Source organism: Oncorhynchus nerka, linkage group LG7, assembly GCF_034236695.1.
Source record: "Oncorhynchus nerka isolate Pitt River linkage group LG7, Oner_Uvic_2.0, whole genome shotgun sequence".
NCBI lineage: Eukaryota > Metazoa > Chordata > Actinopteri > Salmoniformes > Salmonidae > Oncorhynchus > Oncorhynchus nerka.
In genome coordinates, this window is record NC_088402.1 from 89,117,042 (window position 1) to 89,232,388 (window position 115,347).

Consider the following 115,347-nt stretch of genomic DNA (forward strand, 5'->3'; position numbering starts at 1 on the left):
AGGGGTGAAGAGGAGGAGAAGGGGGGTGAAGAGGAGGAGAAGGGGGTGAAGAGGAGGGGAGGGGTGGAGAGGAGGAGGGGTGAAGAGGAGGAGGAGGAGGGGTGAAGTGGAGGAGGGGAGGGGTGGAGAGGAGGAGGGGTGAAGAGGAGGAGGAGGAGGAGGAGGAGGAGGAGGAGGAGGAGGGGGTGAAGAGGAGGAGAAGGGGGTGAAGATGAGGGGGAGGGGTGGAGAGGAGGAGGGGTGAAGAGGAGGAGGAGGAGGAGGGGTGAAGTGGAGGAGGGGGGGGGTGGAGAGGAGGAGGGGTGAAGAGGAGGAGGAGGGGTGAAGTGGAGGAGGAGGAGGAGGAGGAGGGGTGAAGAGGAGGAGGAGGAGGAGGGGTGAAGAAGAGGAGGAGGAGGAGGGGTGAAGATGAGGAGGAGGGGTGAAGAGGAGGAGGAGGGGTGAAGAGGAGGAGGAGGGGTGAAGAAGAGGAGGAGGAGGAGGAGGGGTGAAGTGGAGGAGGAGGGGTGAAGAGGAGGAGGAGGAGGGGTGAAGAGGAGGAGAAGGGGGGGTGAAGAGGAGGAGGAGGGGTGAAGAGGAGGAGAAGGGGGTGAAGAGGAGGAGGAGGGGTGAAGAGTAGGAGGGGTAGGTGTGAAGATGAGGAGGAGGAGGAGGAGGGGTGAAGAAGAGGAGGAGGAGGAGGGGTGAAGAGGAGGAGGAGGGGTGAAGAGGAGGAGGAGGAGTGAAGAGGAGGAGGAGGAGTGAAGAGGAGGAGGAGGGGTGAAGAGGAGGAGGAGGGGTGAAGAGGAGGAGGAGGGGTGAAGAAGAGGAGGAGGAGGAGGGGTGAAGAGGAGGAGGAGGGGTGAAGAGGAGGAGGAGGGGTGAAGAGGAGGAGGGGGGGTGAAGAGGAGGAGGAGGGGGTGAAGAGGAGGAGGAGGGGTGAAGAGGAGGAGGAGGGGTGAAGAGGAGGAGGAGGGGGGTGAAGAGGAGGAGGAGGGGTGAAGAGGAGGAGGAGGGGGTGAAGAGGAGGAGGAGGGGTGAAGAGGAGGAGGAGGAGGTGTGAAGTGGAGGAGGAGGGGTGAAGAGGAGGAGGAGGGGTGAAGAAGAGGAGGAGGAGGAGGGGTGAAGAGGAGGAGGAGGGGTGAAGAGGAGGAGGAGGAGTGAAGAGGAGGAGGAGGGGTGAAGAGGAGGAGAAGGGGGGTGAAGAGGAGGAGGAGGGTGAAGAGGAGGAGGAGGGGGTGAAGAGGAGGAGGAGGGGTGAAGAGGAGGAGGAGGGGTGAAGAGGAGGAGAAGGGGTGAAGAGGAGGAGGAGGGGTGAAGAGGAGGAGGAGGGGTGAAGAGGAGGAGAAGGGGGTGAAGAGGAGGAGGAGGAGTGAAGAGGAGGAGGAGGGGTGAAGAGGAGGAGAAGGGGGGTGAAGAGGTGGAGGAGGGGTGAAGAGGAGGAGGAGGAGGGGTGAAGAGGTGGAGAAGGGGGGTGAAGAGGTGGAGGAGGGGTGAAGAGGAGGAGGAGGGGTGAAGAGGAGGAGGAGGAGGGGTGAAGAGGAGGAGGAGGAGGAGGAGGAGGAGGGGTGAAGAGTAGGAGGGGTAGGTGTGAAGAGGAGGAGGAGGAGGAGGGGTGAAGAGGAGGAGGAGGAGGAGGGGTGAAGAAGAGGAGGAGGAGGAGGGGTGAAGAGGAGGAGGAGGAGGGGGTGAAGAGGAGGGGTGAAGAGGAGGAGGAGGGGTGAAGGGGAGGAGGAGGAGGGGTGAAGGGGAGGAGGAGGGACCCTCTTGCGAGGAGTTTTTTGAAGGGGAGGAGGAGGGGTGAAGAGGAGGAGGAGGGACCCAACAAACTCCTCGCAAGAGGGAGGAGGAGGGACCCAACAAACTCCTCGCAAGAGGGTCCCTCCTCCTCCTCTTCACCCCTCCTCCTCCCTTCACCCCTCCTCCTCCCCTTCACCCCTCCTCCTCCTCCTCTTCCCCCCTCCTCTTCACCCCCTCCTCCTCCTCCTCTTCACCCCTCCTCCTCCTCCTCTTCTTCACCCCTCCTCCTCCACCTGCTCTTCACCCCTCCTCCTCCTCCTCCTCCTCCTCCTCTTCACACCTACCCCTGCTAGGGGGATGGAGGGGGTGAGGTGAGGGGGAGGGTGGTCTAAGGCTATGCAAACATAACTGTGACCCAAATGGCACCCTATGCCATTAGTTTATAGTGCACTACTCTTGACCAGGGAATTTTATTTGTACCTTTTTACCTTTTACCACAAGAATAGGGGGGCATTAGGGACAACACACTGACCCTGTAGGTTACTGCTGCCTTGTTCACACACACTGACCCTGTCGGTTACTGCTGCCTTGTTCCCCTTTAAAAGTGCTGTCCCACTCAGATACGCAGAGCAGCCCTCCTCTCTCTCTCCCCTCATGATGCAGGATCCGCTGTGCTGCAGTAGAGAGAGAGAGAGAGAGAGAGAGGTAGAGAGAGAGAGAGAGAGAGAGAGAGGTAGAGAGAGAGAGAGAGAGGTAGAGAGAGAGAGAGAGAGGTAGAGAGAGAGAGAGAGAGAGAGAGGTAGAGAGAGAGAGGTAGAGAGAGAGGTAGAGAGAGAGAGAGAAAGAGAGGTAGAGAGAGAGAGAGAGAGGTAGAGAGAGAGAGAGAGAGAGAGAGAGGTAGAGAGAGAGAGAGAAAGAGAGGTAGAGAGAGAGAGAGAGAGAGAGCGAGAGGGCGAGAGAGAAAGAGAGGGGAAACACTGCTGAGCGGTGCAGTTTGTGCTGCCAGTAGAGCATGCGAAACAGGAGAAGGAGGAGGAGGAAGAGGAGGAAGAGGAGGAGGAGGAGGGGAAGCAATAGAGAGCACAGAGCAGGAGAAGGAGGAGGAGTGAGGGATAGAGAGAGAGAGAGAGCGAGAGAGAGAGAGCAAACAATGTCATTCTGTTCAGGAGGCAATGCAGCAGTCAACTTTGCGGCGACGTGAAGGAAGCTACAATAATCTCCTCTTCCAGCAGCAGCAGCAGCAGCTCCACTGAACAGACGAAAGACAGAGTCCGTGAGTAACGGAAGTTTTCGGTGTTTGTGTGACGCTGCAGCTCGTTCTTCAGGCTTCGTCTTCAGGACTATATGCTGGTAATTTAAAACTCTTCTTCTGTGGGCTGGATAGCCTTTTGGTGGAGTCTGCTTGCAGTAACACAGGGTTCATTTTCTCTCACGGTCATTTATTTATCCTTAACATGGCTCTCTCTCTTTCTGTGATGCTGACCCAGTGATTCTTAAAGGAGCCTTACAGCTGTCTATGCCAGTCTGACCATAGTAATATAATGACTGTCTGACCATAGTAATATAATGACTGTCTGACCATAGTAATATAATGACAGTCTGACCATAGTAATATAATGACTGTCTGACCATAGTAATATAATGACTGTCTGACCATAGTAATATAATGACTGTCTGACCATAGTAATATAATGACTGTCTGACCATAGTAATATAATGACAGTCTGACCATAGTAATATAATGACTGTCTGACCATAGTAATTGTCTGACCATAGTAATATACTGACTGTCTGACCATAGTAATATGATGACTGTCTGACCATAGTAATATAATGACTGTCTGACCATAGTAATATAATGACTGTCTGACCATAGTAATATAATGACTGTCTGACTCGCAGTCTGCTGTCACAGTTATAGTAGCTCTGAGCGGATAGATAGCTAGATAGCTAGATAGATAGTGATCGGCCGTGACAGTCACAGAGCACCAGCTAGCCAGTTAGTGGTCGGCCGTGACAGTCACAGAGCACCAGCTAGCCAGTTAATGGTCAGCCGTGACAGTCACAGAGCCCCAGCTAGCCAGTTAGTGATTGGCCGTGACAGTCACAGAGCCCCAGCTAGCCAGTTAGTGGTCGGCCGTGACAGTCACAGAGCCCCAGCTAGCCAGTTAGTGATCGGCCGTGACAGTCACAGAGCCCCAGCTAGCCAGTTAGTGGTCGGCCGTGACAGTCACAGAGCCCCAGCTAGCCAGTTAGTGATCGGCCGTGACAGTCACAGAGCACCAGCTAGCCAGTTAGTGGTCGGCCGTGACAGTCACAGAGCCCCAGCTAGCCAGTTAGTGGTCGGCCGTGACAGTCACAGAGCCCCAGCTAGCCAGTTAGTGGTCGGCCGTGACAGTCACAGAGCCCCAGCTAGCCAGTTAGTGGTCGGCCGTGACAGTCACAGAGCACCAGCTGGCCAGTTAGTGATCGGCCGTGACAGTCACAGATCCCCAGCTAGCCAGTTAGTGATCGGCCGTGACAGTCACAGAGCCCCAGCTAGCCAGTTAGTGATCGGCCGTGACAGTCACAGAGCCCCAGCTAGCCAGTTAGTGATCGGCCGTGACAGTCACAGAGCCCCAGCTAGCCAGTTAGTGATCGGCCGTGACAGTCACAGAGCACTGCGGCTCTGCTGCTCTCCCATCCATGTTTAACACATGGTAGAAGGTTGCTCTGAGAGGCTTTAAATAGCAGGAGTGTGTCAGATAGCAGGCAGTCGGTGGATTGCTGCACTGCACTGCACTCCACTGAGAAATGACTCAGGAGAAACACCGATCTGTTCTTGAATGTGACAGAGTCTTTACGTACAAAGGTTATCCCTTATTTACTTTGTTAGATTTTGGTAAGCAAGGAAGGTAGACGTTAATATAAGTCCGTGAATCACAGCTTCCTGCGTAGTTTGCTCTGTGAGTTGTCTTGGTATGCTACGTAGTTTTCCCGGTTCTTTGGCTTAGGACAGCTGCTTCAGTTGGTTCATCGTCTCATTGGCCAGGTGATATGATAGGTAAGTTGTGCCAGGTGAATATTGATTACGTTGATATTGATTACTGCGTTTTGTGTGTGTGTGTGTGTTTGGCGCTTGTAAGAAAGACATTTCACTATGCATGTTAACATCAAGACACAAACTGATGAACCGATAAGGAGCTGTAGGAACTGATGTCCCAAAATAGAACCCTCCTACTCCGTACGTAGTGCACTACACCCTGTGGGCCCTGGTCAAAAGTAGTGCACTACGCAGGGAATAGGGTGCCGTTTGGCTAGAGGAACGGCCTGCACGGGACGGGACAGACAGAGGGACTTTCTGCTGCAGTGAAGTCATCATGAAGTTGTGTCTTAGTGCAGAAGATTGAGCACAAAACAGAGGAGTCAGTGAGTGAACATCATTTTGATGTTTATTATGTTTATTATTGAAAGAAAGCTGCAGGTAAATGAAACATGAATGGAGGTGACCTTAAAGAGTTGTCTGTCTAAGAGTATACATCATATAATATATACTGTTTATGATCATTATACAGCTTGTGTGTGCATGTGAGCCTACATATTATATACTACCAGCTACCAGTATATACTATAGAGAGAGAGAGAGAGAGAGGTTGTTTTATATTTATTTCAATAAACAATATTTCACTTTATTTATTTCAATAAACAATATTTCACTTTTGTATATTATCTACCTCACTTGCTTTGGCAATGTTAACACATGTTTCCCATGCCAATAAAGCCCCTTGAATTGAATTGAATGGAATTGAGAGAGAGAGAGAGAGAGAGAGAGAACAAGAGAGCGAGAACAAGGACAAAGAGAGAGAGAGAGAGAGAGAGAGAGTGAGAACAAGGACATAGAGAGAGAGAGAGAGAGAGTGAGAACAAGGACAAAGAGAGAGAGAGAGAGAGAGAGCGAGAGAGCGAGAGAGCGACAGAGAGAGAGCAAGGAGAGAGTGAGAGTGAGAGAGCAAAGATAGAGAGGGAGAGGGACAAAAGGAGAGAGAGAGGCTCATCATTCTCTCAGTACTGCAGAGCAGAACTCTCTCTCCTAGACTTGTCTCTTTTGCACTTCACTTGCAAAAGGCTCTCTCTCTCTCTGTCCTTGCTCTCTCTCTCTTTGCTCTTCTCTCTCTCTCTCTCTCTCTCTCTCTCTCTTTCCTTTCTGTCCCTCTCCCTCTCTCTCTTTGCTCTCTCTCTCTCTCTGTCTCTCTCTCTCTTTGTCCTTGTTCTCGCTCTCTCTCTCTCTCTCTCTCTCTCTCTCTCTCTCTCTCTCTCTCTCTCTCTCTCTCTCTTTCTCTCTCTCTTTGTCCTTGTTCTCTCTCTCTCTCTCTCTCTCTCTCTCTCTCTCTCTCTCTCTCTCTCTCTCTCTCTCTCTCTCTCTCTCTCTCTCTCTCATCACCCTCTAGGACTCTAGGTTAGTGTTTGCTCTTTGGGGTTTTTAGGCCGGGTAATCTGTAAAGCACTTTGTGACAACTACTGATGTTATTAAAAGGCTTTTCATAAAATACATTTGATTGAATGATTGATCATGCTAGTGTATCGATATGTGTATTGCCCCCAAAGACCATTAGAATAGATGATCCTGTTATTTTGTTTGTTTAGTTTATGTCTGAGTGAAGGTGAAGTTAAGGGTACCTGAACTAGTGCTCACCTGCAACCTAGAGGTTCATTGTGAATCCAGGTGGTGGTCTTTCTGATTGGTGTGCAGGGTTAGGGGTTCATCTTTAGGTCACTGTGTTAAGACCTTGAAAGAAAACGGCCTTTCTTTTGTCAGGTTGTTGGGGTTTAGGGCAGGTTGTTGGGGTTTAGGCCAGGTTGTTTGGGTTTAGGCCAGGTTGTTGTGGTTTAGGCCAGGCCAGGTTGTTGGGGTTTAGGCCAGGCCAGGTTGTTGGGGTTTAGGCCAGGCCAGGTTGTTGGGGGTTAGGCCAGGATGTTGGGGTTTAGGCCAGGTTGTTGGGGTTTAGGCCAAGTCGTTGGGGTTTAGGCCAGGTTGTTGGGGTTTAGTCCAGGTTGTTGGGGTTTAGGCCAGGTCGTTGGGGTTTAGGCCAGGCCAGGTTGTTGGGGTTTAGGCCAGGCCAGGTTGTTGGGGTTTAGGCCAGGTTGTTGGGGTTTAGGCCAGGCCAGGTTGTTGGGGTTTAGGCCAGGCCAGGTTGTTGGGGTTTAGGCCAGGTTGTTGGGGTTTAGGCCAGGTTGTTGGGGTTTAGGCCAGGTTGTTGGGGTTTAGGCCAGGCCAGGTTGTTGGGGGTTAGGCCAGGATGTTGGGGTTTAGGTCAGGTTGTTGGGGTTTAGTCCAAGACGTTGGGGTTTAGGCCAGATTTTTGGGGTTTAGTCCAGGTTGTTGGGGTTTAGGCCAGGACGTTGGGGTTTAGGCCAGGCCAGGTTGTTGGGGTTTAGGCCAGGTTGTTGGGGTTTAGGCCAGGCCAGGTTGTTGGGGTTTAGGCCAGGTTGTTGGGGTTTAGGCCAGGTTGTTGGGGTTTAGGCCAGGTTTAGGCCAGGTTGTTGGGGTTTAGGCCAGGTAACTGTGAAGCATGTTGTGACAACTGCTGACATTTAAAAAAAAAGTTTTATAAATAACGATTGATTGAGTCTTCCATGAGAACAAAAGAGCAAAGAACATATCTTCAGTAGCGTGAGGATGAGGATAAATATCTGTAGTTATTCTCTAGCAGGACAGAGGACAGGACAGAGGACAGGGCAGAGGATAGGACAGAGGACAGGGCAGAGGACAGGACAGAGGACAGGACAGGGCAGAGGATAGGACAGAGGACAGGGGACAGGGCAGAGGATAGGACAGAGGACAGGAGACAGGACAGGGCAGAGGATAGGACAGAGGACAGGACAGGGCAGAGGATAGGACAGAGGACAGGGGACAGGACAGGGCAGAGGATAGACAGGACAGGGGACAGGACAGGACAGAGGACAGGCCAGGACAGAGGACAGGACAGAGGACAGGACAGAGGACAGGGCAGAGGACAGGACAGGCCAGGACAGAGGACAGAGGACTGGACAGGCTAGGACAGGGTAGAGGACAGGACAGAGGACAGGACAGAGGACAGGCGGCTGATACTATAACGTACTTTCACATCCGTGCCAGAACTGGGGCCTGCCATCATTCTTAACATCTGCAGTTTTACTAAGGGGGGTCTTTCTCTCTCTGTCTCTTATTTTTACTGAGGGGGCGGGGTTCTCTGTCACTCCTGATTGGGGGTGCTCTGCTGCAGCTGCACTGACAGAAATCAAATTGCCGCACTCACCTGATGTTCTTTCCTTGCACCTCAACCCTCCCCCTTCCCCTCCTCTCTAGTTTCCTTTTACTGTAGTCTCTCTCTCTCCCTCTCCCTCTCCCTCCCTCCCTCCCTCCTCTCTAGTTTCCTTTTACTGTAGTCTCTCTCTCTCTCTCTCTCTCTCTCTCTCTCCATCTCTCCCTCCCTCCCCCTTCTCCTCTTCTCTAGTTTCCTTTTACTGTAGTCTCTCTCTCCCTCCCTCCCTCCCGCTCCATCTCTCCCTCCCCCAATCTCTCAAGAGTCCCATTGCCCCTGCACAGTGCATCACAATCATACTGCTCTGCACCTATGTAATTCAGGACCCCTCCCCTTTCCTCCTCCCCTCTTCCACCCTTTCCTCCTCCCCTTCCTCCTTCCCCCTTCCACCCTTCCTCCTTCCCCTACCCCTCCTCCTTCCCCCTACCCCTCCTCCTTCCCCCTACCCCTCCTCCTACCCCCTACCCCTCCTCCTTCCCCCTCTCCCACTCCCTTCCTCTTACCCCTCCTAAAACTGTAGGCAGCAGCAGAGCACTGGTTCTGTTCTGTCCCACCATTACCACTCTCCATCATCCTTGAGCAATTTGCCTGAGTGAGGGAAAAGAGTGTGTGTGTGTGTGTGTGTGTGTGTGTGTGTGTGTGTGTGTGTGTGTGTGTGTGTGTGTGTCTGTGTGTGTGTGTCTGTGTGTGTGTGTCTGTGTGTGTGTGTGAGCATCAGCCAGCCAGCAGAACAGAAAACAGCAGCAGCCCTGCAGTGTCCTGCAGCAGTGTGAACAGTTAGCTCAGTTGCTGAATTCTGCAGTGCTGGTTGGACTATCGTGGCAGTAGGCAGGCGCACTCTAGTCAGCAGTCACATGGTGCAGAGAGAGAGAGGTAGCTACTGGCCGGCTTTGAGCGGTCTGTCTACAGGCTGGGGGTGAGTGAGTTGGGGAGAGGACAAGGAGCAGGGGGAGATGGGGGAGATGCCTGCGTGAGCAGGAGGAGGCCCAGAAGGAGGAAAGGGGGGGGGGGTGTACGACCCTGTACGACCGTTCATTTGCCAGATCAGCTGCCTGCCTGGCTGTCCTCCTCGCCTCTCATCCCTCTCTCCTCTCCTCCTCCTTTAGCCTCTCCTCTCCTCTCATCCTCCTCTCTTCTCCTCCCCCTTTCTCCTCTCCTCCCCCTTTCTTCTCTCCTCCCCCTCTCCTCTCCTCCTCCTCCTCCCTTTTTTCTCCTCTCCTCTCCCCCTAATGGTGCATTGTCCCATTCAGGCGCTAGCTCCACTTCCTGATGATGTAATAAATGCAGCAAGCTTTGAACTTGCTGGGGTAAGAGTTCTCTCTTTTTTTCCTCTCGTTTCCCCCACTGGCACGTTACCCTCCAAGAGGGAGGGATAGATGTGTGCAACTGTGGGGCAGTTGGGGCCTCCTTCAATATATGTGCCAGAAATGAACGCGTTAAAAGCGGGGAATGTGATGATATGATGAGGTTGTAACAACAGTTCGATTTTCTTTTATTACAAAAAAAAATAAAAAATAAAAAAATTGTAATGCTTATTTATTTATTTTTATTTTTTAAAGCAGATAAATACGCTTTATGAATGATTTGGTTATCATGATCTCACCAAAACAAAAGGGTATATAGTAATGAAAATATAAACTATATCTGATTTCATATAGTAATGCCACGGTATTAAAATGATCTTGTTCAGTTACAGCCCTATATTATCATCAACATCATCACAGTTCCTCCTGTCAGCAGGAATATACAGCTGATTAATACTAAAGTAGCTTTTACAGAAGGATCGTTGAGCTGCACTGGAGGGTACCATGGCATAATATAGCATATATTAAAACATGATACATTTACATTATAAACCCAGCTCTGATTTTATATATTTAAAAAATATAAAATAAAAACTTAATCAACGATATCATGCACAATCAACATCCAGCGGACTATTCTATAGCTTCTACTGGAACGAGATGTAGTGTGTATCCCAAACTGCACCCTATTCCCTGTATAGTGCACTACACGGGGAATAGAGCAGTTCCACTCTGAGTTCCACTGGAGGGTACTGTGAGGTCATCACTGCTCTAGCGGAAGTTGTGGCAGAATTGTGGAGCTATACCTTCTCTGGTTCCATCTCTCTCTCTCTCTCTCTCTCTCTCTCTCTCTCTCTCTCTCTCTCTCTCTGTCTCTCTCTCTCTCTCTCTCTCTCTCTCTACTGCAGAGGGGCGGCTGGGACACACATCCACACACATCCAGAGAGGAGAGAGAGGTGAGAGAGGAGAGAGTGAGGAGAGAGGAGAGGAGAGAGAGGTGAGTGAGGAGAGAGTGAGAGGAGAGAGAGAGGAGAGAGTGAGGAGAGAGAGCAGAGTGAGGAGAGAGTGAGGAGAGAGTGAGGAGAGAGAGAGGAGAGAGTGAGGAGAGAGAGCAGAGTGAGGAGAGAGTGAGGAGAGAGTGAGGAGAGAGAAGAGAGAGGTGAGTGAGGAGAGAGGAGATAGAGAGAGAGAGGAGAGAGAGGAGAGAGAGAGACAGCGAGAGGAGAGAGGAGAGTGAGGAGAGAGACAGAGAGAGAGAGAGAGTGAGAGACAGCGAGAGGAGAGAGGAGAGTGAGGAGAGAGGAGAGAGACAGAGAGAGAGAGAGAGTGAGAGACCTTATAATTTTACAGTGATCTGGAAATTAGCATTTTACACAAAAAGTGACATGATACAGTTTGAAAGTCAGAGATCTACCTGCAACACGTTGGGCGGTGCTCCAGATCTGGTTGCGCATATCCAAGATTAATCAGGAAACGTTTTGCCAAAAAACAATATCCTTGTCTTTTTTGCACGGCTGCAATATTCATAATTATAGAAAAGGAGAAATATTATGCGACCTTGCCAGTTTAACATCTGGAGCCCCTTCCATTGCCATCATCTACCACTGAAGGTAGTTCTTGATACATTTCATTAGAAATATAATGAGATTATTATTTTGTAAAAAAAAATCCTAAAACATAAAACATACACTTTTTTATGTGAATTGAGCATCTTCATCCACGATGTCATGTCTTATTGTCATATTAATATGCATGGTTGCCATTGGTAGTTCATGTAGGCCTGTTGGTAATTAATATGCATGGTTGCCATTGGTAATTCATATTCATGGTTGCCATTGGTAGTTCATGTAGGCCTGTTGGTAATTAATATGCATGGTTGCCATTGGTAATTCATATTCATGGTTGCCATTGGTAGTTCATGTAGGCCTGTTGGTAATTAATATTCATGGTTGCCATTGGTACTTCATATTCATGGTTGCCATTGGTAGTTCATGTAGGCCTGTTGGTAATTAAAATTCATGGTTGCCATTGGTAATTCATGTAGGCCTGTTGGTAATTCATGTAGGCCTGTTGGTAATTAATATTCATGGTTGCCATTGGTAATTCATGTAGGCCTGTTGGTAATTAATATTAATGGTTGCCATTGGTAATTCATGTAGGCCTGTTGGTAATTAAAATTCATGGTTGCCATTGGTAATTCATGTAGGCCTGTTGGTAATTAAAATTCATGGTTGCCATTGGTAATTACAATTCATGGTTGCCATTGGTAATTCATGTAGGCCTGTTGGTAATTACAATTCATGGTTGCCATTGGTAATTCATGTAGGCCTGTTGGTAATTAATATTCATGGTTGCCATTGGTAATTCATGTAGGCCTGTTGGTAATTAAAATGCATGGTTGCCATTGGTAATTCATGTAGGCCTGTTGGTAATTAATATTCATGGTTGCCATTGGTAATTCATGTAGGCCTGTTGGTAATTAATATTCATGGTTGCCTTTGGTAATTCATGTAGGCCTGTTGGTAATTAATATTAATGGTTGCCATTGGTAATTCATATTCATGGTTGCCATTGGTAATTAATATTCATGGTTGCCATTGGTAATTCATGTAGGCCTGTTGGTAATTAATATTCATGGTTGCCTTTGGTAATTCATGTAGGCCTGTTGGTAATTAATATTAATGGTTGCCATTGGTAATTCATATTCATGGTTGCCATTGGTAATTAATATTCATGGTTGCCATTGGTAATTCATGTAGGCCTGTTGGTAATTAATATTCATGGTTGCCATTGGTAATTAATATTCATGGTTGCCATTGGTAATTCATGTAGGCCTGTTGGTAATTAATATTCATGGTTGCCTTTGGTAATTCATGTAGGCCTGTTGGTAATTAATATTCATGGTTGCCTTTGGTAATTCATGTAGGCCCGTTGGTAATTGTAGGTAGTCTGCAGTGTGTGTTTTCTGGATGTAAACGAGCAGCATCAGCAGAGTAAAAGGGCTCTATTCAATCCGCATTGCGGAAGTTCGGCTTCACAGCGTAATTGAAATTTAAAGGCAGTGTTCGTGCTTTCAGAGGAGACTGCATTTACGTTAAACACTACACATGTCTGCTCAATCTCAAATGACCTTCACATTTCTATCATGGAAGCTGTTATGCTTCTGCTTGAATAAAGCCCTAGGACTATCCTATGCAGAGACTTTGGGAGAATCTCAATTGCATATTCCTTGCGTCCCTCCCCCCCTCCCCCCCTCCCTCGCTTCATTCTCAAATCCCATTGGAGGGGAAGATCAGAGGGGGAGGGGCTTTTTATGGCTTTCTCATCCAATGGGTTTTGAGAAGGGGGTTGAGGAGCGAGAAGAGAGGATGCAATTGAGATTCTCCCCTAGAGAAGGCTACCAGAGTCATGCAGATTCTACCACTATTACATATTTGCCAAACTATTTATAATTCCTGTAGCTGCTGGTCATTGAAGATGTTTTCTGGAAAAGTAAAACATTTATGCAGTTTCGCTCCAGAAAATCCAGTAGGTCTATTCTACGTGTAGTGAGTGACCTCCACTGCAGTGAGGGTGCGGAAAGATGAGGACAACAGACATTTCAAAAAGTGAAAACTATCTGAAGGGGAAATAGTACATATGTTGTATTATAATATAATAATAATAATAATAATAATATAATATCATACATTTTCTGACACAATATACATGTCAGTTTAAAGTTCCTCCAACAGTCGTTCTTTCTGGATCTTTCCACTTCTGTTGGTTTGTTTCTGATATGCTCCTACAAGGTTTAATAACCATACTATATGACCCCCCTCTCACTCTGCTCCTCCCCTCTCATCCCACCTACAGTGTGTGAGTAGATTCACTCTGGTGTCCTCTGCCTGGGCTGGCTGAGCTGTGCATGTTGAAACATGCCTGGACTTGTACTGGCTCGCCTGGCCGAGGAAGGAGAGAGGGCAAGGCTCTCAACGGTTTCACCATACCCTGCTTGAAGTGACCCTCGGGCAGACAAACAACAACCAGCAGAGCAGCTCAACTCTGGCAGTTCACTGTCCTGGACACTCAGAGTGGACGGACACACTGAACAGAACCAGAACAGGACCCTGGATCTGCAGCTGTAGCCAGTCTATAATCTGTCCTCGATCCAAACACTACTTTACTGGTAAGTCTAATGTTTAATATGTTCCCTCCTGAATGGACCTCTTCTAGCCCAATCATACTGTAGGTGCCCTCTACTAGCTCTCTCAAATAACTGCTGGTCTCTTACTTCTACACTACTGAAAAGAGAAAATGGCATTTCACTGTTCCACTGGCATGTAGCTACAGTATTTAATGGTAGTCTACTGTTCCACTGGCATGTAGCTACAGTATTTAATGGTAGTCTACTGTTCCACTGGCATGTAGCTACAGTATTTAATGGTAGTCTACTGTTCCACTGGCATGTAGCTACAGTATTTAATGGTAGTCTACTGTTCCACTAGCATGTAGCTACAGTATTTAATGGTAGTCTACTGTTCCACTGGCATGTAGCTACAGTATTTAATGGTAGTCTACTGTTCCACTGGCATGTAGCTACAGTATTTAATGGTAGTCTACTGTTCCACTAGCATGTTGCTATAGTATGTAATGGTAGTCTACTGTTCCACTAGCATGTTGCTATAGTATTTAATGGTAGTCTACTGTTCCACTGGCATGTAGCTACAGTATTTAATGGTAGTCTACTGTTCCACTAGCATGTTGCTATAGTATGTAATGGTAGTCTACTGTTCCACTGGCATGTAGCTACAGTATTTAATGGTAGTCTACTGTTCCACTGGCATGTAGCTACAGTATTTAATGGTAGTCTACTGTTCCACTAGCATGTAGCTACAGTATTTAATGGTAGTCTACTGTTCCACTGGCATGTAGCTACAGTATTTAATGGTAGTCTACTGTTCCACTGGCATGTAGCTACAGTATTTAATGGTAGTCTACTGTTCCACTAGCATGTTGCTATAGTATGTAATGGTAGTCTACTGTTCCACTGGCATGTAGCTACAGTATTTAATGGTAGTCTACTGTTCCACTAGCATGTTGCTATAGTATGTAATGGTAGTCTACTGTTCCACTAGCATGTAGCTATAGTATGTAATGGTAGCCTTGTTTTTAAATGTTTTATTTACATTTTTATTTCACCTTTATTTAACCAGGTAGGCCAGTTGTGAACACCTTTATTTAACCAGGTAGGCCAGTTGAGAACACCTTTATTTAACCAGGTAGGCCAGTTGTGAACACCTTTATTTAACCAGGTAGGCCAGTTGAGAACACCTTTATTTAACCAGGTAGGCCAGTTGTGAACACCTTTATTTAACCAGGTAGGCCAGTTGAGAACACCTTTATTTAACCAGGTAGGCCAGTTGAGAACACCTTTATTTAACCAGGTAGGCCAGTTGAGAACACCTTTATTTAACCAGGTAGGCCAGTTGTGAACACCTTTATTTAACCAGGTAGGCAGTTGAGAACACCTTTATTTAACCAGGTAGGCAGTTGAGAACACCTTTATTTAACCAGGTAGGCCAGTTGAGAACACCTTTATTTAACCAGGTAGGCCAGTTGTGAACACCTTTATTTAACCAGGTAGGCCAGTTGAGAACACCTTTATTTAACCAGGTAGGCCAGTTGAGAACACCTTTATTTAACCAGGTAGGCCAGTTGAGAACACCTTTATTTAACCAGGTAGGCCAGTTGAGAACACCTTTATTTAATTTAACCAGGTAGAACACCTTTATTTAACCAGGTAGGCCAGTTGAGAACATCTTTATTTAACCAGGTAGGCCAGTTGAGAACACCTTTATTTAACCAGGTAGGCCAGTTGTGAACACCTTTATTTAACCAGGTAGGCAGTTGAGAACACCTTTATTTAACCAGTTGAGAACACCTTTATTTAACCAGGTAGGCCAGTTGTGAACACCTTTATTTAACCAGGTAGGCCAGTTGAGAACACCTTTATTTAACCAGGTAGGCAGTTGGAACACCTTTATTTAACCCAGTTGAGAACACCTTTATTTAACCAGGTAGGCCAGTTGTGAACACCTTTATTTAACCAGGTAGGCCAGTTGAGAAGAACACCTTTATTTAACCAGGTAGGCCAGTTGTGAACACCTTTATTTAACCAGGTAGGCCAGTTGAGAACACCTTTATTTAACCAGGTAGGCCAGAACACCTTTATTTTGAGAACACCTTTATTTAACCAGGTAGGCCAGTTGAGAACACCTTTATTTAACCAGGTAGGCCAGAACACCTTTATTTTGTTGAGAACACCTTTATTTAACCAGGTAGGCCAGTTGAGAACACCTTTATTTAACCAGGTAGGCCAGTTGAGAACACCTTTATTTAACCAGGTAGGCCAGTTGTGAACACCTTTATTTAACCAGGTAGGCCAGTTGAGAACACCTTTATTTAACCAGGTAGGCCAGTTGTGAACACCTTTATTTAACCAGGTAGGCAGTTGAGAACACCTTTATTTAACCAGGTAGGCAGTTGAGAACACCTTTATTTAACCAGGTAGGCCAGTTGTGAACATCTTTATTTAACCAGGTAGGCAGTTGAGAACACCTTTATTTAACCCGGTAGACCAGTTGAGAACAAGTTCTCATTTACAACTGTGACCTGGCCAAGATGAAGCAAAGCAGTGCGACAAAAACAACGACACAGAGTTACACATAAACAAACATACAGTCAATAACACAATAGGGGGGGGGGGGAATAAAGACTATATACAGTGTGTGCAAATGGCGTGAGGAGGTAAGGCAAATAAATAGGCCAATAGTAGCAACGTAATTACAATTTAGCAAATTAACACTGAAGTGATGATGATGTGAAAGTAGAGATACTGGGGTGAAAAAGAGGTGGTGCTTGTTTCCCCCCCAAAAAATCCCACAGAAAGAAACAGAACTCATAAGTTATTACTGTGTCGTTACCGGTTGACCATGTAATCTCTGGGTAAAGGGTAATTTTTATCGTACAATAAGTGCATCTGTAACAGCGAGTTACCAATTATACACTTCCACCCTCTGGACTGTCCTCTATGAATGACAAAAAACACACACATTATTGTCATATTTCCTATTGGCTGGAGAAAGTTTATAAATGACCTTTCCTCCTGAAAAGGAGCGAAAGTAAGTCAATGGACAATATTACGAAATATATATATTTTTTAAAAAGGTACTTATTTTCTCTGCTCCTCTAGCCTAGCTCTTGGGGATTCCCCTTCACAGTGAAACCTCCTCTTCATCAGCCGAGACAGCAGGCTTCCTCCACTTACCTACCAGCTGCCACAGAGGAACCACAACGTTTATCAAGGTGGGAAGCAGGCAGACTTGGGTAGGAGACGCTATTCATTTTCTATTTGTGTTGCATATAATGAACAGTGATCTGCCCTTTGATGTAGGCATGTAGAAGGGAAGAAAAGAGCCCATCAACAGATGTAATATTCAGTAAGTCCTGTAGTAAATCATTATATATATATATTATATTATATATATATATTAGATATGTGTAATTAGGATCCCTGGATGTTCTTCCCATCTCTCCAAACTACACAAGCAGGTAGGTAGTTACCGAGTCAACAGTGTTAGTGTTTTGTGGTAACTAAGAGTGTTAAAGCTCCCGATGTGGCACAGCGATCTAAGGCACTGCATCTCAGTGCTAGAGGCGTCACTACAGACCCTGGTTTGATTCCAGGCTGTATCACAACCGGCTGTGACTGGGAGTCCCATAGGGAGCGGCGCACAATTGGCCCAGCATCGTCCAGGTAGGTTGCCATGGTAAAATAAGAATTTGTTCTTAATTTCTTAACTGACTTGCCTAGTTAAATAAAGGTCAAATACATGTTTTAAAATTATTATAATAATTATTATAATAATAAAGCTTGATGCATGTGTCTGTGAGGTACAGCTGTTGAATTACAAACACAAGCCAAGGTGAGACAGTGAAACAGACATATTGTAGAGAGAATGCGGCCCTGTTCAATCCGTATTGCCTATGTTCAGCTTTATAGCGCGATTGACAATTAAAGGCGATGTTCCCTGCGGTCACGGTAAACACTTAAGTATGCTTCATCTGGTCACGGTAAACACTAAGTATGTTTCATCTGGTCATGGTAAACACTAAGTATGTTTCCCTGCGGTCACGGTAAACACTAAGTATGTTTCATCTGGTCACGGTAAACACTAAGTATGTTTCATCTGGTCACGGTAAACACTAAGTATGCTTCATCTGGTCACAGTAAACACTAAGTATGTTTCATCTGGTCACGGTAAACACTAAGTATGTTTCATCTGGTCACGGTAAACACTAAGTATGTTTCATCTGGTCACGGTAAACACTAAGTATGTTTCGTGTTTCCCTGCGGTCACAGTAAACACTAAGTATGCTTCATCTGGTCACGGTAAACACTAAGTATGTTTCATCTGGTCACGGTAAACACTAAGTATGTTTCATCTGGTCACGGTAAACACTAAGTATGTTTCGTGTTTCCCTGCGGTCACAGTAAACACTAAGTATGCTTCATCTGGTCACGATAAACACTAAGTATGTTTCATCTCGTCACGGTAACACTAAGTATGTTTCATGTTTCCCTGCGGTCACAGTAAACACTAAGTATGCTTCATCTGGTCACGGTAAACACTAAGTATGTTTCATCTGGTCACGGTAAACACTAAGTATGTTTCATCTGGTCACGGTAAACACTAAGTATGTTTCGTGTTTCCCTGCGGTCACAGTAAACACTAAGTATGCTTCATCTGGTCACGATAAACACTAAGTATGTTTCATCTCGTCACGGTAACACTAAGTATGTTTCATGTTTCCCTGCGGTCACAGTAAACACTAAGTATGTTTCATCTGGTCACGGTAAACACTAAGTATGTTTCATGTTTCCCTGCGGTCACGGTAAACACTAAGTATGCTTCATCTGGTCACGGTAAACACTAAGTATGTTTCATGTGGTCACTGTAAACACTAAGTATGTTTCATGTGGTCACGGTAAACACTAAGCATGTTTCATCTGGTCACGGTAAACACTAAGTATGTTTCATGTGGTCACGGTAAACACTAAGTATGTTTCATCTGGTCACGGTAAACACTAAGTATGTTTCATCTGGTCACGGTAAACACTAAGTATGTTTCATCTGGTCACGGTAAACACTAAGTATGTTTCATCTGGTCACGGTAAACACTAAGTATGTTTCATCTGGTCACGGTAAACACTAAGTATGTTTCGTGTTTCCCTGCGGTCACAGTAAATACTAAGTATGCTTCATCTGGTCACGGTAAACACTAAGTATGTTTCATGTTTCCCTGCGGTCACAGTAAACACTAAGTATGTTTCATGTTTCCCTGCAGTCACGGTAAACACTAAGTATGCTTCATGTTTCCCTGCGGTCACGGTAAACACTAAGTATGTTTCATGTTTCCCTGCGGTCACGGTAAACACTAAGTATGTTTCATGTTTCCCTGCGGTCACGGTAAACACTAAGTATGTTTCATGTTTCCCTGCGGTCACGGTAAACACTAAGTATGTTTCCCTGCACTAGTGCCCTTTTGAACCGATGACCTCATGTCTGTTCTCTTCATCTGTCTATTCTTCTCCCTCATTTTTTAAATTTTAACTAGGTAAGTCAGTTAAGAACAAATTCTTATTTACAATGACATCCTTAGCTCTGGCATTTATCCCAATATTTGGAACTAAGGACTGATCACCCCAATCCACAAAAGTGGAGACAAATTTGACCCCAATAACTACCGTGGAATATGTGTCAACAGCAACTTTGGGAAAATCATCTGCATTATCATTAACAGCAGACTTGTGTATTTCCTCAGTGAAAACAATGTACTGAGCAAATGACAAATTGGCTTTTTACCAAAGTACCGCACAACAGAGCACGTATTCACCCAAAACACCCTAATTGACAAACAAACAAAACAAAACAAAGGCAAAGTCTTCTCATATTTTGTTGATTTAAAAAAAGCCTTTGACTCAATCTGGCATGAGGGTCTGCTATACAAATTGATGGAAAGTGGTGTTGGGGGAAAAACATACGACATTATAAAATCCATGTACACAAACAACAAGTGTGTGGTTAGAATAGGCAAAAAACACACATTTCCTCCCACAGGGCCGTGGGGTGAGACAGGGATGCAGCTTAAGCCCCAGCTCCTCAACAATTGGCGAGGGCACTAGAACAGTCTGCAGCACCCGGCCTCACCCTACTAGAATCTGAAGTCAAATGTCTACTGTTTGTTGATGATCTGGTGCTTCTGTCACCAACCAAGGAGGGCCTACAGCAGCACCTAGATCTTCTGCACAGATTCTGTCAAACCTGGGCCCTGACAGTAAATCTCAGTAAGACCAAAATAATGCTGTTCCAAAAAAAGTCCAGTCACCAGGACCACAAATACAATTTCCATCTAGACACCGTTGCCTTAGAGCACACAAAAAACGATGCATACTAAACATCAGCGCCACAGGTAACTTCCACAAAGCTGTGAACGATCTGAGAGACAAGGCAAGAAGGGCATTCTATGCCATCAAAAGGAACATAACATTTTATATACCAATTAGGATCTGGCAAAAAATACTTGAATCAGTTATAGAACTCATTGCCCTTTATGGCTGTGAGGTCTGGGGTCCGCTCACCAACCAAGAATTCACAAAATGGAACAAACACCAAATTGAGACTCTGCACGCAGAATTCTGCAATAATATCCTCCATGTACAACATAGAACACCAAATAATGCATGCAGAGCAGAATCAGGCCGATGCCCGCTAATGATCAAAATCCAGAAAAGAGATGTTCAATTCTACAACCACCTAAAAGGAAGCGATTCCCAAACCTTCCATAACAAAGCCATCACCTACAGAGAGATGACACTGGAAAAGAGTCCCCTAAGCAAGCTGGTCCTGGGGCTCTGTTCACAAACACAAACACACCCCACAGAGCCCCAGGACAGCAGCACAATTAGACCCAACCAAATCGTGAGAAAACCAAAAGATATTTACTTGACACATTGGAAAGAATTAACAAAAAAAAAACAGAGCAAACTAGAATGCTATTTGGCCCTACACAGAGAGTACACAGTGGCAGAATACCTGAGCACTGTGACTGACCCAAACTTAAGGAAAGCTTTGACTATGTACAGACTCAGTGAGCATGGCCTTGCTATTGAGAAAGGCCGCCGTAGGCAAACCTGGCTCTCAAGAGAAGACAGGCTATGTGCACACTGCCCACAAAATGAGATGGAAACTGAGCTCCACTTCCAAACCTCCTGCCCAATGTATGACCATATTAGAGACGCATATTTCCCTTTGCACTTTAACCATTTGCACATGGTTACAACACCGTAACTGTGAGTGTAATGTTTACTGTTCATTCTTTTGTTTATTTCACTTTTTATCTACTTCACTTGCTTTGACAATGTTAACATATGTTTCCCATGCCAATAAAGCCCCTTGAATTGAATTGAGAGAGAGAGAGAGAGAGAGAGAGAGGCAGTGAGAGAGAGAGAAAGAGAGAGACAGATAGGAGCAGTGAGAGAGAGAGAGAGAGGCAGTGAGAGAGAGAGAGAGGCAGTGAGAGAGAGAGAGAGAGACAGAGAGAGAGAGAGACAGAGAGAGAGAGAGAGAGAGGCAGTGAGAGAGAGACAGAGAGAGAGAGAGAGAGAGACAGAGAGAGAGAGACAGAGAGAGAGAGAGAGAGAGAGAGAGAGACAGAGAGAGAGAGAGAGAGAGAGAGAGGCAGTGAGAGAGAGACAGAGAGAGAGAGAAAGAGAGAGACAGATAGGAGCAGTGAGAGAGAGAGAGAGAGGCAGTGAGAGAGAGAGAGACAGAGAGAGAGAGAGAGGTAGTGAGAGAGAGAGAGAGAGGTAGTGAGAGAGAGAGAGAGGCAGTGAGAGAGAGAGAGAGAGAGACAGAGAGAGAGAGAAAGAGAGAGAGGCAGTGAGAGAGAGAGAGAGAGAGAGACAGAGAGAGAGAGAAAGAGAGAGAGGCAGTGAGAGAGAGAGAGACAGAGAGAGAGAGAAAGAGAGAGAGGCAGTGAGAGAGAGGCAGTGAGAGAGAGAGAAAGAGAGAGAGGCAGTGAGAGAGAGAGCACTGTACTGACAAGCAAAACTATTTTTATTACAATGCACAGTTATGTCAATAAATATCACTCCTAGTGAGGTGATAAAAGAACAAGATAGAAATTGCCATGGGTTTGTTGTCAAAACTAATACTTCCCTGGTAACAGAACAATACCTCAAACCCAGCTCCTATAGAACATGTTCAAATGTGACTCAAGAAACCCACTAGTATTAGTTAACCCAGTTGTGGGTAACCCAGGGCGATAAGCCATGCCACAAAAAGACAACACGCCTAACTACCCTACACAGATAAGATAACAGTCCTAACTACCCTATACAGATAACATCCCTAACTACCCTATACAGATAAGATAACAGTCCTAACTACCCTATACAGATAACAGTCCTAACTAACCTATACAGATAAGATAACAGTCCTAACTACCCTATACAGATAACAGCCCTAACTACCCTATACAGATAAGATAACAGTCCTAACTACCCTATACAGATAACAGTCCTAACTACCCTATACAGATAAGATAACAGTCCTAACTACCCTATACAGATAACAGTCCTAACTACCCTATACAGATAAGATAACAGTCCTAACTACCCTATACAGATAACAGTCCTAACTACCCTATACAGATAACAGTCCTAACTACCCTATACAGATAAGATAACAGTCCTAACTACCCTATACAGATAACAGTCCTAACTACCCTATACAGATAAGATAACTAAGTACCAGATAACAGGCCTAACTACCCTATACAGATAACAGTCCTAACTAACATACCTATACAGATAAGATAACAGTCCTAACTACCCTATACAGATAACAGGCCTAACTACCCTATACAGATAACAGTCCTAACTACCCTATACAGATAAGATAACAGTCCTAACTACCCTATACAGATAACAGGCCTAACTACCCTATACAGATAACAGCCCTAACTACCCTATACAGATAAGATAACAGTCCTAACTACCCTATACAGATAACAGTCCTAACTACCCTATACAGATAACAGACCTAACTACCCTATACAGATAACAGTCCTAACTACCCTATACAGATAACAGCCCTAACTACCCTATACAGATAACATACCTAACTACCCTATACAGATAACAGTCCTAACTACCCTATACAGATAACATCCCTAACTACCCTATACAGATAACAGTCCTAACTACCCTATACAGATAAGATAACAGTCCTAACTACCCTATACAGATAACAGTCCTAACTACCCTATACAGATAAGATAACAGTCCTAACTACCCTATACAGATAACAGTCCTAACTACCCTATACAGATAACAACCTAACTACCCTATACAGATAACAGTCCTAACTACCCTATACAGATAACAGTCCTAACTACCCTATACAGATAACAGTCCTAACTACCCTATACAGATAACAGCCCTAACTACCCTATACAGATAACAGCCCTAACTACCCTATACAGATAACAGCCCTAACTACCCTATACAGATAACAGTCCTAACTACCCTATACAGATAACAGCAACCTAACTACCCTCATCTGATAACTAACCTAAGTCTATAAACAGATAACAGGCTCGTGGTGTGTGTTAGTTACTGTCAGCCAACCAACCAGATCAGCCTAACCACCTTAGATCAGCCAACTAGCCTCAGCCAACCAGTCAGCCAGTTGGGAATAACCAGAGTTCTAACTACTATCCTATAGTAAGATAACAGTCAGCCTAACCAGCCAGTCAGCCAACCAGTCAGATAACAGCCAGTCAGCCCCAGTCAGCCAGTCAGCCAACCAGTCAGCTGGGAGGTGGTTAATAACCAGAGTTCTAACCTATCATCTATATAACCTCATCTGCCAACCAATCTAACCAGTAAGTCCATATCAAACTGCCAGTCAGCCAACCAGTCAGCCAGTTGGGAGGTGGTTGGAACCAGAGTTCTATTCTGCTATCATGTATTAGTAAAGGGTTACTGTCAGCCAACCAACCAGCCAGTCAGCCAACCACCCAGTCAGCCAACCAGCCAGTCAGCCAACCAGTCAGCCAGTTGGGAAGTGGTTGTTTCCCCGAACCAGAGTTCTATTCTGCTATCATGTATTAGTAAAGGGTTACATCAAGACTAAAGCAGGAAGGAATTATTGTTGTCATGTGGTTACCGTCGCCACGGCAGCAAGCGTCTGGCTCACACACATATACACACACACACAACCAACTGCATTCATTTAGCAACTGCAGCAAAAATCAGGTCATGAGGTGTGTGTGTGTGTGTCTGTGTGTGTGTGGTTGTGTGTGTGTGTGTGTGTGTGTGTTAGTTATTCTATCCTTGTGGGGACCTAAAATCCCCAAAAGTCCCCACCAGGACAGTAAAACAAGGACAATTCTGTCTCATGGGGACATTTCCCACATTTCCATGAGGACAAAGGCAATTTTAATCTTAGGGGTTATGTTTAGGGTTAAAGTTAGGGTAAGAATTAGGATTAGGGTTAGGTAAAATAGGATTTTGAATGGAAATTAATTTTAGGTCCCCACGAGGATAGATTAACATGATGTGTGTATGTGTGTGTGTGTGTGTGTGTTCGTGTGTGTGTGTGTGCGTGTGTGCGCGTGTTCCTTAGTCAAAATATTGGGTCTTTCCCTTGCTACTCCCCCCAAAAAAAAAAAATGACAGCATCCCCTGCCTAAGGTTAACACTCAGCACATGCTATAAAACACAAGTAAACAACAACTAAACAACAACTCCAACAACTTCATAACGGGCGCCTTTGTTTCATTCCAGAGGCACATGACCTCATGGCTAAACTGCAATGCTAACTCTGTGTTGCACTCATAGCTGTGGATTTCAACAGTGTTGCACTCATAGCTGTGGATTTCAACAGTGTTGCACTCATAGCTGTGGATTTCAACAGTGATGCAGTCATAGCTGTGGATTTCAACAGTGGTGCAGTCAGAGCTGTGGATTTCAACAGTGATGCAGTCAGAGCTGTGGATTTCAACAGTGATGCAGTCATAGCTGTGGATTTCAACAGTGGTGCAGTCAGAGCTGTGGATTTCAACAGTGATGCAGTCAGAGCCCTCCTCCCTTCAACTATGCTTGAATGCTTCTTCATAGGACAATGTGGTCACATACTCTAGGAGCTAGTGCTTAACACTAATTAATACTAACCCCCCCCAACCTTTCATCGTTCTAGTTTCATGTTCCAAGGACGGAGCACCCCTTCAGCGATCCAATATATTAAAAGAAATCTTAGTTAAGAGAGCCAGCCCCTAGTGAGCAGCAAGAATACTACAGCTATTAACTGTGTTTGAGTGGAGTGTTGATCTCCCTTCCTTCATGCTCCTTGGCAGTACCCTGCCACCCTACCACCCTTTACAGGTCCTCTATGTCTCTCTCTCTCCTCTCACTCACAAGCTACTAGAAGGCTCCCTCATAGCACTATTGTCCTGTCAGCAGAACCTTTGCCAGTGAGGGGCTGAGGAAAGTGTATTGTACTGTAAGGAATGGACACTCTGTCCGCCTGCTCAAAATAACTCTGCAGTGAGGGAGGCAGACTGATAGCACACGCACACACGCACACGCACACACACACGCACACACAGACACACACAGACATCACACACACACACACACACACGCACGCACACACACACACGCACAGACATCACACGCACAAAAAAATTGGTTCTGAATCAAAACAAATCTTTTTGTTGCAAGAGTATAAATCACGGTAAGGTTATTTTTAGTTGAGGAGGTTTTTGGTTCATGTTGTGTAAACTCACCGTGTACGGTGATTCTGTGCTTTTCCTCTCCTCTACGTGTGGCCAGAATACGTGTCGCAAGAGTACCAGTCAGAAATGGTTCTCCCAATGCACAACTTATTGTCCTGGCACAGCCCCTTGTTTTCAGTTCGTATCAGTGTTACATTCAAATTAATCTTCCCACAAAAGGCTAATTTCTGTGTTTGAATATAGCATGACAGAAACTGATGGAGAGGCAAAAGGTTAACCTCTTAATTGACCGTTACCTCTTAATTGACTGTCATCCAGATTGTGACCTCACATGACCTTTCCTGTATACATCTGATCTCTTTCAGAATGAAAATCACAGGAGGACTACATCACTATTCCCCCTTCGAGGCGGAAACCTATTGAACTGACCATTCTCTGACAATGTCACCAGGTCGGACCTGACAGTGACCACTGTGTGTGTGTGTGGGGGGGGTACCAACCAGTGATGATGAAGAGGCCAGTAACGCAGGATCTGCTGGATGGATGTGGCTGCTGGGAGTGTTTCTCTGGCAGTGTCTTAGCTGGTTGTTGTGAGGGGAGAGAACGAAGCAATCAGCAAGTATACTGCCGCAGAAACTCTTCGCACTACAAGCCCAGGCCCCTGGAATCAGCAAGAAGGCCATTGGCCCCCTGGAATCAGCAAGTAGGCCATTGTGGCCCCCTGGAATCAGCAAGTAGGCCATTGGCCCCCTGGAATCAGCAAGAAGACCATTGTGGCCCCCTGGAATCAGCAAGTAGGCCATTGGCCCCTTGGAATCAGCAAGAAGACCATTGTGGCCCCCTGGAATCAGCAAGTAGGCCATTGGCCCCTTGGAATCAGCAAGAAGACCATTGTGGCCCCCTGGAATCAGCAAGTAGGCCATTGGCCCCCTGGAATCAGCAAGAAGGCCATTGGCCCCCTGGAATCAGCAAGTAGGCCATTGGCCCCCTGGCTCTCAGATGTCATTCCCCCAGAGCGACAGAAGGAATGAGGAAGAGAAGAGCACTATTTTTAGTATGATTAGTACCACTGGACTCATGACGGATGATAGACTGATGATGCTTTTGATATATGGTGACATTGTGTGTATAACATGAGTGCGTGCTATTCTGTTTGAAACCAATGCAATCCTCTAGCGCCATCTTGTGGCTCAAATGTTAAATTGAACCAAATTGGACAGCGATCATGTGTTGATGTGTTATTAAGTTATTATAGTTATTACCGGTTTGTATCTCTTAAAATATATATTTGCAATGCTTTTTGCAATCACTTGCTCTGGGTTATTGAAAATAACCAGAAAATATTGAAAAATAACTGTCAATATAGTCACGTCTATACCTTGTCTTTGTCATTCGTCATTTCCTGTTTGATCTGCATTTTCATTTTAAAATACCTGTCCAATCTTAGCACAGACCCAGGCTTAAAGATGATCTTGAGTCAAGAGAAACATTGTATGTGTGGTAGGTAGTCTAGTGGTTTAGCGCGTTGGGCCAGTAAACGAAAGGTTGCTGGATTGAATCCCCGAGCTGACAAGGTAAAAATCTGTTGTTCTGCCCCGGAACAAGGCAGTTTAACCCACTGTTCCCCGGTATGCCATCATTGTAAATAAGAATTGGTTCTTAACGGACTTGCAAAGTTAAATAAAGTTTTTTTTTTTCTAAATGTATATTGGCTACAGTTACTTGAGTTTGTTTGACTGTCAGATCCATTTGCATTGTCCTGTTATCATGTAGCAAATTGCAAATCCACATTATACAAACATGGGAATATAAACATGGAAGTTGACATTAGATATGTAATCTGCTAACATTCACTACCAGTCAAAAGTTTTAGAACACCAGTCATTCATGTGTTTTTCTTTATTTCTACATTGTAGAATAATAGTGAAAACATCAAAACTATGAAATAACACATATGGAATCATGTAGTAACCAAAAAAGTGTTAAGGAAATCAAAATATATTTTATAATTGAGATTCTTCAAATAGCCAAACCTTTGCCTTGATGACAGCTTTGCACACTCTTGGCATTCTCTCAACCAGCTTCCCCTGGAATGCTTTTCAACAGTCTTGAAGGAGTTCCAACATATGCTGAGCACTTGTTGGCTGTTTTTCCTTCACTCTTCGGTCCAACTCATCCCAAGCCACCTCAACTGGGTTGAGGTCAGGTGACTGTGGAGGACAGGTCATCTGATGCATCACTCCCCTTCTTGGTCAAATAGCCCTTACACAGCCTGGAGGTGTGTTTTGGGTTATTGTCCTGCTGAAAAACAAATGATAGTCCCACTAAGCCCAAACCAGATGGGATGGTGTATTGCTGCAGAATGCTGTGGTAGCCATGCTGGTTAAGTGTGCCTTGAATTCTAAATAAATCACAGACATTGTCACCAGAAAAGCACCCCCACACCATAACACCTCCTCCTCCATGCTTCACGGTGGGAAGCACGCATGCGGAGATCATCCATTCACCCACACCGCATCTCACAAAGACACAGAGGTTGGAAACAAAAATCTCCAATTTGGACTCCAGACCAAAGGACAAATTTCTAATGTCTAATGTCCATTGCTCGTGTTTCATGGATCAAGCAAGTCTTATTATTGGTGTCCATTAGTAGCAATTCAACCATGAAGGCCTGATTCACAAAGTCTCCTCTGAACAGTTGATGTTGAGATGAGTCTGTTACTTGAACTCTGTGAAGCATTTATTTGGGCTGCAATTTCTGAGGTGCAGTTAACTCTAATGAACTTATCCTCGGCAGCAGAGGTAGCTCTGGGTCTTCCTTTCCTGTGGCGGTCCTCATGAGAGCCAGTTTCATCATTGTGCCTGATGGTTTTTGTGACTGCACTTGAAGAAACTTTCAAAGTTCATAACATTTTCCGAATTGACTGACCTTCATGTCTGAAAATAATGATGGACTGTCGTTTCTCTTTGCTTATTTGAGCTGTTCTTGCCATAATATGGACGTATTTTATCAAATAGGGCTATCTTCTGTATACCCCCCTCCCCCAACACAATTGATTGTCTCAAACGCATTAAGAAGGAAAGAAATTCCACAAATTAACTTTTACCAAGGTACACCTGTTAATTGAAATGGATTCCAGGTGACTACCCCATGAAGTTGGTTGAGAGAATGCCAAGAGTGTCCAAAGCTGTCATCAAGGCAAAGGGTGGCTACTTTGAAGAATCTCCAATACTTTTTTGGTTACTACATGATTCCATATGTGTTTTTTCATAGTTTTTGATGTCTTCACTGTTATTCTACAATGTATAATTTATTTATTTTAAATAAAGAAAAACCCTTGAATGAGTAGGTGTTGTAAAAACTATGGACCAGTAGTGTAATTCAAATCAATATATTGAAAAGTATAGAACAATGAAGATAATACTGTAGCTATAGATATAGAAGTAAAACATTTAAAACACAGGAAGAACATCTATTTTGTAAAATAATAGGTACAATTTTCTTGTTTATTTAATTTACGGATAGCCAGAGGCACACTCCAACACGCCGACATTTTACAAACTAAGCAGATATGTTTAGTGAGTCCTCCAGATCAGAGGCAGTAGGGATGACCAGGGATGTTCTCTGTTTAGTGAGTCCTCCAGATCAGAGGCAGTAGGGATGACCAGGGATGTTCTCTGTTTAGTGAGTCTGCCAGATCAGAGGCAGTAGGGATGACCAGGGATGTTCTCTGTTTAGTGAGTCCTCCAGATCAGAGGCAGTAGGGATGACCAGGGATGTTCTCTGTTTAGTGAGTCCTCCAGATCAGAGGCAGTAGGGATGACCAGGGATGTTCTCTGTTTAGTGAGTCCTCCAGATCAGAGGCAGTAGGGATGACCAGGGATGTTCTCTGTTTAGTTAGTCATCCAGATCAGAGGCAGTAGGGATGACCAGGGATATTCTCTGTTTAGTGAGTCCTCCAGATCAGAGGCAGTAGGGATGACCAGGGATGTTCTCTGTTTAGTGAGTCCTCCAGATCAGAGGCAGTAGGGATGATCAGGGATCTTCTCTGTTTAGTGAGTCCTCCAGATCAGAGGCAGTAGGGATGACCAGGGATGTTCTCTGTTTAGTGAGTCCTCCAGATCAGAGGCAGTAGGGATGACCAGGGATGTTCTCTGTTTAGATGAGGGATGACCTCCAGATCAGAGGCAGTAGGGATGACCAGGGATGTTCTCTGTTTAGTAGTCATCCAGTCCTGACCAGATCAGAGTCCTCCAGATCAGAGTAGGGATGACCAGGGATGTTCTCTGTTTAGTGAGTCCTCCAGATCAGAGGCAGTAGGGATGACCAGGGATATTCTCTGTTTAGTGAGTCCTCCAGATCAGAGGCAGTAGGGATGACCAGGGATGTTCTCTGTTTAGTGAGTCCTCCAGATCAGAGGCAGTAGGGATGATCAGAGTCCTCCAGATCTTCTCTGGAGTCTTCTCTGTTTAGTGAGTCCTCCAGATCAGAGGCAGGGATGACCAGGGATGTTCTCTGGGATGACCAGGGATGTTCTCTGTTTAGTGAGTCCTCCAGATCAGAGGCAGTAGGGATGACCAGGGATGTTCTCTGTTTAGTGAGTCCTCCAGATCAGAGACAGTAGGGATGACCAGGGATGTTCTCTTGAGAAGTATGTGAATTGAACCATTTTCCAGTCTTGCTAAGCATTCAAAATGTACTTTTGGGTGTCAGGGAAAATGTATGGAGTAAAAAGTACATGATTTTCTTTCGGAATGTAGTGAAGTAAAAGTAAAAATTGTAAAAAAAAAAATAAAATACAAATAGTAAAGTACTTATACCCCCAAAAACTATTTAAGAAGTACTATACAGTATTTTTACTTAAGTATTTTACACCAATGCACACTCAAACTAAAGGGCAACAGTAGGGCCAAATATAGTCCTTACTGCTTCTTTTTAAAAGTCTTTAGTGCAGTTTACCCAACCGAATGGTGTCTGGGTGAATGTTTTAAGGAGAGTCAATGAGGGGTTAATATGTCCAGCAGAGAAACTTTTGTGTGGGTTTCCTACCAGTGTGTAACCAACATTAGCATGAGCAACAATAGTGCAATCCGAGGTTCGCTTTCAAAATAAAAGTGCCCCGATTGAAACATGCGAAAATATTCAATTTTTTTTTTGAATTTCAATGGTTCCCAAACTTTTTATAGTCCAGTACCCTTCAAACATTCAACCTCCACCTGCGTATCTCCTCTAGCACCAGTGTCAGCGCACTCTCAAATGTTGTTTTTGACATCATTGTAAGCCTGCCAAATATAAGAATGAGTGTGAGTTTTTGTCACAACCAGGCTCTTGGGAAGTGACAAAGAGCTCTTATAGGATCAGGACACAAATAATAATTTATAATGTTTCTCTTTATTTAGGACAGAACAGCAGCCTCTGATGAGACACGGGGCGGGGGCCTACGCATATATGTGAACAAGAGCTGGTGCATGATATCTAAAGAAGTCTCAACGTTTTGCTCGCCTGAGGTGGAGTATCTCATGATAAGCTGTAGACTACACTATCTACCTAGAAAGTTTTCATCTGTATTTTTCGTAGCTGTCTACATACCACCACAGACCGATGCTGGCACTAAAACCGCACTCAATGAGCTGTATACCGCCATAAGCAAACAGGAAAATGCTCATCCAGAGGTGGCGCTCCTAGTGGCCGGGGACTTTAATGCAGGGAAACTTAAATCAGTTTTGCCTCATTTCTATCAGCATGTTAAATGTGCAACCAGAGGGGGGGAAAACTCTAGACCACCTTTTACTCCACACACAGAGACACGTACAAAGCTCTCCCTCGCCCTCCATTTGGCAAATCTGACCATAATTCTATCCTCCTGATTCCTGCTTACAAGCAAAAATTAAAGCAGGAAGCACCAGTGACACGGTCTATAAAAAAAAGTGGTCAGATGAAGCAGATGCTAAACTACAGGACTGTTTTGCAGCACAGACTGGAACATGTTCCGGGATTCTTCCGATGGCATTGAGGAGTACACCACACCAGTCACTGGCTTTATCAATAAGTGCATTGATGACGTCGTCCCCACAGTGACTGTACGTACATACCCCAACCAGAAGCCATGGATTACAGGCAACATTTGAAAAGCTGGTCATGGCTCACATCAACACCATTATCCCAGAAACCCTAAACCCACTCAAATTTGCATAACGCACCAACAAATCCACAGATGATGCAATCTCTATTGCACTCCACACTGCCCTTTAACACCTGGACAAAAGGAGCACCAATGTGAGAATGCTATTCATTGACTACAGCTCAGCGTTCAACAACATAGTGTCCTCAAAGCTCATCACTAAGCTCAGGACCCTGGGAATGAGCACCTCCCTCTGCAACTGGAACCTGGACTTCTTGACAACACATCCGCCACGCTGATCCTCAACACGGGGGCCCCTCAGGGGTGCGTGCTCAGCCCCCTCCTGTACTCCCTGTTCACTCATGACTGCACGGCCAGGCACAACTCCAACACTATCATTAAGTTTGCTGATGACACAACAGTGGTAGGCCTGATCACCGACAACGATGAGACAGCCTATAGGGAGGAGGTCAGAGACCTGACCGTGTGGTGCAAGGACAACAAAGTCTCCCTCAACGTGATCAAGACAAAGGAGATGATTGGGGACTACAGGAAAAAGAGGGTTTCAAGTTCCTTGGCATCCACATCACCAACATGACCCAAGCACACCAAGACAGTCATGAAGAGGGCACGACAACACCTATTCCCCCTCAGGAGACTGTAAAGATTTGGCATGGGTCAACAGATCCTCAAAAGGTTTTACAGCTGCACCATCGAGAGCATCCTGGCGGGTTGCAGCACCGCCTGGTACGGCAACTGCTCTTCTTCCGACAGCAAGGCACTACAGAGTGTAGTGCGTACGGCCCAGTACATCACCGGGGCCAGGCTACGTGCCATCCAGGACCTCTATACCAGTCGGTGTCAGAGAAAGGCCCCAAAAATGGTCAAAGACTCCAGACACCCTAGTCATAGACTGTTTCCTCTGCTACCCCAAGGCAAGCGGTACCGGAGCGCCAAGTCTAGGTACAATAAGCCTCCTAAATAGCTTCTACCCCCAAGCCATAAGACTCATGAGCAGCTAATCAGCTGCTGCTATTCTCTGTTATTATCTATGCATATCTATGCATAGTCATTAACACCTTATTTGTTCATCATTGTGAATAACTCACCACAGGTTAATGAGAATGAGAAGGGATTGCTTGAAAGGATGCACATCACTCTGCAATGTCGGGTTATATGGGAGAGAGTCTCAGTCTTAAATCATTTTCCACACACAGTCTGTGCCTGTATTTAGTTTTCATGCTAGTGAGGGCCGAGAATCCACTCTCACATAGGTACGTGGTTGGAAACGGCATCAGTGTCTTAACAGCACGATTTTCCAAGGAGGGGTACTCTGAGCACAGCCCTATCCAGAAATCTGCCTGTGGCTTCTCATTAAATTACATTTTCACAGAACCGCTTGTTGCAATTTCGATGAGGCTCTCTTGTTCAGATATGGGTAAGTGGACTGGAGGCAGGGCATGAAAGGGATAACGAATCCAGTTGTTTGTGTTCTGTTTTGGGAAAGTACCTGTGTAATTGCTCACCCAACTCACTCAGGTGCTTCACAATATCACATTTGACATTGTCTGTAAGCTTGAGTTCATTTGCACACAAAATAAATCATACAATGATGGAAAGACCTGTGTGTTGTCCTTGTTAATGCAGACAGAGAAGAGCTCCAACTCCTTAATCATAGCCTCATTTTTGTCCTGCACATTGGATATAGTTGCGGAGAGAAAAAACATCACCCAGATAGGCCAGTCGTGTGGGGGACTCATCATCATGCAAGTGAAAATGATGGTCAGTAATGAAAACGTTAAGCTCGTCTCTCAATTTAAAAAAAAAAACGTGTCCATACTTTGCCCCTTTATAACCAGCGTACTTCTGTATGTTGTAAAAGCGTCACATGGTTGCTGCCCATATAATTGCGTAATGCCGAAAATACAAGAGAGTTCAGGGGCCTTGCTTTAACAAAGTTAATCATTTTCACTGTAGTGTCCAAAACATCTTTCAATCTGTAAGGCACATCCTTGGCAGTAAGAGCTTCTTGGTGGATGCTGCAGTGTAGCTTAGGGGCGTCGGGAGCAACTGCTTGCACGTTACCACTCCACTATGTCTCCTTGTCAATGTTTTTGATCCATCAGTACAGATACCAACACACCTTGACAACCAAAGTCCATTTGATGTCACAAAGCTGTCCAGTACTTTAAAACTATCCTCTCCTGTTCTCCTGGTTTCCAGTGGTTTGCAGAAGAGGATGTCTTCCTTAATTGACCCCCCATAAACGTAACGGACATATATCGGGAGCTGTGCCAGGCCCGCCAAGTCTGTTGACTCATCCAACTGTAACGCATATAATTCACTGGCTTGTATGCAAAGCAGTAACTGTTTCAAAACATCTCCAGCCATGTCACTGACGCTTCGAGAAACAGTGTTGTTTGATGAAGTCGTTGTCCGTATAGTTTTTGTTGGCCTTTTCATCACCCACATGTATAGCCCCGTTGGAAAATCTAAATGAACTGTTTGAAAATGTGAATCACATTTTTATTTGGCTTACCCCCGACGGCATTGCGCGTACACTTATCCCAGTTTGGGAATAGCCGATCTAGTTAAATTGTGTCACGAGTCCACATTTGGATCCGTTTGCATGTTTCGATGGGAGACTTTTATTTTGAAGGCAACCCGCCGATTCTATGAGTGTGCTCACACTAATGTTGTTCATGACACACACATTAACTTTACAACTACAGTTTTCAGGATCCTTTGACGCGGTGACTTGTTCACCCAAGCAACTAGGCCTATTCGTTGATGGAATAAGTGTATATTGGAATGCTGGAAAACTATTCGTGCCTTGTTAGTGAGTGTAGATTGACCTAGCGCGCAGTAGTTTTGGATATCATGGCCGTTGATAATCAGACTGTTGTGTACATTTCAGAACAGATAGTTATTTTGATTTCGTGTGCCTTGTCTTTTTTGGGCTCTTTACTTATTATCTTTACGTACATCATTTGGCCAGATTTGAGGACAACGCCGAGAACACTTCTGGTCTACTTGTCCGTGGCTGACTTGTTGTCTGCGGGCTCGTACGCATACGGAGTTTGGAGTGTCTTTGAATCAAACTCTGTGGATTGCGTCGTTCAAGGAGCGATCTCTACTTTCGCCAACACCAGTTCGTTTTTCTGGACTGTCGCTATCGCTATATATCTGTACATTTTAATCGTCAAGTCGAATCAAAGACAAGCTGACAGCTTCGTGTTATGTTTTCACGTTATCAGGTGGGTACTTGCGCTTGATTCATTTTCATATAATCAAAATAATAACAGTTGTATAAACTGTGAAATGTTTTTGATTGATTAGATTTGAGTTTGGGATATGGTCTGTGAAATATCAAGGCCAAGAGTCACCTGATCCAGCTATGTTGTTTCTCTACTCTAGTATGACGCGTTTATGAATATTCATGAGGAATAAATTACCTTTTCAATACCTGGGAATTTCAGCACTTCTGACGTTAGGCTGTTTCACCATGTAACTTGGTATTAATTCCGCGTTCACATGCGAGTCGCAACTATGAAACGGACATTTCCAACCTTCTAACTGGTTGTAGTTATGCACGTGCTGCGTTCAAGGAGTCAGCAAGTCAGACATTTCCGAGTTTAGTTCGGACTAGCATGTGTACGCGGCATATAAATTCTGTGACCTGGTATTGTACATATGGTAGACGTATTATACATTGTACTGTAGTGTAAACTATTGATACTGTTTCAAACCGTATGAAAATTAGACTCTGAGCGTCTTCAGGGCTACACCTGAAGCACATGCACACCTATTGTCTCCTGTTTACTCAATTTGGCTAAATTAACACCCAATTAATACTCAATTAATGGTCAATTAATACCGAATGACACATTAGAGCATGTTTTGCAGTACACCTTACATCCAGTCCACTGAAATAGAGTTGAATGGACACCACAGAAAAATTGTAGGTTTCTTATTGATAAACAATACAGAAAGAATAGTCTGCCTTTTGGACAATTCTTCACTGAGTTGCTATTTAAGCAATAAGGCCTGAGGAGGTGTGGTATATGGACAATATACCACGGCTAAGGGCTGTTCTTCGGCACGACGCAATGCGGAATACCTGGACACAGCCCTTAGCCGTGGTATATTGGCCATATAACACAAACCCCCAAGGTGCCTTATTGCTATTATAAACTGGTTACCAATATATAATTAGAGCAGTAAAAATATATATATTTTGTCATACCTGTTATATACGGTCTGATATACCACGGCTGTCAGGACTTGACCCACCCAGTTTATATATATTTTTGTATATAACATCAAAACCCTTTCTTCACCTCAGAGCCCAGGCAGTGGACATGCCTTGTTACAATGTGTGTTGTGTTCTATAATGAATTCTCCAGTGATCCCTTTTCTATTGAACCTTACACAACAGAACCATTTCACACAACAAGGCCATTCATAGTACATGAATAATAACAAACATACAGTTGAAGTCGGAAGTTTACATACACCATAGCCAAATACATTTAAACTCAGTTTTTCACAATTCCTGACATTTAATCAGAGTAAAAATGCATTGTCTCAGGTCAGTTAGGATCACCACTGTTAAGAATTGTTTGATGATTGTCTCATGTCAGAGGCACTGAGTTTGAAGGTAGACCTTGAAATACATCCACAGGTACACCTCCAATTGACTCAAATGATGTCAATTAGCCTGTCAGAAGCTTCTAAAGCCATGACATCATTTTCTGGAATTTTCCAAGCTGTTGAAAGGCATAGTCAACTTAGAGTATGTACACTTCTGACCCACTGGAATTGTGATAAAGTGAAATAATCTGTCTGTAAACAATTGTTGGAAGAATTAATAGTGTCGTGCACAAAGTAGATGTCCTAACCGACTTGCCAAAACTATAGTTTGATATCAAGAAATTTGTGGAGGGGTTGAAAAACAAGTTTTAATGACTCCAACCTAAGTGGATGTAAACTTCCGACTTCAACTGTTTATGTAATTATAGGTGCCAAATCAGACTTTAGTTCCAGTATTTGAAATAATTTGTAATACTTTATCTGGCCTTGATTGAGCTTGCCTGCTCCAATGGAAGCAATAGAAATAGTTGCAAAAGTGCAACCCCATCCTGCACTCCAGACAGACCAGAGCAAACGCTGAAATTATTTATAAGATGTTGAATAGTATTTGAACCAAGTTTTGATCCCAGTACACTTTTTCTATAAACTAAGATAAGATACTAAAATAAGCTCAAAAGGGAGCAGTTGATTGAGGTTTCTGTACCTTGTGTCCCAAATGGCACTCCATGCCCTACAGTGCTTTCGGAGAGATATCGGACCCCTGCCCTTTTTCACATTTTGTTACGTTACAGCCTTATTCTAAAATGGATTCGCTTGTTGTTTTTCCCTCATCCATCTACACACAATACCCCATAATGACATCACAATACCCAATACCCCATAATGATACCCCATAATGACATCACAATACCCCATAATGACATCACAATACCCCATAATGACATCACAATACCCCATAATGATGAAGCAAAAACAGTTTTTCTTTTTTTTTTTAATCCTTATTTACATACGTTTTCAGACCCTTTGCTATGAGACTCGAAATAGATCTCAGGTGCATCCTGTTTCCATTGATCATCCTTGAGATGTTTCTACAACTTGATTGGTGTTGTCTCTACCTTCTTGCCCTTTGTGCTGTTGTCTGTGCCCAATAATGTTTGTACCATGTTTTGTGTCGCTACCATGCTGTGTTGTCATATGTTACTGCCTTGCTATGTTGTTGTCTTTAGGTCTCTATGTTGTGGTTTCTCTCGTCGTGATGTGTGTTTTGTCATTATTATATATTTTTATTTTTTATCCCAGCCCCCGTCCCTGCAGGAGGCCTTTTGGTAGGCCGTCATTGTAAATAATAATTTGTTCTTAACTGACTTGCGTAGTTAAAGGTTTAAATAACAAACAATTGGAGTCCACATGTGGTAAATTATATTGATTGGATATGATTTGGAAAGGCACACACCTGTCTATATAAGGTCCCAAAGTTGACAGTGAATGTCAGAGCACCAAGCCATGAGGTCGATGGAATTGTCCGTAGAGCTCCGAGGCACGATTGTGTTGAGGCACAGGTCTGGGGAAGGGTACCAAAAAATGTCTGCAGCATTGAAGGTCCCCAAGAACACAGTGGCCTCCATCATTCTTAAATTGAAGTTTGGAACCACAGACTCTTCCTAGAGCTGGGCGCCCAGCCAAACTGAGCAATTGGGGGTGAAGGGTCTTGGTCACAGAGGTGACCAAGAACCCAATGTTCCTCTGGAGATAAAACCTTCCAGAAGGACAACCATCTCTGCAGCACTCTACCAATCAGGCCTTTATGGTAGTGGCCAGGCGGAAGCCACTCCTCAGCAAAAGGCACATGACTGCCCGCTTGGAGTTTGCCAAATGGCACCTAAAGGACTCTCGGACTGTGAGAAACAATATTCTCTGGTCTGATGAAACCAAGATTGAATACTTTGGCCTGAATGCCAAGTGTCACATCTGGAGGAAACCTGGCACCATCCCTACGGTGAAGCAGGGTGGTGGTGGCAGCATCATGCTGTGGGGATGTTTTTCAGTGGCAGGGACTGGGAGACTAGTCAGGATCGAGGGAAAGATGAACGGAGCAAAATACACAGAGATCCTTGATGAAAACCTGCTCAGGACCTCTGACTGGGGGGCGAAGGTTCACCTTCCAACAGGACAACGACCCAAAGCACACAGCCAAGATAACACAGGAGTGGCTTCGGGACAAGTCTCTGAATGTCCATGAGGGGCCCAGACTTGAACCCGATCGAACATCTCTGGAGACCTCAAAATAGCTGTGCAGGTCCCCTCTAACCTGACAGAGCTTGAGAGGATCTGCAGAGAAGAATGGGAGAAACTCTCTAAATACTGGTGTGCCAAGCTTGTAGCCTCATACCCAAGAAGTCTTGAAGACTTACTTGCCGAGTGCACTGTATTTATGAAATGGCCTTAGCCATGCCTCCTGTAAGACTCTGTTTCATCTGTATTTATGAAATGGCCTTAGCCATGCCTCCTGTAAGACTGTTTCATCTGTATTTATGAAATGGCCTTACCCATGCCTCCTGTAAGACTGTTTCATCTGTATTTATGAAATGGCCTTACCCATGCCTCCTGTAAGACTGTTTCATCTGTATTTATGAATGGCCTTAGCCATGCCTCCTGTAAGACTCTGTTTCATCTGTATTTATGAATGGCCTTACCCATGCCTCCTGTAAGACTCTGTTCCATCTGTATTTATGAAATGGCCTTAGCCATGCCTCCTGTAAGACTCTGTTCCATCTGTATTTATGAATGGCCTTACCCATGCCTCCTGTAAGACTCTGTTCCATCTGTATTTATGAAATGGCCTTAGCCATGCCTCCTGTAAGACTCTGTTCCATCTGTATTTATGAATGGCCTTACCCATGCCTCCTGTAAGACTCTGTTCCATCTGTATTTATGAATGGCCTTAGCCATGCCTCCTGTAAGACTGTTTCATCTGTATTTATGAATGGCCTTAGCCATGCCTCCTGTAAGACTCTGTTTCATCTGTATTTATGAATGGCCTTAGCCATGCCTCCTGTAAGACTGTTTCATCTGTATTTATGAATGGCCTTACCCATGCCTCCTGTAAGACTGTTTCATCTGTATTTATGAATGGCCTTACCCATGCCTCCTGTAAGACTGTTTCATCTGTATTTATGAATGGCCTTAGCCATGCCTCCTGTAAGACTGTTTCATCTGTATTTATGAATGGCCTTACCCATGCCTCCTGTAAGACTGTTTCATCTGTATTTATGAATGGCCTTACCCATGCCTCCTGTAAGACTGTTTCATCTGTATTTATGAATGGCCTTAGCCATGCCTCCTGTAAGACTGTTTCATCTGTATTTATGAATGGCCTTACCCATGCCTCCTGTAAGACTCTGTTTCATCTGTATTTATGAATGGCCTTACCCATGCCTCCTGTAAGACTGTTTCATCTGTATTTATGAATGGCCTTAGCCATGCCTCCTGTAAGACTCTGTTTCATCTGTATTTATGAATGGCCTTACCCATGCCTCCTGTAAGACTCTGTTCCATCTGTATTTATGAATGGCCTTACCCATGCCTCCTGTAAGACTGTTTCATCTGTATTTATGAATGGCCTTACCCATGCCTCCTGTAAGACTGTTTCATCTGTATTTATGAATGGCCTTATGCCTCCATGCCTCCTGTAAGACTCTGTTTCATCTGTATTTATGAATGGCCTTACCCATGCCTCCTGTAAGACTGTTTCATCTGTATTTATGAATGGCCTTACCCATGCCTCCTGTAAGACTCTGTTTCATCTGTATTTATGAATGGCCTTACCCATGCCTCCTGTAAGACTGTTTCATCTGTATTTATGAATGGCCTTACCCATGCCTCCTGTAAGACTCTGTTTCATCTGTATTTGTGCTACGAAGCAAAAATGTGTCATAATGAAGGTTTACTGCTTCCTCTCTAATATATGAGTAGTATTTTGAATTTGAAAACATTGTTTTTCTACATTTTAATTTATAAATATTGAAAAATTAGACATGAATATTGAACTATTTTTGATTTTGTAAATTTTTCAATATATTGTTTAACATAATATATTTCAGAGTGGGATCACTGGGTGAAAAAAAATATATTTCAGTTATTTTTGTATTTATTAATTTGCTAAAATTTCTAAACTTGTTTTTGCTTTGTCATTTATGGGGTATTGTGTATAGATTGATGCGTGGGGTGGGGTGGGGGGTGATTGTAATCTGTTTTAGGATAAGGCTCTTACGTAACAATGTGGAAAAAGTCAAGGGGTCTGACTACTTTCCGAGTGCAATGTATATAATGCCCTGGTCAACCGTAGTGTCCTATATATGGAATAGGGTACCTGAATGGAATGAGTCCAGAAATATCCTTCAATTATATTACGAGTCGTGAATTGAAGATGTTGGCCCTCAGTGAGTGGAAGATTACCTGAACACACAGGGCGTCACGCTCTCCCTCAGTCAGTGGAAGATTACCTGAACACACAGGGCGTCACACTTACCTGAACGCGCAGGGCGTCACGCTCTCCCTCAGTGAGTGGAAGATTACCTGAACGCGCAGGACGTCACGCTCTCCCTCAGTGAGTGGAAGATTACCTGAACACACAGGGCGTCACGCTCTCCCTCAGTGAGTGGAAGATTACCTGAACGCGCAGGACATCACTCTCTCCCTCAGTGAGTGGAAGATTACCTGAACACACAGGGCGTCACGCTCTCCCTCAGTGAGTGGAAGATTACCTGAACACACAGGGCGTCACGCTCTCCCTCAGTGAGTGGAAGATTACCTGAACACACAGGGCGTCACGCTCTCCCTCAGTGAGTGGAAGATTACCTGAACACACAGGGCGTCACGCTCTCCCTCAGTGAGTGGAAGATTACCTGAACGCGCAGGGCGTCACTCTCTCCCTCAGTGAGTGGAAGATTACCTGAACGCGCAGGACGTCACTCTCTCCCTCAGTGAGTGGAAGATTACCTGAACGCGCAGGGCGTCACGCTCTCCCTCAGTGAGTGGAAGATTACCTGAACGCGCAGGGCGTCACGCTCTCCCTCAGTGAGTGGAAGATTACCTGAACGCGCAGTGCGTCACGCTCTCCCTCAGTGAGTGGAAGATTACCTGAACGCGCAGGGCGTCACGCTCTCCCTCAGTGAGTGGAAGATTACCTGAACGCGCAGGGCGTCACGCTCTCCCCAGAACTGCTGATGTGATGTTCATTGTCACAAGTGGCGCAATGGGCTTGTTGAGCATTGCAGGCGGCTACCGACTGACTGATCTACAAATCACCTTGCATCATATATAACCGCTCGCTTATTATTTTTTTAGATCAGTCAGTTACCATTTACCCCCCAATGCATCATGGGTTTGATGCTCTCGAACACGGCCAACATCTCATCTTGGGTTTTAAGGCTCAAAATTAAAGGGGGAGCATGTTGAAATGTTAGCCTTGATCCACACTGAGTGGTTCTGTTTCGTATAGTTAAACGATAGTGAAATAAAGTCGATTCAGTTTACATACAGGCTACTGAAATGTTACACTATATATGACTATGTGTGACTTTGCAGGAAGTGAGTTGCAGATTTTGGGGTTGCACTTTCAACATGTAGGCTATATAGCGAGGCCTATTAACAGTATTTCTTAGTAGCATGACATAGTTGCACATAATGATCACCAGACTGTAGAGGAAGTGTGTGGCTGCCAAGCTAGTCAGGAGGTTCACAATTAAATGTAAATTAATTCATTATTCCTGCTCATCCACCACCACCTCCTCTTCCACTGTCTCCTCCTCCACCTCTTCCCCTGTCTCCTCCTCCATCTCTTCCTCCTCTTCCCCTGTCTCCTCCTCCACCTCTTCCTCCTCTTCCCCTGTCTCCTCCTCCACCTCTTCCTCCTCTTCCCCTGTCTCCTCCTCCACCTCTTCCTCCTCTTCCCCTGTCTCCTCCTCCACCTCTTCCTCCTCTTCCCCTGTCTCCTCTTCCTCCTCTTCCCCTGTCTCCTCCTCCATCTCTTCCCCTGTCTCCTCCTCCATCTCTTCCCCTGTCTCCTCCTCCATCTCTTCCCCTGTCTCCTCCTCCATCTCTTCCCCTGTCTCCTCCTCCATCTCTTCCCCTGTCTCCTCCTCCATCTCTTCCCCCGTCTCCTCTCCTCCTCTTCCCCCCGTCTCCTCTTCCTCCTCTTCCCCGTCTCCTCTTCCTCCTCTTCCCCCGTCTCCTCTTCCTCCTCTTCCCCGTCTCCTCTTCCTCCTCTTCCCCGTCTCCTCTTCCTCCTCTTCCCCGTCTCCTCTTCCTCCTCTTCCCCGTCTCCTCTTCTTCCTCCTCTTCCCCCGTCTCCTCTTCCTCCTCTTCCCCGTCTCCACCTCTTCCCCGTCTCCTCCTCCACCTCTTCCCCGTCTCCTCCTCTTCCCCGTCTCCTCCTCTTCCCCCCCCCAGCTGGGGCATCCCTCTAGGTATCACAGTAGCAGCTCTGGCTCTGGGCCGTATTGGCTACGATGCATCGGAGGTGTCTGTGGGTTGGTGCTGGGTGAAGATCCAGGCTCCAGACCATGTCCTGTGGATGCTGCTCACTGGGAAGATATGGGAGTTCCTGGCCTATCTCACCCTCCCCGTCCTCTATGTCCTCATCAAGAAGCACATCCACAGAGCGGTGAGGATCTGTTACAATCTATACCCCAGTACTATTGACCAAAAAAATAAAATGTTTAGCTAAATTCATGATGATACATTGATTTTGCAGAGTTCTCGAGGTGCCTTTACTAATTCCAGTGTAGACTATCACAGACATTTTCCATGGCAGGTCTCAAGCACATTTATCCACTTGATAAATATTCCTGTTTTCTCTCTATGTCGTCCAGCATGCGGCTCTGTCTGAGTACCGGCCCATCCTGGCCTGCAGTCCTCTGTCCCAGTCCCTTTCCAATATGGCCGACAGGAAGATGACCCTTATCCCCATCATCTTCATCGCCCTGCGTATCTGGAGTACCGTGCGTTTCCTGCTGATGCTGGCTGACTCGCCCGCCAGGCAGAACCCTGTTCTCGTCACACTACATGTGAGTTTGTGTTGGCACATCTCCAGGACTCCATGTTCTATCCTCACCAATGATTCTCATAACCTGCCGCAGCATGTGTGCAGTAGGGTTTCCGTTAGCCGGTAATAGCCAACTTTTGTTCCGATTTTTAGAAAAGCCAATAAATAAAATTGGCACCGGCCTGGTTGTCCAGGTGAAGAAGAAACAATCCCACTGTGAAATAATGTTTTATAGCCTCTTCATTGAAGGAAATGCATTAGATTGGTCATGTTTATCGGTCTGTAGGTTCATTAGCAAAATATAGTGGAATTAACTTGACGTTTTGTGTAGTATATTTGTTATGGATCTTATTTATCACATGGTCTTTGCGCTGTCTAATATATTTTCCACTCAAGAGGTGCTGCTACAGCGTCGTATGGTGCTTTCAAGACAACTGCGAACTCAGAAAAAAACGAGGTCCAATCATGACATCGGTGATCTTCAGGTCGGAAAGTTGGAGCTCCTAGAAAGAGGCTTGACTTCCCGAGTTGGAATTCTGAATTGCATGACCATTGAAAACGACTTTTCCCAGTCGGAGCTCCCCCCCTCCAGTTCAAAGTTGTCTTGAACGCACTGAAGTCTGAGATATCCGAGGACCCAGATGTTTTAAACGCGGCATCAAACGACAACGGAAGGCAGGCTTCATCAGCGCGACACACACCACTTTGGTTGGAGGCCGTATGAATTTTGTCATAAACATATATTTAATCGTTTGAAACCTCAACTATTTTAATACATATTAAGCGGCACGTCTTACCTTGCTTTAAAGTAGCTTAGTAGATCTCATCTACATTTTTAACGGATATTTTCATCTTTGTCACATGAAACCGCTCGCATTTGCAGTGTGCCCTTTTGACAACGGTGCTTTTCCCGCGAATTGCGTTATGGAACGAACATTCGCGCATTGCCTACCGCCTTCTGCGTATTGCTTCTCTTTAAAATGTGAATAAATAATAGTTTATCAACATTTTAAGCTAAAGGTTATCTGTTCCATCACTCTCTTTTTAACGTTTTTTAATTTTTAATCCACCAACCCCTCTTTCCTTCATTCCATCTTTAACATTCATCCTTTAGTCATATATCCATCCACCAACCCCTCTTTCCTTCATTCCATCTTTAACATTCATCCTTTAGTCATATATCCATCCACCAACCCCTCTTTCCTTCATTCCATCTTTAACATTCATCCTTTAGTCATATATCCATCCACCAACCCCTCTTTCCTTCATTCCATCTTTAACATTCATCCTTTAGTCATATATCCATCCACCAACCCCTCTTTTTCCTTCATTCCATCTTTAACATTCATCCTTTAGTCATATATCCATCCACCAACCCCTCTTTCCTTCATTCCATCTTTAACATTCATCCTTTAGTCATATATCCATCCACCAACCCCTCTTTCCTTCATTCCATCTTTAACATTCATCCTTTAGTCATATATCCATCCACCAACCCCTCTTTCCTTCATTCCATCTTTAACATTCATCCTTTAGTCATATATCCATCCGTTAATGGTTTCATCTGTTTCTCTAGGGCATTGGGAACACCTTCCAGGGAGCTGCAAACTGTATCATGTTTGTCCTGTTCACCCAGCCAATCCGCTCCCGTCTCTCCACCATGCTCTGCTGCTGCTCCTGCAGGGGCAGGTCTGGGGCCTCCCTCATACCCTCCAACACACCCAACCACAGTGGTTTGGGCCTGGATGTGGAGACCCCCTCACAACCAGAGGACACCCCGAATACCAGCTCTCGTGGCTGGCCGGACGGCTGCTGACCCTGGATCTGAATGGCTAGACGGAGCACGCTCGCACCCTGACTGGCTTTCTGAGACACTTTTCACACTACTGAGCCGAGCTGTACTTCGCTGGCCACATCCTCTGCTATAGATGCCTGGTGCTGTGTGAAAGCAGAGCATCAGAGCTAGGACCGACGTTGAGTTGGGGGGGGTTGGAAACAAACTTCCGTACTGCAATCCACTCATTAATGCAAGTGTGTGTGTGGGGGGGGGGTTGCAAATTCTGCAGACGTGTGCACGTTGTACGGCCTCTCCTGACAGGCCACACATTCAACATGCACTTTAGGTGATGAGGATAATCAAAGCATTAAGCATGTCGTTTTTGTTGGAAGAGATTACTTGCTGTGCTCAGTCACTAGCATTGGACCATCCATAAGGGTGAACGCCAAGGTCATTCTAGCGGTGAAGTTGTACATAGGGGCTCTGTTCAAAAGTTGTGCACTATATAGGGAATAGGGTGCCATTTGGGAAGCACATGTGGATTTATTTTTAAGTTTTTTTTTTTTTTTTTTTTCCCCAAGGCAAATTTTATGTTGTTCTAACATATCGGTGTCTTCCTATTCTTGTATTAGAGAAACAGACAGTGCAATTTAATATTGTTATTTTTTATACCGGGTTATCGTTGAGTTTTTAGCATTGTTTAACAATGTACTTTTGTATATCAAATTAATTTTGCATCTATACTGTTTTTGTAAATGGCACCGTATCATTACTACCAATGACGTTTACAAAATCCCACAACCTACTGAAATATGGCGGCCAATTTGGCTGTACGAAGAGTCTATGTTCTGAAAAGGGCTCTCGCTCAACATAGTATATTGGTAAAGGTAAAGGTGTGACGGTAAAGGTGTGCCTTATCAATAGCTGTCTACTTTGCCTTCTCTTTCTACTTCTTTTGTTTTTTTTTAACTGACGTTTTTGAAATGTGAATCATAATAAAGACTAATAAATCCACTAAAGACTGATCTCTGAGCTACAACTGTCATTTTCCTCTGTCAACTCCATATCCTGAACAATGTATTTGAATTAGGCGATTCATTGCTTTTTGCGGAAAAATAACATTTAAAGCTATTTTTATTTTTTTGGGATAATGTGTCAGGCCTGGCCAAAAGTAGTGCACTATATAGGAAATAGGGTGCCATTTTGGATGCAGTGAAAGTGCTGCTGTGTTTAGGGGGAGAACTGCTCTCGACCAGGAGGGATTATTGTTTTATTGACCTTTCCAGAGGTCAAGTGGCTGTTGCAGGAGTCACTGATTGAAGAGGGAGGATGGTTGGTAAAGTTGATTTATTGATCATTCTGTGGTCTCTCTAATTGTGATTGATTAGACATGTTGTGCGAAGATAAAAGAGGAAGAAGATTGCTTTATTGTTTTGTCACAAGACGCACAGAATAGTTTTTGTGTCTCTGGCTCGGTAGATGTGGTCCTCTGTGGGCAGTCTAACACTGTATGTGGTGTCATTTGCCATGGGCGATCAGTCAGCCCTTCTCCTTTATGTCCTAACCAAAACATACAGTCCCTACATTGTGCTCTCGATGTTGCAGTTCAGTTTCCCTTATTTATTATGGGGTCAACAAACAATGGATTATTTGTTTTATAAAAAGAACAACAAAGGCCTGAGGATAGACCCTATTCTAGCCTGGTGCCAGATGTGTTTGTGCTGTCTTGCCAACTCCTATGGTCAGTGGAGGCTGTTGAGGGGAAGACGGCTCATAATGGCTGGGGACCATGTGTTTGATACCATTCTGCTGCATCCATTACCACGAGCCTGTCCTCAACAATTTACGGTGCCACTAACCTCCTGTGGGTTGTCACGTCATACGAGTTCTCTGTAGATCTGGGACCAGGCTAGAAAGACCCACGCCTGTCCGTGTGGAAGGAAAGGCTATGGTCATATGCATCAGTTCTGTTTTAGATGTTCTAGCAGTTAGAGTCTCGAGACAGAAACCTAGAGGTTTGGAAAGCATCTGACACAAAAAAATCAGTTGAGAATTGAGCTGTCAACCATAGGGTTGCTAGTATTAGATCCGAGATGCCATTTCCTGACTGCTGTTGTGCCCTGGAGCCAATGCACTTAACCTACCACAACAGCTGCTCTGATGACATCCCACTGTGACAGTCCCCTCTAACGTGTGTGTGTGTGTTTCAGAGTGGTTGGGATAGAGTGGAAGTCACATTTCTGTTGCACCTTGACAAATAAAGGGATCACATTGAAATATAATTTTCCTATATAGTATAGTTGACCTTTTGACCTATAGCCAACAGTCACAATGACAAAGCATCAAAACAAGTTGTATTTGTCACATTCACATGGTTAGCAGATGTTAATGCGAGTGTAGCGAAAATGCTTGTGCTTCTAGTTCCGACAATGCAGTAATAACCAACGAGTAATCTAACCTACCAATTCCACAACTACTACCTTATACACACAAGTGTAAAGGGATGAAGAATATGTACATAAAGATATATGAATGAGTGATGGTACAGAGTAGCATAGGCAAGATGCATCATGACTAAGCATGATGATGGCTTGGAGGCTGTTGAGGAAGTGGAAGGACCTCGTCCCAAATGGGACACTATTTTCTATATAGTGTACTACTTTTGACCAGGGCACATTTGGGACACTGGCCAAGGTCTGTTTATGCTGATGAAAACGGACAGGAAACAGTTTAGTACCCTTGAGAACAACCAGAGACTGTGTGTGGGGGTGGGGGGTTGTAAAGACGCTACTGCATTTTTGTCCACGCATATGTCCCAAATGGGACCCTATTCCCGATTGTAGTGGGCCTCTGGTCAAAAGTAGGGCACTATGTAGGGAATAGTGACCCATTTGGAATGCTGGGTCCTACTATGACTTAATCCATTGTGTTGGTCTTGGGAGTGATTGGGCACATTTGGCTGACATTGAAACAGGCTTTATCCTCATAGATAGAGGATGGTATGTGTTTTTCTCTCTGTCTGGTTGATGGCTATCTGCCCACTTCATTCATTAACTTATGACTGGGACCTATTGGAGCAGAGGGGGTTGGGGCTGGGGTTGGGGGTGTATACACCATGTTAATGCAAGGCCTTCTACCCATCACAGTGTCCATTACAGTGTGTTGATGGCTCTTTGAACCAATGCCAGGTAGGATGTATTAGGCCAAAGGTTGAAAAAAAAATGGAGAGAAAAAAGTGTTTGGTTCAAAACGTGAAATATCTCACTTGTTAATTAGGGATAAGATCAATACGATGACTGAGTGATCTTTTCACCACAAACTAATGAGAGATCAATAGCGCTTCCTGCTGGAGGGGGGAGGTAATAACCTGTAATCAAGTCTAATTTACATTTACATTTAAGTCATTTAGCAGACGCTCTTATCCAGAGCGACTTACAGATTGGACTAATCATGCAGTCTTGCCAACTTTGGCAATTAAATGCAGACCAATGACAAAGTATTCAATCTAGCTAACAGCATTGTGATTTTTATGCACAATGACATGTACAATACATGTGATTGAAGCATACTTGAGTCAAGCATACTTGAAGGGGTGGCAGGTATCCTAGTGGTAAGAGCGTTTTAGGCCAGTAACCGAAAGGTTGCTGGATCGAATCCCCGAGCTGACAAGGTAAAAATCTGTCGTTCTGCCCCTGAACAAGGCAGTTAACTGTTCCCAGGCTGTCATTGAAAATAACAATTTGTTCTTTAACTGATTATCATTTTAAAATTAAATAAAAACTACTGGTTAACTAACTTATGTGTATTGCCTAGTAGATCGACAGCGCTATCTTTGGGGCACAACCGGTCTGTAACTACACACAGTCTCTGCTCTGGAACGCCTCTACACCGTGTCGATACTAACTAGTCCATAGAGCTGGACTATAATATATGGCCAGTGGGGGGTGCCAACATTCTGTGCAAATGTATATATCAAGGGTAAGTACCAAAGACAGTACAGAATGAAGATAGGCTAAAACTGCTTCTCCAATAGAAATCCCCGATTACACTTGTAGGCGATGTCATGGCGACGTTAGCCAGCGAAACTCAGGTTCACTTTCTAAACGTCATCGTGTCTGCGCATGTGCAGGCAGTAAAATCAAAGTCAGTCCTTGCGATATAAAGTTGATTTTGACGAAAAAGACATTGGCTCGAAACTAGGTTGTGCCTTTAGATTTCGAGAAAATTAACAAATGGTCTGTTTCGCAAGTGTTCCCGGAAGTCTTGTGATGTTGCACCTCTGGGTTTAGAAACTCTGTGGAAGTACTGTGGTTTTCCGGTACGTTCCGCTTGAACACCAGATCAAATTGTATTTGTCACATACACTTGGTTAGCGGGTGTTAACGCGAGTGTAGCGAAATGTTTGTGCTTCTAGTTCCGACTGTGCAGTAATATCTAACAATTCCCCAACATCTACCTAATACACACATCTAAAGGGGTGAATGAGAATATGTACATGTAAGTACACTTGAAGTCAGAAGTTTACATACACCTTAGTCAAATCCATTTAAACTTTTATTTTTATTTTTTACAATTCCTAACATTTAATCCTAAAAATAATTATCTGTTTTAGGTCAGTTAGTATTACCACTTTATTTTAAGAATGTGAAATGTCAGAATAATAGTAGAGAGAAGGATTTAATTTAACTTGGGTCAAACGTTTCTGGTCGCCTTCCACAACCTTCCCACAATAAGCTGGGTGTATTTTGTCCCATTCCTCCTGACAGAGCTGGTGTTACTGAGTCAGGTTTGTAGGCCTCCTTGCTCGCACACATTTTTAAGTTCTGCCCACACATTTTCTAAAGTATTGAGGTCAGGGCTTTGTGATGGCCACTCCAATACCTTGACTTTGTTGTCCTTAAGCCATTTTGCCAAAATGTTGGAAGTATGCTTGGGGTCATTGTCCATTTGGAAAACCCATTTGCGACCAAGCTTTAACTTTAACTCAAGACTGATGTCTTGAGATTTTGCTTCAATATATCCACATCATTCTCCCTCCTCATGATGTCATCTATTTTGTGAAGTACACCAGTCCCTCCTGCAGCAAAGCACCCCCACAACATGATGCTGCCACCCCCGTGCTTCACGGTTGGGATGGTGTTCTTCGGCATTCAAGCCTCCCCCTTTTTCCTCCAAACATAACGATGGAATTTCTCCCAAAAGTACGATCTTTGTTCCCATGTGCAGTTGCAAACCATAGTCTGGCTTTTTTATGGCGGTTTTGGAGCAGTGGCCTCTTCCTTACTGAGTGGCCTTTCAGGTTATGTCTATATAGGACTCGTTTTACTGTGCATATAGATACTTTTGTACCTGTTTCCTCCAGGATCTTCACAAGGTCCTTTGCTGTTGTTCTGAGATTGATTTGCACTTTTTACACCAAAGTACGTTCATCTCTAGGAGACAGAACGCGTCTCCTTCCTGAGCGGTATAATGGCTGCGTGGTCCCATGGTGTTTATACTTGCGTACTATTGTTTGTACAGATGAACGTGGTACCTTCAGGCGTTTGGAAATTGCTCCCAAGGATGAACAAGGATGGAGGTCTATAAAAAAAAATCTGAGGTCTTGGCTGATTTCTTTTGATTTTCCCATGATGTCAAGCAAAGAGGCACTGAGTTTGAAGGTAGGCCTTGAAATGCATCCACAGGTACACCTCCAATTGACTCAAATTATGTCAATTAGCCTATCAGAAGCTTCTCAAGCCATGACATAATTTTCTGGAATTTTCCAAGCTGTTTAAAGGCACAGTTAACTTTGTGTATGTAAATTCCTCACGCACTGGAATTGTGATACAGTGAATTATAAGTGAAATAATCTGTCTGTCAACAATTGTTGGAAAAATTGCTTGTGTCGTGCACAAAGTAGATGTCCTAACCGACTTGCCAAAACTATAGTTTGTTAATTAACAAGAAATTTGTGGAGTGGTTGAAAAACGAGTTTTAATGACTCCAACCTAAGGTGTATGTAAACGTCCGACTTCAAGTGTATATGGATGAGCGATGGCCAAGCAGCATAGGCAAGGTGCAATAGACGGTATAAAATACAGTATATACATGTGATATGAGTAATGTTCGATATGTAAACATTATTAAAGTGACATTATTTAGAGTGGCATTGTTTAAAGTGACTAGTGATCCATTTATTAAAGTGGTCTCCATCTAGGCAAGCAGCTTCTCTGAGTTAGTGATGGCTGTTTAGCAGTCTGATGGCCTTGAGATTGGAGCTGTTTTTTCAGTCTCTCGGTCCCAGCTTTGATGCACCTGTAATGACCATCTGGATGGTAGCAGTGTGAACAGGCAGTGGCTCGGGTGGTTGATGTCCTTGATGGTCTTTTTCTGGGGCCTTCCTGTGACATCGGGTGGTGTATTATGATCCTAATCCATAATAGTAATAAATGTTTTGCCTTGTTGGTTAAAGAACTTGACCAGGACTGAATTCAATGTGACTACAATATTATTCTGTACATAGGTTCCGTCACAATTTCACACCATTTAACCAACGATTGGTGAATTCAACAGCAAACTAAGAATAATCTACAGATGTAGGATCTTAATTTGAGCCAGTTTGCCACAGCATGAAAATAATCAGCAGGGTCGCCTAGTGTAGCCAAGTGGTTAGAGCGTTGGACTAGTAACCGGAAGGTTGCAAGTTCAAACCCCCGAGCTGACAAGGTACAAATCTGTCGTTCTGCCCCTGAACAGGCAGTTAACCCACTGTTCCTAGGCCGTCATTGAAAATAAAAATGTGTTCTTAACTGACTTGCCTGGTTAAATAAAGGTTAAAAAAAAATCAAAAAATCCTGCAGCAACAGGAAATGTAAATTGTTATTATAACATTTTTGTAGGGGTTGATACATTTTTCTTAAGGGAAAATGAAGTCTGAAATGTCAAAGTAGAAATGACAAACTTTAGAAGTGTGTGGACACGCCTTCAAATGAGTGGATTCAGCTATTTCAGCCAAATGGTGAAGTCATGATTCATCACTACAGAGAACAAGTTTCCACTGCTCCAGAGTCCAATGGTGGAGAGCTTCACACCACTGCTGGCAACGCTTGGCCTTGCGCATGGTGATCTTAGGCATTGTGTGCGGGCTGCTCGGTCACGGAAACCCATTTCATGACGCTCCTGACGAACAGTTCTTCCAGGGGCAGTTTGGAAATCTGTTGTGAGTGTTACAACCGAAGACAGATGATTTTTATGCGCTTCAGCACTCGGTGGTCCCGTTCTGTGAGTTTGTGTGGTGTACCACTTCCCGGGCAGCTCTAGAAGGGCAGGAACCTGATGAACTCACTTGTTGGAAAGGTGGCATCCTATGACGGTGCCACATTGAAAGTCACTGAGCTCTTCAGTAAGGTCATTCTACTGCCAATATTTGTCAATGGAGATTGCATGGCTCTGTTCTCGATTTTATACACCTGTCAGCAATGGGTGTGGCTGAAATAGCCAAATCCACTCACTTGAATGGGTGTCCACATACTTTTGTATATAAAGTGCACTCGGAAAGTATTCAGACCCCTTCCCCTTTTCTACATTTTGTTACGTTACAGCCTTATTCTAAAATGGATTCAATAATTCCTTTCCGTCATCAATCTACACACAATTTCCCATAATGACAAAGTGAAAACAGATTCCTAGAAATGTTTGCAAGTTTATTAAGTGTTCAGACCCTTTGCGATGAAACTCGAAATTGAGCTCAGGTGCATCCTGTTTCCATTGATCATCCTTGAGATGTTTCTACAACTTGATTGGAGTCCACCTGTGGTAAATTCAATTGATTGGACATGATTTGGAAAGGCATACACCTGTCTATATAAGGTCCCACATGTCAGAGAAGAAACCAAGCAATGAGGTCAAAGTAATTGTCCATAGAGCTCCGAGACAGAGTTGTGTCGAGGCACAGATCTGGGGAAGGGTACCAAAAAATATCTGCAGCATTGAAGGTCCCCAAGAACATAGTGACCTCCATCATTCTTAAATGGAAGAGGTTTGGAACGACCAAGACTCTTCCTAGAGCTGACCGTCTGGCCAAACTGAGCAATTGGGGGAGAAGGGCCTTGGAGTTTACCAAAAGGCACCTAAAGACTCTCAGACCATTAGAAACAAGATTCTCTGGTCTGATGAAACTAAGTTTGAACTCTGTGGCCTGAATGTCAAGCGTCACGTCTGGAGGAAACCTGGCACCATCCCTACGGTGAAGCATGGTTGTGGCAGCATCATGCTGTTGGGATGTTTTTCAGCGGCAGAGACTGGGAGACTAGTCAGGATCAAGGGAAAGATGAACGGAGCAAAGTACAGAGAGATCCTTGATGAAAACCTGCTCCAGAGCGCTCAGGACCACAGACTGGGGCGAAGGTTCACCTTCCAACAGGACAACGTCCCTAAAAACACAGCCAAGACAACACGGGAGTGGCTTTGGGACACGTCTCAGTATGTCCTTGAGTGACCCAGCTAGAGCCCGGGCTTGAACCCGATCAAACAACTCTGGAGAGACCTGAAAATAGCTGTGCAGCGACACTCCCCATCCAACTTGACCGAGCTTGAGAGGCTCTGCAGAGAAGAATGGGAGAAACTCCCCAAATACAGGTGTGCCAAGCTTGTAGCGTCATACCCAAGAAGACTCACTGCTGTAATCACTGACAAAGCTCGTTCTACAAAGTACTGAGTAAAGGGTCAATGTAAATGTGATATTTCAGTATTTGATTTTTTAAAATTATTTTCAAACATTTCTAAAAAACTGTTTTTTGCTTTGTCATTATGTGGTATTGTGATGTCATTATGGGGTATTGTGATGTCATTATGGGGTATTGTGATGTCATTATGGGGTATTGTGTGTAGATTGATGAGGGGGGACGGACGATTTAATACATTTTAGAATATGGCTGTAGTTTAACAAAATTAGTCAAAAGTCAAGGGGTCTGAATACTTTCTGAATGCACTGTATAATGTATAAAGAGTCTGAACGTAAATACCATGAGGGATGACAAGAGAAAGTAAAGAAAAAAGCACACACGCACACACACACGCACACACACACACACACACACACACACACACACACACACACACACACACACACACACACACACACACACACACACACACACACACACACACACACACACACACAGACACACACACACACACACACACACGAGGCTTGTGGTTAATTTGATTTTCTTTCAGGCAGTAGGGCCTGGTCAGGAGCATGTTGTAACAGGTGGTGCTCCCAGCAAATGATACCTGTTAGGCCTGTATTCAGACCCGTCTGAAGGTTGTTCTAATGTGCTGATGGGTGTAATGCATGAAACATCTGTTAGAGGAGACTCATTGCTCTGTCTCAAATGCCAACCTATTCCCTATATAGTGCACTACATTGCTATGGGTTCTGGTCGAAAGTAGTGCACTAAGTAGGGAATAGGGTGCCATTTATGGACTCAGCCACTCTCTGACAGGGTAACATCCCCTCCGGCACACATTATAGTGACAGATGACAACATGACTGTACTTGCAGGATGTTTCTGTGGAATTGATGATAGCAGGCTTGGCTTTCCTCATCGCTAAGCCAGGCAGTGAAAAAAAGTATGTTGTGGGAAATTGAGCAACATTTTCTAATACATTATTATCGTCAAGGGCAAGTTTTTCCTCTCAAAATACATGGTGAAGCACCTGTCAAATATTTCATAATTTTGTCTACAAATTCAAGGTGAATTTATTACATATTCAAAAATGTATGAAATGATTAGAGATCAATATAAAAATATATATATATTTTTACTGTTAGTGTTCAAAGTTCCATGTCCACCTATTTTCCCTATAAGCCCACATCTTGACACAATTACCATTATAACCACAACAATAAAACTATTTCTATCAATGTAAAATGTGTCTACAATATTATCTCAACACTTTTAATCAATAATATAAGCTAAATAAATGAACTGGTCTGTTTAGATTATGAACAAACGTTAACAAGAACCAGATGTGCTTGGACCACATTCCCTTGATCATGATGGTCGTGACGCATCCAAATTAATCCTCAGTTTAAAAGAAACAATATTATTTACATTAAGTACAATTTACATCAAGAATAAACAACTGGACAACGAGGGAGCAACAAACATTCAAAACTAAAAAGAGCATTTCATGACATTTCATTCCATAGAACTCTCATGACATTTCATTCCATAGAACTCTCATGACATTTCATTCCATAGAACTCTCATGACATTTCATTCCATAGAACTCTCATGACATTTCATTCTATAGAACTCTCATGACATTTAATTCCATATAACTCTCATGACATTTAATTCCATAGAACTCTCATGACATTTCATTCCATAGAACTCTCATGACATTTCATTCTATAGAACTCTCATGACATTTAATTCCATAGAACTCTCATGCTTCCCAAGCAAAAAGATCCATGAGCCTACGTCAATATTTGTATACAATGAGTCACAATTGGGGAAGTGTGCTGTTACTTTGTTTTGTAAAACATTTTGGTAAAAGCTCAAGTAATCAATAGTCAACCAGAGGTTGGTGCTCTTGTGTAACACTGTGGTGAGCAGCAGAGAGCAGTTAGCCTGGGGCGTTGGTTTCACAGACGTTTCAATACCTCTTTTCAGTTGGACAGAGAGAGAGAGAGAGAGAGAGAGAGAGAGAGAGAGAGAGAGAGAGAGAGAGAGAGAGAGGGAGAGAGAAGCGAGGGACGTGTGTATGTGTGTGTCAAGAGGATTTCCATTGAAATGGAGTACTTCAGTCTTTTAGTTCATTTCATGTTGGTAAGCTTTGCCTCTGCTGGGATAGATGGAATACATTGGACATATACAGGTATGGATTAATTGATGACCTATTTCCTTTTCGTTCTCCATTGTGTTTTTGTTTTTTTGGGGGGGGGGGGGGACTCCAAACCCCCCAGAAAAAAAACACAAAGTCTTGAACTCATTCTCAGATATTTCCATTTATTTTTCATGTCTTATTTGTAGAGATTATTAACTCTAGGATATTTTAAGTCTGGGAAAAAAGGATGAATATAAATAGTTGTAGTTTGCAATGTGTGTGGTATATGGTCAATATACCACGGCTAAGGGCTGTCCTTAGGCAAGACGTAACGCGGAGTGCCTGGACACAGACCTTAGCCGTGGTATATTGGCCATATATCACAGACCCCCGAGGTGCCTTATTGCTATTATAAACTGGTTACCAATGTAATTAAAGCAGTAAAAATAAATGTTTTGTCATACCGGTGGTATACTGTCTCATATACCACGGCTGTCAACCAATCAACATTCAGGGCTGGAACCACCCAGTTTATAATTGCTGTTTAAATCATATAGATCTACTGCTCACGATGACAAACAGGTGGCATGACGATTTGATTCCCAGTGTAGACTGTAGACGTATATGATTACAGCTAGGAACGATATCATTTGTGTTCGTTATCATAGTGTGTAATGTCTGAGCCCTTTCAAACAGCCATTTGTGTTCGTTATCATAGTGTGTAATGTCTGAGCCTTTTCAGACAGCCATTTGGTTCGTGACAGACGTACAGTTTACTGTAATACCTCTCTTACAAACCATCACTCAGACATTTGGCTTTAGAGGTTTTGTGGTTACATCAAGGTGCTGTGAAGGTAGAGGGAGAAACAGTGGAACTTTATACAGTAGTGTTCCGTTGGTTCCTTCTCTCCTCTGCGTGAACAAACTGGCCTCTGTGGGAATGTCTACTCGGGACTATAGTTGGGAGGCTTGAGGTAGCCAGTTTTTAGACATTGGGCCAAGTTCACATTGTTGTATTGTTCATGGTCGTCGTTATCATCCATCCATCCGTTCTGTTTCTCCTTCTTCAGAAGGGGCCCTGGACCAGGTGCACTGGGCGGAGGAGTATCCCGCGTGTAGCGGCCGCAGACAGTCCCCGATCGATATCCAACGGAGGAGTGTGCGTCACAACCCCCGCATGCTGCAGCTCGAACTCACTGGATATGATGCTCAGAAGGGTAACTTCCTCATGAAAAACAACGGACACTCAGGTAAAAAAAGTAGTGTGGGATATTTATTAATTAATTAATTAAATGGCATATATTTATTTGTTAATTAATTAAATGGCATATATTTATTTGTTAATGAATTAAATGGCAAATATTTATTAATTAATTAATTAAATGGCATATACTTTAATATTATTGTAAATATTAAAATGTCTTGTTGTGTTGTGGACAGTTGAAATCGTCCTCCCTCCCAGCATGGTGATTACCAAGGGTCTTCCCGGAGGCTACACGGCCGTCCAGATGCACCTCCACTGGGGTGGCTGGGACCTGGAGGAGAGCGGGGCAGAGCACACCCTGGATGGCATCAGATACATGGCAGAGGTACGCTAGGGTTACAGGCTTGACTTGACCATAGTGGAACTAAGGCCATAACAGCAGCCTTTGTACCATCATGACACTCATTGCCACTCCTCGTCATGGCAACATCAAAAGGAGTTGACCTGATAGCACAAACAGTTCTGAGACCAGGCTACCTCTAACTCAACAGTGCATCGCCATTATAGCCATACAACGGTCACAAGTCTAGCAGGGCAAATTTATTCAAATATTATTTGATTTGATATTGATGTTCAAGGTCATTCGCAGTTGGGAGCTGAATTGCTGTGTAAATATTGTAGGCTGAACCAGCTGCACTACCCTGAAACAACACATCCCACTTTCAGTTTCTGAAGAATGTTAATACTACATTTTATTATCCATAAAACAGTCCAGCAGTGCAAATGTTCAATATATATTTATTTACGTATACAGTACCAGTCAAAAGTTTAGACAAACCTACTCATTCAAGGGCTTTTCTTTATTTTTACTATTTTCTACATTGTACAATAACAGTGAAGACATCAAAACTATGAAATAACACATATGGAATCATGTAGTAACCCCAAAACAATTCAACAAATAAAAATATATTTTAGATTCTTCAAAGTAGCCACCATTTTCCTTGATGACAGCGTTGCACACTCTTGGCATTCTCTCAACCAGCTTCATGAGGTAGTCAACTGGAATGCATTTAAATTAACAGGTGTGCCTTCTTAAAAGTTCATTTGTGGAATTTATGTACTTCTTAATGTGTTTGAGCCAATCAGTTGTGTTGTGACAAGGTAGGGGTGGTATACAAAAGATAGCTCTATTTGGTAAAGACCAAGTCCATATTATGGCAAGAACAGCTCAAATAAGCAAAGAGAAACGACAGTCCATTATTTTCAGACAGTCAATTCGGAAAATTTTAAGAACTTTGAAAGTTTCTTCAAGTGCAGTCGCAAAAAAACATCAAGCACAATGATGAAACTGGTTCTCATGAGGACCGCCACAGGAAAGAAAGACCCAGAGTTACCTCTGCTGCAGAGGATGAGTTCATTAGAGTTAACTACACCTCAGATAGCAGCCCAAATAAATGCTTCACAGAGCTCAAGTAACAGACACATCTCAACATCAACTGTTCAGAGGAGACTGCGTGAATCAGGCCTTTGTGGTCGAATTTCTGCAAAGAAACCACAACTAAAGAACACCAGTAAGAAGAAGAGACTCGCTTGGGCCAAGAAACTCGAGCAATGGACATTAGACCGGGGGAAATCTGTGCTGGAGTACTGCATCAGATGACCTGGCCTCCACAATCACCCGACCTCAACCTAATTGAGATGGTTAGGGATGAGTTGGACCGCCGAGTGAAGGGAAAAGCAGCCAACAAGTGCTCAGCATACAAGGGAACTCCTTCAAGACTGTTGGAAAAGCATTCCAGGTGAAGCTGGTTGAGAGAATGCCAAGAGTTTGCAAAGCTGTCATCAAGGCAAAGGGTGGCTACATTGAAGAATCTAAAATATAAAATATATTCAGATTTGTTTAACACTTTTTTGGTTACTACATGATTCCATATGTTTTATTGAATCGTTCTGATGTCTTCAATATTATTCTACAATGTAGAAAATAGTAAAATAAAGAAAACCCCTTGAATGAGTAGGTGTGTCCAAACTTTGGACTGGTACTGGATGTATATATTGATAGATAGATATATGCTAGTAATATATACTATAATATATATTCTGCTGGACTATTTGTATGGATTATTTACTTAATCCTCTTGGTTCATGGAGGAACATAGGGCCTGTACTAGAGTTAGCCTCTTGGTTCCTGGTGTAACATAGGTTATGTACTAAAGTTATCCTCTTGGTTCCTGGAGGAACTTCGGTTATGTACTAAAGTTATCCTCTTGGTTCCCGGAGGAACTTCGGTTATGTACTAAAGTTATCCTCTTGGTTCCCGGAGGAACTTAGGTTATGTACTAAAGTTATCCTCTTGGTTCATGGAGGAACATAGGACCTGTACTAAAGTTATCCTCTTGGTTCATGGAGGAACATAGGGCCTGTACTAAAGTTATCCTCTTGGTTCCCGGAGGAACATAGGGCCTGTACTAAAGTTATCCTCTTGGTTCCCGGAGGAACTTAGGTTATGTACTAAAGTTATCCTCTTGGTTCCCGGAGGAACATAGGTTATGTACTAAAGTTATCTTCTTGGTTCCCGGAGGAACATAGGTTATGTACTAAAGTTATCCTCTTGGTTCCTGGAGTAACATAACTAAAGTTATCCTCTTGGTTCCCGGAGGAACATAGGGCCTGTACTAAAGTTATCCTCTTGGTTCCTGGAGGAACATAGGGCCTGTACTAAAGTTATCCTCTTGGTTCATGGAGGAACATAGGGCCTGTACTAAAGTTATCCTCTTGGTTCCCGGAGGAACATAGGGCCTGTACTAAAGTTATCCTCTTGGTTCATGGAGGAACATAGGTTATGTACTAAAGTTATCCTCTTGGTTCCCGGAGGAACTTCGGTTATGTACTAAAGTTATCCTCTTGGTTCCCAGAGGAACATAGGGCCTGTACTAAAGTTATCCTCTTGGTTCCCGGAGGAACTTCGGTTATGTACTAAAGTTATCCTCTTGGTTCCCAGAGGAACATAGGGCCTGTACTAAAGTTATCCTCTTGGTTCCCGGAGGAACATAGGACCTGTACTAAAGTTATCCTCTTGGTTCCCGGAGGAACATAGGACCTGTACTAAAGTTATCCTCTTGGTTCCCGGAGGAACATAGGGCCTGTACTAAAGTTATCCTCTTGATTCCCGGAGGAACTTAGGTTATGTACTAAAGTTATCCTCTTGGTTCCTGGAGGAACATAGGACCTGTACTAAAGTTATCCTCTTGGTTCCCGGAGGAACATAGGACCTGTACTAAAGTTATCCTCTTGGTTCCCGGAGGAACATAGGACCTGTACTAAAGTTATCCTCTTGGTTCCCGGAGGAACATAGGTTATGTACTAAAGTTATCTTCTTGGTTCATGGAGGAACATAAGTTATGTACTAAAGTTATCCTCTTGGTTCCCGGAGGAACATAGGGCCTGTACTAAAGTTATCCTCTTGGTTCATGGAGGAACATAGGACCTGTACTAAAGTTATCCAATGTTGCCAGGCTTGCGCTGCTTTCTCACCCGCTAACAATAACAAGTGGATCTTCTTGAGTTGTTGATTGGATAAAGTACAGATTAGTTTGAATCGCTGTACATATGGATGTTTACAAATTAAATTACTTCCAACCTGGTGTTTGACAACTGGAGTAACTTTCAACTTACAATTTGTCCTCTGTGTTTGCAGCTCCACGTTGTCCATTATAACTCTGATAAGTACAAGAGCTTTCAAGAGGCCAGCGACAAGCCTGACGGACTGGCAGTTCTAGCCTTCTTCTACGAGGTGAGATCTGAAGACAGGTTGTTCATCTTCCTGTTCTTATTTTACGTTCTTCTTGTGAATTCCAGTATATGAACTCGGAACAGATGACACATAGAACAGCTTTGTGGGTAACTGGCCTGGTTCCTCCTGGCCCGGTGCCTCCTGGCCCGGTGCCCCCTGTCATAACATTTGATAGTATAATAGTATCGGACATCCTGCCTGCGCAGTTAATGGGCCCATTGATTGGGCGATTGCGTGCTGTTAGGCCCACAGAGGGAAAGTTGGCTTCTAGAGATAGGAACAAGTGGCAGCCAGCCAGCCAGTCACCCAGTCATTAATTCAGCCAGCCAACCAGTCAGCCAGTCAAACCATCAACCAGCCAGTCAGCCAGTCAGTTAGCCATTAATTCAGCCAGTCAGGCAGCCAGCCAGCTAGCCAGTCAGTTCCAACACTTTGCTGTGGGTTAGAGGTCATCGCTTAGGCAACGCTGCCACAGGGCACAGGCATCCTCCCCAGCTACCTAATGGACTGCAGCTGTGTAGCTGGTGTGTGTGTGCCGGTGTTCTATTGCCCTAGTACTGGTAGTCCTGCTTACTGAGACAATGTTCTAGTCACACATACAGCTGGAGTTTTCTCCCACCCCTAGCTCTCCTTTATGCCTTTTTATTTTATTTTTAAAACATTTAGGAGAGTATATTTCATATTTTTCATTTTTCATTTAGAGGTTAAAGAGAGGTGATGAGAGATATATGGAATGTGAAGAGACAAACATGGGAGTGTACTGACAAGTAGGAAATATGTGCTGCAAGCAACAGCAGTAATCCGCTAGACCAGGCCGACCCCAGCCACTGCTGATGTGCCTATTTCTCCACAGCCAACTGTCATTGTTACAGTCTCACACACAGGGATGAAACACAGCTGGACATGTCTATCACCTCTAGGTTCTCACCTGCGGTCGTCATGTTGCCAGTCTATCTCTCCTGTAGTCATGTTGCCAGTCTGTTTATCTCTCCTGTAGTCATGTTGCCAGTCTGTTTATCTCTCCTGTAGTCATGTTGCCAGTCTGTTTATCTCTCCTATAGTCATATTGCCAGTCTGTTTATCTCTCCTGTAGTCATGTTGCCAGTCTGTTTATCTCTTCTGTAGTCATGTTGCCAGTCTGTTTATCTCTCCTGTAGTCATGTTGCCAGCCTACCTCTCCTGTAGTCATGTTGCCAGTCTATCTCTCCTGTAGTCATGTTGCCAGTCTGTTTATCTCTCCTGTAGTCATGTTGCCAGTCTGTTTATCTCTCCTGTAGTCATGTTGCCAGTCTGTTTATCTCTCCTGTAGTCATGTTGCCAGTCTGTTTATCTCTCCTGTAGTCATGTTGACAGTCTGTTAATCTCTCCTGTAGTCATGTTGCCAGTCTGTTTATCTCTCCTGTAGTCATGTTGCCAGCCTACCTCTCCTGTAGTCATGTTGCCAGTCTGTTTATCTCTCCTGTAGTCATGGTGCCAGTCTGTTTATCTCTCCTGTAATCAGTCTGTTTATCTCTCCTGTAGTCATGTTGCCAGTCTGTTTATCTCTCCTGTAGTCATGTTGCCAGTCTGTTTATCTCTCCTGTAATCAGTCTGTTTATCTCTCCTGTAGTCATGTTGCCAGTCTGTTTCTCTCCTGTAGTCATGTTGCCAGTCTGTTTTATCTCTCCTGTAGTCATGTTGCCAGTCTGTTTATCTCTCCTGTAGTCATGTTGCCAGTCTGTTTATCTCTCCTGTAGTCATGTTGCCAGTCTACCTCTCCTGTAGTCATGTTGCCAGTCTGTTTATCTCTCCTGTAGTCATGTTGCCAGTCTGTTTATCTCTCCTGTAGTCATGTTGACAGTCTGTTTATCTCTCCTGTAGTCATGTTGCCAGTCTGTTTATCTCTCCTGTAGTCATGTTGCCAGTCTGTTAATCTCTCCTGTAGTCATGTTGCCAGTCTATCTCTCCTGTAGTCATGTTGCCAGTCTGTTTATCTCTCCTGTAGTCATGTTGCCAGTCTGTTTATCTCTCCTGTAGTCATGTTGCCAGTCTACCTCTCCTGTAGTCATGTTGCCAGTCTGTTTATCTCTCCTGTAGTCATGTTTCCAGCCTGTTTCTGTTTCAGCCAACGTGTGGTTGTTTTGCCAGTTCTGTTCTTCCATAATGAATGCGTGGCCACGCACAACACCATCATTAAGTTTGCAGACAACATGACAGGGTTTTGCCTGATCACCGACAAGGATGAAGCAGCCTACAGGGAGAAAGTCAGAGACCTGGCAGTATGGTGCCAGGATACCAATCTATCCCTCAACGTCAGCAAGACAGAAGAGCTGATTGTGGACTACAGGAAATGGAGGGCTGAGTACACCCTCATCCACATCTACAGGGCTGTTGTGGAGCAGGTCGAGAGCTTCAAGTTCCTCTGTGACCACGTTACTGAGGAACTATCGTGGTCCACAGACCAACACAGGCATGAAGAGGACATGACAATGCCTCTTCCCCCTCAGCAGGCTGAAACGATTTGGCATGGGCCCTCTGATCTTTGAAAAAGTTCTACAGCTGCACCACTGAGAGCATCTTGACTGGCTGCATCACCGCTTGGTATAGCAAGTGCTTGGCACCCGACCGCAAGGCGCTACAGAGGGTAGTACGTATGGCCCGGTACGTCAGTGGTACAGAGCTCCCTACCATCCAGGACCTCTATACCAGGCGGTGTCAGTGGAAGGCCTTAAAAATTGTCAAAGACTCCGGCCATTCAAGTCATAGGCTGTTCTCTCTGCTACCGCACGGCAACCGGTAATGATGCACCAAGTCTGGAACCAACAGGACCCTAAAACAGCTTCGACCCACAATCCATAAGACTGCTAAATAGTTGACTCACATACACTGCTACTGTTTATTATATATCCTGTTACCTAGTCACTTCATCCCTAGCTATATGTACATATCTACCTCAATGACCTCCTATCCCTGCACATAGACTCAGTACTGGTACCCCGTGTATATAGCCAAGTTATCATTTCTCATTGTGTATTTATTGTATATAGACAAGTTATCATTTCTCATTGTGTATTTATTGTAGATAGCCAAGTTATCATTTCTCATTGTGTATTTATCCTTGTGTAATTATTTTCCTATTTATTCTTCATGTTATTATTTAAAAATCTTCTACTCTTTCTTGCTTTTTTCCTCTCTCCTCATTGTTGGGAAGGGCCCATCACTAAGCATTTCACTGTTAATCTACACCTGTTGTTTACGAAGCACGTGACAAAAAAACAAAACATTTTATTTGACATTTTATTTCATATAAAACCTTTTGCCAGTTAGTTTGATGGACATTTTTGAGAACACCTACTACCGGCGATTTCATCAACAACCTAACTCATTCTCTCGTTGTTGTCTAGTTGCAGTCAGGCCGGGTTTCTTCTTTTAGCCAGTGTGGTTGTTTTTGCCTCATTTTGGCAAGGAGACCATGTAGCCTAGGAATACAGAATCCATCACTTACCTGTTCGTAGGTTTGATTGTGTTTTTGTCCGTTACAGGACGGACATTTTGAGAACACCTACTACAGCGATTTCATCAGCAACCTGGGAAAAGTCAAGTACGCAGGTGATTTGGGTTTTCTTTGGAATATTACTGAATCTATCTACATTAATAACAGTATTACTGAATCTATCTACATTAATATCAGTATTACTGAATCTATCTACAATAATATCAGTATTAGTGAATCTATCTACAATAATAACAGTATTAGTGAATCTATCTACATTAATATCAGTATTAGTGAATCTATCTACAATAATAACAGTATTACTGAATCTATCTACATTAATAACAGTATTACTGAATCTATCTACATTAATATCAGTATTAGTGAATCTATCTACATTAATATCAGTATTACTGAATCTATCTACAATAATAACAGTATTACTGAATCTATCTACATTAATAACAGTATTACTGAATCTATCTACATTAATATCAGTATTACTGAATCTATCTACATTAATATCAGTATTACTGGTGCTCAGTTTCTGTTTTCACCTGTTGTGTTGTTGTACAGGCCAGTCCCTGAACATATTGATGTTGTACAGGCCAGTCCCTGAACATATTGTTGTTGTACAGGCCAGTCCCTGAACATATTGATGTTGTACAGGCCAGTCCCTGAACATATTGATGTTGTACAGGCCAGTCCCTGAACATATTGTTGTTGTACAGGCCAGTCCCTGAACATATTGATGTTGTACAGGCCAGTCCCTGAACATATTGTTGTTGTACAGGCCAGTCCCTGAACATATTGTTGTTGTACAGGCCAGTCCCTGAACATATTGATGTTGTACAGGCCAGTCCCTGAACATATTGATGTTGTACAGGCCAGTCCCTGAACATATTGTTGTTGTACAGGCCAGTCCCTGAACATATTGATGTTGTACAGGCCAGTCCCTGAACATATTGTTGTTGTACAGGCCAGTCCCTGAACATATTGATGTTGTACAGGCCAGTCCCTGAACATATTGATGTTGTACAGGCCAGTCCCTGAACATATTGATGTTGTACAGGCCAGTCCCTGAACATATTGATGTTGTACAGGCCAGTCCCTGAACATATTGTTGTTGTACAGGCCAGTCCCTGAACATATTGATGTTGTACAGGCCAGTCCCTGAACATATTGTTGTTGTACAGGCCAGTCCCTGAACATATTGATGTTGTACAGGCCAGTCCCTGAACATATTGGTGTTGTACAGGCCAGTCCCTGAACATATTGTTGTTGTACAGGCCAGTCCCTGAACATATTGTTGTTGTACAGGCCAGTCCCTGAACATATTGATGTTGTACAGGCCAGTCCCTGAACATATTGTTGTTGTACAGGCCAGTCCCTGAACATATTGTTGTTGTACAGGCCAGTCCCTGAACATATTGTTGTTGTACAGGCCAGTCCCTGAACATATTGTTGTTGTACAGGCCAGTCCCTGAACATATTGTTGTTGTACAGGCCAGTCCCTGAACATATTGTTGTTGTACAGGCCAGTCCCTGAACATATTGATGTTGTACAGGCCAGTCCCTGAACATATTGTTGTTGTACAGGCCAGTCCCTGAACATATTGATGTTGTACAGGCCAGTCCCTGAACATATTGATGTTGTACAGGCCAGTCCCTGAACATACTTATGTTGTACAGGCCAGTCCCTGAACATATTGTTGTTGTACAGGCCAGTCCATGAACATATCCACCCTTGATGTGCGCTCCATGCTTCCTGAGAACCTGAACCATTTCTTCAGGTACCAAGGCTCTCTTACCACCCCTCCCTGTTACGAGAGCATCCTGTGGACAGTGTTCGACACACCCATCACCCTCTCTCACAACCAGGTACTATATCCATCACCCTCTCTCACAACCAGGTACTTTACCCATCACCCTTTCTCACAACCAGGTACTATACCCATCACCCTCTCTCACAACCAGGTACTATACCCATCACCCTCTCTCACAACCAGGTACTATACCCATCACCCTCTCTCACAACCAGGTACTATACCCATCACCCTCTCTCACAACCAGGTACTTTACCCATCACCCTCTCTCACAACCAGGTACTTTACCCATCACCTTCTCTCACAACCAGGTACTTTACCCATCACCCTCTCTCACAACCAGGTACTATACCCATCACCCTCTCTCACAACCAGGTACTTTACCCATCACCCTCTCTCACAACCAGGTACTATACCCATCAACCTCTCTCACAACCAGGTACTTTACCCATCACCCTCTCTCACAACCAGGTACTTTACCCATCACCTTCTCTCACAACCAGGTACTTTACCCATCACCCTCTCTCACAACCAGGTAACCCTGCTCTCTTTCACAACCAGGTACTATACCCATCACCCTCTCTCACAACCAGGTACTTTACCCATCACCCTCTCTCACAACCAGGTACTTTACCCATCACCTTCTCTCACAACCAGGTACTATACCCATCACCCTCTCTCACAACCAGGTACTTTACCCATCACCCTCTCTCACAACCAGGTACTATACCCATCACCCTCTCTCACAACCAGGTAACCCTGCTCTCTTTCACAACCAGGTACTTTACCCATCACCCTCTCTCACAACCAGGTACTTTACCCATCACCCTCTCTCACAACCAGGTACTATACCCATCACCCTCTCTCACAACCAGGTACTTTACCCATCACCCTCTCTCACAACCAGGTAACCCTGCTCTCTCTCACAACCAGGTACTATACCCATCACCCTCTCTCACAACCAGGTACTTTACCCATCACCCTCTCTCACAACCAGGTACTATACCCATCACCCTCTCTCACAACCAGGTAACCCTGCTCTCTTTCACAACCAGGTACTATACCCATCACCCTCTCTCACAACCAGGTACTTTACCCATCACCCTCTCTCACAACCAGGTACTTTACCCATCACCTTCTCTCACAACCAGGTACTATACCCATCACCCTCTCTCACAACCAGGTACTTTACCCATCACCCTCTCTCACAACCAGGTACTATACCCATCACCCTCTCTCACAACCAGGTAACCCTGCTCTCTTTCACAACCAGGTACTTTACCCATCACCCTCTCTCACAACCAGGTACTTTACCCATCACCCTCTCTCACAACCAGGTACTATACCCATCACCCTCTCTCACAACCAGGTACTTTACCCATCACCCTCTCTCACAACCAGGTAACCCTGCTCTCTCTCACAACCAGGTACTATACCCATCACCCTCTCTCACAACCAGGTACTTTACCCATCACCCTCTCTCACAACCAGGTACTATACCCATCACCCTCTCTCACAACCAGGTAACCCTGCTCTCTTTCACAACCAGGTACTTTACCCATCACCCTCTCTCACAACCAGGTACTTTACCCATCACCCTCTCTCACAACCAGGTACTATACCCATCACCCTCTCACCCTCTCTCTCACAACCAGGTACTATACCCATTACCCCCTCTCTCACAACCAGGTACTATACCCATCACCCTCTCTCTCACAACCAGGTACTTTACCCATCACCCTCTCTCACAACCAGGTACTTTACCCATCACCCTCTCTCACAACCAGGTACTATACCCATCACCCTCTCTCACAACCAGGTACTATACCCATTACCCTCTCTCACAACCAGGTACTATACCCATCACCCTCTCTCACAACCAGGTACTATACCCATCACCCTCTCTCACAACCAGGTACTTTACCCATCACCCTCTCTCACAACCAGGTACTTTACCCATCACCCTCTCTCTCAACCAGGTACTATACCCATCACCCTCTCTCACAACCAGGTACTATACCCATCACCCTCTCTCACAACCAGGTACTATACCCATCACCCTCTCTCACAACCAGGTAACCCTGCTCTCTCTCTCTCACAAACCATCTGATTTGTAAAATTAACTTCAATTTTCTTTGAAATTTTACTCAACTTTTTAGTTGTTGAAATGTGTACCTATAGCCGTGAATGAAAAGGAGATCAAACAGCCCTGTGATTGATTGATTCATTGATTACTTGATTGGTTAGTTCATTGATTGCTCTCCCTGCTGTCTCACAAAACTGCTGATGTGTAAATTAAACCTTAACATTAATTGACTCATAAACTCTCTTTCCTATCCTCTCCCCCCACATCCAGATCAGAAAGTTGGAAAGTACTCTGATGGACATGGACAATAAGACTCTGTGGAATGATTACCGCATGGCCCAGCCGCTCAACGATCGCGTGGTCGAGTCCTCCTTCCTGCCTCGCCTGGGGAAAGGCAGTACGTGGACAGAACCTATTCTTAGGGAATTGAGAAGATCAACTAAACAGGACAATATGATTATGTATCTATGTAGATATTGTTCCTGCTGTATATGGTAGGGAATGGATCAATTCGTTGTCCTAATATGGTTGTAGCCTCCGTTTGAAAAAGGTACCACTGTATCTACAGATGTAGGATCTTAATTTGAGCCAGTTTTCTACTACAGGAAAATTATCCTGCAGCAACAGGATACGTTAATTATTATGTTGATTATTATAATTAATGAACATTTTTTATAGGGTTTGATACATTTTTTGTTAGGGAAACCCTTGTCTGAAATTTCAAATTGGAAATTACAAACTTTAGAAGTCTTTAAAAATACTTTAATACACTACAAGTTTGAATTTCCTCAGCAACAAAAGAGTGATCAAATTGAGATCCTACATCTGTATACGGGCCCTGGTGTGTGTGTGTTAGGGAATGGATAGTCTTGTGTTGCCAGACAGTAATTGTGCCTTTGCTCTTCTTACGATCTTTCTGTTTTCCCGAGTAACCCTTGGGACATGAAATGACTGAGATCAATGTTAAGGAATGGATCAATTTAACAGACAAATAGATACAGATAAGATATATCTCATATTGATGCTCAACATATGTCTTTAATATAGTGGATTTCTAAGATGATGCTCATCTCACAGTATGTTTTAAGATGATTTATGGTGCTCTACATATGGAACCCATCTGAGAGGAATCAGCCTCAAGGACTTTCCCTGACCATGTCCACTTCCTCTTTCTCTCTATATCTGTCTCTCCCCCCTCTCGCTTCCCCTCTCTCTATCTCTCTTTCTTTCTCTCTCTCTCTCCCTATCTCTCTTTCTTTCTCTCTTTCCCTCTCTTTCTTTCTCTCTCTTTCTCTCTCTATCTCTCTTTCTTTCCCTCTCTCCCTCTCTTTCCCTCTCTCTCTCTTTCACTCTCTCACTCTCTCTTTCTCTCTTTATCTCTTTCTTTCCCTCTCTCCCTCTCTCACTCTCTCTCACTCTCTCTTTCACTCTCTTTCTTTCTCTCTCTTTCTCTCTTTATCTCTCTTTCTTTCCCTCTCTCCTCTCACTCTCTCTCACTCTCTCTTTCACTCTCTCTTTCTCTCTCTCACTCTCTCTTTCTCTCTATATCTCTTTCTTTCCCTCTCCCTCTCTTTCTTTCTCTCTCTCTCTTTCTCTCTCTCACTTTCTCTCTCTTTCTCCACTCAGCGTTCTGTCGCCAAGATGAAATCGAATCAAAGCTTCTGAAGATCGAGGGTCTGATTACTTCTCTTGGAAAACACATACATTCAAGTGAGATATATCTTTATTGACATTTAAAAGTATAACAATGAGTGAAGGTTTTATGTGAACTGACTCTGTGTTTTTGTTAATGTAGGTGAAATTGGGGATGCAAGGCCTTCCAAACAAGGTGAGTACTGTAGTTAGGTATTGGAGTACATCGTACTCTACGAGGTTGCTCTTATATGTTACGTGTAATAACACCAACGTGTTATCACAATGTTATTACAATGTTATCACAATGTTATTACAATGTTATCACAATGTTATCACAATGTTATTACAATGTTATTACAATGTTATTACAATGTTATTACAATGTTATTACAATGTTATCACAATGTTATCACAATGTTATTACAATGTTATTACAATGTTATCACAATGTTATCACAATGTTATTACAATCAGGGGTTGGAACCAACATTATTTTCCAATCGTTTTGTTCTGAACAGAAACACTATTTTTTATGGTTTCACTCCACTGTTCCGACCACAACAAAATAAAGTTCTGAACTGGTTCAAACCCCCAAAAAGTACTGGTTTATTGCTTTCCTTTCTGTTCCTTTTATTTTTTTAAACCTGTTAAATCAACAGTATTTTACATTTAGCTTGTTAAACTACTTCACCAATCAGTGACAGAACAGCTATTTCCATGTTAAAATATTAGGGGGGTTCATTTTCTCTATTGTTTTTGATGGTAGGCTACTCTGGTAGGACTAAAATTAGGATCAAATAGCCTCTGGTAGGACTAAATTAGGATCAAATAGCCTCTGGTAGGACTAAATTAGGATCAAATAGCCTCTGGTAGGACTAAATTAGGATCAAATAGCCTCTGGTAGGACTAAATTAGGATCAAATAGCCTCTGGTAGGACTAAATTAGGATCAAATAGCCTCTGGTAGGACTAAATTAGGATAAAATAGCCTCTGGTAGGACTAAATTAGGATCAAATAGCCTCTGGTAGGACTAAATTAGGATCAAATAGCCTCTGGTAGGACTAAATTAGTATTATAGTAGTTACAATAGTAGTTACAATAGTAGTTACAATAGTATTCACACTAGTAAATACAATAGTAGTTACAATAGTAGTCACAATAGTAGTCACAATAGTAGTCACAATAGTAGTCACACTAGTAAATACAATAGTAGTCACAATAGTAGTCACAATAGTAGTCACAATAGTAGTCACAATAGTAGTCACACTAGTAAATACAATAGTAGTTACAATAGTAGTCACAATAGTAGTCACAATAGTAAATACAATAGTAGTTACAATAGTAGTCACAATAGTAGTCACAATAGTAAATACAATAGTAGTTACAATAGTAAATACAATAGTAGTCACAATAGTAGTCACAATAGTAAATACAATAGTAGTTACAATAGTAGTCACAATAGTATTCACACTAGTAGTCACAATAGTAGTCACAATAGTAAATACAATAGTAGTTACAATAGTAGTCACAATAGTAGTCACAATAGTAGTCACAATAGTAAATACAATAGTAGTCACAATAGTAGTCACAATAGTAAATACAATAGTAGTTACAATAGTAGTCACAATAGTAGTCACAATAATAAATACAATAGTAGTCACAATAGTAAATACAATAGTAGTTACACTAGTAGTTACAATAGTAGTTACAATAGTAGTTACAATAGTAAATACAATAGTAGTTACAATAGTAGTTACAATAGTAGTTACAATAGTAAATACAATAGTAGTTACAATAGTAGTTACAATAGTAAATACAATAGTAGTTACAATAGTAAATACAATAGTAGTTACAATAGTAAATACAATAGTAGTTACACTAGTAGTTACAATAGTAAATACAATAGTAGTTACAATAGTAAATACAATAGTAGTTACAATAGTAGTTACAATAGTAGTTACAATAGTAAATACAATAGTAGTTACAATAGTAGTTACAATAGTAAATACAATAGTAGTCACAATAGTAAATACAATAGTAGTTACACTAGTAGTTACAATAGTAGTCACAATAGTAGTCATAATAGTAAATACAATAGTAGTTACAATAGTAGTCACAATAGTAGTCACAATAGTAAATACAATAGTAGTTACAATAGTAGTCACAATAGTATTCACAATAGTAAATACAATAGTAGTTACAATAGTAGTCACAATAGTAGTCACAATAGTAAATACAATAGTAGTTACAATAGTAAATACAATAGTAGTCACAATAGTAGTCACAATAGTAAATACAATAGTAGTTACAATAGTAGTCACAATAGTATTCACACTAGTAGTCACAATAGTAGTCACAATAGTAAATACAATAGTAGTTACAATAGTAGTCACAATAGTAGTCACAATAGTAAATACAATAGTAGTTACAATAGTAGTCACAATAGTAGTCACAATAGTAAATACAATAGTAGTTACAATAGTAGTTACAATAGTATTCACACTAGTAGTCACAATAGTAGTCACAATAGTAAATACAATAGTAGTTACAATAGTAGTCACAATAGTAGTCACAATAGTAGTCACAATAGTAAATACAATAGTAGTTACACTAGTAGTTACAATAGTAGTTACAATAGTAGTCACAATAGTAGTCACAATAGTAGTCACAATAGTAAATACAATAGTAGTTACAATAGTAGTCACAATAGTAGTCACAATAGTAAATACAATAGTAGTCACAATAGTAAATACAATAGTAGTTACACTAGTAGTTACAATAGTAGTTACAATAGTAGTTACAATAGTAAATACAATAGTAGTTACAATAGTAGTCACAATAGTAGTTACAATAGTAGTCACAATAGTAGTCATAATAGTAAATACAATAGTAGTTACAATAGTAGTCACAATAGTATTCACACTAGTAAATACAATAGTAGTTACAATAGTAGTCACAATAGTAGTCACAATAGTAGTCACAATAGTAAATACAATAGTAGTTACAATAGTAAATACAATAGTAGTCACAATAGTAAATACAATAGTAGTCACATTAGTAGTCACACTAGTAGTTACAATAGTAGTTAGAACACAACTACAGGTATATGTAATGTATAGTGGAACATTTTACACGAAGTTGCTCTTTTATGATCTATTTAGAGTAATTCTATTTACAGTACTTCGCTTTAGAGTACTTATATTTATACTATTTCAATGTGGAGAACTTATATTTACAGTACTTATATTTAGGGTACTTATATTTACAGGACTTATATTTAGGGTACTTATATTTAGGGTACTTATATTTATACTATTTCTATGTGGATAACTTCTATTTACAGTACTTATATTTAGGGTACTTATATTTACAGGACTTATATTTAGGGTACTTATATTTAGGGTACTTATATTTAGGGTACTTATATTTAGAGAGTTGTTGTGTGATGCAGTAGATATGTATCATTCCTTCTTCTGTGTCAGATGTTAACCGTATCACTCCTGTCCCCCATAGAGCCCCGAGTGATGTCTCCCCTGGTGCTCCACTTCCCAGAGAGGAACACCGAGAGCTATGCCCGGGCCCACCTGGCTCACTCCATGGACCTGGACTCCTTCACCGCCTGCATGCACCTGAAGACGCGCCCTGGAGAGATACACACTGTCCTGTCATACTCCAGCCAGGGCAACGACAACGAACTGATGATCACCATGGGATATGAGGTGAGTGGGAGTCATGGAGGGAGTCAGTGTGGGAGGCGAGGGGAGGGAGTTATGGAGGGAGGGGAGGGAGTCAGGGAGGGAGGGGAGTCAGGGAGGGAGTCATGGAGGGAGGGGAGGGAGTCAGGGAGGGAGGGGAGTCAGGGAGGGAGTCATGGAGGAAGGGGAGGGAGTCAGGGAGGAGTCAGGGAGGGAGGGGAGGGAGTCAGGGAAGGAGGGAGGGAGGGGAGGGAGTCAGGGATGGAGTCAGTGTGGGAGGCGAGGGGATGGAGTTATGGAGAACGGGGGAGGGAGTCATGGAGGGAGTCAGTGTGGGAGGCGAGTGGAGGGAGTTATGGAAGGAGGGGAGGGAGGGAGTCAGGGAGGGAGGGAGTCAGGGAGGAGTCATGGAGGGAGTCAGTGTGGGAGGCGAGTGGAGGGAGTTATGGAGGGAGGGAGGGAGGGAGTCAGGGAGGGAGGGGAGTCAGGGAGGCAGTCATGGAGGGAGGGGAGGGAGTCAGGGAGGGAGTCAGGGAGAGAGGGGAGTCAGGGAGGGAGGGCAGTCAGGGAGGGAGTCAGGGAGGGAGGGAATTATGGAGGGAGGGAGTCATGGAGGGAGGGGAGGGAGTCAGGGAGGGAGGGAGTCAGGGAGGGAGGGGAGTCAGGGAGGGAGGGCATTCAGGGAGGGAGTCAGGGAGGGAGGGAGGGAGTCGGGGTGGAGTAAGCGAAGGAGGGATGGAAAAGTCATCAGCAGTCGTATTTCTATTTTTCATGTGATCCATCCAGGTGGGTCTGTGGATCGGCAACGAGTTTGTCAACCTGCCCCACAACTTCCACTCCCGTGACTGGGTCAACTACTGTGTCACCTGGTCGTCCCACTCTGGGGGGGCTGAGCTGTGGATCAACGGGCTGGTGGGGGAGGAGCAGTACCTCCGGAGGAGATACACAGTCAGCCCAGCAGGGGTCTTCATCCTGGGGAAGGACCAGGACGGCTTCCTGGGGATCTCTGACACGGATGCCTTCGTGGGTCAGATGACGGATGTCAACGTGTGGGACTACGTTTTGAACTCGGCTGAGATCCGGGAACAGATGTCCTGTGAGAACACCACCTCTCCCAGGGGGAACGTGCTCAGCTGGGGGGTCACTCCTATGAGTCTCTATGGGGGGGTGCAGCTGGAGACAGACTACAGGTGTCCCTGAGGTGAGGGGACAGCTGAAGCACAGGGAAGCCTGGGTGGTGTTCAGTAGGGCACAACGTAACAAAACATTTTGCAACGGAAATAAAATGTTTGTTTTTTTAAATCATAGTTCTTATTGGACAAGTTCAGGAAGTGCAGTACCACCGTGTTCCGTGCCGTTTCAAAACGTTTTGTCTCTACTGAACAGGACCCTGTTTCTCACAGAGCAGAGGATTCCCACTATCAACACAATGTAGTTCTGTTTGGTCTGTTATTATGTCCAGTCAATATATCAAATCTATCCTTTACTGCTGATGACTATTGGGTGTGAAGGATAAGTCATCTGTTTGAGACATGGGTATCAGGTTTAGTAATGACAATGTTTATTGTTTATTAAGTGAAGTAAAGCACAGAAGATCTCTGAACGTCCGTGTGGGCTCAGAGCATCAGCCATCTATCGTAATTCATATCTGTTTCCTCAATAAAGTTCTATATTAAAGCATCTTGTATGTCTATTTCATCCACTATAACAGCCTTGCATTGTTAGACAGGCTGCAGAGCCAGTGAACTATAAAACAGACACAGACATATCGCCATAGAAACAAAACATTTAAAGGCCCAGTACAGTCAAACTTCTGTTTTACTCCCTGTGGTCTGTATCATATTGTACAACAGCTGATGAAACACTGTGTTTCTTGATTTTAAAAAATGTAATAAAAAATATAAAAAATAAACAATGTTTTTATCAGTGTTATTTCCTGATAGTTACTGGTTGAAAATATAATCTTTACAGTACCTTCTAATCAGCTTGTTTGCATATGGGCGTGAGTTTCGGCTTGCCTGGTGATGTCACATTGGTTAATAGACCAATAATAAAGCGAGTTCCAAACCTGTCTGCCAATAACAGCTAGTTTTAATTTTCCCCCCCCACTCAGACCCCTCCCAGACAATCTTAGCAAAATTCTTCCTTGAGAAATAGTTTTTTTTGTTGCTAAAAAGCAATACAGTAAGGTACGTACAGGGGAGGGGGTGTTTTCAGGTGTTTTTGCCCGCGCTACAGACTATCGGTCTGCTAAATAAGGATTCATAAAGGGCCCAGTGCACTACTTTATAGTCTTAGAGGTGTGTTTCCTGTCCGATTCCGCGTTTGCTTAATTATGTTTGTCCCCCATGAGATACCGTAGGAAGCCTATTTCACTTCCTCAAAATCTTCAGAGTGAAACTAAGATAACTGGACTGTGACTTCTTGGTGTAATCTGTATTTATTAAATTATGCAGACGTTATTATGTCAATACCAAATAACTTCTGGGTAACAGGCCTACGTGGCATTGATTTGAGTCAGACAGTTATTCCAATGTCAAAATTTACTACAAAGTGTAAACAGGATCATTTTGGTCATAAAGTCAGTCTCGTCTAAAATGGAGTTTGGAACATCTGTGCATCACAATAGTGAACATTAAGGTTTGGAACATCTGTGCATCACAACAGGAACATTAAGGTTTGGAACATCTGTGCATCACAACAGGAACATTAAGGTTTGGAACATCTGTGCATCACAACAGGAACATTAAGGTTTGGAACATCTGTGCATCACAATAGGAACATTAAGGTTTGGAACATCTGTGCATCACAACAGGAACATTAAGGTTTGGGTTTTTGATTTGACAATGTCCATTTACCCACTAACAAAATTGCGCAACTAAAAGATCCTCGGCAAAACTTTAAAACATATTACAGATTTCTTGTTTTATTTGCGCAATTTGACATCTAACGAGGGTGTTTGGTACAGTATTTCTCAAGTAAAACAAATGTGTGACATGTTTTCTTATGTAAACAAAGTACGGAGCTGCTGGGCAGGTCTGTCTCACTGTCTATGCTATTGGATAGAGAGAAATCACCGCAGCTGTTCACCACATGTTAGTGGGTAAATGGACATTGTCAAATCAAAACCCAAACCTTAATGTTCCTGTTGTGATGCACAGATGTTCCAAACTTTAATGTTTACATACCCTACATTACTCATCTCATATGTATATACTGTACTCTATATCATCTACTGCATCTTGCCATCTTTATGTAATACATGTATCACTAGCCACTTTAAACTATGCCACTTTTATGTTTACATACCCTACATTACTCATCTCATATGTATATACTGTACTCGGTACCATCTACTGCATCTTGCCTATGCCGTTCTGTACCATCACTCATTCATATATCTTTATGTACATATTCTTCATCCCTTTACACTTGTGTGTATAAGGTAGTTGTTGTGGAATTGTTAGGTTAGATTACTCGTTGGTTATTACTGCATTGTCGGAACTAGAAGCACAAGCATTTGGCTACGCTCGCATTAACATCTGCTAACCGTGTGAATGTGACAAATAACATTTGATTTGAACTCCATTTTAGATGAGACTGACTTTATGACCAAAATTATCCTGTTTACACTTTGAAGTCAACTTTGACACAGGCCACTTTCAAAGGGATTCTCTGCTGTTTCTGTTGCCCAGAAATGATTTGGTATTGACATAACAACATCTGCATTGGGCGTATAATTTAATAATAATTTAATAATAATTTAATAATAATTTAATAATAATTTAATAATAATTTAATTATAATTTAATAATAATTTAATAATAATTTAATAATAGTTTAATTATAATTTAATAATAATTTAATAATAATTTAATAATAATTTAATTATAATTTAATAATAATTTAATTATAATTTAATAATAATTTAATAATAATTTAATAATAGTTTAATTATAATTTAATAATAATTTAATAATAATTGAATAATAATTTAATTATAATTTAATAATAATTTAATTATAATTTAATTATAATTTAATAATAATTTAATAATAATTTAATTATAATTTAATAATAATTTAATAATAATTTAATTATAATTTAATAATAATTTAATAATAATTTAATTATAATTTAATTATAATTTAATAATAATTTAATAATAATTTAATAATAATTTAATAATGACAAATTACACCAAGTGGTTCCAGTCCAGTCTGTCAACCTTCAAATAGAACAACCTGTTTTTTTTTGTTCTTCTCCTTTCTTCTCTCAAACAGAGTCCTTAAATAAACGGCCTCAAATCCTCTTCCTTAGAAGGCAGTGACCTTGAATGCGTCGCCTTCCTTGCCGTCTCTGGTCTCTGGTTTCAACTGAGCATTTCCCACCTGTATCTCCACCTGGTTCCTGTCAGCGAACATCTGACTGATCTCCAGGAAGGTCTTGTTCTTGGTCTCCGGGACGATCAGCCAGATGTAGAACAGTGTCGCCAAGCAGATGAAGCAGAAGATGATGAAACTGTTGGAGCCCAGGCCACTCTGGAGGGCAGAGATAGATATGTAGAAACACAGACAGAAAGAGGAAGACATTCAGGTCACACACAACTTCTGGACATGACAGCGTATATACTCTACGGTACTGTACTGATGATGAAACTATTGGTGCTCGGGTCTCTCTGGAGACGGACATACAGAGGTAGAGACATAGAGGTAGAGGTAGAGACAGAGGTAGAGGTAGAGACAGAGGTAGAGGTAGAGACATAGAGGTAGAGGTAGAGACAGAGGTAGAGGTAGAGACAGAGGTAGAGGTAGAGAGATAGGTAGAGGTAGAGACAGAGGTAGAGGTAGAGGTAGAGGTAGAGACGTAGAGGTAGAGACAGAGGTAGAGGTAGAGCGATAGGTAGAGGTAGAGGTAGAGGTAGAGACGTAGAGGTAGAGACAGAGGTAGAGGTAGAGATGGTCTCTCCTATCATTGATGCAGGACACACAATTAATCTTCTCCTTTCCCCTTCTGATGAGGGTAGAGATGTCTGGCAGACATATCCGTGTGGATGACGGATCACCACCTCAAGCAGCAAGACGGAGCTGCTCTTCCTCCCGGGAAGGGTAGACAACTCCATTGTGTCCTCCTCCCCAGGATAGGTAGGTAAAGAGGTTCAGAGAGATAGGTGTAGAGAGATAGAGATGGTCTCTCCACATTGCTGCAGAGCTTAATCTTCTCCTTTCCCCCTTCTGATGACCACGCATCTCTGCATGTCTGGCAGACATATCCGTGTGGATGACGGATCACCACCTCAAGCTGAACCTCGGCAAGACGGAGCTGCTCTTCCTCCCGGGGAAGGACTGCCCGTTCCATGATCTCGCCATCACGGTTGACAACTCCATTGTGTCCTCCTCCCAGAGCGCTAAGAACCTTGGCGTGATCCTGGACAACACCCTGTCGTTCTCAGAGGCGGTGGCCCGTTCCTGTAGGTTCATGCTCTACAACATCCGCAGAGTACGACCCTGCCTCACACAGAGATCCAGGCACTTGTCATCTCCCGTCTGGATTAAAGAGATTAAACCCCTACAACTCAAGGTAGACAGATAGGTAGGTAGGTAGAGGTACAAGAGGCCTACGGAGAGATACCTCCAGGCTCTGATCAGGCCCTACACCCAAACAAGGGCAGTTCATCCACCTCTGGCCTGCTCGCCTCCCTACCACTGAGATAGTTCCCGCTCAGCCCAGTCAAAAGGTCTGGCCCCCAATGGTGGAACAAACTCCCTACGCCAGGACAGCGGAGTCAATCACCACCTTCCGGAGGAGGAATACCTAGGATAGGATAAAGTAATCCCTCTCACCCCCTCCCCTGAAAAGATTTAGATGCACTACTGTTCCACTGGAGGTAAGGTGAAGACAAGGCTCTGGATAAGAGCGTCTGCTAAATGACTTAAATGTAAATGTAAATGAGGTAGGTAGAGGTAGAGATGTGGAGAGATAGGTAGAGGTAGAGAGAGAGGTAGAGACAGGTAGAGTTAGAGAGATAGGTAGAGAGAGATAAATAGAGGTAGAGAGATAGGTAAAGGTAGAGACATAGATAGAGGGAGAGAGAGATAGGTAGAGGTAGAGAGAGATTGATAGAGGTAGAGGTCGAAGTAGAGATATAGAGGTAGAGGTCAAGAGATAGGTAGGTGGGTGGGTGTAAAGAGAGATAGGTTCCCGATGATGTTCACATCGTCAGGAACATGAGGTTGACTTCCGTCGACGGGCTTTGTATTGGGGGAGAGAAGGGCGTGTTTCATAGTTCTCAACCAATGTCTGTTCACTTGGGCGTGGCCACTGAGTGAGCATAGTTTACTTATGAAAACAATTCTCTCATTTAGAATTAAAAATTAAATTTAATCTTTTCACAAATTGTTTCATATTTAAACATTTAAATTTCACAATAATTCCATGTGAATCTGTCATCCTATCATCAGACATAATGTCCCAGACACCAACTGATCTGACATCATATTCTTTAAGTACCTTACGGACACTTCCAACTGGTTGGATTACAGAAATATTGTACCTTTCCCCAACCTTTTGATGTTACCATACTCTTTCTATGTTAACGAAGGGCTTTCCAAGAGTCCATTCTGTAGAGTGGAGAGAAAAGGGTGAAAGGTATTTATGGGAGGTCATAAACCTCACCCAACAGGGCAACGTCATGACAACTGACTCTGAGTAAAGCCTTTGTGTCTATGTATGTGGATGACTAAACACTATACACGTCAACTACTACAGAGTGTGAAATCACTGCGACACTTAGCTTAGCTTAGTGATGAGCTTTTGAGGGCACTATGGTGTTGAACGCTGAGCTGTTAAGGAATAGCATTCTCACATTGGTGCTCCTTTTGTCCAGGTGTGAAAGGGCAGTGTGGAGTGCAATAGAGATTGCATCAACTGTAGATCTGTTGGGGCGGTATGCAAATTGGAGTGGGTCTAGGGTTTCTGGGATAATGGTGCTTTCAAAGCCTTTCATGGCTACAAATCAAATCAAAGTTTATTTGTCACGTGCGCTGAATACAACAGGTACAACTTACAGTGAAATGCTTACTTACGGGTTCTAGCCAATAGTGCAAAAAATGTAATACAGATGTGAGTGCTACGGGTCGGTAGTAAATAGGCAGGTTACCTTAGTGTTCTTGGGCACAGGGACTATGGTGGTCTGCTTGAAACATTTTGGTATTACAGACTCAGACAGGGAGAGGTTGAAAATGTCATTGAAATCAAATCAAATCAAATCAAATTTTATTTGTCACATACACATGGTTAGCAGATGTTAATGCGAGTGTAGCGAAATGCTTGTGCTTCTAGTTCCGACAATGCCGTAATAACCAACAAGTAATCTAACTAACAATTCCAAAACTACTGTCTTATACACAGTGTAAGGGGATAAGAATATGTACATAAAGATATTTGAATGAGTGATGGTACAGAGCAGCATAGGCAAGATACAGTAGATGGTATCGAGTACAATATATACATATGAGATGAGTATGTAAACAAAGTGGCATAGTTAAAGTGGCTAGTGATACATGTATTACATAAGGATGCAGTAGATGATATAGAGTACAGTATATACGTATACATATGAGATGAATAATGTAGGGTATGTAAACATTATATTAGGTAGCATTGTTTAAAGTGGCTAGTGATATATTTTACATCATTTCCCATCAATTCCCATTATTAAAGTGGCTGGAGTTGAGTCAGTGTGTTGGCAGCAGCCACTCAATGTTAGTGGTGGCTGTTTAACAGTCTGATGGCCTTGAGATAGAAGCTGTTTTTCAGTCTCTCGGTCCCAGCTTTGATGCACCTGTACTGACCTCGCCTTCTGGATGATAGTGGGGTGAACAGGCAGTGGCTCGGGTGGTTGTTGTCCTTGATGATCTTTATGGCCTTCCTGTAACATCAGGTGGTGTAGGTGTCCTGGAGGGCAGGTAGTTTGCCCCCGGTGATGCATTGTGCAGACTTCACTACCCTCTGGAGAGCCTTACGGTTGTGGGCGGAGCAGTTGCCGTACCAGGCGGTGATACAGCCCGCCAGGATACTCTCGATTGTGCATCTGTAGAAGTTTGTGAGTGCTTTTGGTGACAAGCCGAATTTCTTCAGCCCCCTGAGGTTGAAGAGGTGCTGCTGCGCCTTCTTCACGATGCTGTCTGTGTGAGTGGACCAATTCAGTTTGTCTGTGATGTGTATGCCGAGGAACTTAAAACTTACTACCCTCTCCACTACTGTTCCATCGATGTGGATAGGGGGGTGTTCCCTCTGCTGTTTCCTGAAGTCCACAATCATCTCCTTAGTTTTGTTGACGTTGAGTGTGAGGTTATTTTCCTGACACCACACTCCGAGGGCCCTCACCTCCTCCCTGTAGGCCGTCTCGTCGTTGTTGGTAATCAAGCCTACCACTGTTGTGTCGTCCGCAAACTTGATGATTGAGTTGGAGGCGTGCGTGGCCACGCAGTCGTGGGTGAACAGGGAGTACAGGAGAGGGCTCAGAACGCACCCTTGTGGGGCCCCAGTGTTGAGGATCAGCGGGGTGGAGATGTTGTTGCCTACCCTCCCCACCTGGGGGCGGCCCGTCAGGAAGTCCAGTACCCAGTTGCACAGGGGGGGTCGAGACCCAGGGTCTCGAGCTTGATGACGAGCTTGGAGGGTACTATGGTGTTGAATGCCGAGCTGTAGTCGATGAACAGCATTCTCACATAGGTATTCCTCTTGTCCAGATGGGTTAGGGCAGTGTGCAGTGTGGTTGAGATTGCATCGTCTATGGACCTATTTGGGCGGTAAGCAAATTGGAGTGGGTCTAGGGTGTCAGGTAGGGTGGAGGTGATATGGTCCTTGACTAGTCTCTCAAAGCACTTCATGATGACGGAAGTGAGTGCTACGGGGCGGTAGTCGTTTAGCTCAGTTACCTTAGCTTTCTTGGGAACAGGAACAATGGTGGCCCTCTTGAAGCATGTGGGAACAGCAGACTGGTATAGGGATTGATTGAATATGCCCGTAAACACACCGGCCAGCTAGTCTGCGCATGCTCTGAGGGCGCGGCTGGGTATGCCGTCTGGGCCTGCAGCCTTGCGAGGGTTAACACGTTTAAATGTCTTACTCACCTCGGCTGCAGTGAAGGAGAGTCCGCATGTTTTCGTTGCAGGCCGTGTCAGTGGCACTGTATTGTCCTCAAAAAAGTGATTTAGTCTGCCTGGGAGCAAGACATCCTGGTCCGTGACTGAGCTGGTTTTCTTCTTGTAGTCCGTGATTGACTGTAGACCCTGCCACATACCTCTTGTGTCTGAGCCGTTGAATTGAGATTCTACTTTGTCTCTATACTGACGCTTAGCTTGTTTGATAGCCTTGCGGAGGGAATAGCTGCACTGTTTGTATTCGGTCATGTTACCAGTCACCTTGCCCTGATTAAAAGCAGTGGTTCGCGCTTTCAGTTTCACGCGAATGCTGCCATCAATCCACGGTTTCTGGTTAGGGAATGTTTTAATCGTTGCTATGGGAACGACATCTTCAACGCACGTTCTAATGAACTCGCACACCGAATCAGCGTATTCGTCAATGTTGTTATCTGACGCAATACGAAACATATCCCAGTCCACGTGATGGAAGCAGTCTTGGAGTGTGGAATCAGCTTGGTCGGACCAGCGTTGGACAGACCTCAGCGTGGGAGCTTCTTGTTTTAGTTTCTGTCTGTAGGCAGGGATCAGCAAAATGGAGTCGTGGTCAGCTTTTCCGAAAGGAGAGCGGGGCAGGGCCTTATATGCGTCGTGGAAGTTAGAATAACAATGATCCAAGGTTTTCCAGCCCTGGTTGCGCAATCGATATGCTGATACAATTTAGGGAGTCTTGTTTTCAGATTAGCCTTGTTAAAATCCCAAGCTACAATGAATGCAGCCTCCGGATATATGGATTCCAGTTTGCAAAGAGTCAAATAAAGTTCATTCAGAGCCATCGATGTGTCTGCTTGGGGGGGAATATATACGGCTGTGATTATAATCGAAGAGAATTCTCTTGGTAGATAATGCGGTCGACATTTGATTGTAAGGAATTCTAAATCAGGTGAACAGAAGGATTTGAGTTCCTGTATGTTTCTGTGATCACACCACGTCTCGTTAGCCATAAGGCATACGCCCCCGCCCCTCTTCTTACCAGAAAGATGTTTGTTTCTGTCGGCGCGATGCGTGGAGAAACCCGCTGGCTGCACCGCCTCCGATAGCGTCTCTCCAGTGAGCCATGTTTCCGTGAAGCAAAGAACGTTACAGTCTCTGATGTCCCTCTGGAATGCTACCCTTGCTCGGATTTCATCAACCTTGTTGTCAAGAGACTGGACATTGGCGAGAAGAATGCTAGGGAGTGGTGCACGATGTGCCCGTCTCCGGAGTCTGACCAGAAGACCGCCTCGTTTCCCTCTTTTACGGAGTCGTTTTTTTGGGTCGCCGGCTGGGATCCATTCCGTTGTCCTGGTTGAAAGGCAGAACACAGGATCCGCTTCGCGAAAATCATATTCTTGGTCGTACTGATGGTGAGTTGACGCTGATCTTATATTCAGTAGTTCTTCTCGACTGTATGTAATGAAACCTAAGATGAAGATAGCGCATGTTCGGAGTACACGTCCTGGTAATCCATCTGGCCCTGCGGCCTTGTGAATGTTAACCTGTTTAAAGGTCTTACTCACATCGGCTGCAGAGAGCGTGATCACACAGTCGTCCGGAACAGCTGATGCTCTCATGCATGTTTCAGTGTTACTTGCCTCGAAGCGAGCATAGAAGTTATTTAGCTCGTCTGGTAGGCTTGTGTCACTGGGCAGCTCTCGGCTGTGCTTCCCTTTGTAGTCTGTAATGGTTTGCAAGCCCTGCCACATCCGACGAGCGTCAGAGCCGGTGAACTATGATTCAATCTTAATCCTGTATTGACGCTTTGCTTGTTTGAAGGTTCGCCAGAGGGCATAGCGGGATTTCTTATAAGCTTCCAGGTTAGAGTCCTTGAAAGCGACAGCTCTATCCTTTAGCTCAGCGCCAATGTTGCCTGTAGTCCATGGCTTCTGGTTGGGGTATGTACGTACGGTCACTGTGGGGACGACGTCATCAATGCACTTATTGATGAAGCCAATGAGTGATGTGGTGTACTCATAGACAGAATCACTGGTGCTTCCTGCTTTAATTTTAGCTTGTAAGCAGGAATCAGGAGGATAGAATTATGGTCAGATTTGCCAAATGGAGGGTGAGGGAGAGCTTTGTACACGTCTCTGTGTGTGGAGTAAAGGTGGTCTAGAGGTTTTTTCCCCCTCTGGTTGCACATTTAACATGCTGATAGAATTGAGGTAAAACTGATTTAAGTTTTCCTGCATTAAAGTCCCCGGCCACTAGGAGCGCCGCCTCTGGATGAGCGTTTTCCTGTTTGCTTATGGCGGAATACAGCTCATTGAGTGTGGTTTCAGTGCCAGCATCGGTCTGTGGTGGTATGTAGACAGCTACGAAAAATACAGGCGAAAAATCTCTAGGTAGATAGTGTGGTCTACAGCTTATCATGAGATACTCCACCTCAGGCGAGCAAAACCTTGAGACTTCCTTAGATATCGTTGTAGATGGCTGTTGTTTACAAATATACATAGACCCCACCCATTTTACCAGAGGCTGCTGTTCTATCCTGCCAGCTAGCTGTATGTTATGAATGCCACGACTCGTGAAACATAAGAGGTTGACTCCTGTATGTATTGACATAACACACACACTATACACACACGCACACCCGGATAGTGTGTATTAATAGAGTAGTGGGCTGAGGGAACACACTTAATGTATTGTTAAATCTGTTGTAAAATGTATTTGAATGTTTAAAAATTGTATTATAATGTATATTACTGCCTTAATTTTCGCTGGACGCCAGGAAGAGACAGCAGCTACTGGGGATCCATAATAAATAGAAATACATACAAATACAAATGGTCCATAAACACTACCGAGACTCTTATGGATATATATATATATACACTGCTCAAAAAAATAAAGGGAACACTTAAACAACACAATGTAACTCCGGGTCAATCACACTTCTGTGAAATCAAACTGTCCACTTAGGAAGCAAGACTGATTGACAATAAATTTCACATGCTGTTGTGCAAATGGAATAGACCACAGGTGGAAATTATAGGCAATTAGCAAGACAACCCCAATAAAGGAGTGGTTCTGCAAGTGGTGACCACAGACCACTTCTCAGTTCCTATGCTTCCTGGCTGATGTTTTGGTTACTTTTGAATGCTGGCGGTGCTTTCACTCTAGTGGTAGCATGAGACGGATTCTACAACCCACACAAGTGGCTCAGGTAGTGCAGCTCATCCAGGATGGCACATCAATGTGAGCTGTGGCAAGAAGGTTTGCTGTCTGTCAGCGTAGTGTCCAGAGCATGGAGGCACTACCAGGAGACAGGCCAGTACATCAGGAGACGTGGAGGAGGCCGTAGGAGGGCAACAACCCAGCAGCAGGACCGCTACCTCCACCTTTGTGGAGATCGAGATCCAAGATGGCGTAGCAGTCGGACGTGTGTTTTGTCTTGTCCCGTCCTGTATAGTGTAAATATAGTTTTTTTTCCTCTTTTTTTCCCGTATATATTTCGTACATATTTTAATCTCACTTCCCAACCACAGGCTGAATATATTCTCCTGCAACCCGCATCACCCAATGTGGTACGGATCTGCTTTTTCTATGCTTTAGAATCGGAACCCTCACCAGAAGCTAGCCGCTAACTAGCTACTAGCTAGCCACTGCTAGCGGTCTTCAACGCTAACTAGGACACCAGCGCGACATCTACCCAAAGCATATCAGACTGCTTTTTCTCTACCACATCTCCGGATTCCTACCGCAAGCTCTGAAGCTTTATACCGGATCATCGTAAATAGCTAGCTGCAATCCGAGTGGCTACTCCTGGCTAACGTCTCTGTCCCAGAGCAAGCACCAGTTAGCCTGGAGCTAGCCTCGAGCTAAGCCCATCTCCCGACTACCCGAAGAGGTCCAAAATACCTAATTTGCCAATTGGCCTGGACCCTCTACTGACCCTCTACTGCCGACACGGAGCCCCGCCGATCCATCACGACTGGTCCGCCGACATAATCGTCCGAGGGGGTTTCAACAGGCTTTTCCGCTGCGACATCGCCAAAGATCCATCTGCTGGCCAAGGCCCGCGAGCTTTCTGAATCGCTGTATCTCCAGCTCACCGCATGAAGAGGAATAAATAAACAGACTCACCCCATCGCGACGTCCCCCAAAGGTTAACTCTCTAGCCCTCGCTATCTCCTGCTTGCTAATTCGGCCTGCTAACGGCTAGCTTGTCAAGCTCCGGTCCGCTAACTGCTACCTTGTCTAGCTCGGGCCTACGAACTGTTAGCTTGTTAGCACAGGCCTGCTAACCGTCTGTACCACCGCGTCCCAATCACTCTCTGACCCCATTTACTTTCTATCTCTTTTTGATTTTTAATTTGTTTATACCTTCCGGAAACCTGCCTCACCCAATGTGATACGGAATCGCTGTTACTTTTACTCTTATTTTTATTTTTATGACACACTCAAGAACCTCCAGACGCTAACCAGCTAACTAGCTACAAGCTAGTTAGTCATTGTTAGTTTAAAAAAAAAAAAAAAAAAAAAACCTGGATAACACTCGCCAGCCCCCCTGCCCATCCACCGCTGCCCCCTGGACACTGATCTCTTGGCTACATAGCTGACGCACGCTGGACTGTCCATTAATCACGGTACTCCTTTCTGCTTGTTTGTCTTACCTGTCGGCCCCGTTGCCTAGTCAACGCCATTTTACCTGCTGTTTGTTGTGCTAGCGGATTAGCCTCGCCTACTGTTTTTAGCTAGCTTTCCAAATTCAACACCTGTGATTACTGTATGCCTCGCTGTATGTCTCTCTCAGATGTCAATATGCCTTGTATACTGTTGTTCAGGTTAGTTATAATTGTTTTAGTTCACAATGGAGCCCCTAGACCCACTCTGCATACCCCTGTTACCTCCTTTGTCCCACCTCCCACACATGCGGTGACCTCACCCATTACAACCAGCATGTCCAGAGATACAACCTGTCTCATCATCACCCAGTGCCTGGGCTTACCTCCGCTGTACCCGCACCCCACCATACCCCTGTCTGTGCATTATGCCCTGAATATATTCTACCATGCCCAGAAACCTGCTCCTCTTATCCTCTGCCCCCAACGCTCTAGGCGACCAGTTTTGATAGCCTTTAGCCGCACCCTCATACTACTCCTTCTCTGTTCCGCGGGTGATGTGGAGGTAAACCCAGGCCCTGCATGTCCCCAGGTACCCTCATTTGTTGACTTCTGTGATCGAAAAAGCCTTGGTTTTATGCATGTCAACATCAGAAGCCTCCTCCCTAAGTTTGTTTTACTCACTGCTTTAGCACACTCTGCTAACCCTGATGTCCTTGCCGTGTCTGAATCCTGGCTCAGGAAGGCCACCAAAAATTCAGAGATTTCCATACCCAACTATAACATCTTCCGTCAAGATAGAACTACCAAAGGGGCGGAGTTGCAGTCTACTGCAGAGATAGCCTGCAAAGTAACGTCATACTTTCCAGGTCCATACCCAAACAGTTCGAACTACTAATTTTGAAAATTACCCTCTCCAGAAATAAGTCTCTCACTGTTGCCGCCTGCTACCGGCCACCCTCAGCTCCCAGCTGTGCCCTGGACACCATTTGTGAATTGATCGCCCCCATCTAGCTTCAGAGTTTGTTCTGTTAGGTGACCTAAACTGGGATATGCTTAACACCCCGGCAGTCCTACAATGTAAGCTAGATGCCCTCAATCTCACTCAAATCATCAAGGAACCCACCAGGTACAACCCTAACTCTGTAAACAAGGGCACCCTCATAGACGTCATCCTGACCAACTGGCCCTCCAAATACACCTCCGCTGTCTTCAACCAGGATCTCAGCGATCACTGCCTCATTGCCTGTATCCGCCACGGAGCCGCAGTCAAACGACCACCCCTCATCACTGTCAAACGCTCCCTAAAACACTTCTGTGAGCAGGCCTTTCTAATCGACCTGGCCCGGGTATCCTGGAAGGACATTGACCTCATCCCGTCAGTTGAGGATGCCTGGTCATTCTTTAAAAGTAACTTCCTCACCATTTTAGATAAGCATGCTCCGTTCAAAAAATGCAGAACCAAGAACAGATACAGCCCTTGGTTCACTCCAGACCTGACTGCCCTCGACCAGCACAAAAACATCCTGTGGCGGACTGCAATAGCATCGAATAGCCCCCGTGATATGCAACTGTTCAGGGAAGTCAGGAACCAATACACGCAGTCAGTCAGGAAAGCTAAGGCCAGCTTCTTCAGGCAGAAGTTTGCATCCTGTAGCTCCAACTCCAAAAAGTTCTGGGACACTGTGAAGTCCATGGAGAACAAGAGTACCTCCTCCCAGCTGCCCACTGCACTGAGGCTAGGTAACACGGTCTCCACCGATAAATCCACGATTATCGAAAGCTTCAATAAGCACTTCTCAACGGCTGGCCATGCCTTCCGCCTGGCTACTCCAACCTCGGCCAACAGCTCCGCCCCCGCAGCTCCTCGCCCAAGCCTCTCCAGGTTCTCCTTTACCCAAATCCAGATAGCAGATGTTCTGAAAGAGCTGCAAAACCTAGACCCGTACAAATCAGCTGGGCTTGACAATCTGGACCCTCTATTTCTGAAACTATCTGCCGCCATTGTCGCAACCCCTATTACCAGCCTGTTCAACCTCTCTTTCATATCGTCTGAGATCCCCAAGGATTGGAAAGCTGCCGCAGTCATCCCCCTCTTCAAAGGGGGAGACACCCTGGACCCAAACTGCTATAGACCTATATCCATCCTGCCCTGCCTATCTAAGGTCTTCGAAAGCCAAGTCAACAAACAGGTCACTGACCATCTCGAATCCCACCGTACCTTCTCCGCTGTGCAATCTGGTTTCCGAGCCGGTCACGGGTGCACCTCAGCCACGCTCAAGGTACTAAACGATATCATAACCGCTATCGATAAAAGACAGTACTGTGCAGCCGTCTTCATCGACCTCGCCAAGGCTTTCGACTCTGTCAATCACCATATTCTTATCGGCAGACTCAGTAGCCTCGGTTTCTCGGATGACTGCCTTGCCTGGTTCACCAATTACTTTGCAGACAGAGTTCAGTGTGTCAAATCGGAGGGCATGCTGTCCGGTCCTCTGGCAGTCTCTATGGGGTGCCACAGGGTTCAATTCTCGGGCCGACTCTTTTCTCTGTATATATCAATGATGTTGCTCTTGCTGCGGGCGATTCCCTGATCCACCTCTACGCAGACGACACCATTCTATATACTTTCGGCCCGTCATTGGACACTGTGCTATCTAACCTCCAAACGAGCTTCAATGCCATACAGCACTCCTTCCGTGGCCTCCAACTGCTCTTAAACGCGAGTAAAACCAAATGCATGCTTTTCAACCGATCGCTGCCTGCACCCGCATGCCCGACTAGCATCACCACCCTGGATGGTTCCGACCTTGAATATGTGGACATCTATAAGTACCTAGGTGTCTGGCTAGACTGCAAACTCTCCTTCCAGACTCACATCAAACATCTCCAATCGAAAATCAAATCAAGAGTCGGCTTTCTATTCCGCAACAAAGCCTCCTTCACTCACGCCGCCAAGCTTACCCTAGTAAAACTGACTATCCTACCGATCCTCGATTTCGGCGATGTCATCTACAAAATGGCTTCCAACACTCTACTCAGCAAACTGGATGCAGTCTATCATAGTGCCATCCGTTTTGTCACCAAAGCACCTTATACCACCCACCACTGCGACTTGTATGCTCTAGTCGGCTGGCCCTCGCTACATATTCGTCGCCAGACCCACTGGCTCCAGGTCATCTACAAGTCCATGCTAGGTAAAGCTCCGCCTTATCTCAGTTCACTGGTCACGATGGCAACACCCATCCGTAGCACACGCTCCAGCAGGTGTATCTCACTGATCATCCCTAAAGCCAACACCTCATTTGGCCGCCTTTCGTTCCAGTACTCTGCTGCCTGTGACTGGAATGAACTGCAAAAATCGCTGAAGTTGGAGACTTTTATCTCCCTCACCAACTTCAAACATCAGCTATCCGAGCAGCTAACCGATCGCTGCAGCTGTACATAGTCTATTGGTAAATAGCCCACCCATTTTCACCTACCTCATCCCCATACTGTTTTTATACTGTTTTTTTATTTTATTTATTTATTTATTTACTTTTCTGCTCTTTTGCACACCAATATCTCTACCTGTACATGACCATCTGATCTTTTATCACCCCAGTGTTAATCTGCAAAATTTTATTATTCGCCTACCTCCTCATGCCTTTTGCACACATTGTATATAGACTGCCCATTTTTTTTCTACTGTGTTATTGACTTGTTAATTGCTTACTCCATGTGTAACTCTGTGTTGTCTGTTCACACTGCTATGCTTTATCTTGGCCAGGTCGCAGTTGCAAATGAGAACTTGTTCTCAACTAGCCTACCTGGTTAAATAAAGGTGAAATAAAAATACATAAAAAATTGTGCAAGGAGGAGCAGGAGGAGCACTGCCAGAGCCCTGCAAAATGACCTCCAGCAGGCCACAAATGTGCATGTGTCTGCTCAAATGGTCAGAAACAGACTCCATGAGGGTAGTATGAGGGCCCGACGTCCACAGGTGGGGGTTGTGCTTACAGCCCAACACCGTGAAGGACGTTTGGCATTTGCCAGAAAACACCAAGATTGGCAAATTCGCCACTGGCGCCCTGTGCTCTTCACAGATGAAAGCAGGTTCACACTGAGCACGTGACAGATGTGACAGAGTCTGGAGACACCGTGGAGAACGTTCTGCTGCCTGCAACAACCTCCAGCATGACCGGTTTGGCGGTGGGTCAGTCATGGTGTGGGGTGGCATTTCTTTGGGGGGCCGTACAGCCCTCCGTGTGCTCGCCAGAGGTAGTCTGACTGCCATTAGGTACCGAAACGAGATCCTCAGACCCCTTGTGAGACCATATGCTGGTGCTGTTGGCCCTGGGTTCCTCCTAATGCAAGACAATGCTATACCTCATGTGGCTGGAGTGTGTCAGCAGTTCCTGCAAGAGGACGGCATTGATGCTATGGACTGGCCCGCCCGTTCCCGAGACCTGAATCCAATTGAGCACATCTGGGACATCATGTCTCGCTCCATCCACCAACGCCACATTGCACCACAGACTGTCCAGGAGTTGGCGGATGCTTTAGTCCAGGTCTGGGAGGAGATCCCTCAGGAGACCATCCGCCACCTCATCAGGAGCATGCCCAGGCATTGTAGGGAGGTCATACAGGCACGTGGAGGCCACACACACTACTGAGCCTCATTTTGACTTGTTTTAAGGACATTACATCAAAGTTGGATCAGCCTGTAGTGTGGTTTTCCACTTTAATTTTGAGTGTGACTCCAAATCCAGACCTCCACAGGTTGATATATTTGATTTCCATTGATCATTTTTGTGTGATTTTGTTGTCAGCACATTCAACTATGTAAAGAAAAAAGTATTTAATAAGAATATTTCATTCATTCAGATCTAGCATGTGTTATTTTAGTGTTCCCTTTATTTTTTTGAGCAGTGTATATACAATATATCCAGAATCTCTCTTTGTTGGCATCAACATGACTTGTTTTACTATGAAAAATATATCCAGAATCTCTCTTTGTTGACATCAAAATGGCGTCTTTCCGGCTTGGAGAACTGACCTCCATGAAGGGGAACACCAGTCCCACAGTGAAGTTGGACAGCCAGTGGATCGACCCTGCCACCATGAAGGCTGCTGGTCTGGACGACTGGCGGAACATCTCTGTGGTCACCACGTAGGGAATAGTACCTTGGGACAGAGGTCAGAGGTTAGACATCCGCAATGTTCCGGCTTAACACGTTTGTACGAAACAGAACGTCAGTTTGGCATTGAGGAAGTACGTCACTGCCTTATCTGCTTCTTCATACCCCAAACACCAAATAGAGATTACGGAGATGATTTTTAATGAGTGTATTTCTGAAGTGGCTAGTTTGCATCAACTACCTTCAATAAAACTAATGCAAAGGTTTCGCCCGCAAACTTTGGTTTCCAATCACGATGTTCTGGCATGTCTGTCTCGTGATTTGTAAAGAGGAAACAGACCATAGTCCCTGCTGTTGCCTAGGGTCAGGATTCCGAGACTAGTGACAGGTCTACGTTAGAGACTAGTGACAGGTCTACGTTAAAGACTAGTGAGACGTCTACATTAGAGACGAGTGACAGGTCTACATTAGAGACTAGTGACAGGTCTACATTAGAGACTATTGACAGGTCTATGTTAGAGACTAGTGACCGGTCTACGTTAGAGACTAGTGACAGGTCTATGTTAGAGACTAGTGACAGGTCTATGTTAGAGACAAGTGACGAGTCTACGTTAGAGACTAGTGAGATGTCTATGTTAAGGACTAGTGACAGGTCTGTTAGAGACTAGTGAGATGTCTACGTTAGAGACTATTGACAGGTCTACGTTAGAGACTAGTGACAGGTCTGTTAGAGACTAGTGAGATGTCTACATTAAAGACTGGTGAGACGTCTACGTTAGACTAGTGACATGTCTATGTTAGAGACTAGTGAGATGTCTACGTTAGAGACTAGTGACAGGTCTACGTTAGAGACTAGTGACAGGTCTACGTTAGACTAGTGACAGGTCTACATTAGAGACTAGTGACAGGTCTACGTTAGAGACTAGTGACAGGTCTACGTTAGACTAGTGACAGGTCTACATTAGAGACTAGTGAGATGTCTACGTTAGAGACTAGTGACATGTCTAAGTTAGACTAGTGACAGGTCTATGTTAGAGACTAGTGACAGGTCTATGTTAGAGACTAGTGAGATGTCTACATTAGAGACTAGTGACAGGTCTACGTTAGAGACTAGTGACATGTCTACATTAGAAACTAGTGAGATGTCTTCGTTAGAGACTAGTGAGATGTCTAAGTTAGACTAGTGACAGGTCTATGTTAGAGACTAGTGACATGTCTACGTTAGAGAATAGTGACAGGTCTACGTTAGAGACTAGTGACAGGTCTATGTTAGAGACTAGTGAGATGTCTACATTAGAGACTAGTGACAGGTCTACGTTAGAGACTAGTGACATGTCTACGTTAGAGAATAGTGACAGGTCTACGTTGGAGACTAGTGACAGGTCTATGTTAGAGACTAGTGACAGGTCTACGTTAGAAACTAGTGACAGGTCTGTGTTAGAAACTAGTGACAGGTCTGCGTTAGAGACTAGTGACAGGTCTATGTTAGAGACTAGTAAGATATCTACGTTAGAGACAAGTGACAGGTCTACGTTAGAGACTAGTGACAGGTCTATGTTAGAGACTAGTGACATGTCTATGTTGGAGACTAGTGACAGGTCTACGTTAAAGACTTGGGACAGGTCTACGTTAGAGACTAGTGATAGGTCTACGTTAAAGACTAGTGACAGGTCTATGTTAGAGACTAGTGACATGTCTATGTTAGAGACTAGTGACATGTCTACGTTAGAGAATAGTGACAGGTCTACGTTAGAGACTAGTGACAGGTCTATGTTAGAGACTAGTGAGATGTCTACATTAGAGACTAGTGACAGGTCTACGTTAGAGACTAGTGAGACGTCTACGTAAGACTAGTGACATGTCTATGTTAGAGACTAGTGAGATGTCTACGTTAGAGACTAGTGACAGGTCTACATTAGACTAGGGACAGGTCTACATTAGAGACTAGTGAGATGTCTACGTTAGAGACTAGCGACAGGTCTACATTAGAGACTAATGAGATGTCTACGTTAGAGACTAGTGACATGTCTATGTTAGAGACTAGTGAGATGTCTACGTTAGAAACTAGTGAGATGTCTTCGTTAGAGACTAGTGAGATGTCTACGTTAGACTAGTGACAGGACTACGTTAGAGACTAGTGACAGGTCTATGTTAGAGACTAGTGACAGGTCTACGTTAGAGACTAGTGACAGGTCTACATTAGAGACTAGTGACAGGTCTACGTTAGAAACTAGTGACAGGTCTACGTTAGAGACTAATGACAGGTCTACATTAGAGATTAGTGACAGGTCTGCATTAGAGACTAGTGACAGGTCTACGTTAGAGACTAGTGACAGGTCTACGTTAGAGACTAGTGACAGGTCTACATTAGAGATTAGTGACAGGTCTGCATTAGAGACTAGTGACAGGTCTACGTTAGAGACTAGTGACAGGTCTACGTTAGAGACTAGTGACAGGTCTACATTAGAGACTAGTGACAGGTCTACGTTAGACTAGTGACAGGTCTATGTTAGAGACTAGTGACATGTCTACGTTAGAGAATAGTGACAGGTCTACGTTAGAGACTAGTGACAGGTCTATGTTAGAGACTAGTGAGATGTCTACATTAGAGACTAGTGACAGGTCTACGTTAGAGACTAGTGACATGTCTACGTTAGAGAATAGTGACAGGTCTACGTTAGAGACTAGTGACAGGTCTATGTTAGAGACTAGTGACAGGTCTACGTTAGAAACTAGTGACAGGTCTGTGTTAGAAACTAGTGACAGGTCTGCGTTAGAGACTAGTGACAGGTCTATGTTAGAGACTAGTAAGATATCTACGTTAGAGACTAGTGACAGGTCTACGTTAGAGACTAGTGACAGGTCTATGTTAGAGACTAGTGACATGTCTATGTTAGAGACTAGTGACAGGTCTACGTTAAAGACTTGGGACAGGTCTACGTTAGAGACTAGTGATAGGTCTACGTTAAAGACTAGTGACAGGTCTATGTTAGAGACTAGTGACATGTCTATGTTAGAGACTAGTGACATGTCTACATTAGAGACTAGTGACAGGTCTACGTTAGAGACTAGTGAGACGTCTACGTAAGACTAGTGACATGTCTATGTTAGAGACTAGTGAGATGTCTACGTTAGAGACTAGTGACAGGTCTACATTAGACTAGGGACAGGTCTACATTAGAGACTAGTGAGATGTCTACGTTAGAGACTAGCGACAGGTCTACATTAGAGACTAATGAGATGTCTACGTTAGAGACTAGTGACATGTCTATGTTAGAGACTAGTGAGATGTCTACGTTAGAAACTAGTGAGATGTCTTCGTTAGAGACTAGTGAGATGTCTACGTTAGACTAGTGACAGGACTACGTTAGAGACTAGTGACAGGTCTATGTTAGAGACTAGTGACAGGTCTACGTTAGAGACTAGTGACAGGTCTACATTAGAGACTAGTGACAGGTCTACGTTAGAAACTAGTGACAGGTCTACGTTAGAGACTAATGACAGGTCTACATTAGAGATTAGTGACAGGTCTGCATTAGAGACTAGTGACAGGTCTACGTTAGAGACTAGTGACAGGTCTACGTTAGAGACTAGTGACAGGTCTACATTAGAGATTAGTGACAGGTCTGCATTAGAGACTAGTGACAGGTCTACGTTAGAGACTAGTGACAGGTCTACGTTAGAGACTAGTGACAGGTCTACATTAGAGACTAGTGACAGGTCTACGTTAGACTAGTGACAGGTCTATGTTAGAGACTAGTGACAGGTCTACGTTAGAGACTAGTGACAGGTCTACGTTAGAGACTAGTGACAGGTCTACGTTAGACTAGTGACAGGTCTATGTTAGAGACTAGTGACAGGTCTACGTTAGAGACTAGTGACAGGTCTACGTTAGACTAGTGACAGGTCTACGTTAGAGACTAGTGACAGGTCTACATTAGAGACTAGTGACAGGTCTACGTTAGACTAGTGACAGGTCTATGTTAGAGCAACATCATCTCTGTACTCACTGGGAATAGGACTTATGGGAACAGACATGTAGTCTATGACTAATTGACTAATTAATTGACTAATGCTACCGTATAGATGGTATGTATTCTACACATTATGTCATGTTCTGGTCATGTTGTTATGTCATGTTCTGGTCATGTTGTTATGTCATGTTCTGGTCATGTTGTTATGTCATGTTCTGGTCATGTTGTTATGTCATGTTCTGGTCATGTTGTTATGTCATGTTCTGGTCATGACATCTCTGGTCATGTTGTTATGTCATGTTCTGGTCATGTTGTTATGTCATGTTCTGGTCATGTTGTTATGTCATGTTCTGGTCATGTTGTTATGTCATGTTCTGGTCATGTTGTTATGTCATGTTCGTGTTTTTGACACATTATTATACTCCCTATCGCATGTTTAAAAGGCAATTGAATATTCAAACCATTAGAGTGTGTCTGACCACACATGAGGTTGACTTACTGGGTCCGACCGCGTGTCCAACAACATAGACGATGACACAGGCGATGCTGACGTAGGGCATCCACTCCGTACTCTCCTGTGTGTCAACAAAACTGGGGCTGTTATCATAAACCCGCTGTATTTACTGCTGTTCACTTCCTCGTTCTCTCTCTACCTCTCTCTACCTCTCTATAACTCTATATACCTCTCTATATCTCTCTATATCTCTCTCTACCTCTCTATAACTCTCTATATCTCTATATCTCTATCTCTCTATATCTCTCTCTATCTCTCTATATCTCTCTATATCTCTCTATACCTCTCTATATCTCTCTATATATCTCTATACCTCTCTATATCTCTCTATATCTCTCTATACCTCTCTATATCTCTCTATACCTCTATATATCTCTATATCTCTCTATATCTCTCTATACCTCTCTATACCTCTCTATACCTCTCTATACCTCTATATCTCTCTATATCTCTCTATATCTCTCTATACCTCTCTATATCTCTCTATACCTCTATATATCTCTATATCTCTATATCTCTCTATATCTCTCTATATCTCTCTATACCTCTCTATACCTCTCTATACCTCTATATCTCTCTCTATCTCTCTATATCTCTCTATATCTCTCTATATATCTATATACCTCTATATTTCTCTATAACTCTATATACCTCTCTATATCTCTCTATATATCTCTATACCTCTCTATACCTCTCTATATATCTATATATCTCTCTATACCTCTCTATATATCTATATATCTCTCTATACCTCTCTTTATCTCTCTATACCTCTCTATATCTCTCTATATCTCTCTATATCTCTCTATACCTCTCTATATCTCTCTATATCTCTCTATATCTCTCTATACCTCTCTATATCTCTCTATATCTCTCTATATCTCTCTATACCTCTCTATATCTCTCTCTATATCTCTCTATATATCTATATACCTCTCTATATCTCTCTATAACTCTATATACCTCTCTATATCTCTCTATATCTCTCTATACCTCTCTATATCTCTCTATATCTCTCTATATCTCTCTATATCTCTCTTTATCTCTCTATATCTCTCTATATCTCTCTTTATCTCTCTATATCTCTCTATAACTCTCTATATCTCGCTATAACTCTCTATATCTCTCTATAACTCTTTCTATATCTCTCTGTATCTCTCTATATCTCTCTAAACTCTCTATATCTCTCTATATCTCTCTATATTTCTCTTTATATCTCTTTATAACTCTCTCTTTATCTCTCTATCTCTCTATATCTCTCTATATGTCTCTCTAAATCCCCAGTAGACCCCCCCCCCCACCACTGCTCCCAGGGTTGAAGTCTTAGGCCCTCAGCTCAGTCTGGTCCTGTGCCAACTGGTGGATACCTGATTTATGGGACTATAATTCTGCAAACTTTGTATCACGTTACCAGTATTCACTGCAGGTGCAATAAAGCATTCACACTAAAGGCTTTAGGGGATATTGAGTTGGAGTTTTAGCTTGTTGTGTTTGGCTGGTGTTATGGGAGTTGTCATTTCAGCTTGTAGCGTTTGGCTGGTGTTCTGGGAGTTGGAGTTTTAGCTTGTGGTGTTTGGCTGTTGTTGTGTTTGGCTGGTGTTATGGGAGATGTAGTTATAGCTTGTAGTGTTTGGCTGTTGTTGTGTTTGGCTGGTGTTATGGGAGTTGGAGTTTTAGCTTATCGTGTTTGGCTGGTGCTATGGGAGTTGACGTTCTAGATTGTAGTGTTTGTCTGGTGTTATGGGAGTTGTAGTTATAGGTTGTAGCGTTTGGCTGGTGTTATGGGAGTTGTTCAAGCTTGTAGTGTTTGCCTGGTGTAGTGTTTGGCTGGTGTTATGGGATTTGTAGTTTTAGCTTGTAGTGTTTTGCTGGTGTAGTTTTTGGCTGGTGTTATGGGAGTTGTAGTTATAGCTTGTTGTGTTTGGCTGGTGTAGTGTTTGGCTGGTGTTATGGGAGTTGGAGTTATAGCTTGTCATGTTTGGCTGGTGTTATGGGAGTTGGAGTTATAACTTGTAGTGTTTGGCTGGTGTTATGGGAGTTGTAGTTTTAGCTTGTAGTGTTTGGCTGGTGTTATGGGAGTTGTAGTTTTAGCTTGTAGTGTTTGGCTGGTGTTATGGGAGTTGCAGTTATTGTAGTATGTCTCTAACGACAACAGATTTACTATATGTGCCTAGTGCAATACTATTGATCATAGTGTGCACTACTTTGGACCAGACCCGATGGCTTTGGTCCAAAGTAGGGCACTATGAAGGGAAAGGGGTGTGATTTGGGTGCAGTGTGGCTTACCTGGAAGGTGAGGGCCACAGTGAGGAGAGCACAGGACACACAGCAGATCCCAAACCCAATGAGGAGGAGCAGCCTCCTGCCTGCGGCCTCCACAATGAACACCTGTTGAACCACAGTCACAAACATGAAGGAAAGGTCGAAGGTGACTCCTGAAAACTGGAAGCATTTACTTGTGAGTCTATGGCTGCATTACACAGGCAGCCCAATTCTGATCTTTTCCCACGAATTAGTCTTTTGGCCAATCAGATCAGCTCTTTTGTCAATATTTGGGCAAAAGATCAGAATTGGGCTGCCTGTGTAAACCCAGCTTTATGTTTCTACAGTACGTTAAAATGTGTGTTCAATTGAAGTGAGCCCTTCAGTACAGTGTTGGAAACTGGAGAGAGGGTATTTCGTACCGCGGTGATGGTCATGAAGACGTTGACAGCCCCAGTTCCAACTGTGACATACTGAATGTCACTCTCCGGGACTCCCGCTGAGCTGTAGATATTGTCAGCATAGTAGTATATCTGAGGAGAGGAGAGACAGGCTTCTAGCTTCAGATAATTTAATGGCAAAATTAGGGTTCTGGGAACTTTACCGAGATTCCCAGGTTTTCCAAAAATCCCGGTTGAAGGATTCCGGATTCCTGGCTTATTCCCTCCCAGTTCAGGGAATCTTCCATCCAGGATTTATGGAAAACCTGTGACGTTTGGGAAAGTAGCTGGAATTTTACAACTTTAGGCCAAAATAATGATTTCTCCCACAAGAGGGTCATCAGATCCATATAATATTCAACAATAGTGGATCTGTAATGCAGATGTTTCAGGGGTCCAAGCTTGTGTGAGGAATAAACTTGTCCCCAGGAACTGAAGACTTGCGTTAGCTCCCTTGCGGTAGCTTACCTTAGCATTAGCTCAGCGGGATAACACTGTCTTGTGGTACTCAGGAAACCTGGGTTTGAATCCCGGATGGTTACACACATAGAGATAGTATAGAGATTGCATCGTTGTATCTGTCCCATCGAGCCCATCTCCATTTTGAAGTAGTCCATTTTCTTCTTCTACTATTTCTATGAGTTGGTAAACAAACTGAAAGGGTTCATACAGTCATCTGGGGGGTGTTTGAACAGGTATGAAGCCAAGGCTGGTGGTTTACTGCCACCTGCAGTTATGAAATGTTTTCTCACAAGTATAAATAATTGGCTGATCCCTCCTGATGTCCTGGATGGAATTATGTGATCCTTATACCATAGGCTGTCCCACCCAATTGACTACTTCAAAATGGTGAAAGTCCTGAATGGCGCTGCCCGTGCTAAAACAGGCTTTTGGCCACTAGAGTTCTCTGTACATCTCTATGGTTACACCTTACCTCATTGATCCCCAGACAGCTGCTCGTGTTCGTACACATTTGACTGTGTTAGCCTGCTGATCTAAAACCATTAGCTCAGGTCTTCTGGTCTCATACGCATGTTTTACCGCGTTGATCCCAGACAGCTGTTGACCCATGTTCATGGCTACGATGGAGATGAGCTGCCAGCGCAGGGAGCGGAGGGACAGGAGGTTGAGGACGGACAGGCGGCCCTCGGCTTGTTCTGATTGGTGCTCCAGTCTCATCTCATCCATCTCTCTGTCCACATCCTCCCAGCCTCGTAGACGCTGCAGCGCTAAGGGAAAGGAACGCACAACCTCCTCATCAATCAGTCCGTCAATCAACCAACCAAGCATTATGTATCCATCTATCCCCCCCCTTTCACCTAGTCAACTTGGGGATTCCAATCAGCGACATTTTGGTAAATGGCCCAACGCTACCTTGCCGCTTCTATCTGTCTGTCTGTCTGTCTGTCTGTCTGTCTGTCTGTCTGTCTGTCTGTCTGTCTGTCTGTCTGTCTGTCTGTCTCTATCTTTCTCTCTCTCGCCACCTCTCTCTCTCTACCTCTCTCTCTTTCTCTCTCTCGCTACCTCTCTCTCTACCTCTCTCTCTCTCTCTACCTCTCTCTCTCTCTCTCTCTACCTCTCTCTCTCTATCTCTCTACCTCTCTCTCTACCTCTCTCTCTCTCTCTACCTCTCTCTCTCTCTCTCTCTCTCTCTCTCTACCTCTCTCTATCTCTCTACCTCTCTCGCTCTCTCTCTCTACCTCTCTCTCTCTCTCTACCTCTCTCTCTCTCTATCTCTCTACCTCTCTCTCTGTCTGTCTGTCTGTCTCTATCTTTCTCTCGCCACCTCTCTCTCCACCTCTCTCTCTCTACCTCTCTCTCTCTCTCTCTCTATCTCCTCTCTCTCTCTCTCTCTACCTCTCTCTCTCTCTCTACCTCTCTCTCTCTCTCTCTCTCTCTCTCTCTCTCTCTCTCTCTCTCTCTCTCTCTCTCTCTCTCTACCTCTCTCTCTCTCTATCTCTCTACCTCTCTCTCTCTCTCTCTATCTCTCTACCTCTCTCTCTCTACCTCTCTCTCTCTCTCTACCTCTCTCTCTCTCTCTACCTCTCTCTCTCTCTCTCTCTACCTCTCTCTACCTCTCTCTCTATCTCTCTACCTCTCTTTACCTCTCTCTACCTCTACCTCTCTCTCTCTACCTCTCTCTACCTCTCTCTACCTCTCTCTCTCTACCTCTCTCTCTATCTCTCTACCTCTCTCTACCTCTCTCTACTCTCTCTCTCTCTCTATCTCTCTACCTCTCTCTACCTCTCTCTATCTCTCTACCTCTCTCTCTCTCTATCTCTCTACCTCTCTCTACCTCTCTCTCTCTCTACCTCTATCTCTACCTCTCTCTCTCTCTATCTCTCTACCTCTCTCTACCTCTCCCTCTCTCTGTCTGTCTGTGAGGTCGTGAAATGAACTGTCAGGTGTGTTACCTCTCCGGGCGGTCTTGTCGTCTCCTCTCTGGATCAGCATGTACCTGGGGCTCTCTGGGAAGAACGGTAGTAGCAACAGCTCTACCAGGGCAGGGATACCTGTTAGACCCAGCATGAGAGGCCAGCCTGGGGAGAGGACAGGACACACACACCTTACTGAGCCACAGACAATCCAGCTACAGGTCAACCTCTCTAACCTCTAGGCCGGCGGTTCCCAAACTCTGGGTTGGGTTGGGCGGTGTTGGTTAGGCCCGTGTGACGTTAAAAACGTGACTTTTCAATTAGTCGCGGTCCCCCAGAAATCCCCTGACATCAATGTGGCGTTGTGTACCAGAAGATTTTGTGGAACCTCTGCTCGAGGCTGCCTTACCTGTGTTATTTCCCAGAATGCTCCTGATTCCTAACACCTGTGCACTGAGGATCCCGATGGTGATGAAGAGCTGAGGCACGACGCCGATCGCTCCTCTCAGGTTCTTAGGAGAGAGTTCACCCAGGTACATAGGCACCACGTTGGACGAAAGACCTAGAGGAGGGGTGACGACAGAGAATGCATCAGACTACAGGCTGCATTTCAATTAGCATCTGATTGCATCTGATCAATAAATAAGGTAATGTTTTAATTGAACCTTTATTTAACTAGGAAAGTCAGTTAAAGAACAAATTCTTATTTTACAATGACGGCCTGCCCCCAGCCAAACCCTCCCCTCACCCAGACAATTGTGCACCACCCTACGGGACTCCCAATCACTGCCAGTTGTGATACAGCCCGAGATCGAACCAGGGTCTGGAGTGACGCATCTAGCACTGAGATGTAGTGCCTTAGACAGCTGTGCCACTCGAGAGCCTCGTGAGACTGCCGTTATGAATCAAATTTAATCAGAAACTGACACAGTTCATATACATATAGCTACGAATTTGAAGTATGTGTTGTTCTTGAATAAACATTGGAAAGATAAGAAAATATTAAATGAGATAAACATTTCTGTCCGTTAAACATGATCACAATTAGTGTGATAGAGTTGTTGTTTTTTTTTTTTGCTGACCTGCGCAGATCCCCACTATAATCCTAGCCACGATGATGATCTCATATGACTTAGCGATCTCGCTCACTCCCATCATCACAGCAGGAACAACGGAGAAGATGTTATTGAAGAGGAGAGTGCCTTTCCTGTCAGACACATTTTACATTAGAGATAAATAAAAATAGTATTTCATGATGATCAAAGCCAGCTACATGTTTTCTGAACATTTCAATAGATCATTTACAAGCCTATTCCAGTTGTATTTGAAGTCTTTATAAACGGATAACTTATTATTTGGATGTATAGACAGTTAATGCATCTTTAATAACCGGGTCATTACCTTCCTAGTTTGTTGACAAGCGGGGCCACCATCAGTGAGCCAAACAACCCTCCCAGGGGGAACATGGAGACAGACAGAGACCACAGCAGGGTGAGGAAGCTGTCCTCCATAGGTCCGCCGTAACGCTCCACGTAGGTAGTGTTGTAAAACTGTTGTATGAACTGGACAAAGACACATTTTTATTGTATTTCACTTGTATTTTATACAGGAAGTTCCCATTAAGGTCAAAATACCTCTTTTTTTTTTTTTTTTTTACAAAAAATCGATTACGTGTCAACACAACAATTCAATTTAGCCCAAATACAGTTTCAGTGCAGTTTATTAAGGGAAATAGATTGTATTGAAATGAATGTATTATTTAATTTTTTAAATTTTTATATACTTCAGATAAATTCAGTGTGGTATAAATGACCTGCGATGGAGAGTTGATCACAGCCACGTTGTATCCATACTGGAAGGATGATCCAAAGGCAGATATGAGGGTAGCCAACATTAGGACAACAGTCAGCTTCTGTCACGTAAAAAGGAGAACATAGTGTAGTGTCACGCCCTGATCTGTTTCACCTGTCTTTGTGCTTGTCTTCACCCCCTTTCCAGGTGTCGCCCATCTTCCTCATTATCCCCTGGGTACTTACATCTGTGTTTTCTGTTTGTCTGTGCCACTTCGTTTTGTTCGTTCAAACCTACCAGCGGTTTCCCTTGCTGCTCCCGGTTTTGGCCTTTCCCGACCTGACCCTGAGCGTGCCGTTCTGTACCTTTACCCCACTACTCTGGATCACCGACCTCTGCCTGACCTGACCCTGAGCCTGCCTGACCCTGAGCCTGCCTGACCCTGAGCCTGCCTGCCCTGAGCCTGCCTGCCCTGAGCCTGCCCTGACCCTGACCCTGCCCTGAGCCTGCCTGCCCTGAGCCTGCCTGCCCTGAGCCTGCCTGTCGTCCTGTACCTTCGCCCCCACTACTTTGAATTATTGCTCCCTGCCTGCCCTGACCCTGAGCATGTCTGTCGTCCTGTACCTTCGCCCCCACTACTTTGAATTATTGCCCCCTGCCTGCCCTGACCCTGAGCCTGCCTGTCGTCCTGTACCTTCGCCCCCACTACTTTGAATTATTGCCCCCTGCCTGCCCTGACCCTGAGCATGTCTGTCGTCCTGTACCTTCGCCCCACTACTCTGAATTATTGACCCCTGCCTGCCCTGACCCTGAGCCTGCCTGTCGTCCTGTACCTTCGCCCCCCACTAATCTGAATTATTGACCCCTGCCTGCCCTGACCATGAGCATGCCTGTCGTCCTGTACCTTCGCCCCCACTACTCTGAATTATTGCCCCCTGCCTGCCTGCCCTGACCCTGAGCCTGCCTGTCGTCCTGTACCTTCGCCCCACTACTCTGAACTATTGACCCCTGCCTGCCCTGACCCTGCCTGTCGTCCTGTACCTTCGCCCCCACTACTCTGAATTATTGCCCCCTGCCTGCCCTGACCCTGAGACTGCCTGTCGTCCTGTACCTTCGCCCCCACTACTCTGAATTATTGCCCCCTGCCTGCCCTGACCCTGAGCCTGCATGTCGTCCTGTACCTTCGCCCCCACTACTCTGAATTATTGCCCCCTGCCTGCCCTGACCCTGAGCCTGCCTGTCGTCCTGTACCTTCGCCCCCACTAATCTGAATTATTGCCCCCTGCCTGCCCTGACCCTGAGACTGCCTGTCGTCCTGTACCTTCGCCCCCACTAATCTGAATTATTGCCCCCTGCCTGCCCTGACCCTGAGCATGTCTGTCATCCTGTACCTTCGCCCCACTACTCTGAATTATTGCCCCCTGCCTGCCCTGACCCTGAGCCTGCCTGTCGTCCTGTACCTTCGCCCCCACTAATCTGAATTATTGCCCCCTGCCTGCCCTGACCCTGAGACTGCCTGTCGTCCTGTACCTTCGCCCCACTACTCTGAATTATTGCCCCCTGCCTGTCCTGACCCTGAGCATGTCTGTCGTCCTGTACCTTCGCCCCCACTACTCTGAATTATTGACCCCTGCCTGCCCTGACCCTGAGACTGCCTGTCATCCTGTACCTTCGCCCCACTACTCTGAATTATTGCCCCCTGCCTGTCCTGACCCTGAGCCTGCCTGTCGTCCTGTACCTTCGCCCCCACTACTCTTAATTACTGCCCCCTGCCTGCCTTTGACCTGTCATTTGCCTGCCCCTGTTTAAAGAATAAGCTTTTGTTTCTTCAACACTGTCTGCACCTGGGTCATACCTTAATAAAACATGATACTGTAGGAATTTAGCACAATAATCTGCAAATGACCACACATTTTGTACCTTATTGCTAACACTTTTCATGCAGTAGTTATGTTTCCTATTTAGTAACATACTATCCATGTGCTAAGTATTATACAAATAAAGTTTTTTTTTTAACTATTCAAAAATCCAACATCAAAGTATACAGCGGAACATAATGTTGGGATGTTCATCAACAATGTAAAGTCATTTTCTCACCCCTCTCCTCTCTTCCAAAGGTTTCCCCAAATTATTGTCTTCTTCCATGGCTCTGGACTTGAGCTTTCTATTGTCCCCTCTCTCAGCCACAGGGAGCAGAGCAGTGCTGCCCTTGACGGCTCCACAGATGTACTTTGGACATTAGATCAGAGGATCAGACGGTAGATTAGAGTTTACTACCCCCTCGTGTTAATACTTCAAACGCAGTGTTTTGTTGCCTTTATGGCATGTTAAGGTGTCTCCAGAAAGGGTTCACACCTCTTCACTTTGTTTCACATGTGGTTGCTGTTACAGCCTGAATGTTAAATGGATTGAATTGAGATGTGTTGTGTTGTACTGGCCTACACACAATACCCTATAATGTCAAAGTGGAATGAAGTTTACAAATTAATTACAAATGAAAAGCTGAAATGTTTTGAGTCAAGTATTAAATCCATTTGTTATTGGCAAACCTATATAAGTTCAGGAGTTAAAATGTAACAACATTGTAGTTGTCGGCAGGTTTGGCCGGGCAGGGATGTCCTTGTCCCATCGCGCACTAGCGACTCCTGTGGCGGGCCGGGCGCAGTGCACGCTGACACGGATGGACTTGGTATTTTATCAAATAGGGATATCTTCTCTCGACCATTTTATGGCAAGAGGAGCTAAAATAAGCAAAGAGAAACGACTGTCCATCACTACTTAAAGACATGAAGGTCAGTCAATACGGAACATTTCAAGAACTTTGGAAGTTTCTTCAAGTGCACACGCTTGGCTTTCTCTCAACCAGTTTCATGAGGTAGTGACCTGGAATGCATTTTAATTAACAAGTGTGCCTTGTTAAAAGTTAATTTTTTGGAATTTCTTTCCTTCTTAATGCGTTTGAGCCAGTCAGTTGTGTTGTGACTTGGTAGAATAACAGCGAAGACATCAAAACTATGAAACAGCACATATGGAATCGTGTAGTAACCAAAGAAAGTGTTAAACAAATCCAAATATATTTTACATTTGAGATTCTTCAAAGTAGCCACCCTTTGCCTTGATGAGAGCTTTGCACATGCTTGGCTTTCTCTCAACCAGCTTCATGAGGTAGTGACCTGGAATGCATTTCAATTAACAAGTGTGCCTTGTTAAAAGTTCTTTATGGAATTTCTTTCCTTCTTAATGCGTTTGAGCCAATCAGTTGTTGTGACAAGGTACCTTTATATGTGACAAATCCAATTTAATTTGGATTTGACTTGAAATTCACCTTTCTGCAGAACAATAACCTAAAACACAAGGCCAAATATACACTGGAGTTGCTTACCATTGGCCTAGTTACAGTTTTGACTTGAAAATCGTCTTGAAAATCTGTGGCAAGACTTGAAAATGGCTGTCCAGCAATGATTCGCAGTCAATTTATAATCCAGGTGTGGAAAGCTCTTAGAGACTTTACCCAGAAACACCTCACAGCTGTAAACACTCTTAGAGACTTTACCCAGAAACACCTCACAGCTGTAAACACAAAGGTCAAAGGTGATTCTAACATGTATTGTGTGAATACTTATGTAAATGAGATATTTCTATATTTCATTTTCAATACATTTGAGAACATTTCTAAAAACATGTTGTCACTTTGTCATAATGGTGTATTGTGTGTAAACGAGTGAGAATAATAAATATTGAATTAATCTTGAATTCAGGCTGTAACACAACAAAATGTGAAATAAGTCAAGCAGCCCGGCAGCCAAGGAATACTGAAGGCACGGTATGTACCATGGTGCATTGTTGTGGTACTATGTTGCACACGGTATGTACCATGGTGCATTGTTGTGGTACTATGTTGCACACTGGATGTACCATGGTGCATTGTTGTGGTACTATGTTGCACACTGGATGTACCATGGTGCATTGTTGTGGTACTATGTTGCACACTGTATGTACCATAGTGCATTGTTGTGGTACTATGTTGCACACTGGATGTACCATGGTGCATTGTTGTGGTACTATGTTGCACACTGTATGTACCATGGTGCATTGTTGTGGTACTATGTTGCACACTGGATGTACCATGGTGCATTGTTGTGGTACTATGTTGCACACTGGATGTACCATGGTGCATTGTTGTGGTACTATGTTGCACACTGTATGTACCATGGTGCATTGTTGTGGTACTATGTTGCACACTGGATGTACCATGGTGCATTGTTGTGATACTATGTTGCACACTGAATGCACCATGGTGCATTGTTGTGGTACTATGTTGCACACTGAATGCACCATGGTACATTGTTGTGGTACTATGTTGCACACTGAATGCACCATGGTGCATTGTTGTGGTACTATGTTGCACACAGTATGTACCATGGTGCATTGTTGTGGTACTATGTTGCACACGGTATGTACCATGGTGCATTGTTGTGGTACTATGTTGCACACTGAATGCACCATGGTGCATTGTTGTGGTACTATGTTGCACACTGTATGGTGTTGGGCTTTGATAATGCGAGATAATAAAATAAACTAATCTGAATTTATTGGCTGAAAAATAGTCTGTGTGTGGTTGTGTCACGCGGGACTAGGTGTGTGTGCGGGAATCAGACGCAGAGAGAGAGAGAGTAACGGAGTAAAGTGCTTTACTATTGCACACCAAACTGATAAGCCCAATACAATGCAGGGCGCAGGACACTATACCAGACAACCCAAAACCACAGGGTGTTCAGTATAGAAAATAAAATACACTACGACCTAATATGTACACACGTAACAAAAGACAATCCCGCACAAAACAAGGGCGGGTCAAACTACTACATATAGGGAAGCTAATTAAACCAAAATACACGCAGGTGAAACTAATAAGACAAAAACAACAGACAAACGAAAAAGGGATCGGTAGCGGCTAGTAGGACGGCGACGACGACCGCCGAGCACCGCCCGAACAGGGAGCCAACTTCGGAGGAAGTCGTGACAGGTTGGCTTGGTTTTGATGAAGATTCAATTGAAGAAGAAGAAGAAGAAGAAGAAGGCCAAATCAAAGTTGCTCAAACTTATCAATTACATTTATTTCACCTTTAATTTTAACAGGGAAGACATATTGAGAACCTAGGTCACAGCTCGGGGCGGCAGGGTGGCCTAGTGGTTAGAACGTTGGACTAGTAACCGCAAGGTTGCAAGTTTGAATCCCCGAGCTGACAAGGTACAAATCTGTCGTTCTGCCCCTGAACAGGCAGTTAACCCACTGTTCCTAGGCCGTCATTGAAAATAAGAATTTGTTCTTAACTGACTTGCCTGGTTAAAAAAGGTTCTAGGATGAGTGTTCTAGAATGCCTGGTTAAAAAAGGTTATAGGATGAGTGTTCTAGAATGCCTGGTTAAAAAAGGTTCTAGGATGAGTGTTCTAGAATGCCTGGTTAAATAAAGGTAAAATAAAACTTTACAAATGTGTCCTGTATATACACAACATAAATATACACATTATACCCAATCTATATACAGTATATACAGTGCATTGGAAAATACTCAGACCCTGTGACTTTTTACACATATTGTTACGTTACAGACTTATTCTAAAATGGATTAAATACATTTTGTTCTTCATCAATCTACACACAATACCCCATAATGACAAAGCAAAAACAGGTTATTATAAATTTGAGCAAATTTATAAAACATAAAAAACTGAAATATTACATTTACATAAGTATTTAGACCGTTTACTCAGTACTTTGTTGAAGCACCTTCGTCCGTGATTACAGCCTTGAGTCTTCTTGGGTATGACGCTACAAGCTTGGCACACCTGTATTTGGGGAGTTTCTCCCATTCTTCTCTGCAGATCCTCTCAAGCTCTGTCAGGTTGGATGGGGAGCATCGCTGCACAGCTATTTTCAGGTATCTTCAGATATGTTCGATCGGGTTCAAGTCCGGGCTCTGGCTGGGTCACTCAAGGACATTCAGAGACTTGTTCCAAAGCCACACCTGCGTTGTCTTGGCTGTGCGCTTTGGGTCGTTGTCCTGTTGGAAGGTGAACCTTCGGCCCACTGTGAGGTCCTGAGTGCTCAGGATCAGGTTTTCATCAATGATTTCTCTGTATTTCTCTGTACTTTGCTCCATTCATCTTTCCCTCGATCCTGACTAGTCTCCCATTCCCTGCTGCTGAAAAACATCCTCACAGCATGATGCTGCCACCACCATGCTTCACCGCAGGGATGGTGCCAGGTTTCCTCCAGACATGATGCTTGGCATTCTGGCAAAATAATTCAATCTTGGTTTCATCAGACCAGAGTTTCTTGTTTCTTATGGTCTGAGAGTCCTTCTGGTGCCTTTTGGCAAACTCCAAGTGGGCTGTCATTTGCCTTTTACTGAGGAGTGTCTTCTGTCCACATCGATGGATCAGTAGTGGAGAGGGTAGCAAGTTTTAAGTTCCTCGGCATACACATCACAGACAAACTGAATTGGTCCACTCACACTGACAGCGTCGTGCTGCGCAGCAGCGCCTCTTCAACCTCAGGAGGCTGAAGAAATTCGGCTTGTCACCAAAAGCACTCACAAACTTCTACAGATGCACAATCGAGAGCATCCTGGCGGGCTGTATCACCGCCTGGTACGAACTCCGCCCTCAACCGTAAGGCTCTCCAGAGGGTAGTGAGGTCTGCACAACGCATCACCGGGGCAAACTACCTGCCCTCCAGGACACCTACACCACCCGATGTTACAGGAAGGCCATAAAGATCATCAAGGACATCAACCACCCGAACCACTGCCTGTTCACCCCGCTATCATCCAGAAGGCGAGGTCAGTACAGGTGCATCAAAGCTGGGACCGAGAGACTGAAAAACAGCTTCTATCTCAAGGCCATCAGACTGTTAAACAGCCACCACTAACATTGAGTGGCTGCTGCCAACACACTGTCATTGACACTGACCCAACTCCAGCCACTTTAATAATGGGAATTGATGGGAAATGATGTAAATATATCACTAGCCACTTTAAACAATGCTACCTTATATAATGTTACTTACCCTACATTATTCATCTCATATGCATATGTATATACTGTACTCTAGATCATCGACTGCATTCTTATGTCACTAGCCACTTTAACTATGCCACTTTGTTTACTTTGTCTACATACTCATCTCATATGTATATACTGTACTCGATACCATCTACTGTATGCTGCTCTGTACCATCACTCATTCATATATCCTTATGTACATATTCCTTATCCCCTTACACTGTGTATAAGACAGTAGTTTTGGAATTGTTAGTTAGATTACTTGTTGGTTATCACTGCATTGTCGGAACTAGAAGCACAAGCATTTCGCTACACTCGCATTAACATCTGCTAACCATGTGTATGTGACAAATAAAATTTGATTTGATTTGATTTGATTTGTCTGGCCACTCTACCATAATGGTCTGATTGGTGGAGTGCTGCATAGATGGGTGTCCTTCTGGAAGGTTCTCCCATCTCCACAGAGGAACTCTGGAGCTCTGTCAGAGTGACCATCGGGTTCTTGGGCACCTCCCTGACCAAGGCCCTTCTCCCTCGATCGGTGCCTCGACACAATCCTGTCTCGGAGCTCTGCTGTCATGTGTACACCATCTCAGGCCTCTAGGTCACCAGGCTGATGATTATCCCGCACACCTGTCACCATAGTCAAGCACACCAGCGCCTCATGACACTCACCTGGACTCCATCACCTCCTTGATTATCTTTCCTCTATCTGTCACTCCCCTTGGTTCTTTCCTCAGGTGTTATTGACTCTGTCTCACGACACTCACCTGGACTCCATCACCTCCTTGATTATCTTCCCTCTATCTGTCACCTCCCCTTGGTTCTTTCCTCAGGTGTTATTGACTCTGTCTCATGACACTCACCTGGACTCCATCACCTCCTTGATTGTCTTCCCTATATCTGTCACTCCCCTTGGTTCTTTCCTCGGGTGTTATTGACCTAAACCCTGTGTCCTAAACCCTGTGTCCTAACCCCTGACTGTAGTGGTTGTTGTAATAGGACAGTGTCCTAAACCCTGTGTCGTAAACCCTGTGTTCTAAACCCTGTGTCCTAAACCCTGTGTTCTAAACCCTGTGTCCTAAACCCTGTGTCCTAAACCCTGACTGTATTGGTTGTTGTAATAGTACTGTGTTCTAAACCCTGTGTTCTAAACCCTGTGTTCTAAACCCTGTGTCCTAAACCCTGTGTTGTAAACCCTGTGTTCTAAACCCTGTCTCCTAAACCCTGTGTTCTAAACCCTGTGTCCTAACCCCTGACTGTAGTGGTTGTTGTAATAGGACAGTGTCCTAAACCCTGTGTCGTAAACCCTGTGTTCTAAACCCTGTGTCCTAAACCCTGTGTCCTAAACCCTGACTGTATTGGTTGTTGTAATAGTACTGTGTTCTAAACCCTGTGTTGTAAACCCTGTGTTCTAAACCCTGTCTCCTAAACCCTGTGTTCTAAACCCTGACTGGTTTACATTCTAAATACATTTCTCAGATAAAAAATAAAAAAAGAGCAAAGTTGTACATTTACCCAGGATTCAATAATCTTATCCAGACCAGAACGTCTTGAAATGGGGTTGATAAGTATTGAGATCACGACATTAAAAAAACATATCCTTCATCATGCTGTCTATCTGAAATACGATAGACATGAGAGGCATGAACTTTATGGCTCATTCACTCTCTGACAGGGTAGCTATAGATTACATAACAGCCTTTTTGTTTATAAACTGTATAAACAGGAAGTGGAGAGACACTGGTTTAAAGATGAGGTAAGGCTTATTACATGGCGCTGTAACTATTTAGGAAGACCATGGACGGGTCCTAGCCAGGCTGATGTAACGGATGTGAAACGGCTAGCTAGTTAGCGGTGGTGCAGCGCTAAATAGTGTTTCAATCGGTGACGTCACTTGCTCTGAGACCTTGAAGTAGTGGTTCCCCCTTGCTCTGCAAGGGCCGCGGCTTTTGTGGAGCGATGGGTAACGATGCTTCGTGGGTGACTGTTGTTGATGTGTGCAGAGGGTCCCTGGTTCGCGCCCGGGTATGGGCGAGGGGACGGTTTAAAGTTATACTGTTACACTTACCTGACTGTAGTCACCCAAAAACCAGAGGACAATAAAATAGAAATTGAATATATTTATATAATTCTTCATTTGTCAACTTCTGTGAGAAACTGACATTGTATTCTGTCTATAGCTGGCCCGGCAGAACCAGTGGGACCTAAAGCTTTAGTGTATGTGTTGCCATAGCGAGAAATTAAATCTTTAACCCCACGGTGGTGTCACTTGACTTGAGATCCTGCTGCTACTATGTTCAACAGCAACCCTTCCCACTCACTTTCACTTTAGGACTTGCTATTTTCAATAGCAGAGAGCGGACAGCAGATGGCGCCGTTGTGGCTCTATTGGGCTTCAAAGTCACTGCAACAAACAGTCAGTCGTCAAATCAAATCAAATGTTATTGGTTCACATACATGTGATTAGCAGATGTTATTTGCTGGTGTAAGCAAAATTGCTTGTGCTTCTAGCTCCGACAGTGCAGTAATATCTAATATCTAAGTCATATTTAAGAAATTACACGACATATACCCAGCTCGGATGGTTGATGTCCTTGATGATCTTTTTGGCCTTCCTGTGACATCGGGTGCTGTAGGTGTCCTGGAGGGCAGGTAGTTTGACCCGGTGATGCGTTGGGAAGACCTCACTACCTTCTGGAGAGCCTTGCCGTTGCTGACTGTGCAGTTGCCGTACCAGGAGGTGATACAGCCCAATAGGATGCTTTCAATTGTGCATCTGTAAAAGTTTGTGATGGTTTTAGGTGACAAGCCAAATTTCTTTAGCCTCCTGAGGTTTAAGAGGCTCTGTTGTGCCTTCTTCACCACTGTGTGTCTGTGTGGGTGGTCGATTTCAGTTTCTCAGTGATGTGTACGCCGAAGAACTTAAAACTTTCCAACTTCTCCACCTCGGTCCCGTCGATGTAGATAGGGGGGCGCACCCTCTGCTGTTTCCTGAAGTCCACGATCATCTTCTTTGTTCTGTTGACGTTGAGTGAGAGGTTGTTGTCCAGGAACCACACTCCCAGAGCCCTCACCTCCTCCTTGTAGGCCGTCTCGTCATCGTTGGTAATCAAGTCTCCTCATGGAGGAGGGATGCTCATCATACTCTAGAATTTTGGTTCAGGTCTGCCTAGCTGCGGGACAGTAGTAGGCTGCATCACAGCACTAGCTCTATCTAAATTCATCTTTATCAATTCCTTGCACCCTCTCTCCTCGCCTCGTTCACAAAGCCCATTGGAGAAGAAGATCCTGATGGTCGGGACCTCTTTAACACGGCCCCAATCTCTTTAACATGGCCCCAATCTCTTTAAAATGGCCCCTCCTCTCTAACATGGCCCCAATCTCTTTAACACGGCCCCAATCTCTTTAACATGGCCCCAATCCCTTTAACACGGCCCCAATCTCTCTAACACGGCCCCAATCTCTTTAACATGGCCCCAATCTCTTTAAAATGGCCCCTCCTCTCTAACATGGCCCCAATCTCTTTAAAATGGCCCCTCCTCTCTAACATGGCCCCAATCTCTTTAACACGGCCCCAATCTCTTTAACATGGCCCCAATCTCTTTAACACGGCCCCAATCTCTCTAACATGGCCCCAATCTCTTTAACATGGCCCCAATCTCTTTAACACGGCCCCAATCTCTTTAAAATGGCCCCTCCTCTCTAACACGGCCCCAATCTCTTTAACATGGCCCTTCCTCTCTAACATGGCCCCAATCTCTCTAACACGGCCCCAATCTCTTTAACATGGCCCCAATCTCTTTAACATGGCCCCTCCTCTCTAACATGGCCCCAATCTCTTTAAAATGGCCCCTCCTCTCTAACATGGCCCCAATCTCTTTAACATGGCCCCTCCTCTCTAACATGGCCCCAATCTCTTTAAAATGGCCCCTCCTCTCTAACATGGCCCCAATCTCTTTAACATGGCCCCAATCTCTTTAACACGGCCCCAATCTCTTTAACATGGCCCCAATCTCTTTAACATGGCCCCTCCTCTCTAACATGGCCCCAATCTCTTTAACATGGCCCCTCCTCTCTAACATGGCCCCAATCTCTTTAACATGGCCCCTCCTCTCTAACATGGCCCCAATCTCTCTAAAATGGCCCCTCCTCTCTAACACGGCCCCTCCTCTCTAACATGGCCCCAATCTCTTTAAAATGGCCCCTCCTCTCTAACACGGCCCCAATCTCTTTAAAATGGCCCCTCCTTTCTAACACGGCCCCTCCTCTCTAACATGGCCCCAATCTCTTTAAAATGGCCCCTCCTCTCTAACACGACCCCAATCTCTTTAACATGGCCCCAATCTCTTTAACATGGCCCCAATCTCTTTAACACGGCCCCAATCTCTTTAACATGGCCCTTCCTCTCTAACATGGCCCTTCCTCTAACATGACCCCTCCTCTAACATGGCCCCTCCTCTAACATGGCCCCTCCTCTAACATGGCCCCTCCTCTCTAACATGGCCCTTTCTCTCTTACATGGCTCTTCCTCTAACATGGCCCCTCCTCTAACATGGCCCCTCCTCTCTATCATGCCCCCTTCCTCTCTAACATGGCCCCTCCTCTCTAGCATGGCCCCTCCTCTCTAACATGGCCCTTTCTCTCTTACATGGCCCTTCCTCTAACATGGCCCCTCTCATCATTCAAGATGAAACACTGCCAGCAAAACGCCCTCTATTTGTACTCCATGCACCAGACAGCAATTTAGTCCGAGTTGGTTTGATTTAGTGTGTAATTCATTTAGCACAAGATTATTCATTCTCCAGGATATTCCTTTTTAGAAATGGAGGGC

At 44.1% G+C, this 115,347-nt stretch overlaps 3 protein-coding genes and 1 long non-coding RNA gene across 5 annotated transcripts; 3 read left to right on the top strand and 1 right to left on the bottom strand.

Moving 5' to 3' along the window:
- Positions 1 to 13,169: 13,169 nt before the first annotated feature.
- On the top strand, positions 13,170 to 26,856 carry LOC135572362 (uncharacterized). Its single transcript, XR_010464244.1, has 3 exons — positions 13,170 to 13,472; positions 16,539 to 16,672; positions 25,516 to 26,856. It is a non-coding gene; the product is annotated as an uncharacterized LOC135572362 (long non-coding RNA).
- A 7,154-nt stretch (positions 26,857 to 34,010) lies between these two features.
- On the top strand, positions 34,011 to 45,712 carry gpr157 (G protein-coupled receptor 157). Its single transcript, XM_029665305.2, has 4 exons — positions 34,011 to 34,529; positions 42,316 to 42,529; positions 42,738 to 42,932; positions 44,487 to 45,712. The coding sequence occupies exons 1-4, from the start codon at positions 34,153 to 34,155 to the stop codon at positions 44,724 to 44,726; spliced, it is 1,026 nt and encodes a 341-aa protein (XP_029521165.1). The 5' UTR covers positions 34,011 to 34,152; the 3' UTR covers positions 44,727 to 45,712.
- A 9,671-nt stretch (positions 45,713 to 55,383) lies between these two features.
- On the top strand, positions 55,384 to 74,896 carry ca6 (carbonic anhydrase VI). Its single transcript, XM_065020951.1, has 11 exons — positions 55,384 to 55,556; positions 56,576 to 56,755; positions 56,946 to 57,094; positions 60,410 to 60,505; positions 64,027 to 64,093; positions 65,701 to 65,858; positions 68,160 to 68,286; positions 69,516 to 69,599; positions 69,685 to 69,717; positions 73,038 to 73,243; positions 74,006 to 74,896. Exons 1-11 carry the CDS (start codon positions 55,472 to 55,474, stop codon positions 74,417 to 74,419), a joined length of 1,599 nt encoding a protein of 532 aa, XP_064877023.1. The 5' UTR covers positions 55,384 to 55,471; the 3' UTR covers positions 74,420 to 74,896.
- Positions 74,897 to 77,282: 2,386 nt separating this feature from the next.
- LOC115132558 (solute carrier family 2, facilitated glucose transporter member 5) lies at positions 77,283 to 105,656 on the bottom strand. 2 transcript variants are annotated; one of them, XM_065020952.1, is made up of 13 exons: positions 105,543 to 105,656; positions 103,468 to 103,566; positions 103,056 to 103,216; positions 102,737 to 102,861; positions 102,064 to 102,216; positions 101,694 to 101,819; positions 100,321 to 100,508; positions 99,262 to 99,372; positions 98,864 to 98,965; positions 96,563 to 96,638; positions 92,008 to 92,135; positions 79,773 to 79,839; positions 77,673 to 77,760 (listed from the first exon to the last, which is right to left on the bottom strand). In XM_065020952.1, exons 1-12 carry the CDS (start codon positions 105,588 to 105,590, stop codon positions 79,807 to 79,809), a joined length of 1,350 nt encoding a protein of 449 aa, XP_064877024.1. In that variant the 5' UTR covers positions 105,591 to 105,656; the 3' UTR covers positions 77,673 to 77,760; positions 79,773 to 79,806. The 2 variants fall into 2 exon arrangements, with proteins under 2 accessions (XP_029521166.1, XP_064877024.1); XM_029665306.2 differs by lacking the exon at positions 79,773 to 79,839 and having other exon boundaries at positions 77,283 to 77,760.
- Between the last annotated feature and the right edge of the window lie 9,691 nt (positions 105,657 to 115,347).

Coding starts and splice junctions, on each gene's coding strand:
- gpr157 (XM_029665305.2), top strand. CDS start 34,153: ATGGCCGTTGATAATCAGACTGTTGTGTACATTTCAGAACAGATAGTT. Junction 34,530..42,315: donor TTATGTTTTCACGTTATCAG/GTGGGTACTTGC, acceptor TCCCCCCCCCAG/CTGGGGCATCCCTCTAGGTA. Junction 42,530..42,737: donor AGAAGCACATCCACAGAGCG/GTGAGGATCTGT, acceptor TATGTCGTCCAG/CATGCGGCTCTGTCTGAGTA.
- ca6 (XM_065020951.1), top strand. CDS start 55,472: ATGGAGTACTTCAGTCTTTTAGTTCATTTCATGTTGGTAAGCTTTGCC. Junction 68,287..69,515: donor GCCTCGCCTGGGGAAAGGCA/GTACGTGGACAG, acceptor TTCTCCACTCAG/CGTTCTGTCGCCAAGATGAA. Junction 69,600..69,684: donor TGGAAAACACATACATTCAA/GTGAGATATATC, acceptor TTGTTAATGTAG/GTGAAATTGGGGATGCAAGG.
- LOC115132558 (XM_029665306.2), bottom strand. CDS start 105,590: ATGGAAGAAGACAATAATTTGGGGAAACCTTTGGAAGAGAGGAGAGGG. Junction 99,373..100,320: donor AGCTGTCTGGGATCAACGCG/GTAAAACATGCG, acceptor TCCTCTCCTCAG/ATATACTACTATGCTGACAA. Junction 92,136..96,562: donor TGGACACGCGGTCGGACCCA/GTAAGTCAACCT, acceptor CTCTGTCCCAAG/GTACTATTCCCTACGTGGTG.